Genomic DNA, 144179 nt, shown 5'->3' with positions numbered 1-144179 from the left:
ATTATTGAAAACTAACAAACTATGTTCTCAGTCAACTTTACAACTACAATTCATCATATTTCCAGGAAGGGTCTCGTATCGGAGCCTTTCGGTAAGTCCACATACTCAACCATCATTTAATCTTCTATGATTGCTAACACTCACAACACATATATGAGCAAAGTTTTTCAACCAGACACATAGAACGATAGGGGCTTATAGTTTCACCTCCCAACTTATTCACCTCAAGGCTGATGTCAACAATAATAACTCATGATCACTCATATTCAATTGGATATATGTGCCTAGATCTTTCCCCAGCACATGATGCTTGCCAAAGAGAAAATAAAAAGGAATAGGGGAAAATACTTTGACTCCTACATAAAAGTAAAAGATTGGCCCTTCGCAGAGGGAAGCAGAGGTTGCCATGCACTTTTTGGTTTTGTATGCACAATCCCTTAATGCAAAAGAACGTCACATTATATTGCCCCTTATGATAGCAACCTTTATTAGGTGGTCTGCTGCTTTTATTACTTTTCCATCACAAGTCCGTACAATGCTTATTTTCCTTTACATTAAAAGATCAAACACATTTAAGAGCAATTTTTATTGCCTTTTTTGCACCGATGACAACTTACTTGAAGGATCTTACTCAATCCATAGGTAGGTATGGTGGACTCTCAAAACATGGATTTGGGTTTAAGGGTTTTGGATGTACAAGTAGTATCTCTACTTAGTGCGGATTTTTGGCTAGCAAAGATATTGAGAAAGCACCAAAGGTTGAAGGATCTATGCCAATATAACTTCTATGTGAATATGAACAAACATAAATCATTATGTTGTCTTCCTTGTCCAACGTCAACAATTTGGCATAAGATATTTAATGGGGGCTCACAATCATAAAAGATGTCCAAGATAGTGTATTTGCATGTGAATCTTCTCTTCCCTTATTAATTCTTTCATTAATTGCATCATTGACCAATGCTATGTTTGTCAACGTTCAATAAATTTTGCCACTTATACTTTTCCTTATGTGATGTCATTACTTACCATAAGATTAGCATATGGTCTTTTTCATTATTTTCCTTTATTTTGATTGCAACATAAAAGTTGATAAGCAAAAACTCAAAGCAAGCTTTATTATATAACTCTCACTCAATTACATAGATAGATAGATCATGAAACTAGCACTCGAAAATAGATCATACTAAACTTTTTTTCAACTAAATCATGAAATAGCTAAGGATCGAACAAAATAGGTAAAAGTAATAAAAGTCATGGTGATACGATACCAGGGAATCTCCCCCAAGCTTGGCACAAGCCAAGGGGAGTGCCCATATCCGCGTGTTTAAGTCTCCCTCTTTGGTGATGCTGATGATGGTGGTGGTGGTCAGGCAGTTTTTTTCCAGCTTGTGTCCGAGGCTAAAAAAATTCTCCCTTAGATCATCATTCTCTAGCTCAGGCCTTAATACCTTTTTGCATAATGCAGCCTTGATCTCTTGCAGAAAATGGGATGGAATAAATTGAACCTTAGAAGTGATTCCTTTGTTAGGAAGGCTTGACTTCTTGAATTCCACATGCATATCTCCAGGTTGAGGTAGTGGATCTTCATCTTCATCAGAGCTAACATCCCTTGTTTTCTTGCATGTCGACGTCTTCCTCCTCATCTGTGGTCCAACCGTAATGATCCACCTCCCCATAGACCTTAGGGTTTGTGATATAATTAGCGACATAGCTCTCTCCCGCTGAATCTTGAGATGAGATATTTTCAGACGTGCCAGCAAAACAACACAAAATGAGAATAGAGGATTTCTCCACGATACGAGGTCGAATAGTCCTAGGGTATATATAAAGATATTTTATCTTGGGAAACAAGTATATGGAAGGAAAACGGAGTCGAGAAGGTGCCTGAGGGGCCCACTACCCACCAGGCACGCTAGGTGGGGTAGGCGCGCCCTGGTGCCATGTGGGCACCTGGTTTGCCTTCCCGGTCGTTTCTTATTTTCCTATTTGTTCTAGTTTTCCAAAACTAACAAAAAATATTTTTGCAGAATTTTTGGAGTCTGTTTACTTACTGTATCACGTACCTCTTCCATTTTAGGCTTCTGGAGTGTTCTGGAAGGTCTCTTTTATCTATTCCTCTAGTGTCATGGTTTGGATAATGTTAGTTTCAACATTAATAGGCGTACCTAAAATATAGTGTTTAATTATTGTCCATTGACCACCTTCAGATTGGTAGCGTCGACATTATTAATCTTGATAGCCCCAGAGCGATAAACTTCTTTGGTAATGTATGGTCCTTCCCATTTGGAGAGAAGTTTTCCTACAAAAATTCTAAAACGAGATTTGTACAATAGAACATATACACCAACTTTGAATTCCCGTTTTTGGATTCTTTTTCATGCCATCTTTTAAGTTTTTCTTTAAATAGTTTGGCATTTCCATAAGCTTGGGTTCTCCATTCATCCAGTGAGCTAATATCAAATAACCTCTTTTCACCGACATGCTTGAAATCAAAGTTAAGTTCTTGAATTGCTCAATATTCTTTATGTTCTAACTCAAGAGGCAAATGACAAGCTTTTCCATAGACCATTTTATATGGAGACATACCCATAGGATTTTTATAAGCTGTTCTATAGGCCCAAAGTGCATCATCAAGTTTTTTAGACCAATTCTTTCGGGACCTATTGCCAATTTTTTGTAATATTAATTTTATTTCTCTATTGCTAAGTTCAACTTGGCCACTAGATTGAGGATGATAGGGTGATGCAATTCTATGGTTGACATCATATTTAGCAAGCAGTTTACATAAAGCACCATGAATAAAATGTGAACCACCATCAATCATTAAATATCTAGGGACTCCAAACCTTGGGAAGATAACTTCTTTAAGAATTGTAATGTAGGTGTTATGATAAGCACTGCTAGTTGGAATAACTTCTACCCACTTAGTGGCACAATCAACATTAAACAAAATATGTGTGTACCCATTAGAGGAAGGAAAAGGTCCCATATAATCAAAGCCCCAAATGACAAATGCTTCAAGAACAAGTGAATAATTCATAGGCATTTCCTGACGCTTACCAATAGTACCAATTCTTTGACATTCATCACAAGATAATACAAACTTACAAGCATCTTAGAAAAGAGTAGGCCAATAAAAACCAGATTGTAATACCTTGTGTGTAGTTCTTTCTCCCGCATGATGTCTTCCATAAGCTTCGGAGTGACATTTCTGTAGGATTTGTTCCTGTTCATGTTCAGGTATACAAAATCTAATAATGCCATCTACTCCTTCTTTATACAGATGTGGGTCATTCGAAAAGTAATGTCTTAGGTCATCGAGGAATTTTTTTTCTTTTGTTGGTATGTGAAACTAGGTGGTATAAATTTAGCACTAATGTAATTAGCATAGTCAACATACCAAGGAATATTTTGAGAAGCATTTATGACAGCTAAATTGTCATCAGGAAAGATGTCATCGATAGGCAGTGGGTCATCAAGAATATTTTCTATCCTAGCAAGTTATCAGCTATGGGGTTCTCAACTCTTTTCCTATCAGTAATATGCAAATCAAATTCTTGTAGCATGAGAACCCACCTAATGAGTCTAGGTTTAATATCTTTCTTTTCTAGAAGATATTTAATAGTAGCATGATCAGTGTGAACAATTACTTTGGAATCAACAATGTAAGATCTGAATTTATCACAAGCAAACACAAGTGCTAAAAATTCTTTCTCGGTAGTAGCATAATTTCTTTGGGAACTGTCTAGAGTTTTACTAGCATAATGGATAACATAAAATTTCTTGTAAACTCTTTGTCCTAGAACAATAACAACAACATAATCACTAGCATCACACATAATTTCAAAAGGCAAGTTCCAATCAGGTGGTTGAACAATAGGTGTAGAAGTTAAGGCTTTTTTAAGTGTTCCAAAGGCTTCTACACAATCATCATCAAAAACAAATGGAACATCCTTTTGTAAAATATTAGTTAGAGGCCTAGAAATTTTAGAGAAGTCTTTCATAAACCTCCTATGGAAACCAACATGACCAAGAAAACTACGAATACCTTTAATGTCTTTAGGACATGGCATTTTCTCAATTGCATCAACTTTAGCTTTATCCACCTCGATACCTCGCTCAGAAATTTCATGCCCCAAGAAAATACCTTAATTCACCATAAAGGGGCACTTCTCCAAATTCAAGACAAGATTATTTTGTTCACATCTTTGCAAAACTCGATCAAGGTGGCTTAAGCAATCACTAAAAGAAGTTATGTAAACGGAGAAATTATCCATGAAAACCTCAACAATCTTTTCACAGAAGTCAGATAATATAGCAGTCATACATCTTTGAATGGTAGCAGGTGCATTACATAAACCAAAATACATACGTCTATAAGCATAAGTTCCAAAAGGGCAAGTAAAGGTGGTTTTATCTTAATCAGGTTGTGAAACAGGTATTTGAGAGAAACCAGAATATCATCAAGAAAACAAAGGTGTGCGTGCTTTAACAATCTTTCTAGCATTTGATCAATGAAAGGCAGAGGGTAATGATCTTTTCTAGTACCTTTATTTAATTTTCTGAAATCAATTACCATTCTATAGCCAGTCACTATTCTTTGTGGGATAAGTTCATTTTTAGCATTAGTAACAACAGTAATACCTCGTTTCTTAGGGACACAATGAACATGACTTACCCATCTACTATAAACTATGTGATAGATTATACCTGCTTCCAGAAGTTTTAGTATTTTAGTTCTTACCACTTCTTTCATCTTAGGATTCAAACGTCGTTGGTGATCGACAATGGTTTTAGCACCAGGTTCCATATTAATCCTGTGTTGATAGAGAGTGGGACTAATGCCCTAACGATCATCAAGAGTACATCCAATAGCAGCACAGTGCTTCCTCAATTTTTTTAATAATCTTTGTTCTTCGTGTTCTGAAAGGTTAGCACTAATAATAACATGATATATCTTTTTCTCATCAAGATAAGCATACTTCAGAGTGTCAGACAATTGCTTTAATTCAAACACAGGATCACCTTTAGGTCGAGGAGGACCTCCTAGAGTTTCAATAGGCAAATTTTGTTTAAGGATTGGTTATTGTTCAAAGAATATTTTACCTATTTCATTTCTTTCACGAAAGTGCATATCATTTTCATGGTCCAGCAAATATTGTTCTAGTGTATCAGTAGGAGGTATGACAATAGAAGAAAGATGAATTATTTCATCCTTACTAGGTAATTCTTTATCATGAGGTTGCCTATGATACTTAGAGAAATTAAACTCATGAGACACAACACCAAAAGTGACACTGACTATTTCTTTATTGCAATCTCTCTTAGCATTGACAGTGTTCAAGAAAGGTCTACCAGAATATATGGGACAAAACTCATCTTGTGGGGAACCAATAACTAGAAAATCAGTAGGGTATTTTATTTTCCCATAGAAGACTTCAACATCTCTAACAATCCCAAGTGGTGTGATGGTATATCTATTAGCAAGTTTAATAGTGACATCCATGTCTTCTATTTCAGCGACTGCTATATCATCCATAATTTCTTGGTACAAGGTAAAAGGAATAGCACTCACACTAGCACCCAAATCACATAAACCATGATAGGAATGATATCCTATTTTAACTGAGACAACATGCATGCCAACAACATGCTTGTTCTTATCTTTAGTGTTGGGTTTGGCAATTCTAGCAGCTTCATCACAGAAGTAAATAACATGCCCATCAATATTTTTGACCAAGAGATTTTTAACCATAGCAACACTAGGTTCTACTTTAATTTGTTTAGAGGGTTTAGGTGATTTAATATTACTTTTGCGAACCACTGTTGACACCTTAGCATGTTCCTTTATCTTAATAGGGAAAGGTGTTTTTTCAATATAAGCAGTAGGAACAACTAGATCAACATTGTAAATGATAGTTTCATCTTTAACTATAACCGGTTCTTTAATTTCTTATTTAATAGGGGGATGATATTTAAACCACTTCTCCTTAGGGAGATCAACATGGGTAGCAAATGATTCACAAAAAGAGGCTAGTATCTCAAAGTCAACTCCATATTTAGTGCTAAACTTGTGAAAAGCATTAGTATTCATAAAAGATTTAGCACAATCAAACTCAAGCTTAATACCTAACTCTTTAACTTCATCAAGTTCCCCATATTCACAGTTGCACTTAATTCTTTCTAATAGAACCCACCTGAATTCAAAAGTCTTCTTCATAAAAGAACCAGCACAGGAAGTATCGTGCATGGATTGATCATTACGAGAAAGCCAAGCATAAAAATTCTGAATAATAATTTCTGATTAGAGCTCATGATTGGGGCATGAATATAAGACTTCATCCTCCCCCAAGCTACAGCGATGATTTCTCCTTCACGAAGCCAAAAATTATATATATATAATTCTGATCACGATGAACTAGGTGCATAGGATAAAACTTTTGGTGAAATTCCAATTCCTCAATCCAATATCATCGCATAGCCTATACCATGTGAATGCTTCTCTCCCCAAAGATAAAGGGAAAGCCTTCTTATTAATTTCATCTCTGGGTAAACCTGCGAGCTTAAATAATCCAAAAATTTCATCCACATGTATCAAATGCATATCGGGATGCTTTGTTCCGTCGCGTGCATAAGGATTAGCTAGCAGTTGCTCTATCATACCCGAAGGAATTTCATAAATAAGATTTTCAGTAGGTGCAGTATGTTGAGGGGAAACTCTTTGTGTTTTCGGTCGAGGATAAGATACCCTGAACAAAGCCCTCAAAGGATTGTTTTCCATAGTAACAAGTGATAGTAAAGTTCAGCACATAGTATAAGTTTTTCCTTACCAATTTCTACTTACCAATAGCGCTTCACTCCATGGCAACGACACCAGAAAAGAGTCTTGATGACTCAAAAGTATAGGGTATCAATCGTAGTCCCATTCAATAAGAGTGTCGAACACAACGAGGAGTAGAAGGAAATGACAAGTGGTTTTCAACAAGGTAATTTCTGCAAGCACTGAAATTGTCGGTAACAGGTTGTTTGATAGCAAGACAATTTGTAACAAGTAACAAGTAACAATAGTAGCAATAAGTACAGAAAGGTAGCCCAATCCTTTTTGTATCAAGGGACATGCCGGAACGGTCTTAGATAATAAGTAAAACGTTCTTGAGAACACACGGAAATTTTATCTAATCACTTTCACCATGTTGGTTTGATTCATGTTCGCTACTTTGATATTTTGATATGTGGGTGGAACAGTGCTTGGGTGATGTACTTAATTGAACAAGCCTCAAACTTATGATTAGCCCCCTTGCAAGCATCCGCGACTACGAAAGAAGTATTAAGATAAAATCTAACCATAACATTAAACATATGGATCCAAACCAGCCCCTTATGGAATAGCGCATAAACTAGGGTTTAAGCTTTTGTCACTCTAGCAACCCATCATCTAATAACTACTCCACAATGAATTCCCGTAGGCTCAAATATGGCGAAGAGACATGTAGTTGATGTTCACATAAAACCACTAAGGGAGTCACAACATACATATCATCAAAATATCGAAGGAATACCAAATTCACATGATTACTTGCAACATGACTTCTCCTGTGGCCTCAAGAACAAGGGAAACTACTCACAAATAATATTCATGCTCAAGATCATAGGAGTAATAAATATCATAATGGATCCGAACATATAATCTTCCACCAAATAAACCATCTAGCGTCAACTACAAGATGTAATCAACACTACCAGGTACCAATCTGAGGTTTTGATACAACGATTGCTCACAACAGATGAACTAGGGTTTGCAATGAGATGGTTCTATTGAAGATGTTGAGGAAGATTGGCCTGCCAAAGATGAGAGGGTTGTTGGTGATGATGATGGCTTTGTTTTTCCCATCTGGGAGGAAAGTTCCCCTGGCAGAATCGCTCCGCTAGAGGGCGAAAGTGCTCCTACCCTAGTTCCGCCTCGAGACGGCGGTGCTCCGTCCTGAAAGTCCTCTCTTTATTTTTTTAGGTCAAAAGACCTTATGTACCAAAAGATGGTCGCTAGAAGTGGGCCAGGTGGCCCACTACCCACCAAGGCGCGCTTGGAGGGGCTGGCACGCCCTGGTGCCTTGTGGTCACCTGGGTGCCCCCTCTAGTAGTTATTTTCTCCAATATTTACTATGCATTCCAAAATAATTATAATTCTCCATCAAATTTCAGCTCATTTGGAGATGTGCAGAATTGTTATCTCTAACATAGCTTTTTCAGGTCCAGAATTCTAGCTGCAGGTATTCTCCCCTTTTGTGTAAACCTTGCATATTATGAGAGAAAAGGCATTATAATTAGTCCACAAAGTTATATAGTGCATAAAAACATTATAAATAACAGTAGAAAAACATGATGCAAAATGGACGTATCAAGCTTCCATAGGAAGTATCCCCAAGTTTTTTCTCATTTGAAGGAATTGGTGGTGGAATTAAGTTAATCCCATTCCCATAACTCAAAACGAGTTCTTTACATCTTTTATGGCTTATTTTTACAATAGGATCTCAAAAGCTGGAATAGAACAGACCCTTAACCTGCAATTCAATTATGCGTGCAATGATGAATCACTCTCGCCTGCTATAGTGTAGATTTAGGCATCATACATGGCATAACCTAATACAATGTACATTTCATTATAGAATATGAAATATGCAATGTTGATGTTAGTTCATACGTTCCACATGATGCTTAAATGCCTCGTAAATCTGTTCAGTCAAGTGATGGTCTTTAGGCCTCCTTCTATGCTTGTTTTCTTGATATGTAATTTGGTGTTGTGCGAGATTTGCTCACACATGTTTTCAATTGCTTGTTTGTATCATCCAGTCATAGTAGAACTGATTGCTCTGATGAATTGCTATTCTTGACTTAACAGAGCTTGTCAACGATTTAAACACTAACGCTACAGGAGTGGGGGCTTGTATAACTCATAGGTGACATAAAGGTTTGCCCGTACACTAAACTAGGCTCTCCAAGCATACCTGGAGGTCCAGTTCGAAGGTACTCCTAGTTTTTACAAAGCGCACACATAGTAAATGCTTATTTGAGCATGTGCAAGAGATGTGGCATGTTTCATTATGTGGTGTCGTTTTGTTATAAACTCATGCTTTGGTGTTGTTCATAGACTTGAAAGTATGCATATTTATCTTCCATGTTAGTAGACCAATAAATAGTTTGTGTCACCATGTAGAAGGGGTCAATGAAGCAAAGATTCAGGATTTACAACTGCAAGTGGTTAAGAAGGAGCCTTGCAAGAGAAGGAGGAGTAGCGCTGAGCCTGTACAACCAGTTATGGTAAGTCTCTGTATTATAGTTACAAGGACATCCTATTTGTCTGACATTGTGCTTGCGTAGGGGTCTTCACCTGTAACGAGTCATTGGGCCACAGATTAGTACTATCTCTAGTCACTACTATAAAATCTTCTAACTTTTTGTAAATCACATGTATATAGACACATTATAATGTGTCTATTCACTCGTTTCAGTACAAATGTAGTCTACATTTAAATATGTAAAACATCTTATATTAGTGAACAGTGAGAAACTCCTTACTATTATGGTAGAGTTTTGGATGTCATAAATGTCGTAACCAAATGCATGTTCACATCATTAGCCTCCCTATCATTACTAGGATCTTGACTACATACTAGTCGAGATACTTCATAGGGGGCAAACAATGTTACATTACTTGTTCCATTATATAGATGATACATCAGTTGATTCAAATGTAGCTAGGCCAAGTATATGAATGATGTTGCCAACTCAACAGTTCAATTGCTTTTTTGTTTCAGGCATAGTTAATTTTGTCTTTTCAATTGCTTTATTTGTCCTCAGTTAATGAAATGCCCAAAAAATGATGCCTCGTGTAGGCTTATAACTATTAGTTGACATAATTAAATGCCATATCATTTCATTACTTTGGCAAAGTCTGCCTAAAGCTATTGAAGTCTATTAACCAACTATTACTGCATGAGACTTACAATATAGTTTATATGAGGCTAATGATTGCATAGTTTTGCTTGCTGTAGTAGGTTTGTGTGAATCACTCTGTAGTTCATTCTGCTCCCTAATACTCTTTTTGTAACATCCCAATTTTCCTAAATTAGGATGTTAATACATCATTCATATGAATCTCATATTTTTTCCCATTATTTGTTTTTTGAAATATTCTTTTCATTATGCAACTAAAGGCAATTTATTGGAGTGGAGATAACAAGACTTCTCCCTTGTTTTAGAAATGTTCATAATGCGAGGAATATTATTTGGGGTTCATCTGATATATTTTGTCAACTTTATAAACTCCAAATTATTTGTTTTAGTCTTTTATTGTTGTTTGTGTATCCTATTGCATCACATAAATTTCGAAAATTGCATTAGCTTTGGAACTAGTGTTCCTGTAGTCTATATTGGTAATATATATTTTTACTATGATTTATTTTGTTTTTAGAAATTATTCTGCTATTTATTTCTAGCAAGATATAGTTCTATAACAGTTGCTTTGTTTTTTGTTTTTTTAAAGAAAGAAGCTAGCATGCAGCGCTGCGGCCCAGCACCCCAGCGCCCCACGCTCGTGGCCCAGCAACCCCCGTCGTCGCAGCCCACTTCGCCCGAAGTGGCATGCACCGCTGCTCCCAACGCCCCCGCCTCCATCCGCTGACAGGTGTACCCTGCGCCCCTATTCCTCTCCTTCCACAAGCCGAACGGACACCACCGCACGCACGCACCCACGCCGAGGATGAGCCCGACTGGACCCAGTGCCCTACATGACCCACAACCTCCAGGAACCCCGCACGCGAGCCAAACCCCTAGGGAACCCTACTGAAACCTTTTTTTCCCAATCGCCCTCATCTATACGGCCTCTGCTAGGCATTTCGATCTTGCCACGGAGCTTTAGCTGCTGCCGTCTTTGCCGGTCATTGCTGTCGCCGCAAGGACGCCCCGTGCCGCGCTGCTTGTTTCCTTTGATCACCCTCTCGAAGCCGCACTTCCCTGATTTCTTTGCGTGGCCGAAAATGCAGCTGCACATGAGGAACAAGCACGCCTGATGCCGACAAAGGACGCCACATTCACATCGCCACTATCGCGTACAGAGGACACCCGCGACGCCGTTATCACCACCATCTTGACTAGTCGTCCGCCGCCTCGACCCATCACCTCACCTTCGTCGGAGAGCCGCTGCCGCCCGACCCACCGCCGCTGTTTTCCTCTATTTTGGTGAGCACGCATGTGCAGGAGCCTTCGACCGATCTGGCACTCCACATGGTGATCTCTACAGTGCCGCACAGGAACCAGCCCAGGAGTTTTCTATTGGTTTTGTTTTTATTTCAGTTTTTCAACTAAAAGTTTAATTAGCTATATCTTTTAGTCTACAAATCCAAATTAGGTCATTCTTTTTCCTATGAACTCACAAAAACCTGTACTTTATCACAGTACCCAAATTTCACATGTTTACACTTTTGAAATTTTAATTCGTTCATGTTCAAAATTAACCTTCTGGAGGACATAACTTTCAAACTGTTGGTCGGAGTTGAGTGTTTCTTTTCGTGTTGTGAGCGTAGTGCATTGTAGATTATCTGTACAAGATATTATGCTACTGTTGTTTGAGTTTTAAAATGATTTCTTGATGTTGGTTTTATTGGAGTTTCGGTGGTTCATTTGTTGATTGTATGCTTGTGTAGATTGTCTGGAGTGCGACGCAAACTATTGTCAGGAGTGTGACTTTTTGAACCATAACCAAGGCAAGTTACATGTTGATCATCCTTTACCTATTGTTTTCTATGCATGTAGTATATACCACACTATAAATTTATGCATGTATAGGAATACTATATTATTGTGCTTTGTGGTTGAGCTATCTCCCATCAATGCAGGTCATGGTAGTTGTAGCTTTGCTATGCTAGTAGATGGGGTTGGTTCATGTATACATTGAGCTTATGTGAGGATTATATTTATAAAAAAATTGAGTAGTAATTAAGGATTTAATTCACCTCTAGGCGGAATTGGTATTGTTGGGTTGTTTCAAGAACATCATGGTTTATACTCTCCAGATGTAAGTGGACTGCCGCCCAGGTTCAAAAAGATCAGACAGACTTAGTGACTAGTATCTTCCATGCACAACCACTAGCTAAATGGGCTCCACCTTAGTTGACTAGGTTGTGAGATCCTCGGCTAGGCAAGCTAGCAGATGTAGATATGAGTATGTGTACCGGCTGCCTGTGGGTGGAGGTGACTCCTTTTGACAGACTTCGCCTCAACCTTCGGGTTGAGTCTAGTGGGTAAAGTGTGCAAAACTCTATAGAGTATTAAAAACTAGTCACGATTAGCCATATCCCTGGTTATCAACAAATTCGAGCGACTATGAGAACGTATCTATAATTTTTTATTGTTCCATGCTGTTATACTATCAATCTTGGATATTTTATGATCATTTTATATCATTTATTGGTACTAACCTATTGACATAGTGCCAAGTTGTAACACCCAGATAATTAAGCGACAGTAAAACTCTGCTAATGATGCCACGTCACCTCCGTCACTGTTTGATCTCACGTCGGTTCGAAACTTTTCAAATTCAAAATTTCAATATTTTCAAACATCAAAAGTTTTCAAACGTCTAAACAAAAATGTTCGGTTGGTGCCACATATTTCACTAGTAATAATAGTGGAGGAAACTCATTTTAGAAAATACTAAAATGCTCTAAAATAAATAAAATAGAAAAGAATAAAAAAGAAAAGAAAAGAAATAAAAATAGAAAACAAACAAATAAAAAAGGGAAGAACCCCCACTCCCCTGGGCTCCGACCCAGCAGGCCATCAGCCCCACTGGGCCAACCCACCAGGCCCAGCCGGCCACTCCCCCACTCCCCCTTATCCACTCACCCCAAACCCTAGCACCCGTCACCTCCCACACTCGCCCCTCCCACTCCCCCACGTCTCTCCTCCACCCCCCCATCGATCCCGATCTGGTTCGGGAAAAGTGGGGTCTCGATCACCGCCGCCGCCGCAGGGACCACGCCGCCACCGCCTAGGACCTCCTCGTCGGCCCGCTGAGGGAGTCCTTGACAAAGGGGTCCTCGCATGTCCGGCCTGTTATCTATTGGGCCGGACTGATGGGCTGTGAAGACACGAAGGCCGAAGATTGTACCTGTGTCTGGATTGGACACTCCTTGGCGTGGAAGGCAATCTTGGCGACCGAGTATGAAGATTCCTTCTTATGTAACCGACTCTATGTAAACCCTAGATCCCCTCGGTGTCTATATAAACCGGAGGGGATAGTCCAGAAAGGATATATTCATTACCATAGTCATACATGCTAGGCTTCTAGGGTTTAGCTATTATGTTCTCATGGTAGATCAACTCTTGTAACACCCATATTCATCAATATCAATCAAGCAGGACATAGGGTATTACCTCCATAGAGAGGGCCCGAACCTGGGTAAACATTGTGTCCCCTGTCTCCTATTACCATCGATCCTAGACGCATAGTTCGGGACCCCTACCCAAGATCCGCCAGTTTTGACACTGACATTGGTGCTTTCATTGAGAGTTCCATTGTGTCGTCGACGAAAGGTTCGATGGCCCCTTCAATCGTCTATAGTGACGATGTCCAAGGAGAAACCTTCCTCCCCGGACAGATTTTCATGTTCGGTGACTTCGTACTACAGGCCAACTCACTCGGCCATCTGGAGCAGATCGATAGCTACGCCCGTGGCCACCAGGTCAGATTTGGAAGCTTGAACTACATCGCGGATATCCGTGGAGACTTGATCTTCAATGGATTTGAGACTGCAGCGATCGCTCGCCCTCGCTCCGATGAACATGACTTAAATCTTTCATCAGATCACATCCAGCGGATGGTCCCTATTGCTGCAATGGCCTTACAGCCGGAGCAAATCATGCCACCCAATGCCACAGAGTCCTCAGTGTTGGAGCCGCACACAGACTTGACACGTCGCGACATTTTCGCCAATAGAACTCTGGATTCATCTCCGGCTATGAGTCCCGGACCGGGCACGCCTGCGGACACCGAGCTGGATCGGTTATCGATTTTCAAATTTAGCGCCGCAGACATCTTCCTGCACTCACCCTTGAGTGATGTGCTAAACTCTTTACAGAACTTGTCCTTGGAGAAGGACTCACAGCCGAACTATGTTCGGTTCGAGCTAGAGGCTGATGATGGGAAATTTTGTTTCCCACCCGCCGCCCACTTCATAGCCACTGTCGATGACTTAACCGACGTGCTCGATTACGGCTCCAAAAACATCGACGGTATGAACGACGATGTCGACCAGGAACAAGGCCAAAACCCGCCATTTACTGGACCTTGGACAGCCACCTCTTCATACAATGTGTACATGATCAACACACCTACAGAAGCTAGCGACGATGACAAAAGGGATCCAGTCACAGATAAACCTTCTGAGACACAGTCCAAGCATCGGCACCCAATATGCCACTCTAAGCCTCGTCGCTCAAAGGATGACAACACTGGCACCAGAGAAAATGGTACTCTGGGCGACGCCGAAAAAAATAAAGACCCTGTTGGAGCTACGTCCGAACAGGAGGAACAAGACAACCGGCAAGATGACCCTGATAAACAGGCCACGCCCAATAACTCCGATGATGATAGTTATCGTCCAGTCTCCGGAGATGAGGAGAGCCTCGGTAGCGAGGATTTCATCATACCTGAGACACCCCTAGAGCAGGAATGCTTCAAGCGCCAGCTAATAGCTACTGCCAGAAGCCTAAAAAGGAAGCAGCAGCAGCTCTAGGCCGATCAAGACCTGCTCATCTATAGGTGGACTGATGTCCTGGCAGCCGAAGAATACGGCCTCGAGAGCCCAGTCAAGAGTTACCCGAAGCGCAAACTGCGACCTCAGTTCGATGAGGAAGCACCGGATCCCATACCGCCCTCATGCAATGCGGACCGACCACCATGTGGTCGGGATAGTACGGTGGACCGACCACCCCATGGTCGGGATAAAGCGGCAACTTAGGCCGAACAACAGCCCGCCCCACCGCTTCACAAAAATAGGGATGGATCAGCTCGGGACCATACACACGACCTTCGGCGGGATCTAGACAGCAGAGGAGGACATACCAGATCAATCTACGGATCACGAGGACGCTTCCCGACTCGGGACGATAGCTACCTATTCGGACATGACAAACCTAGTCACATCCGGGCCAATAACCATAGAAGAACTTCATTGGAGGTGCGCTGTGACACGGCCCAATATAGAGGCGCCGCACACCCTCTCTGCTTCACAGATGAGGTGCTGGATCACGAATTCCCCGAGGGGTTCAAACCCATCAATATTGAATCATACGACGGAATAACCGATCCCGCAGTGTGTGTCGAAGATTTTATTCTCCACATCCACATGGACCGAGGAGATGACCTCCACGCTATCAAATACCTCTCATTAAAGCTCAAAGGACCAGCTCGCCACTGGCTGAAAAACCTGCCTGAAAATTCCATTGGCAGCTGGGAGGTCTTGGAAGAAGCCTTCCTCGACAACTTTCAAGGTACATATGTCCGGTCACCCGATGCTGATGACCTAAGCCACATAGTTCAACAACCTAGAGAATCAGCCAGAAAATTCTGGACTAGCTTCCTAACCAAAAAGAACCAGATCGTTGACTGTCCGGATGCCGAAGCCCTAGCGTCCTTTAAACACAGCATCCGTGACGAATGGCTAGCCCGCCACCTCGACCAGGAAAAGCCAAGGTCTATGGCAGCCGTCACAACACTTATGACCCGCTTTTGTGCAGGAGAAGATAGTTGGCTGGCTCGCAGTACAAACACAACCAACAAAGCAGGCCCCTCCAAGGCCAAAAATAGCACCAGCAAGCTCCGGTGCAACAGACACAAACGCTGAAGCAATGGCAATAACACCGATGACACCACAGTTCACACCGGATTCAGCGGCTCCCATTCCGACCAGCGAAAGAAGCCCTATAAAAGGAACGGTGGAGGACCATCCAGCTTGGACTGCATACTCAATCGTCCTTGCCAGATACATGGCACCCCAAACAAACTGGCCAGCCATACTAACAGAGATTGCTAGGTCTTTAAGCAAGCCAGCAAGGTAAATAGCGGAAACAAGGAAGGGGAATCATAGAGCAAGGACGAAGACGAGGAGCCCCGGCAGCCGAACACTGGGGGGCAGAAGAAATTCCCGCCACAAGTCAAAACGGTGAACATGATATATGCTACGCACATCCCCAAAAGGGAGCGCAAGCACGCACTTGGGGACGTTTACACGGTAGAGCCAGTCGCCCCAAAGTTCAACCCACGGTCGTCATTCTCGATCACCTTCGATCGTAGTGATCATCCAACTAGCATCCGTCATGGCGGTTCGGCCGCATTGGTACTCGATCCAATCATCGATGGATTTCACATGACACGAGTCCTAATGGACGGTGTTAGCAGCCTCAACCAGCTCTATCAGGATACAGTATATGCATTAATCCCTCACGAATCAAGCCCACGACAACTACCTTTAAAGGAGTTGTACCAGGCGTAGAAGCCCGTTGTACGGGCTCGATCACGCTGGAGGTGGTCTTCGGTTCCCCGGATAACTTCCAAAGCGAAGAGCTAATCTTCGATATCGCCCCCTTCCGCAGCGGCTACCACGCAATGCTCGGACGAACCACGTTCACTAAATTCAACGCGGTGCCGCATTATGCTTATCTCAAGCTCAAGATGCCCGGTCCACGCGGCGTCATTACAGTAAATGGAAACACAGAACATTCCCTCCGCACAGAGGAGCATAACGCAGCCCTAGCAGCAGAAGTATAGAGAGGCCTTCTCAAGCGGCACCATAATATGGCCGCCGAAACCCTGGACATCGTCAAGAAGGTCTGGACTACACTGCAAAAGGGAAGCTCGGTTCATCAAGAGCTGAATTAGTAAATTCGGCCTCTGTCCGAGCCCCGATGAGGAAAGGGGCATCCGTGCCGCGCGTACATAATTACGCACTCAAAACCTCATGGGTACTGACGGAGGCATAACTCACTCGCGATCCATAGTGCGGCTTGACCGACCCTAGGATTCGCATGCCTTTATTTTATCTTTTTATTATCATGGGTCTTTTCTCTTTTCGAGGTCTATATGGACGACCCGCTTATAGAACACACGAAGGAGACAAGAAGCTCTGGCATACAAGGGAATCCCCAAGTGGTGTCTATTAAATGATTGCCATACTTTTTTTACATACCCGCACGTAGCTCGCCCTTGGTTGCGACATGTTAAATAGCTTTACTTGCTTATCGCATTACTCGCACAAAGTACGCCTCGACGTACTAATTACATCACAATGGTGAATAAATGGTGACGTCAGCTTATTACTTAATTTTTCCTGTTTCCTCGCCTTTGTGTATATTATATATTACACGTGTACACTATGGTACATATTACTGCGCCAGGGGCTTCATTGCACCCCATTGTATGGCAATAAAAGTACGAACACTTTTTCAGTATAGTTCGGCACCCCAAACTTATAGCATTATATGCATGGGCTCCGAATCATGTCTTTGGTCAATAGTTGGGTTGCCCGGCTCCTGTGCTTACTACCTTACGTTCCGCTATATCGGCTAGGGTAGTAAAGGGAGAACTACTGCGATTGTGTCTCGGTTCTTCCGGACGAGCACCTCAGTACAGAAAGCCGAAGACTGACTGTCATGATGCGGCGAGAGCCGGTTAGCTGTTCGAGAGGTTCCAAATCGTTAGAGATTTTTTTCCGCTTCGTGTGAAGAATCGGTCCCTCCGATTAGGCGTGTATAACGCCCCTAGTTCAGCCTTCCGAATACCAGGGGCTTTGCCAACTTTTTTAATTGTCAAACTCCTATGGCTAAGTGAGGGCGGTAAAGGCCGCATAGTCTGATTGCCTTGTTCGTTGCGCTAAACACCTCCTTTAAGGACCAGAATGTGGAGTAAGGAGTGTTTAGATTTATCCCGAACACCCCCATACTATTTACATGGGCAGAAGCCGACAGCTGGTCAACCCTCAGATTTCATAAACGGCCGCACAGGAGGTAAAATGTAAATCACAAGCATTATAATACATAACATCATTGTTCCATATTAGAGGACGGGATAATAAAAATGTTCTCATGGGAAAATGATATCCTTCGAACATTGTTCCGCCACAAGGCGGGACCCCTCTAGGACGCCATAAAAATAGAGCTCGGGTCGACGATGCTCCTTGCCCTCTGGCGGCCCCTCGGTCATCAGCTTCTTGGCATCCAGCTTTGCCCAATGAGTCTTGACGCGGGCAAAGGCCATACGCGCACCTTCAATGCAGACCGACCGCTTCACGGTTTTGAGCCGCGGACAGGCATTTACAAGCCGCTTAACAAGTCTGAAATAGCTGCTAGGTACAGGATCGGCAGGCCATAGCCGGACTATCAAGTCCTTGATGGCTAGCTCCGCCGACTTGTACAGCTCGACCAACTGCTTCAGCTGGTCGATGAAGGGCAACGGATGTTCCGGTCCAAGATACTGGGACCAGAATAGCTTCTCTGTAGACATCCCTTCTTCGGCTCTATAATGCTCGGCATCATCCTATATACTGCGTGGCAGATCCGTAAACGCCCTTGGAAAACCCGAATTCGGATAAGTATAAGGAACGTTTCTTTAACATACTTGCTTTGCACGGTGAAAGAATTACCCACCGCAATCTCCTTGGGTGCCTGAATTTCCTGGAGGGCATTCTGGGCTTTGGCTCATGCATCCTGTGTGCTCCGGCGGGCCTTCGCCAGTTCGGACTCTTGCGCCTTACAATCACGTTCCACGGACACAAATCTCTTGATCGCGTCCTGGAGCTGTTGTTGCGCCTCGCCGACCTGGGCCTCGTGCTTCTCGCACGCGGCATGTTCCTTGGCCGCTTTGTCCTCAGCCTCGGCCAACGCCTTCTTGAGGGCTCCCACCTCGGTCGTGGCCCCTAATAAAGTTCATGACAACTCAGTCTGGACGGACTTTTTATTTTTTTCTTAAAAGGTACTAGCAGGACAACACATACCTTGGCTATCCTCTAGCTGCTTCTTTACGAGGCTGAGCTCTTCCTCGACCCGCTCCAATTTCCGATTCAGTCTGGAGACCTCTGCAGCATGAGCGGTGGCAGCCTGCAGCGACACCTGTTTATTCACCAAGACAACTTATGTTTGACTCCTGCGATATTTATTTTCAATCCTCTGTTTGGCCTTTTCTTTCCGAACACCAAACAGAGCATCAGGGGCTACAGTCTATACTATGATATTCTCCCTACAAACGCATTACTTACCTGAAAGCCTGATAGAAGGCTAGTGCAGGCTTCGGTTAGTCCGCTTTTCACGAACTGTACATTCTCTATTACCGTGCCCATAAGGGCGCGGTTTGCATCCACAATAGAGGCGCCTCGTAGCGCCTCCAGCAGGTTATCCGGTGCCTCTAGTTGGATAGAGGTCACCGGTGGAACAGGCACATTCCCTCCTTTCGGAGCATGCCGTTCGCTGGACTCCGGAGCCGCATAGGTCTCCGGAATGGTATCTGGCTCAGGCCCGAAGGGAACCCGGCCCCCGTCACCAGCCCTCGCAGGGGATTTTTCCCCCATGCATCCGGCAGTTGAGGAATTGTCCTGGGGCACCACCCCGACGATCTCCGGAAGCCCCTGGTCGCGAAAGGTCTTTTGCAACACCCCCTCGTCGTCACCCTTGGGAGAGTCGGAATGAGCAGGTGGCGGAGACATGCTAGTCATCTCCTTTGAGTCTAGCGATCCCTCTGACGAGGATCGCGGGGAGCCATCATGTGCTGGACTGCAATAACATGGTTTAAGGTATATCCTGGTACTTACGAGGCGACATGAGGCTTGGTCTGGCGAGGTCGCTCCGGACTGCTGTCAACATCCCACGCAGAGTTATCTGTGTGGGAGCCTCTAACCCTTTTAGGCGCTTTCGCCTCCGGATTTGTGGAGGCCGCTCTCTTCTTCCTTCCCACTTCAGGTGGGGACTCGCTTTCTTCTTCCTCTTCGTCATCATCGTCAGCAGACGAAGAGGAAGTTTCGTCTTTGGACATCATGTCCGGAGCGCCTTTTCGGCGAGGGCCCTTCTTGGCCCCTTTGGCCGCTTTCTTGGCCATCTTCCCTGGCACCTCATAAGGTGCTGGAAAAAGCATTTTCTTCAACAATGGGAATTCTTGGTCCTCGGGCAGCGGAGCCGGACTGTTAATCCCCTCTGCTATCTTGATCCAGGCCTGAAAACATGGGTAGGAAGGCTTAGGATTTTTCTCAAAATATGCTAGTAAAAGGTACGCCTAAAAACATTAGAAGAGCTTACCGGGTTAGCCTGGCGTTTTAAGCTAAGCCAGCGACCTCAGTTATGGGCTGTGGCGTCTCGCCGGCCTTGAAGAGCACTTTCCAGATTTCTTCGTGTGTTGTGCCGAAGAGCTCTTGTAGCGTCTGGTACTTGGCCGGATCATACTCCCACGGAAGGACCCGGCGAATGAGCATGACCTAGACCACATTGACGAGCTTGATCTTCTTATCCATCATGTTCTGGACACACGTATGGGGCCCAGTCAGCTCGTCTGAAGGACCCCAGGTTAGGCCCCTCTCTGGCCAGGAGGTGAGCCGCATCGGGAATCCAGATCTGAATTCGAGGGCCGCCACCCAGTTGGCGTCGCGCGGCTCAGTGATATAGAACCACCCGATTGCCACCCTTTCACCATCTCCACGAACGAGCCTTCGGGCCAGGTAACGTTGGGCATCTTGCCCACCATGGCGGCTCCGCATTCTGCTTGTTTGCTGCTCACCACCTTCGGCTTCACGTTGAAGGTCTTCAACCATAGGCTGAAATAAGGCGGGATGCAGAGGAAGGCCTCGCACACGACAATGAATGCCGTGATGTTGAGGATGAAGTTGGGGGCTAGGTCATGGAAGTCTAGCCCGTAGTAAAACATCAGTCCACGGATGAAGGGGTGGATAGGGAAAGCCAGCCGACGGAAGAAATGTGTGAGAAAAACAACTCTCTCGTGGGGCTCGTGAGTAGGGACGATCTGTCCCTTATCCGGGAGTCAGTGAGCGATCTCCTTGGCCAGATATCCAGCCTCCCGGAGCGCCTTGATATCCTTTTTCTTAACGGAGGAGGCCATCCACTTACCCCCAGCTTCGGATCCGGACATTTTTGGAGTGCTTTCTCGATTGAGGGAAAAGCTAGAAGCTTGGGCACTGGAGCTCAGGGACGGAAGGACTGAGGAGCTGAGGTGGGGATGAAGGTAGGTAATCCCTATCCCCTTATAAAGGCTGTGAATATCAAGAATCTCCCCACTCGCCTTGAACTCGCCTATTCCCAAGTGCCGTGCAATAAGGGGTCACCCACGCCCATATTGATGAGAATCCAGTAATAAGGGGGCACGATATCTGCTTCGACAAGATGTGCCAATGGCAACCGCGTCTCGAAACATGGAGCGGCCGACGAAAAACGGTTTGAGATTATGACCGGACAAACGTGATGTCATATTGTAAAAGCTGTCAGCGGACACTACAACAGATATGTCAACTTGCGACCATCACTATTGGTCACTGAAAGGTAATTGTTTTTATTTGTGACCTTTTTGTGACCAATAATAGAAGGTCAAAAGCTGGCAGTCGTAAACTGAAATTAACGACCTTCTCTGTGAGAAGGTCGTGGAATTCCATGACCAAAACAAAAGGTCGTTGATTCTATGACCTTCTGTTTTGGTCGCTAGCTCTCTAACCGGGCCACATAGGATCCGACGTGTCAATCTGACGTGCAAAAGTGCGACCAATTGAAAAGGTCGTTGATAAGATTCAGCCCGGTCCAGTTCGATGTTTTACATGGGTCAAGCCCAACAATTCAACCTTTTTATATATTTTTTTCTTATTAATTTTGGTCAGCTATAGGCCCAACTATTCGGCCTTTTTAATTTCTGGGCCATTACTATTAATTTTCTATTTTTAGCCACATTATTTTTACGCTGGTCCCACTGGTCATATTGGTCCCACTTGTCATGCTGATATCACAATTGGACCCACACATCAGAAATTTCAAAATTTGTCAACCAATTTTCATAAGTGGGTCCCCCTGGTCAGGTTTCCATTTCATAGGTATTGAAATTATATACACAGTCAATATTTCAAACAGATTATAGAGCAAATGAAATTCATCCAAAACAACACTAAATATTACAATACATAATTTGCTACTCTGACTAATATTACACTTTGCCTAATATTACAATACATAATATGCTACTCTTGCTGATAGGCTTCATAGCTTCACACTTCATACTTCACCTATGCAAAAAAAGAAGAAGAATAAGAACCTGTAGGCAGCATCAAACATAGCTTATAAGCAGAATTGACAATAAGCTCAATTTAACTGGTCAACAAATCTTCCATCTATATTTCTATCAGCAGCACACTAGATAGGCCACACATTTATTCCTACAGTACAGTTAGGAAAAACAGATTATGGTGCCTGCCAAGTGAGGTAAAAACAGATTATCAGCAGCACACTAGATAGGCCACACATCTATATTTCTATCAGCAGCACACTAGATAGGCCACACATTTATTACATTTACATGGTGGTGGCTGGCTGGCAATCATGGCTGCTAGCTCATGCTACCAGTGTGTGTGCACATCTCCCCGCTGGAACCAACCCAACCCAAACAAAGCAACAGTAGCAAACCACACATGTACCAGTAAACTTCAGTATGAAACAATTCCTCGCCGAAAGAAACTACCAAATCATTTCCAAGAATTTCGAAGAAACCGCCTCAAGTCGATTCAGCCAAGGATATTATTTTCTACAAGCAAAAAACTATGGTTCAGCTCCCACATGGGCATGGGGTTTTTGGGTTTCAAGACACAAATCACAGAACTGGATGGGCATAAAGAAGGTACACTATGAATCTACGGCGTCAACCTGCTGGAGTTACTTGTCCTCAGTGATGAGCAGCTGCTTCCTCCTTGTGCTTGGTCATCTGGACAACCAAAAAAACATGCAACTGTAAGAAGATGGATTGATGGTAAAAAGAGTGAAGAATTGTGATTCAGTGAACAGAAAAGCATATGTACATTATAATACTGCAGACAAGAAAATAATAATCCTAATATGAAGATAAGTGTTTTTCTTATTGATGGCTGTAAGATGGACTGATCGTAAAAAGAGAGAAGAATTTTGATTCAGTGAACAGAAAACAAGACATTATTATTCAGCTATGGTACTCGATATTTGACAAGTATCGATATTTGACAAGTATGGTTTCATGTATACTCCTACAAGTTAGGCAAAGCAATGTACAATATAAATCGTTTTATATAAAGCGTGTCCAATCAATATCCAAAATGGTATCGTGCGGAGCATAGAAACAGAGTCCCAAAAATCTAATTATCTCCTGCAGCGACAACCACGCAGCAAGCCAGCTGCGGGAGGCTGGGGCGAGGGTTGGGGAGGAAGCAAGTGTTCTCAGGTTATTAACAGGGAAACTGGGTGATTAACATCTCTCCAAAAAGAAAAAGAAAACAACTTAAAATATTGAGTGTGGCAGCAACATCTACTTGTTACTGGAGTCCTAGTTCAAGATGGCCAAAGCCCACTTGGCACCATGGAACCTGCACAATTTCCATCATATATATGAATGAGTTAGGAAGTAAAGTAGATTGAACTACCCAGCCTCATACATATATATAAAGTGTGTTGCACTGCTGCTACAGAAAGTTTCATAGGCTTCCAAGTGAAGGGATACACGTTGTTCAACTGCCGTGTTTATTTTTTGTTGTTGGGGAAAGCAATAGCTTAATCATTTCACTTCTCTAATAGTATGAACAGCCTATCACTCAAACAGTCCTTGAGCGCTAATATATTATTGTAGTGGTAAAAGAAACATGTCACCACGAAGAGCTTTAACAATTAGCACCATTTTTTATTAGAGAAGTTCAGAGAGAGATTTGAGAAATCTATATTAGAGAAAACTTGAAGACAACATACAGAATTACGAGCTTAACAGTTACTGCTATGACCATATCGCGCAAGCTACAACATATAAATTAATTAGCATTAGTATGATGTATATGGACAGAATTTCTACCTTGCCATCCGCAAGAAACATGACGAGAGGTCGAGGAGATTTCGAGCGGCTCCATGTCAGCTGCCATCACCATGACGAACTCAGATGTCTCGCTGTTAAGAGAACTTGGTTGCTGTGGAAAGCAAGAAACAAAGATTAAAATCACAGGAGGTGAAATTAACAAGAAGGGCCAATGGGCACTGCTAGGGATTGGTCACCTTCATGGGGAACTGAACATCCAACTAGTTTTAGTCAAAGTCTTAAGCATATACATACATACAAATTGAACCAAAAATCATATGCATGTCTGTACAATTAATTGCAAGGCTACCCAGCTTTCAGTTGGAAAGAGTACAAACTAGTTTACTGGTAGTACAGCACAGCAGCCTACACAACATTCATGTTCTCGCACGAATGCTAGTAGACAGACAAGAATTGACCACACACAAAGAATGAATCCATCGTATTATGCCAGTAGTGGGTACAACTTGGCTTCGGTCATAGAAAGGGAACATGAGTTTTCTTGCTTGAACCAAAAGGTTCACCATAGGAATTGGGCATCCAACGTGTTTTAGCCAAAGTCGTAAGCATGAACAAACAAACATACGTACAAAATGAACCAAAATCCATATGCCTGTGCAATTAACTACATGTGCTATCCAACTTGCTATTGGACAGAGTAGAGCCTGATTTACTAGAAGCCTGACACAAAATTATAACTCTGGGCTTGGTGCATGAATCCTAGTAGAGAGACAAGAAAGAGTTGACCACAACAAAGAATTCATTCATGCGATTATTCCAGTAACAAGTACTGCTTGGTTGCAGTTTTAGAAAGGGGACTTGAGTTTGGTCAAACAAAAAGAAAAAGTGACGCATACTTGTTCATAGATAGAAACTGAACATCCAACGGCAACGGCGGCGTCGAGGCGGGTGGACGGGCGGCAGCTTGGGTGATCTCATCTGCTGGACCATGTCGCTGATGAGCTGCATGTGGCTGCTCCGGTGCCTCTCCACGAACATCCTCGACGCGCCCGCCACCGTCTTGTTCCACGTCTGAGCGCGCACGCACGCACGTGCAACCAATCAACACATCATTAGCCGAGGTGATCAAAATTGAGGTACAGAAATGGAGTGACAGAGAGACGGCCAGCGTATTATCTTACCCGCTCCAGCGCGGTGAGGAAGTGCGCGACGCCGGCCTCGTCGAGCCACGCGCCCCGCTTCGCACGCGCGTGGCCGCCGTTGCCCTTCCGCACGGAGGAGGAGGAGGCTGTGGTGGTGGTCGGCAGCAGCAGCCCGACCCTCCAGTCCGTGGACCCGCCGATGCTGCGCCGCCGCTTGGGCGCTGCCAGCTCCAGATCCGCTCCGGACGCGCTGGAGTCTCTGGCGGAGAGCCCCGACACGACGCGGCGGGACAAGCGCTTGCGGCGCAGCGCGAGGCTGCGGCGGGGCGGGGTTGACCGCTGCTTGGAGCGCGGGTAGGTGGGATCCCACTTGGCCATGCTGGTGCGGTCATGGTCGGCACCTGTGTGCATGCAGAGCTGGCCGGCCTCGTGGGAGTGAGCGCTTTTCTCTCCGCCGGCTCGAGCTCGATCGATCGTGTGGTCGCTGTGCTGTGTGTGACCACCAGTTTTACTTGTCCCGTGACACTGGCGGGCGAAACAGAAGGGAATCTCTATCATCATACGAGTTGGGTGGCGGCTCCGAGGCGGGTGGGTGGGAGGGGAGGAAGGAATGAACCGGGGAGGCGGTCTGGTTTGGGAAATCGACAATGGCGCGCGGGAGGCTTCGAGGGAGGAGGAGCAGGCGGAGCAGGAGGGTGTGGCGGAGGCCATGGACGGCGGCGAGCTCCAGCTTCCTCGATCTGGAGGGAGCTGGAGGAAGGAAGGAGACAAGCTCTCTCTCCATCTAGGATGGATTGGGAAAAGGGGGGGGGCTAGGGGTTGGTGTGGAAGGGTTGATGACTGCCGTTGGATCCTTGAGCATCCGACAGTGTATAATCCATGATCCGCTTGATATGTCTATGGACCAATCAAAACGCAGCAAACAATTCGAAGCCCTTATGACCATCTAAATTGGTCGAAATCAAAGATAAGTTTTTCAGAAAAAACCACTTTTCACTTTTTAGTTCTCAAAATGAGTTTTTTTGTAAAAGACCTACCAAATATTTGTTTAGATCATCTCATATTGTGCACAAGGGTGCATCTTGTAATTCCAAACAATGTTGCCTAAGGGAGTTTTCATTTTCTTTGCACGGAAAATTCATTTTCCATTTTCCGAGTGCCCGAAATGAGTTTTTTTGTGTGTATGACCTACCATATATTTGTTGCAAAATTGGACAAAATCAATTTTCTAAAATACTAGTCCATATTTAATGCGCAATTGACAAAATGGTTGGGTGTCATTTTGATCCACCTCTGGTGAAAAAGACAAATTCCCACCGATTTAATAGGAACCGGGTCAAATTTGAACTGCAGCTGCCTCATAAGTTGCTCTTTATTTTTTTCCAAAAATCATTTCTAGGTACATAAGTATCTATTTAATCATAGAAACATGAAATTTTTTCCAAGATTCAACCACTAGCTAGGAACGGTCAAGCCCGCCGTTTTGATCGCATTTTGAAACGGGAATAAAAAAATAAAAAAATAAAAATTGGAAAACCTTCGCATTGTGTCATTATATGTGACCAAGTTTCCAGGAAAAATAGTAAAGTTGTAATACGACAATTTATTTAAAAAAGTGTTCTCAGAAATGAGCTATCATGCTTGAAGATTCATGGCTTTCAAGCCAAATGATCAATCTTATGGCCACATTCATAGCATAGTTTGTTCAAATGATCTTATATTGTGCACAAGCGTGCATCTTGGAATTCCAAACGATGTTGCCTAAGGGAGTTTTCATTTTTCTTTGCACGGAAAATTCATTTTCCATTTTCTGAGTGCCCAAAATGAGTTTTTTTTGTGAAGTACCTACCATATATTTGTTGGAAAATTTGACCAAATAAATTTTCTAAAATACTAGGCCATATTTAATGCACAATTGACAAAATGGTTGGATGTCAAAAGTTTTGATCCACCTCTGGTGAAAAAGACAAATTCCCGCCGATTTAATAGGAACCGGGTCAGATTTGAACTGCAGCTGCCTCATAGTTTGCTCTTTATTTTTTCCAAAAATCATTTCTAGGTACATAAGTATCTATTTAACCAGAGAAACATGAAAAGTTTTCCAACATTCAACCACTAGCTAGGAACGGTCAAGCCCGCCATTTTGATCGCATTTTGAAACGGGCATAAAAAATTGAAAAAGAATCAGAAAATTGGAAAACCTTCGCATTGTGTCATTATATGTGACCAAGTTTCCAGGAAAAATAATAAAGTTGTAATACGACAATTAATTTTAAAAAGTGTTCTCAGAAATGAGCTATTATGCGTGAAGATTCATGGCTTTCAAGCCAAATGATCAATCTTGTGGTCACATTCATGGCATAGTTTGTTCAAATGATCTCCTATTGTGCACAAGGGTGCATCTTGGAATTCCAAACAATGTTTCCTAAGGAAGTTTTCGTTTTCTTTGCACGAAAAAATCATTTTCCATTTTCCGAGTGCCCGAAATGAGTTTTTTTGTGAAGGACCTACCATATATTTGTTGCAAAATTGGATCAAAGCAATTTTCTAAAATACTAGGCCATATTTAATGCACAATTGACAAAATGGTTGGGTGTCAAAAGTTTTGATCCACCTCTGGTGAAAAAGACAAATTCCTACCGATTTAATAGGAACCGGGTCAAATTTGAACTGCAGCTGCCTCATAGTTTGCTCATTATTTTTTCCAAAAATCATTTCTAGGTACATAAGTATCTATTTAATCAGAGAAAAATCAAAAGTTTTCCAAGATTCAACCACTAGCTAGGAACGGTTAAGCCCGTCGTTTTGAATGCATTTCGAAATGGGCATAAAAAATTCAAAAAAAATGGAAAACCTTCGCATTGTGTCATTATATGTGACCAAGTTACGAGGAAAAATAATAAACTTGTAATACGGCAATTATTTTAAAAAAGTGTTTTAAAAGATGAGCTATCATGCGTGAAGATTCATGGATTTCAAGCCAAATGATCAATCTTATGGCCACATTCATGGCATAGTTTGTTCAAATGATCTCATATTATGCACAAGGGTGCATATTGGAATTCCAAGCAATATTTCCTAAGGAAGTTTTCATTTTATTTGCACGAAAAATTCATTTTCCATTTTCTGAGTGCTCGAATGAGTTTTTTGCGAAGGACCTACCATATATTTGTTGCAAAATTGGACCAAATCAATTTTCTGAAATAATAGGCCATATTTAATGCACAATTGACAAAATGGTTGGGTGTCAAAAGTTTTTATCCACCTCTCGTGAAAAAGACAATTTTTCGTCCATTCAGTAGGAAATGTGTCAAATTTGAACCGCAGCTGCCTTATAGTTTGCTATTTATTTTTTCCAAAAATCGTTTCTAGTTACATAAGTATCTATTTAATCATAAATACATGGTTTGGTGGTGATACGTCGTGGTTTGGACGGTGGCCCAGGGCCCCAACTCCAAAGCGTGTAGACTCGCATGCCCGCCGCGTGGTCACCACCTGACCGTGGCATTGCCATGCGTTCTGGGTAGCCTAGGCATGTCTAGTAGGTTGGGCACTCCTTAGGTAGATGTTAGGAAGAAATAACAACAGAAGAATCTCACGAGGAGACCGAACTATGCTCAAACATGAATTAGCAGCCAAGTGTTTGATAAGCGGTACGGGAAATTCACAAGGATAATGGGCCTGAGTTTTGGTTGAGGATGATCATCTACTAGGGAGACTGTCCTGGCAAATTTTCATCTCAAATGGAGGAGTTTGGATGGCACTTGCTTTGCAAAGTACCACATCGGGCAGAAATATGGATGTTGAATCTGGGCTCAAATGGATAAGTGGATTGAGCTAAAATTTTGTGGAGTATGGTAATTTGGGCATATTAAAGCACTATAAAAGTTTTATACCATTTGGATTATCCTAGTTTGTACTTCCTTCACAAAGCTTCTCTCTGGATAGAAACTTTATAAATTTACTGAGGAAGATTTAATAGGAAAATGGAGCTGAATAATGGAATGTGGCATTTATTTTTATATGTAATATGGCACAAAAAGTTTGAGGACAATAGGAGGTGTCTAGATAGCACTTCCTTTGCAATGTGCCAATTTGGACAGAAAATAGAAATTGAAGCTGGGCTTACATAGATGATTGGATTATGCTGAAATTCGGTGTAGGGGGTTTCTATAATCAGGGTAATGTCCTGGAAAATTTTCAGCAATTATAAAGCAATATAAAATGTAGTTGCTTCACAAACTAAAAATATTACCAGGAACAAAGATTCGATGGTGAGCTCACATGTATTGTTAGATAGAGCTAAACTTTTGTGTAGACTTATGACTTTGGCATATAGAATATGTGGCAAAAATTAAACTCATAACGATATTCCTATCTTGTACTTCCTTCACAATGCTTCTAGGTGGACAAAAACTTTGGAAATTTGCTGAGGAAGATTTACTTTGCAAATGGACCTGAATTTTATCATGCGGCAATGATTTCGATAGGAAAGTGTGCCCAAAAATTTTGAGGGCAATCAAGAATATATAAATAGCAGTTCCTTCACAAAGTGTTTTTCTGGACAGAATAGGAAAATGAATCTTGTTGAATTATTTTTGAACTAGGCAAGGAAGGTTTTGTACATATTTGACAAAGATATGACCCAAAGAATTTATGAGATTTTTTTGGGAATTTTTGGAATGACAGAAATATAGGTTGCTTCACAACCTAGGGCAAAAACTGACACATGGACATGACACATAGGCAAAACTAATGAGGTGGCACCTACTCATAGCAACCCACCACAATTTACAAGGTTATGACCATCTATATTGGTCATGATCAGCTAGAAATAAGGTAGCGGACCAGTGCTATATGCTTTATGACCATTTCGTGTTAGGAAATTATGACTTTTCTGACCAAAATGGTCGTTATAGTTTAGGGTTTGGAGCCCCCCGAACAGCTTTTGACCAATTGGTCTCAAATGGTCATAGATCTATGACCAATTCTTCCACGGTCACTGACAGAAGGTCACTAGTTGACATATTTCTTGTAGTGGGATTAGACTCGTGTAAAAATATATATTCTCTCTATGGTTATGTATGGTGACAGGTCCGGATACTATCATCGCATTCGGAGACTATCTTGAAGTTCGGATAAAAGGGAACCCGCCTTGCAATGCCGGAAACAATCTGCGCGCCGGACTCCTCGTCATTAAAGCCAGGGTCAGGGGCTACTGACGGAGTCCTGGACTAAGGGGTCCTCGGGCGTCCGGCCTGTTATCTATTGGGCCGGACTGATGGGTTGTGAAGACATGAAGGCCGAAGACTGTACCCGTCTCTGGATTGGACTCTCCTTGGCGACCGACTATGAAGATTCCTTCTTATGTAACTGACTCTATGTAAACCCTAGATCCCCTAGGTGTCTATATAAACCGAAGGGGATAGTCCTGAAAGGATATATTCATTACCATAGTCATACAGGCTAGGCTTCTAGGGTTTAGCTATTACGATCTCGTGGTAGATCAACTCTTGTAACACCCATATTCATCAATATCAATCAAGCAGGACGTAGGGTATTACCTCCATAGAGAGGGCCCAAACCTGGGTAAACATTGTGTCCCCTGTCCCCTGTTACCATCGATTCTAGACACACAGTTCGGGAACCCCTACCCGAGATCCACCGGTTTTGACACCGACACCTACCTCCTCCACTCCGCCGTCGTCCCCATCGACCACCCCGACCCCCGTTGCCTCGTTCCCTACCCCCGCAGTGAGAGCCCCTCCTCTCTCCTTCGCTCCCGCGCGCGCCCACGCGTACGAGCGCTCGTCCCTCCGTGCATGCTTCGCCCCGCACTCCAGCTCCCTCCGCCTCCCCGCAGCGCCGAGCTCCGCCATCCGACATGGCCGATGGGCTCGAGCATCGGGTGCTCCTCTGCCAAAACGCGCGCACACGCTCCCGCTCCCGTATGCCTCTTCCCACCCCAGGCCGGGTCCTCGAACGCGTGCCTGCACGGGGGCGCGCCCTTCCTCTCTCCGGGGCCGCGCTAGTCGCGCCTGCGACCTCCTATGGCCGCGCCCGGAGTTCTGCTCCCCTGCGCCTGTTCCACTCCCTCCGCGCCCTGGTCGCACCCACCTGCGCCCAGCCGCGCGTGCCCGCTCCCACCGCCGCAACCGGTGCTGCATCGCTCTGCCGCCCTACTCCAGTCCGGCCGGCCGTGCCTCGCCCAGTGCCCAGTCGGGCCAACGCTCACGCCCGCGCCCGCACTACGCTGTGCCCGCTAAGCCCTCTGGGCCTTTGACATGTGGGGCCGCCCCAGAACGTTTATAAAAAAATGAATTAAAAGAAATTATTAATAATAAATAAATAAATGCTAATCAATTAATTAATTTAATTAATTAATTGTATTTAATTAACATAATAACTAATTACCTTAATTAACTACTGTTAATTAATTAGACATTCAATGACATGCGGGACCCGCACATCAGTTTGACCCAGTCAACGCCGTGTTGACTGCTGATGTCATGATGACATCAGCAAGCACTATTCTGGATAATGTTGATTTAAAATAATTAAATAAATCCTAAAATTGATTTAAATCTTTTAAAATTAATATAAAATAAACCGTAGCTCGGATCAAAAAATTGTGTACATGAAAGTTGCTCAGAACGACGAGACGAATCTAGATACGCAACCCGTTCGCCTGCCACACATCCCTTGCATAGCAAACACGCAACTTTCTCCCCTTCGGTTCATCTATCCGAAAACACGAAACACTGGGGATATTTTCCCGGTTGTTTTCCCCTTCACCGGTATCACCACCTACTGCGTTAGGGCACACCTAGCACCGTTACCTGTCATGTCATGCACATGTATGCATCTGTTTGCATTGTATTCATTGTTTCTTCCCACTCTTCTCTCTGGTAGACTACGAGACTGACGCCGCTGTTAGTGCCCCGATCGACTACGTTGTTGACGACCCCTCCTTCTTGCCAGAGCAACTAGGCAAGCCCCCCCCCCTTGATCACCAGATATCGCCCATTCTTATCTCTACTGCTTGCATTAGAGTAGTGTAGCATGTTACTGCTTTCCGTTAAACCTATCCTGATGCATAGCCTGTCATTGTTCCTACAGTTATTGATACCTTACCTGAAATCCTAATTGCTTAGTATAGGATGCTAGTTTATCATCAGTGGCCCTACATTCTAGTCTATCTACCATGCTATACTATCGGGCTGTGATCACTCGGGAAGTGATCATGGGTATATACTTATACATAATATATGATACTTGTGGTGACTAAAGACGAGTCGGCTCGAAGATTACCCGCGAGTGATTCACGATTGGGTCCGAAAGGACGTTTGTCCCGATGGCCCTCTGAGTGGATCTTTGTGGCGGAGCGACAGGGTAGGTTGAAACCACCTAGGAGACAGGTGGGCCTGGCCCTAGTCGGCGTTCGCGGTTATTTCAAAATAACACGCTTAACGAAACCTGGGTATTTGATCTGAGTCTGGCCATTGGCCTATACACACCAACCAACTACGCGGGAACAGTTATGGGCACTCGATGTCGTGGTATCAGCCGAAGCCTTCCTGACGTCAGCGACTGGGTGGCACGCGCCGGGTTGGACTGGAACACCTGCTTTTGTATAAGGGAGGCTAGGTCTACTCGCCGACCGCGTTCACAACATGCAGATGTGCAATGGGCGATGGGCCCAGACCCCTGCGCCATAGGATTTAGACCGGCGTGCTGACCTCTCTGTTGTGCCTAGGTGGGGATGCGACATGTTGATCTTTCGAGGCCGGACATGACCCAGGAAAGTGTTTCCGGCCAAAAGGGATCAAGCGTGTTGGGAAATGTGGTGCACCCCTGTAGGGAAGTTGATCTATTTGAATAGCTGTGTCCCTCGGTAAAAGGATGACCCGGAGTTGTACCTTGACCTTATGACAACTAGAACCGGATAATTAATAAAATACACTCTTCCAAGTGCAAGATACAACCCGGTGATCTCTCTCTCACAGGGCGACGAGGGGAGGATCACCGGGTAGGATTATGCTATGCGATGATACTTGGTGAACTTACCATCTAGTCTCTTCTACATGCTGCAAGATGGAGGTTGCCAGAAGCGTAGTCTTCGATAGGACTAGCTATCCCCCTCTTTTTCCGGCATTCTGCAGTTTAGTCGACATATGCTACCCCTTTTCCATTTGATACCAATGCATTCATATGTAGTGTAGCTCCTTGCTTGCGAGTACTTTGGATGAGTACTCACGGTTGCTTTGCTCCCCCTTTTCTCCTTTCTATACCCGGTTGTTGCAACCAGACGTTGGAGCCCAGGAGCCAGACGCCACCATCGACGACGACTCCTACTACACTGGAGGTGCCTACTACTACGTGCAGGCCGCTGATGACGACCAGGAGTAGTTTAGGAGGATCCCAGGCAGGAGGCATGCGCCACTTTTGATGTGTATCCCAGTTTGTGCTAGCCATCTTATGGAAACTTATGTCTATACTCAGATATTGTTGCTTCCGCTGACTCGTCTATGATCGAGCTCTTGTATTCGAGCCCTCGAGGCCCCTGGCTTGTAATATGATGCTTGCATAACTTATTTTATTTATAGAGTTGTGTTGTGATATCTTCCCGTGAGTCCCTGATCTTGATCGTACACGTTTGCGTGTATGATTAGTGTACGATTGAATCGGGGGCGTCACAAGTTGGTATCAGAGCTGACTGCCTGTAAGAATCCCCCTTCCACACTCCTTGGCCCAAGTCGAGTCTAGACATTAGAAAACTTTTACTAACATGGTTGTGTGTCTTACGATCCCACGTCGCCATTTGGATGGTATTAGGATCTTTTACTCCTCGATCCTTACTCTGGGACTCTGAACTCTCTTCTACTCGGGTTAAACCATTTTACTAACTCTAACATTAGGATCCCGTGACCACATTCACCCCAAAGTTGGATAAGCCCTAGTTAGTCGTTAGAGTAGTATTTTGAACTATACCCACACTGTCAATTGACTCCTTTGAAACATCTTTGTTTTCATATGGAACCCATGAGACAGGTCGTGCGCCACACGACGGCCATTGGTGCCTCAGGATCACCTGCTGTGTTGGTTGAGATGATGACCTATCTGGGTTATCACTGGCACCCTGAGTACACCATCTACTAGGAGTACCAGGACTTTAACCAGGAGCAGTACCGTGCCATCGTCCACCTCTACTCTCGGGAGTATGACTCCACTACCGTGCTGCACACTGCTCATGGTGTTGGAGTGACTATCGACATGGCAGTCCATGATGCTGCTTATGCTACTCTGACACGTCTTCGTGGAGAGTATCGGGAGTTGGACACCTCCCCTTTCAGGCACATTGCGGCCTACTCCACAATCACCCGAGAGCCCTTCTACCATCAGAACCTGGTTCTGCATGCTGATGGGCTGGATATAGCTAGCCGAGCTCTTCGCCACGAGTTGTACACCACCCGTCAACACCTTTACCGTGCTCTCACGCTGTTGCACCCCTTTGTCTGATCTGGTGATCTATCACGTTCTGTGATCTATCCTGCCAGGGCTGTGATGCCCCAGGGTGTCGGCTGGCCAGATGTGGGAGGCTACTCTCCCACACTTGGTCCTCTTCTGCCACCTGCGCGTCGGGTTCTGCACCACAGTATCCGCGGACCCCAGTCTACTGACGTGGAGGACTTCCCGTCGCGTCACTACCAGCTGTCAGGCTAAACCTACCTCCACGGTTCCTCCTGGGACTGATGTAGGATTGCTTATTAGTATTAGATGCATTCGCCGCGAGCCTGCGTGCCGCCTATGATGTCTTTCACCTAGGTACTGAACTCTGTGTACCGAACTCTATGCATGATCCCTTTTGTAAGATATGCCGACTACTATGTAGTATCTATCGTGCTCCTTGTCATTATGCATGCTTCATCATGAATGATGTTTGTCTTTGCAACTTTCTAAATGCTGAACTACCCCTGTTATATTTTAGCAGGATTGTTAGACTAGGTGGCCGTGGTCATGGTGGCTATGCCCCACCTCCGCCTGACTACATGGCTGGTATGATACAACAGCTCGAGATGAATCGCCAGTTCATGGAGAGTATGATGGCTCAGTTTCCTCATCCCAATATAAACCAGCAGCCAGCCCAAGTGTGATGCGGAGCATCCCAAGGCCATCCCAATGGACCCAACTACATATCCTATGACACCTCTAGGACCCATGACACGAGCACATGCAAGAGCTCTTGAAACCGAGGTGACATCTCTCCTCTCACAATTCCACTTCGATGCACACGAGACATGGCTACTACCTCATATGGACACATTGTGCATGCTCTGGTATCATGGAGAAGCTAAGGAGCAAGCACAAGAAGAAGAATAAGATGGACGTGAAGACGGAGACGAAGAAGAGGAGCTATAGGAAAAGTCCCAGCCACCGGACGACCGGCCGGGAACGGACGTCCGGAGCTTGAAGCATCAGCGGACGTCCGGTCCAGATCGGACGACCGGCGCACCTGTATCCGAGCCAAACAAGGGGACGTCCGGTCCATACCGGACGACCGGTGCCCCTGCACCCGAGGCAAAAGAGCGGATGTCCGGCCCCGATCGGACGACCAGCGCGATAGCATCTGATCCCACATTAGCGGAAGTATGACATTTCCGGATGTCCGGCACCCCCATCACAGAGCAGAACCATCGAACGTCCGGAGGACACCGGACTACCGGCTGCTCAAGAGACACCAGACGACCGGCCACTAGCGGACGTCTGGTACCTGGCTGCGTCCAGATTCGGGCCCGAGGCCCATGTACCCCTACTTCCGCCCCCATTTGCACTTAGACTATAAATAGACCTCACCCACCTCCTTTCTAGGGTTAGCAAAGGATTAGCTCATATTTGGTGTGAGAGCTTTGCTCATCCACTTGCTTACCTTCTCCTCGGAGATTTGAGACTCCACCGGAGAAGATCCCCCAAGCCGATTGAAGACACCTTTTAGGGAGGAACTCAAGACCTCCTCACGGAGAAGACCGGTTACCGTGTATCGTCTGTTGTTGACTTTGGGTCGCGTATCTTCTCTTATGTATTCGAGGATCTAGCACTAGTGTGACTTGTTCTTGTTAGCTTGAGTGTTCCTCTTGTGTTTCCCCTTGTGATTTCCCTTGTTTCCCTCCTCGTGTTCTTCGTGTTCATCACGGGATCCGCTCCTTTCGTGAAAGATCGGCCAATTAGGATTCTACCCTACATCTTCTTGGTATCTAGAGCATCGTTGATCAAGATTTCGGAGTCTCCGCGTTGTGTTTCTAGCCTTCTTTTGTCATTTTCCGCCCTAATTCAAAAATTCCCCACAAAAATAACCCCCAATTTTTTTGTGATTTGTTAGTGTGTTGAGATTTTGTTGGTTTGGATCCATGGATTTGCTTTGTTTTGAGTGGATCTAGCTTTTCCCCCCTTTCCCCACCCTTTCCATCCACAAAATCCTCCGAATTTGACCATTTTCGTCATCCCCAACACGAACACGTGAAGTTCATCCCGTGCCCGAATTTCGCCCAGGCACTGGACGTCCGACCAAGCCCGGACGTCCGACGACCGGATGACCGGCCCAGCCCGGACGTTCGACCGACCCTGACAAAACTGAATTATTTTTCAGTGTAGTCACCACCACCGCCCCACATTTCCGCGTACGCACTCCTACCACCTATACACCATCACCATTTCCGCATACCACCACCATTGCTTACTCGTTTCGCTCTGCGACATGTGTTGCCACTTTGAGCTTGGAGAATTTGAGGTGCGGTTCTGTATCCTTTTTGTTTCGGCTATCTAGGTACGGTTCGACATCAACATCACCGACGCTCATCTTCGCCATGGACGCATCAACAACAACGAACACCTCGACTACATCTTGGTATTCGGTACACCATTTTGACACCATACCGTATGCAAGAACGGTAACCTCGTCTTAGTATTGGATACATCATTCTTGCCATTACATTGATAGCCATCATAGCCTTACTCCTTTGCATTGCTTACCCATCGAGACTAGCCATTGAGTATTGCCGGCAACGAGACTTGTGCACATTAGTGATCATACTTCCCATAGCATACATACATCATTGTTGCATATATTGGTATCATCTCTTGTGTCACAAAGTTGTCATCGCATACACAATTTCTATCTTGGTTCGTCAAGCATTGCATGAGAAAAGAGCTCAAACCACAAAGAGCCAAACAAGCTTTTAAGCAAAAAGGAAAGATAAGCAAAGAGCTTTTAAGCAAGAACCATAGCATCATACAACATTAAGATTGTCATACTAGATCATCTTGGATCATATCATAGAAACACCTTGCATAGAGCATACTTGGGATAGAAGTCGTTGCATTTTTGCTAAGTAGGTTGTGCACAAGTTCTTGTATCTGCCTATTGTGCAATCGTGCTAGCGTCTCTCTAGTGTTGTGCAACAAGAGCATTTTTGTGGATTCCACATTTTTGCTCACCCTTGGTTGCACGACCCCACTTATCTTTTTGCGTATGTGTTTCCGTGTACCTTATATGCTTGGTATACTTGTTACATTGCATCTTGCGAATCTTTTCCAACATTATTGAAGCTCACTTACAATTGCATCAAATTTTGTGCCACCATCCTAACCAAGCCCCACCATAAGCTTTTACTTGTGTAGGTGTGAGAAACCGATAAGAGCTAGTACCAATTGTGCTATTTCCTTGTCCTACATTGGAGTGATCATCGATCCACTGTCAACTTCCGTCAAGGTAAATTTGGTATTTGTTCTTCTCTTTCTACCACTCACATTTGTCTTGGAATGTGGATAGGCCAAGTACTTCTACCAACCCACTCTTCCTTGAGCACAATGACAACATGAAATCCTACGTCACCAAGAGCCACCTCTTTGGTGCACAACGTGCTTTGCATCAAGAGCAACAAGCTATGAGTGAACACATCGACAACCTCGCCGCCGACTTGCGACTCTGTGAGCAACGTACAAGGGACTACTACGACCACAAGCTCGATGATCACAAGCAAGAGAATGACACAAGGATGGATGAGATTCACGCTTTGTTTCTCAACCGCTCTTCTTCCACTTCATCCTCAACAAGAAGGACTCGCTCAAGTCGACACTCGGACTTCACCCTCTCTGGCTCAAATACACCAACATCGAACACTCTACGCCGTGCTGCGCGCAACGCTCGTCAAGCCAGCCTCAATCCTCTATGCGACACCGACTCTCAAGAGCATCGATGACGTCAAACCCAAGAGGCTTTTGCTCTAGCACGAGAACGGCAATGAAAACACCAACATGAAGAGGAAGAGCAAGCGCGTCTACACCAAGTTGCACAATATGCCGAAGCACAACGCCAAGAACAACAACTCCGTGAAGCTCAAGCACTTGCGGCGCAACAAGCCCTCCGATATTCAAGTCGAGCCGTAGCCGACCGAGGCCGACAAGCTCGTGAACAAGAAGAAACACTTCGCGAAGAAATTCAAGAACAAAGATTTCAAGCTCGCGTGCATCGTCAAGTTCCTCCAGATCCTCCTCGAGCTCGACAAGCTCCTCCACAAGCTCGCCAAGAACATCACGTTCATCAAGAGCATGAACACAATGGAGATCCTCCACGACAAGAGCAACATGAGGTTGACAACCCTCCTCACCAAGAGCACCACGAGCTTGACAATCATCAACAACATGGGCGTCATCATCCTCGACCCCAACACAATGAAGAGCAACACTATGGAAAGCTCAAGTTCACCATGCCCAAGTTCAACGGAAGCAACGATCCCGAAGAGTACATTTCATTGGCATTGAAAGTTGACAATATCTTCCGTTTGCACAACTACGATGAAGAAAAGAAGATCGTGATGGCATTTGGTGGGAACAAGTTATCAAGCGCCGAGAGGCAAGAGGTGAACCACCCATCACTAATTGGGCGCAAATGTAGGATGTCATGAGAGCATGCTTCGTGCCTACCTACTACAACAACGACCTCTTCTAGAAACTCCAACTACTCAAGCAAGGAACCAAGAGCGTTGAAGAGTACTACAAGGAAATGGAGATTGCCATTATAAGAGCCAATGTCACGGAAGATGATGCGCAAACTATGGCACATTTCTTGAATGGACTCAACCATCCTATCAAGAAGATTGCCGACTTCCAACCATACTCGAACCTCATCGAGCTAGTGCATCAAGCTACCAAAGCGGAACGCCAAGTGCAAGATGATTTCAAGTATGCCAAGTTCTCATCCAAGTCATATGGCTTCTCCAACACCCAAGCTTCGACGACTCCAACACCGTCTACCAAGCCTTCTACTAGCAACATCAACAATTCAAGTTCCAAGAAAGCTTCGTCAACTCCAAGTTATCCTACTACGAGCAACTTCAAGCCGAGAGCTTCTAAGTCATCAACCCCAACTGATGAGACCGTCAAGACGAGTTCCTTCAAGTGTTTCACATGCGGAGGCCGAGGCCACAAGTCCTATGAGTGCACCAACAAGCGGACAATGATCCTCAACGACGACGGCACATACGACTCGATGAGTGAAGGAGAAATGGATGCTCTTGAGCAAGTCGCCATGCACCGGCAAGTGAAGGATGAAGAGGAACACATCTTTTGCGATGAAGATTCAAGTCCCGCTCTTATCGTCTCCAAAGTCTTGTCTCTCCAACATCACCAAGAAGAAGACCAAAGATGCCACATATTCCACACCAAGGTCGGCATCAATGGAAGATCCGTTAAGGTCATCATTGATAGAGGGAGTTGTCATAATCTCGCAAGTGAAGAACTTTGCTCAAAGCTCCAATTGCCCAAGACAAAGCACCCTCATCCATACAAAGTGCAATGGCTTAGTGACTCTGGCACTATCCAAGTCGACCATTGAGTACAAGTCTCCTTCAAAATTGGCGCCTAAGAAGACACCTTGGATTGCGACGTCATTCCAATGACCATTTGACATCTCCTCCTTGGATGCCGATGGCAATTTGATAGAGGAGTCATCCACAACGGCCGAACGAACCACTACATCTTCAAGATGAAGGGCAAGGAGTACGTCCTCCGTCCAATGTCACCAAGCCAAGTGATGCTGACAAGCAAGCCACCCATCGTGGAGATCCTAGTGAGAGAGTGATCCACCAAAAAGAGATTGAGCGCCACAAGCCCAAATCGAACACCTCCTCGATGAGAAAAAAGAACTTAGTCCTATTTGCCACCAAAAGTGAGATAAGAGGAGTGTGTGAGAACCCATCTAGTGTCCTACAGTACGTCATTGTGTGCAAGGACAATGCACCACAAACTAACACTTCTCACACTCTTCCTCTAGTGGTGTCTTCTATTTTGCAGGAATTCACGATGTTTTCCCCGACGAGCTACCTCCGGGACTACCTCCACTATGAGGCATTGAGCATCGCATCGACCTCATCCCCGGAGCACCGCTTCCGAACAAAGCTCCCTACCGCGTCAACCCCGAAGAAACCAAAGAAGTACAAAGGCAAGTAAAGCATCTCATAGACCATGGACATGTGCGTGAAAGTTTGAGCCCTTGTGCCGTCCCGGTCATTCTTGTGCCAAAGCGAGACGGTAGCTTTCGCATGTGCTCCGATTTTAGATCTATCAATGCTATCACCATTCGCTATAGGTATCTAATTCCATGCCTTGATGATATGCTTGATGAGCTTAGCGGTGCCACTATATTTTCCAAAATTGATCTTAAGAGTGGTTACTATCAAATCCACATACATGAGGGTGATGAATGGAAAATCGCTTTCAAAACCAAGTTTGGGTTATATGAGTGGTTAGTCATGCCTATGGGTCTTTCAGAAGCACCGAGAACTTTTATGCGTCTTATGAATCATGTTTTTCGGCCTTACATCAGTATATTTGTTGTGGTCTACTTCGATGATATCCTTGTTTTTAGCAAGTCTCTCAAAGAGCATGTCACCCATTTCTGAACCGTTTTTCAAACTCTTCGAAGAGAGCATCTCTATGCTAATATGGAGAAATGCCTTTTTGGCGTTGACAAGCTCATTTTCTTGGGTTTTGTTGTTTCCTCTACGGGTGTTCATGTTGATGAGTCCAAGATCAATGTTATCAAGACTATGCCACAACCAACCAATTTGCGTCAAGTGCGTAGTTTTCTTGGCCTTGCGGGTTTCTATTGTCGCTTTGTGAAGGATTTTAGAACCATTGCTTCGCCATTGCATGCTTTGAGTAAGAAGAATACGCCTTTTGTTTGGGGACCATCCCAAGATACTGCATTCAATGAACTTAAGAATTTGCTTACTCATGCTCCCGTGCTTGCTTTACGGAACTTTGACAAGCCTTTTGAGATTCATTGTGATGCTAGCGGTAATGTCATAGGAGGTGTGTTAACGCAAGAGAAGCGCCCCATAGCTTACTTTACTGAGAAACTTTCTGGAGCGCAACTCAATTACCTCATCTATGACAAAGAGCTATATGCTTTAGTGCGAGTCTTGCATGAATGGGAACATTACCTTCGTCCCCATGAGTTTATCATTCATACCGATCATGAGACTCTCAAGTATCTTAAGGGCCAAACTAAGTTGAACAAGCATCATGCTAAATGGAGTGAATTTATTGAGTATTTTCCTTATGTCGTCAAGTACATCAAAGGTAAGGAAAATGTTGTAGCGGATGCTCTTTCCCGCATATGCATGCTTGTCACTCAACTTGAATTTGATGTCATTGGTTTTGAGCATATCAAAGACTTGTATGAGCATGATCCTACTTTTGCTACTCCTTATGCCAAGTGTTTGTCGCACACCTCTTGGGAATGCTATTACATAAAAGATGGATATCTTATGAGATCTAATAAACTTTGCATCCCTGAGTCTTCTCTTAGTTTGTTGCTTTTGCATGAATCTCATGGAGGAGGCTTAATGAGACACTTTGGACGAGACAAGACGTTCGCCACGCTCTCGAAGAACTACTTTTGGCCCAAGATGTTTTGCGACGTCAACCGCTTCACCAACCGATGCTCTACATGTCGCGAAGCTAAGTCCAAAGCTCAAGCCCATGGCCCTTATATGCCTCTACCAATTCCATACCAACCATGGGAAGATATTAGCATGGACTTTGTACCTGGTTTGCCTAGGACTAGAAATGGGAAGGATTCGGTATTTGTCGTTGTGGATCGTTTCTCTAAAATGGCACATTTCATTCCTTGCAACAAGATAGACGATGCTTCACATATTGCTAATCTCTTTTGTAGGGAAATATTGCGTCTACATGGTGTGCCAAAGACTATCGTCTCGGACCGCGACATCAAGTTCCTTAGCTACTTTTGCAGGACCCTATGTGCCAAGCTCAGAATCAAGCTACTTTTCTCCACGGCATATCATCCACAAACCAATGGCCAAACGGAAGTTACTAATCACACACTCTCCACTCTACTTCAAGTAATCATCAAGAAGAACATCAAGGAGTGGGAGGAGTGCCTACCTATCGCCGAGTTCGCCTACAACCGAGCAAGACACTCAACAACCGGCAAGTCCCCATTCGAGGTCGTCTACAGCTTCAACCCTTTATCACCATTGGACATTCTCCCTCTACCACTCCAAGAGCGCATCAATTTGGACGCTAGCGCAAGAGCGACACATCTCAAGAAGGTGCATGAAGACACACGGAACACCATCGAGCGCCAAGTTCAACGCCTTGCGTCCAAGCTCAACTACAACAAGCGCCCTATGGTCTTCAACATTGGTGATCTTGTGTGGCTACACCTTCGCAAGGACCGTTTTACACAAGAACGCAAGTCCAAACTTCGACCACGAGCGGATGGACCCTTCAAGGTGCTCGCATGCTACAATGACAGCGCTTACAAGATCGACCTCCTGCGCGACAAGTACAATGTGGGCGACATCTTCAACGTCAAAGATCTCTCTCCCTTCCATGGTGATGAAGAATTTGATCCGAGGACGGATCTTCCACAAGGGAGGGGAGATCATGCAGAGCATCCCAAGGCCATCCCCATGGACCCAACTACATCTCCTACAACACCTCTTGGACCCATGACACGAGCACGTGCAAGAGCTCTTGAAACTGAGGTGACATCTCTCCTCTCACAATTCCACTTCGATGCACCTGCGACATGGCTACTACCTCATATGGACACATTGTGCATGCTCAAGTACCATGGAGAAGCTAAGGAGCAAGGACAAGAATAAGAGGAAGATGGACGTGAAGACAGAGATGAAGAAGATGAGCTGTAGGGGTCCCAGCCACCGAACGACCGGCTGGGAACGGACGTCCGGAGCCTGAAGCATCAGTGGACGTCTAGTCCAGACCGGACAACTGGCGCACCTGCATACGAGCCAAACGAGCAGACGTCCGGTCCATACCGGACGACCGGTGCCCCTGCCCCGAGGCAAAAGAGCGGACGTCCGGCCCCGACCGGATGACCGGCGCGACAGCATCCGAGCCCACATCAGCGGAAGTCCGACATTTCCGGACATCTGGCACCCCCATCACAGAGCAGAACCAGCGGACACCCAGAGGACACCGGACGACCGACCGCTCCTGAGACACCGGACGACCGGCCACCAGCGGACGTCCGGTACCTGGCTGTGTCCAGATTCGGGCCCGAGGCCCATGTACCCTTACTTTCTCCCCCATTTGCACTTAGACTATAAATAGACCTCTCCCACCTCCTTTCTAGGCTTAGCAAAGGATTAGCTCATATTTCTTGTGAGAGCTTTGCTCATCCACTTGGTTACCTTCTCCTCGGAGATTCGAGCCTCCACCGGAGAAGATACCCCAAGCGGATTCAAGACCCATTTTAGGGAAGAACTCAAGACCTCGTCACGGAGGAGATCGGTTACCATGTATCGTCCATTGTTGACTTTGGATCGTGTATCTTCTCTTATGTATTCGAGGATCTTGCACTAGTGTGACTTGTTCTTGTTAGCTTGAGTGTTCCTCTTGTGTTTCCCCTTGTGATTTCCCTCATTTCCATCCTCGTGTTCTTCGTGTTCATCGCGGGATCCGCTCCTTTCGTGAAAGATCGGCCGATTAGGCTTCTACCCTACATCAAAGTGACCCTGCAGGATTTCATGCGCCTCAACCCAACTATGTACCGCAGCTCAACTCAGCCTCTGAATGCTGATGACTGGCTCCATGACATCACCTATGAGATGGAGTCTGCTGATGTAGCCCCTACCAGCTATGTCACCTTTGCTTCCTTCTTCCTGAAAGGACCCGCTGCTCAATGGTGGGACAACCACAGGCGTACTCTGCCGGTTGGAACAATCATCACCTGGCCAGACTTCATAGCCGCTTTTCCTGCCTGCTTTATTCCTCAGGGAGTCATGGACCGGAAGAAGCGCGAGTTCTGCAACCTCACCCAAGGCAACAAAACTGTGGAAGCTTACCAGCGTGAGTTTCTGGATTTATCTCGCTATGCTGAGGAAGACATTGCAACTAATGCACGTAGACAGGAGAAGTTTCGTGATGGCCTTCAAGCTGACATCAAGCTCGCACTTCTAGTGCATGACTTTGCTGATTTCGCCACCTTGGTGAACAAGGCCATCAATGTCGAAACTGGTCTGCAGGAACACCAGAGCTCTCACAGGCGCAACTGTGACACGGGCTCATCTGTGGGCCCGTCCTCGCAGAAGCGTAGGATATGGATTCCCAACAACATGTACCAGTCAACTGCACCTGCTCCAAGGCAGTCCTATGCTGCACCGCGTCTGCCTCCCCTACCAACTAGGTAGCCAAGACTTCCAGCTCCACCACCCCGAGCTCCTGTCCCCACTCCCAATAATGGTCTGTGCTTCAAGTGTGGTCAACCAGGGCACCATGCTAGGATTGCAACCAGAACCATAATCAACTGGCCCTCCCTGCAGCTGGCCGTGGGAGCAACCAGCCCCACCATAACAATGCCAAGCCTTATGGTCGTGTTCATGCTAACCACGTTGATGTCACTGAAGTTCTTGACTAGCCTGCTACTGTGATGGGTACACTCCTCGTAAATTCTGTACCAACATCCATTTTATTTGATAAAGGAGCATCGCATTCATTCATATTAGCTGAGTTTGCATTCATGCATGGCATTAAATATGAAATATGAACACTGCGATAGTGGTACACACTCCTGCGGGCCAATATCAAACCTCTATGGTTAGTCACAACGTTCCCGTTGAAATTGAGGACTGGAATTCCTTGTCTCTCCCATCGTACTGAAGTCCTGTAGCATTGACCTCATTCTGGGAATGGATTGGTTGAAAGCGCATACTGCTTCTATAGTTTGCGCCACTAAGACCGTCCGTCTGCTATACCCTTCTGATGAAATAATTACTTACCAAGATCATCTAGTTCAGAATGCCGAGGCACGGCTTTATGCCTTGAATGCATTGAACGCTGCACCACTCGAGGGCATTGAAAACATTCCCGTCGTTCGCGAATTCAAAGATGTATTTCCGGAAGAACTTCTAGAGATTCCCCCTGCTAGAGCTGTCGGATTCATCATCGACTTGAAACCAGGCACCACTACTATAGCCAAACGACCCTACAAGATGCCCCCGCATGAACTCATTGAGCTTAAGGAGGAAATCGACAAATCTCTTCTCAAAGGTTTCATTCGCCCTAGTTTCTCTCCTCGGGGAGCACCTTCTCTCTTTGTTAAGAAGAAGGATGGGACGAACCGATTAGTCCAAGACTACCATCTTATTAATGAAGCCACCATTCAGAACAAATATCCCCTCCCTCGGATCAATGATCTATATGATCAACTGGCTGGTTCATCAGTGTTCTCTAAACTCGACTTGAGGTTGGGTTACCACCAGATTTGTGTTCGTGAAGAGGATATCCCAAAGACCGCCTTCGTGACTCGATATGGATCTTACGAGTACACCGTCATGTCATTCGGCTTAACGAATGCTCCAGCCACCTTCTCTCGTCTAATGAACTACATATTCATGGATTACCTCAACAAGTTCATCATGGTTTATCTGGATGATATCCTTGTATTTTTCAAGAACAAAGAAGAACATGCTGAACATCTTCGTCTTGTGCTGGAAAAGCTTCAAGAGCATCAACTCTATGCTAAGTATTCCAAGTGTGAATTCTGGCTCCCAGAAGTAACCTATCTTGGGCATGTCATCTCAAGGATGGTATTGCCGTCAACCCTCAACGAGTCCAGGCTATTCTCGATTGGACTCCTCCGAAGAATGTCAAGCAAGTACGAAGTTTTCTCTGTCTCGCCAGCTATTGCCGTCGATTCATCGAGAACTTCTCCAAGATCGCCAGGCCTCTGACTAACCTGTTGCATAAGGGCGTCAAGTTCCAATGGAAATACAAGTGTCTGCAAAGTTTCTCGGCACTCAAAGACAGGTTGACTTCTGCCCCAGTGCTTGCTCCATCTGATACTAAGAAGGACCTCGACATTTACTGCGACGCTTCCCGTCAAGGATTAGGCTGTGTCCTAATGCAAGAGCGCATAATGATTGCTTATGTCTCTCATCAACCGTGCCCTCATGAACAAAACTACCCAGTTCATGACGTCGATCTTGCTGCTGTCATTCATGCTCTGAAGTAGTGGCGACATTACCTTCTTGGTAGTCATTGCGAGATCTTCACCGACCACCAAAGTATGAGATATCTATTTATTCAGCCAGACCTGAAACTCCGTCAGCAGAGATGGATGGAGACTATTGCATACTTTGACATGGGTATATCCTATACCCTAGGCAAGGCTAATGTAATGGTTGATGCCTTGAGCCGCAAGTCTTACTGCAACTACCTCCAGGTTCACCAAGTTCAGCCCTCGCTTGTCGAAGAATTTAGAAAGATGAAACTTCATATTGTCCCCCTGGTGCACTTTCTCCCCTCCCCCAGAGTTCCAAAAGATGAATCTTCATGTTGTCACTAAGGGTTCTCTAAATACCCTAGCCATCGTACCAGATCTCGTAGACGGTATAAAGACTATTCAAGGTTATGACTCTGAAGTCCAGAAGATTAAACGCCATCTCGCAGAAGGAAATCCCTCATTCTTCACTATCGCCGATGATGGCGCCTTGTACTTCAAAGCCGCCTAGTGGTACCATATTCAAGGAAAAACCTTGATCAGACTAAAAAGGTTATGAAAGAAGCTCATGATACGCCTCTGTCCATCCATCCTGGTAGTACAAAGATGTACCAAGACATCCGTCAGAGATTCTGGTGGTCTAATATGAAGCAAGACATTGCTCCTTATGTTGCTGAGTGTGATGTTTGCCGTCATATCAACGATGAACATCAAAGGCCTGATGGAACTCTACAACCTATCATTATTCCTAAATGGAAATGGGACCATGTTAAAATGGACTTCGTCACTGGATTTCCCAAATCGCGGAAAGGTAATGATGCTATTCTTGTCATCATTTACCGACTTTCTAAAGTTGCACGTTTTCTGGCGGTCAAAGAAACAATTACTGCTAGTCAGCTTGCAACTCTCTACATGTCCAGAATTGTTTCACTTCATGGTATTCCATTGGTTATCAGTTCAGACCGTGGCAGCTTGTTCACTTCAAGATTCTGGACTAGTTTCCAAGAAGCTATGGGAACTCATCGGTCGTTCAGTACTGTGTTTCATCCTCAGTCGCAAGGGCAAGTTGAACATGTCAACCAAATCCTCGAAGACATGCTTCGAGGGTGTGTAATTTATTCGGCCAAAAATGGGAGGAATCTCTTCCATATGCCGAGTTCTCTTATAATAATAGTTATCCAGCTAGTCTCAAGATGGCCCCCTTCGAAGTGTTATATGGACGAAAGTGCCGAACCCCTCTGAACTAGTCAGAAACTGGGAAACGTCCACTCTTCGGTCCGGATATCATCCAACAGGCCGAAGAACAAGTCCACATTATTCGCGAGAATCTCAAGAGCGCTCAATCACGTCAGAAAAGTCAGTATGACCGTCATCACAAAGACATGGTCTATCAACCTGGCAAAAAGGCTTATCTTGGAGTTACACCAATGAAGGGTGCCCACTGCTTCGGGATCAAGGGAAAGCTAGCTCCTCGCTATATTGGCCCATTCACTATTCTTGAAAGGCATGGAAAAGTGGCATATCAACTGGAGTTTCCGCCGAACCTTTCTCAGGTTCACGACGTGTTCCACGTGTCACAGCTCCGCTGTTGCTTCAAGGACCCAATCCGAGCAGTGGATCATAAAATGCTCGAATTGCAATAGGATCTCTCCTATAAAAGAGCATCTGAACCGCATTCTCGATCAAGTTGAATGCCACACACGTCAGAAGGCGGTCAAGTTCCTCAAGGTCCAGTGGTCGCATCACTCTGAAGATGAAGCCACTTGGGAGCATGAGGACCTCCTGTGTGATGAATACCCCGCACTGTAGTGAAGGAGTTTTGCAACACCCGGATAATTAAGCAACAGTAAAACTGTGCTAATGATGCCACGTCACCTCCGTCGGTTCGAAACTTTTCGAATTCAAAATTTAAATATTTTCTAACATCAAAAGTTTTCAAATGTCTACACAAAAATGTTCGGTTGGTGCCACATATTTCACTAGTAATAATAGTGGAGGAAACTCATTTTAGAAATTACTAAAATGCTATAAAATAAATAAAATAGAAAGAATAAAAAATAAAAGAAAAGAAATAAAAATAGAAAACAAACAAATACAAAAAAGGGAAGAACCCCCCGGGCTCAGGCCCAACAGGCCATCAGCCCCACTGGGCCAACCCACCAGGCCCAGCTGGCCACTCCCCCACTCCCCCTTATCCACTCACACCCCAAACCCTAGCACCCCTCACCGCCCCCACTCGCCCCCTCCCACTCCCCCACGTCTCTCCTCCACCTCCCATCGATCCCAATATGAATCAGGAAAAGGGGGAGCTAGATCACCGCCGCCACAGCGACCATGCCACCGCCGCCTAGGACCTCCTCGCCGGCCTGCCTCATCCATGCCACCGTCGTCCCATCGACCACCCCGACCCACATTGCCCCGTACCCTACGCCCGCAGTGAGCGCCCCTCCTGTAACACCCCGGATGTAACTTTCCCAATTTGTACTCCAACTCTTGCCGTTTCCGGCGTTAAGTTATATTTATTTCTCGGGTTCGGGTCTTTGTCTCTGTGTGTTGTTTTCGTTTTCATGCATCTCATATCATGTCATCATGTGCATTGCATTTGCATACGTGTTCATCTCATGCATTCGAGCATTTTCCCCGTTGTCCGTTTTGCATTCCGGCGCTTCGTTCTCCTCCGGTGGCCATTTCTAGCTTTCTTTCGTGTGTGGGGATTAAACATTTCCGGATTGGACCGAGACTTGCCAAGCGGTCTTGGTTTACTACCGGTAGACCGCCTGTCAAGTTTCGTATCATTTGGACTTCGTTTGATACTCCAACGGTTAACCGAGGGACCGAAAAGGCCTCGTGTGTGTTGCAGCCCAACACCCCTCCAATTTGGCCCAAAACCCACCAAACTCTGCTCCATGTCCTAGAGCGTTCGATCATGATCGCGTGGCCGAAAACCGCACCTCATTTGGACTCTCCTAGCTCCACTTATGCCTATAAATAGCACCCCTCCAAATTTGGATCTTCTTCCCCATCCAAACCCTAGTCTAAAAAAAAAGCAGATCCGCGCCGACGGACATGTCCGGGGCCTAGCCAGACACGTCCGCCGCCGCCTCTCGTCCACTCCGCGCCCGCCACGTGGCGCAGCCGACCGCCGCCGCCGCCGGCCCGCGGAGGCCCGCGCCCGGCCCCTGACGCCGCGCTCCCGGGCCAGAGGAGCGGCACCGCCGCCTCCCTTCTTCCCCGACTCCGGAGCACGGCGCCGCCGCCCGCCCGAGCTCCTTCGTCGGCCGCCGCCGCCGCCTGCCGCGGCCTCGCCCCGCCGCCCGGCCTCGCCACCGCCGCCCGGCCTCATCGCGCCTCGGATCCGCCCGGGCCCCGCCGTCCTCTTCCTCCTCCTCCCACGCCGGCCTTCTTCCCCGTCAAGTCCGGCGAGCTGCTACAGTAACTCCGGCGTGCATCGGGAAGCGTGCGGATCTGGATCCAGATCTGAGAAATTCATCTCGGTTGACTTTTCGTCCCTAACCCTAAAATTTTTGTGCATACTTTGACCGCCCGTAACTTTGCATCCGTAGCTCCGATTTGGGCATATTATATATCAAAATGTTTGTCTCGACGAGTACATCATTTCATTCCATTGCGTCATTTTTATTTGAGTTCATCTTGATGCCCAAAATGCTGCTAGAAGGAGGCTTCGTGAGTTAATTGTCAGATCTGCTAGTTCATCTTATACTTGTTGACACCTGATTTTGGCACAGTGCAGAATGCAATGGAGATGGCCTCAAATGACAAAATATTCTAAATGAGAAATTTCACATTGACGAGTGGAACAACTTTGATGTTTGGACCATAATTATTCGGCATCATATCAAAGACCAAAACTACACTCAGATTGTCATGTTTAGGTGTTCTGAGTGCTTTTTGGTCAAGTACGCCTCTAGGACAGTCTCGGATGAAGGAATGCTCTACATGAATTATCTTCGTCTCGTCGAATCGGTCGATTTTGATATAAAAATCATCTCAATCCGAGTTCATATGCAAAAGTTAGAGCTATCTGGATGCATCCCTGTCAAGAGGCGAAATATGACGCGGAAGACCAGACATGTCTTGGCAAGTGTCTGATGTAATGCGTGAGTGTTTTGGCCCAGAAGATGGCCTCGAATCGGAAAACGTTCAACACGAAAGTTTTTCGTTTCGTCAAAACGGTCAACTTTGCTTTTGGACACATTTTCATCCGAGGTCGTTTACTGCCTCAACAACCTTGCCGGGGGAAAGCTTGCCGCTGTGAACAGTAACCTGCCGGGGAAAGCTTGCCGCCGTGAACAATAACCTTGCCGGGGAAAGCTTGCCGCCATGAACAGTAACCTTGCCGGGGAAAGCTTGCCGCCGTGAACAGTAACCTTGCCGGGGGAGAGCTTGCCGCCGTGAACAGTAACCTACCGGGGAAAGCTTGCTGCCGTGAACAGTAACCTTGCCGAGAAAGCTTGCTGCCGTGAACAGTTGAAATTGTCGAGGCCAATCCGACCAGATGCTGAAGATGGGCTCAAATACTTATCTAGATGGCTTCGGATGAAGAAGCGTTCAACATAGGAGTTGTTCGTAACGTCGAAACGGTCAACTTTGCTTTTGGAGTCATCATCATCCGACGTAGTATACGACCTGCAGAGACGCTGCGAGAGTCGGACGGTCCAGTCAGCTACATGAACGAGTCTGACTCAAAATTAGAGATGACCCCGTGGAGTATTCAAGATGGCCTTATTTGGAAAAGTGATCAACATACGGATTGTTGGCCTCGTCGAAGCACACATAATTGATATTTGAACTGTCTCCATCGGAATCATATGTAGATTCCACAGCCCACGCAAGGAGCAAGACAGAAGATTGGACCAGATTCGGGCTGAATCCGAGTGGGACCAGAACTAGGATTCTAGGACGTGAATTGATGTAATTTTCTTGTAAGGAAAGCCTAGATAAATCCTTTGCTTGTACGGGAAGTCCAGCCGCCTCTTATATATGTTGGGGGTGACGGCCGATTGAACAACACACAATCGAACAAATCAATATACTACTTTTTCATCTATGTTTTATCTCTCCACCGTTTTTCTCTCTCGTTCTTCGCTGTTCTTCGTTTGAGAGCTACGAATCTCGAGGCTCTAGGGGCGAGCGAATCGACCTAGGGCAGCCCATAGCCGCCGCAATCCCTGACGGGGTCCCTCCCGGGTGCGCGGGGTTTCGGGTCTGCAAAAGCGCCCGCCGACTGTCTTGCGTATCGCGCTGTCGGTCGGGCCTCCTTCGACGTGAGCTGCGGTGTATCACCCCCGGCATCGAGGGTACACGTGACATGTTCGTGTGTCAACACACTTTTTGGCGACTCCGCTGGGGACTGAAGATCAATTGTCATCATCCACCATGTCTGATCTTCCCAAGCCATCTGAGGTAGACGCCGATAACATCATTAAGCCTAGTCTTGATGAGATATCGGCCGATCATCGCCAAGTCTATGAGGAGTACAAGAAGGCGCGCAAAGAGAAGGATTTGCAAGAGTTCCTTGCAAAATTCAAGAAGGATCGCCAAGGCAACATCACTCCGATTGAAGAAATCAAGTTCCCTCCTCTTCAAGCCGAGCAGGTTAAACCCTCTGTAAGTACTGCCTTTTCTCCTGAGCAGTGGGCTGAGATTGAAAGTCGTATTGCTGATGGTAACAATCTAGTCTATCAAACTTTCATAGAAAATACTAATGCTCAGAAGAATATATCTCAATCGCCTAGTGGTAATGATGGTGTAGCTGCTAGTGTGCAAAACCCTAATCTGTCTTTGCCCATCTCATCGGCGCCTCCCATGCCGATGACTTATTATCCTACCCAAACAAATCAGATTGAGGCTGCACCCATTAATCCTATTATGAGCATGCCATGTTCGGTGGTAACGCCGAACCAAACCCTACCTATAGCTACATCCACTCGACCATTATCAAATTACGGGTCGACATACATGCCACAATTTTTACCTGCAGCTAGTAACCCTACTCTTCCTATGCCACTGCCACAAGCTTCATCCTCCACTATGGATGATGGTCTAGCTAATCTTAGGGAGGAGATGGCTAAGATGCTTCGAGAGAATTTTGGAGTTGAGTTACCTCGGAATCGGATTTACCAAAAGCCGTACCCCGAGTACTTTGATGCCATCCAGTGCCCTCCAGGATATAAAATTCCTGATTTTGTTAAATTTAATGGAGAAGGCACAAAAACCACATGGGAGCATGTTAGTCAATATTTAGCACAATTGGGTGAGGCAGGCTCATTGAATGAATTGAAAGTGCGTTTATTTCCTTTATCATTAACTGGTACTGCATTTTCATGGTTTTCTTCTTTACCCCATGGTTCCATTCGGGTTTGGTCGCAGTTAGAGCAGAAGTTTCATGATCACTTTTATAGCGGCGACAATGAACTCAAGTTGTCACATCTAACATCGGTTAAACAGAAACATGATGAATCGGTCTCCGATTACGTCAAGAGATTCAGAGAAACAAAAAACCGGTGTTTTAGTTTGGTGATAACCGAGAGGGACTTGGCAGACCTAGTGCTGAGTGGTTTGAGAACTCCCATTAGAGAAAAGCTAGAGGGCTACGAGTTCTTAAATATCAACCAAGTCTTACAAAGGGCTTTGGCTCAGGAAAGCCGAAGCAAAGACCTCAAAGAAGTGCATAGATACAAAGCCGATCGTCCAAAGATGAATATGGTGGAATATGACGGTGATCACTCGGACGATGAGGGTGATGTTTTTGCTACTGAATTTGTTTGGCCATCTAAGGCCAAACCCTTTACTTGCAATGATCTGAAACCGATTCATAAGAATCGTGATGAAGAGATGAAGTTTACTTTTAACATTGCTAAGTGTGATAGAATATTTGATGCTTTGCTGCAAGCTAAAATTATTAGAATAACTCATACTTTGCCGCCGTTTGAAGAGCTAAAACAGCGCGCTTATTGCAAGTATCATAATTCTTTTTCTCATGCTACTAACGATTGCAATGTTTTTCGACGACAGATACAATCGGCCATTAATGACGGACGATTGAACTTTTCTGAAATGCAAGTTGATAAACAACCTTTTCCAATGAATACCATGGATTTGGAGGGGAAGAAGCTACTCATTCGGCCGGAGGTAGCCGAATCTGCTAATAAAGCTAATGTCATTGTCGGTGATCCCAGGAAAGACAAGGAGGACAACAAGGTCTTGGGGAGACAGGTTGTGCTTGATAAGCAACCCGATGGCAAGGAAGTGATCAAAATCACCATCAAGAATCCTACACTCGGGGGGCAACCGCAAGTGCAAGAAAATACTCGTGTTAAATTTGTCAAGCCCAAGAGTCCAGAAGTTGGCAAGTGGAAGAAGAATGAAGATAAAGTGCAGCGCAAGCGGATCAAGCCAACTTTTGATATGTTGCTGTCCAAGTATGCTAACCAGTCGGCCGGTTCTAGTTTCAATCGACCGACTCATCTGAAATGACCAAGGTCACCATCAGCTGATATGTTCAGTCAGTATACAAAACCGAGTGGACCAAGGGCGCAGTTTTCAGAAGAGCAGAGGCAATTTGTGTGGGATCGACTTGATTACTCATATAATGGCCGGCTCAACATCGGTGACTATCAGTCGGCTGGTAAAAATATGCGACCGAGTGGAAATCATCCGTGTGTAAGGATGCACCCAGGTGGAAGCTATCCGAGTGAAAAAATGTGGCCAAGTAGATTCCATCCGACTGGATTCCATCCGAGTGAATTCCATCCAAGTGACATCCATCCGAGCCGATTCCATCAGAGTAAAAAGCTGCGCCCGAGTGGAAATTTCATGCATCTGGAAAGTCGAAAAGAATGGCGTGTTAATTCGCCAAGTGTTGCAGCAGTTGAGTCGGGAAAAAGCAAGGAGAAAACGGATGCCGACTCACTTATCTTGGGCACCAAAACATTTGCCATACAGCAGCCAATTGTGCATAGCAAACCGACTGAGCCGATACTTTCTATCGCGCCAAAGCACTCGGCTAATGACCATGAAGCAAGCACCAACCGAGTAAAAACGAGAGATCCTAAATACATTCAGCCAAAGTGGTGTCCTTCAGGGCTAACAAAGACACAGAAGAGGAAATTACAGAGGTTAAGGAGCCAAGAGATGGCAGAACAAGAGGCTGAGAAGCAAAGGGATAAGTTGTTCAATGACACTCGGCCTATGGTACCTACAAAACAAGTGTGGAGGCCCAAACAAATACGAGATACAGTGGCCTCTACGCCTATCACAGCAGCACCTACACTACCAAAACAATGACGACGCAATCATCGCATCGTCTACGTTACCTATTGGTTCTTCTTCACTCGGACAAATTTCTGAATCGGTGGATGCACTTGAGGAGGAGGCTGATATGTTGGACTATGAGTCTACACCGGTTCATGAAGGTATGGATATCAATATGGTGTATTACTTGCCTGTTGAGTTTCGTGCTGTAGATGAGGAAGGGGAGGTGGCTCAGCTGGATTTTGGCCCTAAATACGCGATATTCGAGAAGCCAAAAGAACCAGTAACGCATCTGAAACCATTATATCTCAGAGGTCATATCAATGGGTCGCCGCTCACTCGGATGCTTGTTGATGGTGGTGCTGTGGTAAATCTTATGCCCTATTCGGTCTTTAAGAAATTGGGCTTGCCTGATGAAGAATTGATCAAGACCAATATGGTGCTTAACGGGTTTGAAGGCAAAGAGAAAACTAAAGCCAAAGGTGTGATGTATGTGGAGCTTACAGTCGGAAGCAAAACTTTGTCTACTGCATTCTTTGTCGCTGAGGTGCAAGGTAACTACAACGTCATACTAGGCCATGATTGGGTTCATGCAAACCAGTGCGTGCCATCCACTATGCACCAGTTTTTGACTCAGTGGGTTGATGATGAAGTGGAAGTCATTCATGCGGATAACTCGGCCTGTGTTGCTTTGGCCGATGCATCGGTGGATTGGCAACATCCCAATGCTACTTGCTTGACGGGATGTGACTTATCAGAGTTTGATTTTCTCAGCGCAACCAAGAATGGTTTTGTGCCCGTCTCTTTAAAGCCGACTGAATGCAATCGGCTCCAAGGTATGATATGTTTAAATGGATTCTAGCTCTGAGTTGTTACAAAAACGTCTTGTGAAATATCGGTCCAGCGAGAACGATATGTATGAGTCTATAGAGGAGTTGGATGACATGGATAAACTTGGACAAGGTTTTACGTCGGCCGATCCATTAGAAGAGGTAGATATTGGAGATAGTTCAGTCACTCGACCGACATTTATAAACAAAAACTTGAAAGCCGATTGTAAAGCTAAGTTAATCGAGCTATTGAAAGAATATGTTTGTTGCTTTGCATGGGAATATCATGAGATGCCAGGGTTAAGCCGAGAGCTAGTGGAGCATCGGTTGCCTATAAAGGCCGGTTTTAGACCTTATAAACAGTCGCCTAGAAAATTTAATCCGAAAACATATGACCGGATCAAGGAAGAGATCGGTCGACTGCTTGAAGCTAATTTCATTCGACCTTGCAGGTACGCCGAGTGGATTTCTAACATTGTCCCAGTGGAGAAGAAAGGATCCGGCAAGTTGAGGGTGTGCATTGATTTCAGAGATTTGAATAGGGCTACACCCAAACATGAGTATCCTATGCCAATAGCCAATATGCTTATTAATGATGCTTCTGGGCATAAGGTTATTAGCTTTCTAGATGGTAATGCCGGATACAATCAAATTTTTATGGCCAAAGAGGACATGTACAAGACTGCTTTTTGATGCCATGGTTTCGTTGGTTTATTCGAGTGGACAGTGATGACATTCGGATTAAAAAATGCTGGAGCCACATATCAAATGGCTATGAATTTGATTTTCCATGATTTACTCGGTATCATACTTGAAGTTTATATTGATGATATTGTTGTCAAATCAGATGCTTTTGAATCTCACTTGGCCGATTTGCGTTTAGCTTTTGAAAGAATGAAAAAGTATGGACTGAAGATGAATCCTTTGAAGTGTGCTTTTGGCGTGTCAGCTGGCAAGTTTTTGGGTTTCATTATTCATGAAAATGGCATAGAGATTGATCCCAAAAAGATAGAGGCTATACAGAAAGTGGAGGCTCCAACATGCAAGAGAGATATGCAAAAGTTCCTTGGCAAGGTCAATTACTTGAGGAGGTTCATAGCTAATCTGTCAGGGAAGGTTGATGCGTTTACTCCTATCCTTCGGTTAAAGAATGATGCTGATTTCACTTGGGGGGAAAAACAGCAAGAAGCATTTGATATGATCAAAAATTATTTGTGCACTCCTCCGATGATGAAAGCACCCAAGCATAGGGAACCCTTCAGACTTTACATTGCAGCAGAAGAAGGAGTTATTGGTGCTATTCTAACTCAAGAGACCGGCGGAAAAGAGCATGCTATTACATATTTGAGCAGACGCTTATTGGAAGCCGAGACAAGGTATACATTTATTGAGAAATTATGTCTATGCTTATATTATGCTTGCACAAAATTGAGACATTATCTAGTGCCTAGTACTTGCATAATAGCTTGTCAAACCGATGTCATCAAATACATGTTGCATAGGCCAATTCTTAGTGGTAGAATTGGCAAGTGGGCTTATGCTTTAATTGAATATGATTTGGCTTATGAATCCCTAAAATCCATGAAAGGCCAAATTGTTGCTGATTTTATTGTTGAACATCGGATTGATGACAGGCATGATATTGATATAAACCTTATCTTGGTAATACCATGGAGATTATATTTTGATGGTTCAGTTTGTAGCAGTGGCCAAGGTGTTGGTATTGTTTATATATCTCCTCATGGTGCTGTTTTTGAAGCCTCATGCCGCTTAGAATATTTTTGCACAAACAATGAAGCCGAATATGAAGCATTGTTATTCGGCCTAGAGATGTTACTTGCTATAGGTGTTACACATATTGAGGCTTATGGTGATTCGTTACTAGTGGTACAACAAATATCCAAAGTCTTTCAGTGTTTGAACGAATCACTTAATGTTTATCTTGATAAATGTCTAGATATAATTTCTACTTTGGATTGTTTTAGCATTGCACATATATCTAGACATGACAACTGGAAAGCAAATGAGTTGGCACAACAAGCATCTGGATACCATGTTGATCATGGCATGTTTCATATTTCTCAAAATCCGATGGCTTATCTTACCAGTATAGAAGAGGCCAAACCAGAACCCACTGATTCGGTCATTAACAAAAAATCTAGTGCAGGTGACAATTCCGACTGGAGGAAGCCCATTGTTGCTTACTTGCGTAATCCGAGTGAAAGGGTGGACAGGGCTGTTCGGCGTATGGCTTTTAAATATACTATGAGGGATGATGATCTTTATCGCCGAACAGTTGATGATGTTCTTTTAAAGTGCTTGGATGAGGACCAATTGGATGAGGACCAAGCAAGAGTTGCTATGGGAGAGGTACATGAAGGCATTTGTGGTACTCACCAGTCGGCTCCCAAGATGAAATGGTTATTACGACGTGCTGGGTTTTATTGGCCGACCATGATTAATGATTGCTTCAGATATTATAAAGGGTGCAAAGCTTGTCAAAAATTTGGTGATATTCAATTGGCTCCCGCTGCTATGTTGAATCCTATTATCAAGCCGTGGCCTTTCATAGGATGGGGTTTAGACTTTATTGGGCAAATCCATCCGTCTTCTTCAAAGGGGCATCGGTTTGTATTGGTGGCAACTGATTATTTCACTAAGTGGTCTGAAGCAGTACCTCTCAAGAACATGACGCATACGGAGGTAATTAAATTCATAACCGAGCACATTATTCATAGATTCGGTATTCCTCAAATGTTAACTACAGATCAAGGTTCATCTTTTATGTCACACCAAGTAAGAGAGTTTGCCGAATCTTATAACATAAAGTTGCTCAATTCCTCCCCATATTATGCCCAAGCTAATTGGCAAGCTGAGTCTAGCAATAAAATTTTAATCAAGCTCATCAAGAAGAAGATTGAGGATAATCCAAGGAGATGGCATGACTTGTTGTCTGAGGCATTATGAGCACATAGAATCTCAAGGCATGGTGCTACGAAAGTGACTCCATATGAGCTAGTATATGGTCAAGAGGCTATTTTACCAGTGGAAGTAAATTTGAATGCTTTGAGAATAGCCAAACAAAATGATTTATCGGCAATAGACTTCTATAACTTGATGATGGACAACATTGATGAGGTTTCTGATAAACGTTTGGCTGCTTTGAATGCCATAGAGAGAGATAAGTTGAGGGTGGCAAGGGCTTACAATAAGAAAGTCAAGTTGAAGAATTTTCAAGTTGGTGATCTCATCTGGAAAGTGATTCTACCGATTGGTTCAAGAGATAGAAAATTTGGGAAGTGGTCTCCCAGTTGGGAAGGTCCTTTTAGGTTTACAAGAGTTGTTCCTGGAAATTCATATTTGGTGGAATCAATACAGGGGGCATTGTTACCTCGAGCTCTCAATGGCAAATATTTGAAGAAGTACCACCCGAGTGTGTGGCAGGAAGCCTAAGTAGGCAACGGCCGATATACGATTATCGCCCTTAGCACAAACATGGCCGATAAATAATTATCGTGCTGAGAAAAATAAATGGCCGATGGAGTGTTGGCATCGTCCTTAGAACGAACACCATGCATATTATTTTTCGGCATGCAAGCTTTGCCGAAAAACAGGGGGGCTGTGTTGACACCTGATTTTGGCACAGTGCAGAATGCAATGGAGATGGCCTCAAATGACAAAATATTCTAAATGAAAAATTTCACATTGCCGAGTGGAACAACTTTGATGTTTGGACCATAATCATTCGGCATCATATCAAAGACCAAAACTACACTCAGATTGTCATGTTTAGGTGTTCTGAGTGCTTTTTGGTCAAGTACGCCTCCAGGACAATCTCGGATGAAGGAATGCTCTACATGAATTGTCTTTGTCTCGTCGAATCGGTCGATTTTGATATAAAAATCATCTCAATCTGAGTTCGTATGCAAAAGTTAGAGCTATCTGGATGCAGCCCTGTCAAGAGGCGAAATATGACGCGGAAGACCAGACATGTCTTGGCAAGTGTCTGATGTAATGCGTGAGTGTTTTGGCCCAGAAGATGGCCTCGAATCGGAAAACGTTCAACACGAAAGTTTTTCGTCTCGTCAAACGGTCAACTTTGCTTTTGGACACATTTTCATCCGAGGTCGTTTACTGCCTCAAAAACCTTGCCGGGGGAAAGCTTGCCGCTGTGAACAGTAACCTGCCCGGGAAAGCTTGCCGCCGTGAACAGTAACCTTCCCGGGGAAAGCTTGCCGCCGTGAACAGTAACCTTACCGGGGAAAGCTTGCCGCCGTGAACAGTAACCTTGCCGGGGGAGAGCTTGCCGCCGTGAACAGTAACCTGTCGGGGAAAGCTTGCCGCCGTGAACAGTAACCTTGCCGGGAAAGCTTTGCTGCCGTGAACAGTAGAAACTGTCGAGGCCAATCCGACCAGATGCTGAAGATGGGCTCAAATACTTATCTAGATGGCTTCGGATGAAGAAGCGTTCAACATAGGAGTTGTTCGTAACGTCGAAACGGTCAACTTTGCTTTTGGAGTCATCATCATCCGACGTAGTATACGACCTGCAGAGACGCTGCGAGAGTCGGACGGTCCAGTCAGCTACATGAATGAGTCTGACTCGAAATTAGAGATGACCCCGTGGAGTATTCAAGATGGCCTTATTTGGAAAAGTGATCAACATACGGATTGTTGGCCTCTTCGAAGCACACATAATTGATATTTGAACCGTCTCCATTGGAAGTCATATGCAGATTCCACAGCCTACGCAAGGAGCAAGACAGAAGATTGGACCAGATTCGGGCTGAATCCGAGTGGGACTAGAACTAGGATTCTAGGACGTGAATTGATGTAATTTTCTTGTAAGGAAAGCCTAGATAAATCCTTTGCTTGTACGGGAAGTCCAGCCGCCTCTTATATATGTTGGGGGTGACGGCCGATTGAACAACACACAATCAAACAAATCAATATACTACTTTTTCATCTATGTTTTATCTCTCCACCGTTTTTCTCTCTCGTTCTTCGCTGTTCTTTGTTTGAGAGCTGCGAATCTCGAGGCTCTAGGGGCGAGCGAATCGACCTAGGGCAGCCCATAGCCGCCGCAATCCCTGACGAGGTCCCTCCTGGGTGCGCAGGGTTTCGGGTCTGCAAAAGCGCCCGCCGACTGTCTTGCGTATCGCGCTGTCGGTCGGGCCTCCTTCGACGTGAGCTGCGGTGTATCACCCCCGGCGTCGAGGGTACACGTGACGTATTCGTGTGTCAACAAGACTTTTTTCATTTTTGCCATGATTATTGTGTGCATGATATGCCTGTGAGTCCTTCATATGTTTTGTTATCGATTTTGTCTTCTTTCCAGAGGTGCAACCCATGCATTTTTAGGATGTGTGTGGTGACTTGTGCAAGCTTGCAAAGTGAGGCACCCGGTAAATCTGTTTTCAGGGACACAGTTGTTTTCACTAAGTCTGGGATTATTTAGTTCATGATGCCATATGTTCAGCTTGTTTCCTAGTGATCCGTGCCTCTTTTGAGGATGATCAGTAAAGGAGTTTTGTTAATCATGTTATGATCTATCCATCCATGTCTTTGTTTGCAATTATGAAGCACCCTAGCTTGAGTCAATCGAGCTCTGCTTTTGCTTCGTGGTGAATCTGGGCAGATCGTCAACTCGTTTGCGATTTTGCCGATGTTATTGTAGTTGATCCGTGCATGCTATGCCCTTGCTCTTGCCATGTCTAGCTTGTATTTTGTGCCTTCTTAATGGATGTATGCTTGCCTTGCCATGACTTGCACCGTAGTGAGTGCATCGAGCTCGTTTACATGCCTTCGTGAGTTATATTTCAGCATGTCTCAGTTTTCACTAAGTCTGAAAACTGATTGTGTTTTAGCTATGTTCGTGTGCCCGTTAGTATATTTTGTGAACCCTTTTGGCCCCAGTCACTTTGGGTCTTTTGTTAACCTTGTTGAGTAGCTCCATGCCATGTTCTTACTTGTAATGTTCAGGTCATGTATCATGTTGTTTTGCTGCTCCGAAGAGGGCTTCGTGATCTGAAATTTCAAACAAGTGTTAATTTCACTAAGTCTGGAATCTGTTTTGCATTTGCATTTTTGCCATGCTTGTTTGAACCTCATAATGGATGGATTGGCTGTCGCTCAATGCTAGTCTTTTGTTAAGAATCTTGTGTGCATCCCTGCCATGTATTTCGTTGTCATGTTTGGTGGCTGTAGCATGTTCATTTCGTTGCAACTAGATGCCTACTTGCTGTAAATCGCAGACCGGTGTCATATCTTAAAACGCTTGCCATTTCCAAACCGTAACTCCGATTCCGATGATCTTTATATCGTTTTCAAGCGATTTCATCCCCTCTTTCCAGTGGCACCCTTGGAATTCCATGTTGAGGCCAGGTTCATGCATTTCCTGTCATATCTTGCATTTTGCATCCCGCATCGCATCCCGCATAGCATACAATCTTTGCATCTTATTGTTTGAGCTTGCACGTGGTTGATTGTATCCTTGTTGCTTGTTTGTCTTGCTTGGGTAGAGCCGGGAGACGAGTTCGCTACCGAGGAGCCCGTTGAGTTTGCTTGTGAGGATCCAGCCAACTCTGACAACTGTGCAGGCAAGATGATCATACCCTCGAAATCACTACTATCTTTGCTATGCTAGTTTGCTCGCTCTTGCTATGCCATTGCTACGATGCCTACCTTTTGCTTGTCAGCCTCCCAATTGCCATGTCAAACCTCTAACCCACCATGTCCTAGCAAACCGTTGATTGGCTATGTTACCGCTTTGCTCAGCCCCTCTTATAGCGTTGCTAGTTGCAGGTAAAGTTTGGTGGCCGTTCCTTGTTGGGACATCTTTTATTTGCTTGTTGGGATATCATTATATTGCTATGTTATCTTAATGCATCTATATACTTGGTAAAGGGTGGAAGGCTCGGCCTCTCGCCTATTATTTTGTTCCACTCTTGCCGCCCTAGTTTCCGTCATATCGGTGTTATGTTCCCGGATTTTGTGTTCCTTACGCGGTTGGGTTATAATGGGAACCCCTTGATAGTTCGCCTTGATTAAAGCTTTTCCAGCAATGCCCAACATCGGTCTTACCATTTGCCACCTAGCCTTTTCTTTCCCTTGGGTTCTGCAGACTCAAGGGTCATCTTATTTTAACCCCCCCGGTCCAGTGCTCCTCTGAGTGTTGGTCCAAACTAGAGTCCTGTGCAGCGCCCCCTCGGGGAAACTCGAGGTTTGGTTTTAGTTGTATGGAGCGCTCATCTGAGTGTGCCCTGAGAAAGAGATATGTGCAGCTCCTATCGGGATTTGTCGGCACATTCAGGCGGTGTTGCTGGTCTTGTTTTAACCTGTCGAATTCTCTTGTTGTACCGGGTTACCGAGTCTGATCGGTGTGTCTCGGGTGGAGGTCTATTCCTTCGTTGACCGTGAGAGCTTGTCATGGGCTAAGTTGGGACTCCCCTGCAGGGATTGAACTTTCGAAAGTCGTGCCCGCGGTTATGGGCAGATGGGAATTTGTTAATGTCCGGTTGTAGAGAACTTGAACCTTAATTAATTAAAATGAATCAACTGAGTGTGTTACCGTGATGGCCTCTTCTCGGCGGAGCCCGGGAAGTGGACACGGTGTTGGAGTTATGCTTGCGCAGGTTGTTCTTCTAGATTCTCGCTCGCGCTTTGCCTCCTCTTCTCGCTCTCTTTTGCGTATAAGTTAGCCACCACATATGCTAGACGCTTGCTGCAGCTCCACATATACTTGCCTCATCCTTCCTATAAGCTTAAATAGTTTTGATCGCGAGGGTGCGAGATTGCTGAGTCCCTGTGGCTCACAGATACTATAACTCCAGATGCAGGTCCAGGTGATTCCGCTCCAGGTGACGAGTACGAGCTCAAGTGGGAGTTTGACGAGGACTCTCAGCGTTACTACGTGTCTTTTCCTGATGATCAGTAGTGGTGCCTAGTTGGGGTTCGATTCAGGGCCTTGTCGCATGTTGGGTTTTCTTCTATTTTGGCGCCGTAGTCGGGCCATGAGTGTTTGTATGATGGATGTTATTTATGTTGTCTGATGTGACGTGGCGAGTGTAAGCCAACTATGTATCTCCCCCTTTTATCATATATTACATGGGATGTTGTAATGATTACCTAACTTGCGACATTGCTTTCAATGCGGTTATATCTCTAAGTCGTGCCTCGACACGTGGGAGCTATAGCCGCATCGAGGGCGTTACAAGTTGGTATCAGAGCCTTCCCCGACCTTAGGAGCCCCATTGCTTGATCATTTTTAGAGGTCGTGTTGTGTCTAGAAAAATGTTTTGAGTCTTTAGGAATTATATATCGGAGAGCTTAGGAATTCTTTTTACTTCCCAGTCTCCTCATCGCTCTGGTAAGGCATCCTGACGTAGAGTTTTGGCTCTTCTCTTCTCAAATTTCACTAAATTTTTTTTAGGATCACGCGAGTATCTTGGAATCATTCCGATGGCTTATGATGAGAACATTGACTTGGTGCCTCCTGTCAGGGGTTTAGTGGAAGTGTCCCGGGGAGTTGAGCTCTGAGGTGTTGTCATCATAATTTTATCGTTGCAATTCTGGAATACTTGAGATATGTTCGCCGACATCGAAAATCTCTTTTATGAAGTTCGTGGGTGAGATAACCTCGACGCCACCCAGTACTGGGGCGGGAGTTCGGGAGTATCACCATAACTTGTATAACGGATGCTTTTCGAAGGTTGAGGTAGATGGTTTCCGAAGTTTTTCTCGGTTATGTGTTGAAGGATGGATACAGCTGGATGTAGGATTTGCTAGTTTGGGTGAGATATTATGCTTCCCCTGTATCCCCAACACCTGATTGCATAACCGGAAAGGTTCGGGAGTTTCATAGGTGGGAATTCTAGTAGCTCTAGTTCTTCTTCCACGAATATTGGTTTGAGATTGGGATTTCTTACCGATTATTCGTTCTTAATCTGTACCTTGTGGATTTGTTTCTCTAACTTAATTCTACATGGCTTCTCAATTTATGGATATGTGACCATTTGAAGAGGAGTGCATTCGTTCATTTTGTTCGGATGTGAAGACTATATGTTGCAATTTTCATTCCGTTGGATTCAGCTTCAATATTTTCTGTCAATGTGCTAATGGTGGTCAACCTCTTCAGGATGGCTCCTCCAACGCGCACGACTCCGAATCCTTATCCGCCACCGCCTCCACCTCCTCCAGAGGCATGGCAAGCTGTGATGGCCGCAACCAATGCAAACACACAGCTGATCATGCAAATTCTCCAAGAGCGCAATCAAGGCAGTCAAGGGAATCAAGGCAGCAATCAGAGTCACTTTGCCACACTCAACCAGTTCCTTGCTAACGGGCCAAAGACTTTCAACAATTGTGTTGAGGCAACCGATGCTGACGATTGGCTTGTGGATCTGTGTAAGCATTTCGAGTGCAGCAACGTCAGGCCTGAGGACTTTGTCAAGTTCGCTTCCTTCCAACTCAAAGATCAAGCTGCAGAATGGTTCCAGCAGTACAGGGATTCCAGAGGTGGACGTGTTATCACTTGGGATGATTTCCGTCGAGATTTCCGAGCTCATCATATTCCGCAGAGCATGGTTGAAAGCAAGCGTGAGGAATTCCGCAATCTGAAGCAAGGCTCTTTGTCTGTCTATGACTACAACAAGTTGTTCCAGAAGCTTGCCCGCTTTGCCAAGCAGGATGTTCCTGATGAGAAGAGCATGATATATCAGTTCAGGGGTGGTCTCAGAGAAGATATTCAGCTCGCTGTTGTTCTCTTTGAGCCCTTGAGATACGATGATTTCTACAACATGGCACTGAAGCAAGAGGCTGCTCAGTTGAGGTGTGATGCTTCCAGGAAGCGAGTCGGAGATGTTACTCCTTCTTCGTCTACTCAAGTGGCCAAGCAGCAGAAGTTTTGGCTTCCTCCTCCTCCGTCCCGTCAGCCATATCAGCAGAAGAGTAAAGGTGGCAGTGGTTCTTCCCACCCACCCAACCCAGGCTTTCAGAACAAGACTTCGTCTCTAGCTCCAAGATCAAGTGCTCCGTATCACCGTCCGCTTTCAGAGGTCACGTGCAACAAGTGCCAACAGAAGGGTCACTATGCCAACAAGTGTCTCAACCAGAGGCGTCTTCCTCCTCCTCCTCCTGTTAGATCGGCAAGTACAGCTGTGGTCAAGCATAACCCCAAGTACGCCAAGGTCAATATGGTGAATGCAGCCCAAGCAGAGGACTCGTCAGATGTGATTATGGGTAACCTTCCTGTTAACGATGTTCCTGCAAAAGTTCTTTTTGACACGGGTGCATCGCATTGCTTCATTTCCAAACCGTTTGCATCAAAGTATGAGTGTGATTATCAGTATCTGCAAAGTTCCTTGCAAATTGTGTCACCGGGCAAGCAGATGACAGCTAACACCTGCGTCCCTGAGGTTACTATCACATTGGGTGACTACAAGTTCCTTTCTTCCCCAATTGTTCTTGGTAACTTGGATATCGATCTTATTCTCGGGATGGATTGGCTTTCTAAGCACAAGGCTCAGCTTGATTGTGCTGCCAGGCAGATTCAATTGACTCATTCGTCTGAGGATGTAATTGTCTTTGCCGCTCGAGATAATACTATCCGTCTGTTTTCTCTCAATGAGAAGGGTGAATTGGATGCCATCTCTCAAATTCCTGTCGTTTGCGAATATCAAGACGTCTTTCCAGAAGAGCTCCCAGGAATGCCTCCGCACCGGCCAGTGGAATTCGTTATTGAACTTGAGCCTGGCACGGAACCTGTGTGCAAACGTCCTTACAAGCTCGGACCTAAAGAGTTGAAGGAGCTGAAGAAGCAACTCGATGAGCAAGAAAGAATGGGTCTTATACGGCCTAGTACTTCTCCGTGGGGTTGTGGTGTTCTTTTTGTGAAGAAGAAGGATGGAACGGACCGACTTTGTGTTGATTACCGTCCAGTGAACAAGAAGACCATCAAGAACAAATACCCACTTCCCAACATCAATGAGCTGTTCGAACAACTCAAAGGTGCCCAAGTATTCTCCAAGCTTGATCTCCGTATGGGTTATCACCAGATTCGCATTCGTGAAGAAGATATTCCTAAGACAGCATTCAGAACAAGTTTTGGTTCATATGAATACACCGTCATGTCTTTTGGCCTCGCCAACTCTCCTCCGACGTTCTCTCGCATGATGAACTTCATCTTCAACGCCTACACCAATGACTTCATTTTGGTCTATCTCGACGACATTCTGGTTTTCTCCAAGAACAAGCAAGATCATGCCAAGCACTTGCGTTTGGTTCTTGATAAGCTTAGGGAACATCAGTTCTACGCCAAGTTCTCCAAGTGTGAATTTTGGCTCGATGAGGTTCTTTATCTTGGTCATATCATCTCTGCCAAGGGCATTGCCGTGAATCCTGAGAAGGTGTCTGCAATTGTGAATTGGGAACCTCCTCAGAACGTGAAACAACTCCGCAGTTTTCTCGGTCTCGCAAGCTATTACCGAAGATTCGCTGAAAACTTTTCTAAGATCGCGAAGCCTCTCTCAAATCTTCTTCAGAAGCACGTCAAGTACGTTTGGTCTCCGGAGTGTGATATTGCTTTCAACACTTTGAAAGAGAAGTTGATCACCGCTCCAGTTCTGACTCCACCTGATGAATTCAAGCCGTACGAGGTCTTTTGTGATGCCTCTCTCCAAGGTCTTGGCGCAGTTTTGATGCAAGAGAAGAAAGTTGTTGCTTATACATCTCGCCAGTTGAAGCCTAATGAGAAGAACTACCCCACTCATGATCTCGAGTTGGCGGCAGTTGTGCATGCTCTGTTGACTTGGAGACATCTTCTATTGGGAAGAAAAGTGGACATTTTCACCGATCACAAGAGTCTCAAGTACATTTTCACTCAGCCTAATCTCAACCTAAGGCAAACTCGATGGGTCGAAATGATTCAAGAGTATAATCCGAGTATCGAGTATACTCCAGGCAAGGCCAATGTGATTGCTGACGCTTTGAGCAGAAAGGCCTACTGCAACAGTCTGATTCTCAAGCCTTATCAACCCGAGCTTTGTGAAGCTTTCCGTAAACTTAATCTGCAAGTTGTTCCTCAAGGTTTCCTCGCCAACCTTCAAGTCTCTCCTACCTTAGAAGACCAGATTCCCCAAGCCCAGCTTCTTGATGCTATGGTGAAAAAGGTGAAGATTGGGATTGCCAAGAGTCAGTCCAAGTACAAGTGCTACCGCCTTGATGACAAGGACACTCTCTTCTTCGAGGATCGTATTGTTGTGCCCAAAGGTGAACTTCGTAAAGTGATCATGAATGAGGCTCAAAATTCTCTCCTCTCCATCCACCCTGGGAGCAAGAAGATGTATCAAGACCTCAAGCAAGCTTATTGGTGGACTCGAATGAAGCGCGAGATCGCTCAATTCGTGAATGAATGTGATGTCTGCAGAAGAGTGAAGGCAGAACACCAAAAGCCAGCTGGTCTCCTCCAACCTCTTGCCATTCCAGAATGGAAGTTCGACCACATTGAAATGGACTTCGTGACTCGTTTTCCAAAGTCCAAGCGTGGCAATGATGCTATATTTGTTGTCATCGATAAACTCACCAAAGTGGCTCACTTTCTGCCTATCAAAGAGTCGATCACGGCATCTCAATTGGTGGAACTCTATACCTCTCGCATTGTCTCTCTGCACGGTATTCCTCAAGTGATATCTTCAGACCGTGGCAGCATCTTTACCTCGAAGTTTTGGGATTCTTTTCAGAAGGCCATGGGCACCAACATCCGCTTCAGCACAACTTTCCATCCTCAAACAAGCGGTCAAGTCGAGCGTGTCAACCAGATTCTTGAAGATATGCTCAGGGCTTGTGTGATCTCCTTCGGCATGAAGTGGGAGGATTGTCTTCCTTATGATGAATTCTCCTACAACAATAGTTTTCAAGCAAGTTCGGGAAAGGCCCCATTTGAAATTCTGTATGGCAGGAAGTGCCGTACCCCTCTTAACTGGTCTGAAACCGGTGAACGTCAGCTGCTGGGTAATGACTTAATCACAGAGGCAGAAGAAATGTGCAAAGTCATTTGTGATAACCTCAAAGCAGCCCAATCCCGCCAGAAGAGCTACTATGATAGTAAGCACCATGATTTGGCTTTCGAGATCGGAGATCATGTTTACCTCCGTGTCTCTCCTATGAAAGGTACTCGTCGCTTCGGTATCAAAGGGAAGCTTGCCCCTAGATACGTGGGACCTTTCAAGATTGTCAGCAAGAGAGGCGACCTCACCTATCAACTCGAGCTTCCTTCAAACTTTGCAAATGTTCATGACATGTTCCATGTCTCTCAGCTATGAAAGTGCTTCAAGACTCCTGACCGCACCGTCAACTTCGAGAACATTGAGCTCCAAGAAGATCTCTCCTATCGTGAGCACCCAGTTGCTATTCTTGAAGAGACTGAACGCAAGACTCGCAACAAGTCAATCAAATTTCTCAAATTCAAGTGGTCACACCATTCCGACCGTGAAGCTACCTGGGAACGCGAGGATCACCTCCGTTCTGAGTACCCGGAGTTCTTTTAGTCCTAGATCTCGGGACGAGATCTTTTCGTAGTGGTGGAGTGTAGTAACACCCCGGATGTAACTTTCCCAATTTGTACTCCAACTCTTGCCGTTTCCGGCGTTAAGTTATATTTATTTCTCGGGTTCGGGTCTTTGTCTTCGTGTGTTGTTTTCATTTTCATGCATCTCATATCATGTCATCGTGTGCATTGCATTTGCATACGTGTTCATCTCATGCATTCGAGCATTTTCCCCGTTGTCCGTTTGCATTCCGGCGCTTCGTTCTCCTCCGGTGGCCATTTCTAGCTTTCTTTCGTGTGTGGGGATTAAACATTTCCGGATTGGACCGAGACTTGCCAAGCGGCCTTGGTTTACTACCGGTAGACCGCCTGTCAAGTTTCGTATCATTTGGACTTCGTTTGATACTCCAACGGTTAACCGAGGGACCGAAAAGGCCTCGTGTGTGTTGCAGCCCAACACCCCTCCAATTTGGCCCAAAACCCACCAAACTCTGCTCCATGTCCTAGAGCGTTCGATCACGATCGCGTGGCCGAAAACCGCACCTCATTTGGACTCTACTAGCTCCACTTATGCCTATAAATAGCACCCCTCCAAATTCGGATCTTCTTCCCCGTCCAAACCCTAGTCTAAAAAAAGCAGATCCGCGCCGACGGACATGTCCGGGGCCTAGCCGGACACGTCCGCCGCCGCCTCTCATCCACTCCGCGCCCGCCACGTGGCGCAGCCGACCGCCGCCACCGCCGGCCAGAGGAGGCCCGCGCCCGGCCCCCGACGCCGCGCTCCCGGGCCAGAGGAGCGCCGCCGCCGCCTCCCTTCTTCCCCGATTCTGGAGCACCGCGCCGCCGCCCGCCCGAGCTCCTTCGCCGGACGCCGCCGCCCGCCGCTGCCTCTCCCCGCCGCCCGGCCTCACCGCGCCTCGGATCTGGCCGGGCCTCGCCGTCCTCTTCCTCCTCCTCCCACGCCGGCCTTCTTCCCCGTCAAGTCCGGCGAGCTGCTATAGTAACTCCGGCGTGCATCGGGAAGCGTGCGGATCTGGATCCAGATTTGAGAAATTCATCTCGGTTGACTTTTCGTCCCTAACCCTAAAATTTTTGTGCATAATTTGACCGCCCGTAACTTTGCATCCGTAGCTCCGATTTGGGCATATTACATATCAAAATGTTCGTCTCGACGAGTACATCATTTCATTCCATTGCACCATTTTCATTTGAGTTCATCTTGATGCCCAAAATGCTGCTATAAGGAGGCTTCGTGAGTTAATTGTTAGATCTGCTAGTTCATCTTAGACTTTTGTCATTTTTGCCATGATTATTGTGTGCATGATATGCCTGTGAGTCCTTCATATGTTTTGTTAAGGATTTTGTCTTCTTTCCAGAGGTGCAACCAATGAATTTTTAGGATGTGTGTGGTGACTTGTGCAAGCTTGCAAAGTGAGGCACCCGGTAAATCTGTTTTCAGGGACTTAGTTGTTTTCACTAAGTCTGGGATTATTTAGTTCATGATGCCATATGTTCAGCTTGTTTCCTAGTGATCCGTGCCTCTTTTGAGGATGATCAGTAAAGGAGTTTTATTAATCATGTTATGCTCTATCCATCCATGTCTTTGTTTGCAATTATGAAGCACCCTAGCTTGAGTCAATCGAGCTCTGCTTTTGCGTGAATCTGGGCAGATCGTCAACTCGTTTGCGATTTTGCCGATGTTATTGTAGTTGATCCGTGCATGCTATACCCTTGTTCTTGCCATGTCTAGCTTGTATTTTGTGCCTTCTTAAAGGATGTATGCTTGCCTTGCCATGACTTGCACCGTAGTGAGTGCATCAAGCTCGTTTACATGCCTTCGTGAGTTATATTTCAGCATGTCTCAGTTTTCACTAAGTCTGAAAACTGATTGTGTTTTAGCTATGTTCGTGTGCCCGTTAGTATATTTTGTGAACCCTTTTGGCCCCAGGACACTTTGGGTCTTTTGTTAACCTTGTTGAGTAGCTCCATGCCATGTTCTTACTTGTCATTTTTAGGTCATGTATCATGTTGTTTTGCTACTCCGAAGAGGGCTTCGTGATCTGAAATTTCAGACAAGTGTTAATTTCACTAAGTCTGGAATCTGTTTTGCATTTGCGTTTTTGCCATGCTTGTTTGAACCTCATAATTGATGGATTGGCCGTCGCTCAGTGCTAGTCTTTTGTTAAGCATCTTGTGTGCATGCCTGCCATGTATTTCGTTGTCATGTTTGGTGGCTGTAGCATGTTCATTTCGTTGCAACTAGATGCCTACTTGCTGTAAATCGCAGACCGGTGTCATATCTTAAAACGCTTGCCATTTCCAAACCGTAACTCCGATTCCGATGATCTTTATATCGTTTTCAAGCGATTTCATCCCCTCTTTACAGTGGCACCCTTGGAATTACAAGTTGAGGCCAGGTTCATGCATTTCCTGTCATATCTTGCATTTTGCATCCTGCATCGCATCCCGCATAGCATACCATCTTTGCATCTTATTGTTTGAGCATGCACGTGGTTGACTGTATCCTTGTTGCTTGTTTGTCTTGCTTGGGTAGAGCCGGGAGACGAGTTCGCTATCGAGGAGCCCGTTGAGTTTGCTTGTGAGGATCCAGCCAACTCTGACAACTGTGCAAGCAAGATGATCATACCCTCGAAATCACTACTATCTTTGCTATGCTAGTTTGCTCGCTCTTGCTATGCCATTGCTACGATGCCTACCTTTTGCTTGTCAGCCTCCCAATTTCCATGTCAAACCTCTAACCCACCATGTCCTAGCAAACCGTTGATTGGCTATGTTACCGCTTTGCTCAGCTCCTCTTATAGCGTTGCTAGTTGTAGGTAAAGTTTGGAGGCCGTTCCTTGTTGGGACATCTTTTATTTGCTTGTTGGGATATCATTATATTGCTATGTTATCTTAATGCATCTATATACTTGGTAAAGGGTGGAAGGCTCGGCCTCTCGCCTATTGTTTTGTTCCACTCTTGCTGCCCTAGTTTCCGTCATATCGGTGTTATGTTCCCGGATTTTGCGTTCCTTACGCGGTTGGGTTATAATGGGAACCCCTTGATAGTTCGCCTTGATTAAAGCATTTCCAGCAATGCCCAACATTGGTCTTACCATTTGCCACCTAGCCTTTTATTTCCCTTGGGTTCTGCAGACTCAAGGGTCATCTTATTTTAACCCCCCCGGGCCAGTGCTCCTCTGAGTGTTGGTCCAAACTAGAGTCCTGTGCAGCGCCCCCTCGGGGAAACTCGAGGTTTGGTTTTAGTTGTATGGAGCGCTCATCTGAGTGTGCCCTGAGAAAGAGATATGTGCAGCTCCTATCGGGATTTATCGGCACATTCAGGCGGTGTTGCTGGTCTTGTTTTAAGTTGTCGAATTCTCTTGTTGTACCGGGTTACCGAGTCTGATCGGTGTGTCTCGGGTGGAGGTCTATTCCTTCGTTGACCGTGAGAGCTTGTCATGGGCTAAGTTGGGACTCCCCTGCAGGGATTGAACTTTCGAAAGCCGTGCCCGCGGTTATGGGCAGATGGGAATTTGTTAATGTCCGGTTGTAGAGAACTTGAACCTTAATTAATTAAAATGAATCAACTGAGTGTGTTACCGTGATGGCCTCTTCTCGGCGGAGCCCGGGAAGTGGACACGGTGTTGGAGTTATGCTTGCGCAGGTTGTTCTTCTAGATTCTCGCTCGCGCTTTGCCTCCTCTTCTCGCTCTCTTTTGCGTATAAGTTAGCCACCACATATGCTAGACGCTTGCTGCAGCTCCACATATACTTGCCTCATCCTACCTATAAGCTTAAATAGTTTTGATCGCGAGTGTGCGAGATTGCTGAGTCCCTGTGGCTCACAGATACTATAACTCCAGATGCAGGTCCAGGTGATTCCGCTCCAGGTGACGAGTACGAGCTCAAGTGGGAGATCGACGAGGACTCTCAGCGTTACTACGTGTCTTTTCCTGATGATCAGTAGTGGTGCCTAGTTGGGGTTCGATTCAGGGCCTTGTCGCATGTTGGGTTTTCTTCTATTTTGGCGCCGTAGTCGGGCCATGAGTGTTTGTATGATGGATGTTATTTATGTTGTCTGATGTGACGTGGCGAGTGTAAGCCAACTATGTATCTCCCCCTTTTATCATATATTACATGGGATGTTGTAATGATTACCTAACTTGCGACATTGCTTTCAGTGCGGTTATGTCTCTAAGTCGTGCCTCGACACGTGGGAGCTATAGCCGCATCGAGGGCGCTACACCTCCTCTCTCCTTCACTCCCGAGTGCGCCCACGCATACGAGCGCTTGTGCGCTCCGTGCGCGCTTCGTCCCGCACTCCGGCTCCCTCCGCCTCCCCGCAGCGCCGAGCTCCGCCATCCGCCATGGCCAATGGGCTCGAGCATTGGGTGCTCCTCTGCCCAAACACACGCACGTGCTCCCGTTCCCATATGCCTCTGCCCACCCCAGGCAGGGTCCTCGCATGTGCGCCTGCCCGGGGGCGCGCCCTGCCTCGCTCAAGGGCCGCGCTCGTCGCGCCCGCGATCTCCCATGGCTGCGCCCGGAGTTTTGCTCCCCTGCGCCTGCTCCACTCCCTCGCGCCCTGGCCGCACCCACCTGCGCCCAGCCACGTGTGCCCGCTCCCGCCGCCGCAACTGCTGTTGCCGCTCCGCCGCCCTGTGCCACTCCGGCCGGCCGTGCCTCGCCAGTGCCGAACGCCGAGCCCCACCCCACGGCTGGCCTCTCCCAGTGCCCAGTTGGGCCAACGCTCACGCCCGTGCCCGCACTGCCCTGTGCCCGCTAAGCCCTTTGGGCCTTTGACATGTGGGGCCGCCCCCAGAACATTTATAAAAAAGAATTAAAAGAAATTATTTATAATAAATAAATAAATGTTAATCAATTAATTAGCTAAATTAATTAATTGTATTTAATTAACCTAATAACCAATTAACTTAATTAACTACTATTAATTATCTATACAGTCAATGACATGCGGGACCCGCACGTCAGTTTGACCCAGTCAACGGCCTGTTGACTGCTGACATCATGATGACATCAGCAAGCACTATTCTCGATAATGTTGATTTAAAATTATTAAATAAATCCTAAAATTGATTTAAATCTTTTAACATTAATATAAAATAAACCGTAGCTCGGATCAAAAAACTTCGTACATGAAAGTTGCTCAGAACGACGAGACAAATCCGGATACGCAGCCCGTTCATCTGCCACACATCCCTAGCATAGCAAACACGCAACTTTCCCCCCTCGGGTTCATCTGTCCGAAAACGCGAAACACCGGGGATATTTTCCCGGTTGTTTTCCCCCTTCAACGGTATCACCACCTACTGCGTTAGGGCACACCTAGCACCGTTACCTGTAATGTCATGTATCGGTATGCATCTGTTTGCATTGTATTCATTATTTATTCCCCCTCTTCTCTCTAGTAGACTACGAGACTGACGCTGCTGCTGGTGCCCCGATCGACTACGTTGTTGATGACCCCTCCTTCTTGCCAGAGCGACTAGGCAAGCACCCCCTTGATCACCATATATCGCCTATTCTTATCTCTACTGCTTGCATTAGATTAGTATTGCATGTTATTGCTTTCCGTTAATCCAATCCTGATGCATAGCCTGTCATTGTTGCTACAGTTATTGATACCTTACCTGCAATCCTAAATGCTTAGTATAGGATGCTAGTTTATCATCATTGGCCCTACATTCTTGTCTGTCTGCCATGCTATACTATCGGGCCGTGATCACTCGGGAGGTGATCACGGGTATATACTTATACATAATATATGATACTTGTGGTGACTAAAGACGGGTCAGCTCGAAGAGTACCCGTGAGTGATTCACGGATTTGGTCCGAAAGGACGTTTGTGGCGGAGCGACAGGGTAGGTTGAGACCACCTAGGAGAGAGGTGGGCCTGGCCCTAATCGGCGTCCGCTGTTATTTCAAAATAACACACTTAACGAGATCTGGGTATTTGATCTGAGTCTGGTCATTGGCCTATACGCACTAACCAACTACGCGAGAACATTTATGGGCACTCGACGTCGTGGTGTCAGCAACTGGGCGGCGTGCGCCGGGTTGGACAGGGACGCCTACTCTTGTATAAGGGAGGCTACATCTGCTCGCCGGCCGCGTTCGCAATGTGCAGGTGTGTAATGGGCGATGGGCCCAGACCCCTGCGCCATAGGATTTAGACCGGTCTGCTGACCTCTCTGTTGTGCCTAGGTGGGGCTGTGACGGTTTGATCTTCCGAGGCTGGGCATGACCCAGGAAAGTGTGTCCGGCCAAAAGGGATCGAGCGTGTTGGGAAATGTGGTGCACCCCTCCAGGGAAGTTGATCTATTCGAATAGCCGTGTCCCTCGGTAAAAGGACGACCCGGAGTTATACCTTGACCTTATGACAACTAGAACCAGATACTTAATAAAATACACTCTTCCAAGTGCCAGATACAACCCGGTGATCACTCTCTCACAGGGCGACGAGGGGAGGATCGCCGGGTAGGATTATGCTATGCGATGATACTTGGTGAACTTACCATCTACTCTCTTCTACATGCTGCAAGGTGGAGGTTGCCAGAAGTGTAGTCTTCGATAGGACTAGCTATCCCCCTCTTTTTCCGGCATTCTGCAGTTCAGTCCACATATGCTACCCCTTTTCCATTTGATACCAATGCATACATATGTAGTGTAGCTCCTAGCTTGCAAGTACTTTGGATGAGTACTCAAGGTTGCTTTGCTCCCCCTTTTCCCCCTTTATATACCCGATTGGTGCGACCAGAGGATGGAGTCCAGGAGCTAGATGCCATCGTCGATGACGACTCCTACTACACTGGAGGTGCCTACTACTATGTGCAGGCCACTGACGACGACCAGGAGTAGTTTAGGAGGATCCCAGGCAGGAGGCGTGCACCTCTTTCGATCTGTATCCCAGTTTTTGCTAGCCATCTTATGGAAACTTGTTTAACTTATGTCTGTACTCAGATATTGTTGCTTTCGCTGACTCGACTATGATCAAGCTCTTGTATTCGAGACCTCACGGCCCCTGGCTTGTAATATGATTCTTGTATGACTTATTTTATTTATAGAGTTGTGTTGTGATATCTTCCCGTGAGTCCCTGATCTTGATCATACACGTTTGCGTGTATGATTAGTGTACGATTGAATCGGGGGCGTCACACAAGTGCCAGTTGCTATTTTTGCATGTTTTTACATCTCAGGAAATCAATACCAAACGGAGTCCAAATGCAACAAAACTTTATGGAGATTTTTTATGAACCAGAAGACACCTAATGGGCCAAGGCAGCGCCTATGGGGTGCTCCGAGGGGAGCACAACCCACCAGGGCATGCTAGGAGGCCTAGGCGCGCCTGGTGGGTTGTGCCCACCTTGGGTGCCCCCAGACCGCCTCTTTGCTCTATAAATACCCCAATATTCCAGAAAACCTAGGGGAGTCAAAGAAAATCAATTCCAGCCGCCGTAGAGTCCAGAACCACCAGATCCAATCTAGACACCATCATGGAGGGGTTCACTACTTTCATTGGCACCTCTCCGATGATGCGTGAATAGTTCTTTGTAGACCTTTGGGTCCATAGTTTGTAGCTAGATGGCTTCCTCTCTCTAGTTTGATTCTCAATACAATGGTCTCTTGGAGATCCATATGATGTAACTCTTTTTGTGGTGTGTTTGTTGGCATCAGATGAACTTCGAGTTTATGACCAGATCTATCTTTTTATATCAGTGAAAGTTATTTGAGTTTCTTTTATCTCTTATATGCATCATTGCTTATAGTCTCATATTTCTTCTTTGATGTTTGGGTTTTGTTCGGCCAACATGATCTATTTATCTTGCAATGGGAAGAGGTGCTTTGTAGTGGGTTCGATCTTACGGTGCTTGATCCCAGTGACAGAAGGGGAACCGACACGTATGTATTGTTGCTACTAAGGATAAAACGATGGGGTCTATCTCTACATAGATAGATCTTGTCTACATCATGTAATCATTCTTATTGCATTACTCTGTTCCTCCATGAACTTAATACACTAGATGCATGCTGGATAGCAGTCGATAGGTGGAGTAATAGTAGTAGATGCAGGCAGGAGTCGGTCTACTAATCTTCGACTTGATGCCTATATAATGATCATTGCTTGGATATCATCATCATTATTTGAAGTTCAATCAATTGCCCAACAGTAATTGTTTACCCACCGTTTGCTATTTTTCTCGAGACAAGCCACTAGTGATACCTACGGCCCCTAGGTCTCTTTCTCATATTATTTGCCTTCACGATCTATTTTATTTGCCTTTTATTTTCAGATCTTTTAAACCAAAAATACAAAAATACCTTGCTGCAATTTATTCTTATTTATTTTATTTGGCGTTCGATCTATCATTCTACTACAATTTTATTCAGGTCCTTTTGCCCATATTAGGGCGCCGCTACCCGAAGGGGATTGCCAACCCCTTTTACAAATCGGGTTGCGAGTAGTTGTTATTTGTGTGCAGGTGTTGTTTGCGTTGTGTTGCTTGGTTCTCCTAATGGTTCGATAACCTTGGTTTCACATCTGAGGGAAATACCTACCGCCGATGTGCTGTATCATCCCTTCCTCTTGGGGGAAATACCGACGTAGCTTCAAGCGACATCCAAAGGAATTTCTGGCGCCGTTGCCACGAAGGATCAATTCAAGATAGTTTCCCGTCAATGCTCCAATTTCTGGCGCCGTTGCAGGGGAGGATCTTCAACTTATACCAGGTTCCTAATCACAAATCTCATGTCCTTGCAATTTACATTATTTGCCATTTTCCTCTTGATAACCCACAAGTATAAGGGATTGCAACAGTTTTCGATGGTAGAGTATTCAACCCAAATTTATTGATTCGACATAAGGGGAGCCAATGAATATTATCAAGTATTAACAGTTGAGTTGTCAATTCAACCGCACCTGAAAGACTTAATATCTGTGGCAAAGTATTTAGTAGCAAAGTAATATGGAAGTAGCGGCAATGGTGGCAAAAGTAATAGTAGTGGTTTTGTAGTGATTGTAACAGTGGCAACAGAAAAGTAACTAAGCTAAGATCAATATGTGAAAAGCTCATGGGCAATGGATCAGTGATGGATAATTATGTCGGGTGCGATTCCTCATGCAACAGTTATAACATAGGGTGACACAGAACTAGCTCCAGTTCATCACTGTAATGTAGGCATGTATTCCGAATATAGTCATACATGCTTATGGAAGAGAACTTGCATGACATCTTTTGCCCTACCCTCCCGTGGTAGCGGGGTCCTATTGGAAACTAAGGGATATTAAGGCCGCCTTTTAATAGAGTACCAGAACAAAGTATTAACACTTAGTGAATAAATGAACTCCTCAAACAATAGTCATCACCAGGAGTGGTCCCGATTATTGTCACTTCGGGGTTACCAGATCACAACACATAGCAGGTGACTATTGACTTGCAAGATAGGATCAAGAACTCACATATATTCATGAAAACATAATAGGTTCTGATCTGAAATCATGGCACTCGGGCCCTAGTGACAAGCATTAAGCATAGCTAAGTCATAGCAACATCAATCTCAGAACACAATGGACACTAGGGATCAAACCCTAACGAAACTAACTCGATTACATGATAAATCTCATCCAACCCATCACCGTCTAGCAAGCCTATGATGGAATTACTCACGCACAACAGTGAGCATCATGAAATTGGTGATGGAGGAACGTTAATCGTGACGATGGCGACGGATTCCCCTCTCCGGAGCCCTGAACGGATTCCAGATCAGCCCTCCCGGGAGAGATTAGGGCTTGGCGGCGGCTCCATATCGTAAAACGCGATGAATCCTTCTCTCCCATTTTTTCTCCCCAAATGTGAATATATAGAGTTGGAGTTGAGGTCGGTGGAGCTCCAGGGGGCCCACGAGGTAGGGGGCGTGCCCAGGGGGGCTAGGCGCGCCCCTCACCCTCGTGGACAGGGTGTGGGCCCCCTGGTCTTGATTCTTTCGCCAGTATTTTTTATATATTCCAAAAATATTCTTCATTGATTTTCAGGTCCTTCCGAGAACTTTTATTTCTGCACAAAAATAACACCATGGCAATTCTGCTGAAAACAGCATTAGTACGGGTTAGTTCCATTCAAATCATGCAAGTTAGAGTCCAAAACAAGGTCAAAAGTGTTTGGAAAAGTAGATATGATGGAGAAGTATCAACTCCCCCAAGCTTAAACCTTTGCTTCTCCTCAAGCAATTCAGTTGACAAACTGAAAGTGATAACAAAAAACTTTTACAAACTCTATTTGTTCTTGTTGTTGTAAATATGTAAACCCAGCATTCAAGTTTTCAGAAATATTATGAACTAACCATATTCGCAATAACACTTAGGTCTCATGTTTACTCATATCAATGACATAATCAACTAGCGAGCAATAATAATAAATCTTGGATGACAACAATTTCTCAAAACAATCATAATATGATATAACAAGATGGTATCTCGCTAGCCCTTTGTAAGACCGCAAAACATAAATGCAGAGCACCTTTGAAGTTCAAGGACTGACTAAATATTGTAATTCATGGTAAAAGAGATCCAGTCACAGTCATACTCAATGTAAACTAATAATAATACATGCAAATGACAGCGGTGCTCTCCAACTGGTGCTTTTTAATAAGAGGATGATGACTCAACATAAAAGTAAATAGATAAGCCCTTCGCAGAGGGAAGCGGCGATTTGTAGAGGTGCCCGAGCTCGATTTTAAAATAGAGATAAATAATATTTTGGATGGTATACTTTCATTGTCAACATAACAACCTAGAGATCTCGATATCTTCCATGCTACACACATTATAGGCGGTTCCCAAACAGAATGGTAAAGTTTATACTCCCCCTACCACCAACAAACATCAACCCATGGCTTGTCCGAAACAACGAGTGCCTCCAACTAACACCAATCATGGGGGAGTTTTGTTTGCAATTAATTTAATTTAAGCATGGGACTGGGCATGCCGGTTACTAGCCATTTTTCTCATGAATGAGGAGCGAAAGATATAGACAGGCCTAGTTGATACATGAGCTATTCGATCATACAAAGCAGAATTTCATTTGAATGTTTAGAGTTTGGCACATATAAATTTACTTGGAACGGCAGGTAGATATTGCATATAGGAAGGTATGGTGGACTCATATGGAATAACTTTTTTGGGGTTTATGGAAGTGGATGCACAAGCAGTATTCCCACTTAGTACAAGTGAAGGCTAGAAAGAGACTGGGAAGCGACCAGCTAGAGAGCGACAACAGTCATGAACATGCATTAAAATTAATCAACACTGAGTGCAAGCATGAGTAGGATATAATTCACCATGAACATAAATATCGTGGAGGCTATGTTGATTTGTTTCAACTACATGCGTGAACATGTGCCAAGTCAAGCCACTTGAATCGTTCAAAGGAGGATACCACCCTATCATACCACATCACAACCATTTTAGTAGCATGTTGGCACACAAGGTACACCATTATAAACTCCTAGCTAATTAAGCATGGGATGAATAACTATAATATCTAATTGTCATTGCAAACATGTTTAATTCATAATAGGCTGAATCGGGAACTATGAACTAATCATATTTACAAAAACAAGATAGGTCGAGTTCATACCAGCTTTTCTCATCTCAATTAGTCCATCATATATCGTCATTATTGCCTTTCACTTGCACAACCGAATAGTCTGGATAATAATAATAGTGCACGTGCATTAGACTAAGCTGGAATCTGCAAGCATTCAATACAAGGGAGAAGACAAGGTAATATGGGCTCTTGGTTAAATCAACAATAATGCATATGAGAGCCACTTCAACATTTTCATCATGGTCTTCTCCTCTCGACCCCCAAAGAAAAGAAAAAGAAACAAAACTATTTACACGGGAAAGCTCCCAAGAAGCAAAAGAAGAACAAGAAGTCTTTTTGGGCTTTCTTTTAATTATTACTACTACAAGCATGGAAAGTAAACTAGCTAAAAGCTACAACTATTTTTTTGTTTTTTATTAGGGTTTTTCAAACACGCAAGAAGAAAGCTTAAAAATAAAATAAACTATCATGGATAGTACAACGAAAATGTATGAGCATCGACAATTGGCATGAGTGTGTGAACATGAATGTAATGTCGGTGAGAAATACGTACTCCCCCAAGCTTAGGCTTTTGGCCTAAGTTGGTCTAGGGCCACGGCTGGCCTGGTGGAAATCCAAAGTTGTAACTGGGGTCGTACGGAGATGCAACGGTTATTGCCTCACGAGCTGCAGCTTGGAGGCGAGTTGCCTCCGTCCTCCTCTCATACTCGTTCGCCTCCTCCCTGGTTATAACATATCTCCTTTTCGCACGAAAGTCAAAGAAAGCAGGAGCAGGGAGAGCAACATGGACGGTGCGCCGTCTGTCAAAGATTAGTTGGTACTGGAGGAATTGTTCATTCCTCTCAACAAATTGATGGCGAACCATAGCATTATAATCTATATAAGCAGGAGGCAATTCAATATCATTCTCATGTATGTGTATCTCAAGAAAATTAACTACACGAGTTGCATAAATTCCACCAAACAAGACTCCACTTAAACTATTAAGGTGCAACCTACATGGAACAATAGCCCCCAAGTTATATTGTTTAACACCTAATACCGCACTCTTGAGGACACTAAGATCTGGAACGCACATGTGACAAGCCTCATCTTTACCGTCAATGCACCTACCCACGAAAGAGAAAAATAATGTATAGAAGGAAAATGAATGCTCCATATGGTCGCTTGTTTGATTTCCCTAGATTCCCCCACAGTAATACTAGCAAGAAAGTCTTTATATTCAGGTTTGCGAGGTTCACTAATAGTGCCCCAGTGCGGGAGTTTACAAGTAGTACTAAAATCTTCTAGGTCAATGGTATATGATTTATCATAAAGATCGAATAAAATGGTGTGAGAATTGTGCAAGGATGTAAATTTAAACCTTCTCACTAATGAATCAGTAAGATAGAGGTATTGCTGGTACTTATCTGACATGAAGCTCTCAAGATCAGCGTTACGCACATATGCGTCAAATTCATCCTTGATGCCTGCTTGGACCATGAAATCCTCTGATGGCCATCAAATTCATCCTTGTCCGGCTCACGTATCGCGGGCCTTGGGCCTTGCTTCCTTGAGGAACCACCTTGGTACATTTTCCTAAACATATTTCTTCCTCTGAAATTTTTAGTGACTCGAAATAAAAGTGAACCCAACTCAACAAGATTGATAGCAACTACTCCCACAAGTGCCTAGAGGCCATATCATGCATTAAAACTACCTTTGACCACATAAATTTGACATGCAAGCTCAAGAACAGGGTCACCTAAGAAGCAAAAATTTGCATTAAATAAAGTAATAGAACAAAAACTAATTGGACCATTGGAGGAGTCACATATCAAAGAAAAATCCCCCAAAGCAGTGTTGTGAATGAAGCTTTGAGCAAGGAGATCGAAAATGGTACCAAGATGAGCTAGAACTCGGGTTTGAGCTAGTGGAGGATTTTTTCTGAAGGAAGACGAAGTGTGTGGGTGCAGGAATAAGTGGAGGGGGGCCACGAGGCAGGGGGGAGTGCCCCAGGGGGGTGGGCGTGCCCTCCACCCTCATGGGCACATGGTCGGTCCCCCTTGTGTGTTCTCAGTGCCAAATATTCTTAAATATTCTAGAAAAAACATATTAAATTTTCAGGACATTTGGAGAACTTTTATTTTCGGGGTATTTTTTATTACAAGGGTAATTCAGAAAACAGACAAAAAATACTACTTTTGCTTTATTTAATCTAAATAACAGAAAGTAAAAGGATGGTACAAAGAGTTGTGCTTTCTAACTTCATTCATCTCATGCTCATCAAAAGGAATCCACTAACAAGGTTGATCAAGTCTTGTTAACAAACTCATTCCGAATCGCATGAAACCGGAGAATTTTCGAATAACACTAAGTTACCTCAACGAGGATATGCACATCCCCAACAATAAGAATATCATATTTCTTCTTGATAGTAGTAAGAGGAAATTCAAAACCTCCAATAGTAATTGTTGGAATTTTTCCAATAGAATTGATACTATGGACTTGAGGTTGTTTCCTCGGAAAGTGTACCGTATGCTCATTACCATTAACATGAAAAGTGACATTGCCTTTGTTGCAATCAATAACAACCCCTGCAATATTCAAAATGGGTCCACCAAGAATAATAGACATACTATCGTCCTCGGGAATATCAAGAATAACGAAGTCTGTTAAAATAGTAACGTTTGCAACCACAACAGGCACATCCTCGCAAATACCGACTAGTATAGCAGTTTATTTATTAGCCATTTGCTAGGATATTCCAGTAGGTGTCAACTTATTCAAATCAAGTCTACAATATAAAGAGAGAGGCATAACACTAACACCGGCTCCAAGATCACATAAATCAGTTTTAACATAGTTTCTTTTCATGGAGCATGGTATAGTTGGTACTCCTGGATCTCCAAGTTTCTTTGGTATTCCACCCTTAAAAGTATAATTAGCAAGCATGGTGGAAATTTCAACTTCCGGTATCTTTATTTTATTTGTAACAATATCTTTCATATACTTAGCATAAGGATTCATTTTAAGCATATAAGTCAAACGCATACGCAAAAAGATAGGTCTAATCATTTCAGCAAAGCGCTCAAAATCCTCATCATCCTTTTTCTTGGATGGTTTAGGAGGAAAAGGAATGGGTATCTGAACCCATGGTTCTCTTTCTTTACCATGCTTCCTAGCAACAAAGTCTCTCTTATCATAACATTGATTCTTTCATTGTGCGTTATCAAGATCAACAGCAGGTTCAATCTCTACATCATTGTTATTGCTAGGTTGAGCATCAACATGAACAACATCATTAACATTATCACTAGGTTCATGTGCATTACCAGATTGTGTTTCAGCATCAGAAATATAAATATCATTGTGATTCTCAGGTATGTCAACCACAGGTTCACTAGAAGCATGCAAAGTCCTATCATTTTTCTTTTTCTTCTTAGAAGAAGAACTAGGTGCAGGAACATTAGTTCTCTGAGAATCTTGCTCAATTCTCTTAGGGTGGCCCTCAGGATACAAAGGTTCCTGAGTCATCTTACCCCCTCTAGTCATAACTCTAACATCATTATCATTTTTATTATTATTTAATTCATTGGGCAAATCATTCTGAGCCTTAAGTACTTGTTCTACTTGAGTGGTAACCATAGAAGCATGTTTACTAATAAGTTCCAGTTCACCTTTAACTCTAGACATATAATCACTCAAGTGTTCAAGCATATAAGCATTACATTTGAATTGTCTACCAACATAAGCATTGAAGTTTTCTTGTTTAACAATAAAATTATCAAACTCATCCAAGCATTGGCTAGCAGACTTATAACGAGTAATATCACCTTCATCAAATCTATAGAGAGAATTTACCTTTACAACCTGTGTCGGTTTATCAAGACCATGTATTTCTTCAATAGGTGGTAAATTCTTAACATCTTCAGCTTTCATACCTTTTTCTATCATAGATTTCTTTTCCTCTTGCATATCTTCAGGACTGAGAAATAGAATACCCCTTTTCTTCGGAGTTGGCTTAGGAGTTGGTTCAGGAAGTGTCCAGACATTTTCATTACTCAACATATTATTCAATAGCAATTCAGCTTGATCAACAGTTCTTTCCCTGAAAACACAACCAGCACAACTATCCAGGTGGTCTGCGGAAGCATTAGTTAGTCCATTATAAAAGATATCAAGTATTTCATTTTTCTAGAGAGGATGATCAGGCAAAGCATTAAGTAAACGGAGAAGCCTCCCCCAAGCTTGTGGGAGACTCTCTTCTTCAATGTCCATAAAATTATATATTTCCCTTAAGGCAACTTGTTTCTTATCAGAAGGGAAATATTTAGCAGAGAAGTAATAAATCATATCCTGGGGACTACGCACACAACCAGGATAAAGAGAATTAAACCATGTTTTAGCATCACCCTTTAATGAGAATGAAAATAACTTAAGGATAAAGTAATAGTGAGTTTTCTCATCATTAGTGAACAGGATGGCTATATCATTTAATTTAGTAAGACGTGCTTCAACAGTTTTGTATTCATAGACACAAAAAGATTAGATTCAACCAAAGTAATTAACTCAGGATCGACAAAGAAATCATAATCCTTATCAGAAATAGAGATAGGTGAAGTAGCAAAAGCAGGGTCATATTTCATTCTAGCATTCAAATTCTTTTCTTTCAGCTTAGCTAATAATTTCTTAAGATCATATCTATCTTTGCAAGCTAAAAAGTCTCTAGCAGTTTCTTCATCCATAACATAACCCTCAGGCACAACAGGCAATTCATACCTTGGGGGAGAATCTTCATCATCACTTTCATCAATATTATTAGTTTCAATAATTTTATTCTCTCTAACCCTAGCAAGTTGTTCATCAAGAAATTCACCTAATGGCACAATATTAGCAAGCATAGAAGTAGTTTCATCATAAGTATCATGCAAAGGAAAAGTGGCATCTTCAATAACATGCAACATATCAGAATGAATAGCAGGAGTAGGTGCCACAAGTTTACTCAAAACAGAAGGTGAATCAAGTGCTGAGCTAGATGGCTGTTCCTTACCTCCCCTCGTAGTTGAGGGAAAATCCTAGTTCTTTTATCTTTCAAGTTCTTCATAGTGATCAGCAGATATAAATCCCATGTGACTCAAAGAATAGACCTATGCTCTCCGGCTACGGCGCCAGAAAATAGTCTTGATAACCAACAAGTATAGGGGATCGCAATCGTTTTCGAGGGTAGAGTATTCAACCCAAATTTATTGATTCGACACAAGGGGAGCCAATGAATATTATCAAGTATTAACAGTTGAGTTGTCAATTCAACCGCACCTGAAAGACTTAATATCTGCAGCAAAGTATTTAGTAGCAAAGTATTATGGAAGTAGCGGTAATGGTGGCAAAAGTAAGAGTATTGGTTTTGTAGTGATTGTAACAGTGGCAACGGAAATGTAACTAAGCTAAGATCAATATGTGAAAAGCTCGTGGGCAATGGATCAGTGATGGATAATTATGTCGGATGCGATTTCTCATGCAATAGTTATAACATAGGGTGACACAGAACTAGCTCCAGTTCATCAATGTAATGTAGGCATCTATTCCGAATATAGTCATACATGCTTATGGAAAAGAACTTGCATGGCATCTTTTGTCCTACCCTCCGGTGGCAGCGGGGTCCTATTGGAAACTAAGGGATATTAAGGCCTCCTTTTAATAGAGTACCAGAACAAAGCATTAATACTTAGTGAATACATGAACTCCTCAAACTATAGTCATCACCGGGAGTGGTCCCGAGTATAGTCACTTCGGGGTTACCGGATCACAACACATAGCAGTGACTATTGACTTGCAAGATAGGATCAAGAACTCACATATATTCATGAAAACATAATAGGTTCAGATCTGAAATCATGGCACTCGAGCCTAGTGACAAGCATTAAGCATAGCAAAGTCATAGCAACATCAATCTCAAAACATAATGGATACTAGGGATCAAACCCTAACGAAACTAACTCGATTACATGATAAATCTCGTCCAACCCATCACCGTCCAACAAACCTACGATGGAATTACTCACGCACGACGGTGAGAATTATGAAATTGGTGATGGAGAAAGGTTAATGGTGATGATGGCGACGTATTCCCCTCTCCAGAGCCCCGAACGGACTCCAGATAAGCCCTCCCGAGAGGGAGTAGGGCTTGGCGGCGGCTCTGTATCGTAAAATGCAATGAATCCTTCTCTCCCTTTTTTTTCTCCCTGAACATGAATATATAGAGTTGGAGTTGAGGTTGGTGGAGCTCTAGGGGGCCCACGAGGCAGAGGGCGCGCCTAGGAGTGTAGGCACGCCCCCACCCTCGTGTACAGGGTGTGGGCCCCCTTGTCTTGATTCTTTCACCAGTATTTTTTACATATTCCAAAAATATTCTTCATTGATTTTCAGGTCATTCCGAGAACTTTTATCTCTGCACAAAAATAAGAACATGGCAATTCTGCTGAAAACAACGTCAGTCTGGGTTAGTTCCATTCAAATCATGCAAGTTAGAGTCCAAAACAAGGTCAAAAGTGTTTGGAATAGTAGATACAATGGAGATGTATCACCTCTTCTTTTCCTCTCCCCACTTCACAAAAATTTGCCATTTTATTCGCCCCACTTTTTTCATTCGCCATTTTCTTGTCGGATTTATCCTTTGCTTGCAATCATGAGTGATTTTAGTATGGCACCAATAGATGATGGCCTAACTACTAAGATGGGACGTACGGGCAATCTGGATGCTAAAACTTTTATCTTGGGGCAAGGGAATGTTATGGGAAAAGAACGTATCCAAGAATTTTTCAATTGTGTTGGAAATTTAAGTCTTGATGATGCGCCTATACTTAGGACTACTAGATCTTATGCGGATGCTATTTCAACACTAGTTCTGAAACTTGAAAGTAAATTTATCTATATTGATCCTACTTTGCAAAGAGTGTTTTTTGAGCTCCCCGTTATAAAAATCCTAAGGCTAGAAGTTGGCCACTCTCGTTCTTATGAATGAGTTTGACTATATCATACAGGAAGCTTGGGAAATCTGTGATTTTTATGGTATGAATCGTGAAAAACCCGTGATAGATGAAATTCTTTACAATAGTGATTAGGTGCTAAGGCATTTGCTTGGGGATAATAAAATATTTGATGAGAATCTAAAAAAATAAGTCCCCATTTTAGATATAATCCAACAAGTGTTAAACAATGTTAATCAACATCACTCTTGGATTGTTGCTTGAAATCAACGGGGTTATGATGAAAACCAACTTAGGAATGCTAAGGTTTCTATGGGTAATATGTTTTATGTTGTGTTTACAAAACATCATGATAAAAACACCTCTAAGGGAACTAAGAAGAAATATGACAAAACATATATCCTTGCTTTATGCCTAGCTAAGGGCGTAAAACTATAGCGCTTGTTGGGAGGCAACCCAATGAATAAAATTTATTTTTGCTTTTTGCTTTCTGTTTTTGAGTGTTAGAACAATTATGCTACTGTTATGATTGTGTTTTTTGTGTTTTAATTAGTGTTTGTGCCGAGTAAAGCCTTTCGGATCTTCTTGGGTGATAGTTGTTTGATCTTGCTGAAAAAACAGAAACTTTTGCGCTCGCGAAAGTAATTTTCATTTTTAACCAGAGGGCGATAAAATACCAATTCTTTTTTCAGTAGATTATTGCACAAATTTCCCAGGTCTTCCTAATTTTTCAGAGATTTTGGAGTTACAAAAGTATTCAAATTACCCAAATTTCTACAGAGTGTTCTGTTTTTGACAGTTTCTGTTTTTTTTTTGCGTTGTGTGCTTGTTTTGATGGCTCTATGGTTTTTTGATGATTTTTTGCCATAGAAAAGTTGGAATATAGTAGATATAATGCAGGAACAAAACATGAATTGGTTTACTACAACACTTATACTAGTAATTTGTTTTCTTATACTAAGGGATCACACGAAGGCTTCTGTTGAGTTTTGTGTGATTCAAGTTTTCAATTTATGGGTTACCTTACGATGGATGAAGGAATAAAGAGTAAGAAGAGCCTAATATTGGGGATACCCCCGAGTGGCATCCCCATCTTTCTTCTAATGACCGTCGGTATTTTACTTGAAACTATATTTTTATTCCTCACATATTATGAGTTTTGCTTGGAGCTTCTCGTATGATATGAGTCTTTGCTTGTTTTATTCTGTGTTTTAATTCTTGATTCCTTGCTCGACACACCTATTTGAGAAAGCCAAAATTATGCCATGACTTTCTAGAATTGCTCTCTTTGCTTCACTTAAATTTTTTTGAGTTGTGGACTTGCTCCAGTGCTTCACTTATATCTTTTTAGCACGGTGTGGTTTAGTATTTTTGAAGAAATGCTCTCTTGCTTCACTTAGATTTATTTGAGAGTTAGTAAAAAATTTCAAGAAATTCTCTCTTGCTTCACTTAAATTAATTTTAGAGAAAGAAAAATTATGCTCATGATCTTCACTTATATTTGTTTGAGCTTGTCAAAAGCAACACATGAAAATTAGTCCCAAAGTGATAGATATCCAAGAAGGATATAATAAAAACTTTCATGAAGATCATTGGAGAAAATAAATTTGATTCTTAGTAATAGTTTTCAGATATGATGATGTGATATGTGAGTCATCTTGATGAGTAATTATGCTTTAGTAAGAATATTGGTGTTAAGGTTTGTGATTCCCTATGCAAGCACGAAAGTCAATAATTATGCAATGAAACTATATCCTACTTGTGGTGCATTATTCAGTGTTAATTATGCTTAAAGCTCCCTTATGAGATTGTTTGTTTCTTGGTTGGTCGCTTCTCAATCTTTTGTTAGCCTTCTTTTTGCACTAAGTATGATCACTACTTGTGCATCCAAAAACCTTTAAACCAGTTTTGCCACATGAGTCCACTATATCTACCTATATGCGGTATTCTTTTACTGTTCTAAGCAAATTTCTATGTGCCATCCCTAATTTTCAAAATAAAATTCTCTTTTGTGTGTTCGTACCGCTTGTAGGGCGGTGAGGGGTGGTTAATATTTTCCATGCTAGATGTGTTATTCTCACGATAAGTGTTTATTCACTTGTCATTGCACAAGAGTAAGGCAAAGGTATTAGGGATGCCCAGTCTTGAAATGAAAAATGAATTTACTTTATGTTGTCAAATAATAAATTCCTTGGAAAGTGTTGGTATGGAAGGCACCCGTGGATACGGTTGGCCATGGAAAGAGAAAGTTTGGTGGAAAAAGGAATCAACTTTATTTTCTGTTTGGGAACACCTATGATATATCTAGCATGGAAAGTGTTGGGAACTCTAAGTCATTTTCTTTTGTGGGAAGTACATACCTCCCAAAATGTTTTTATCTCTAAGTTTTTCGCTTTGAGCTCTGGCACCTCTACAAATCCCTACTTCCCTCTGCAAAGGGACTTTATTTTACTTTATGCAATTTTTATTTTTAAATTTGAGTCTCGATCTTCTCTTATAAAAGCACCAACTAGGAGGCACTATGATCGTACTTGAGCATTGGGTGTAGTTAATATGTGAGTGTGTTTCATGAATGGATCAATGAATGAGCATGATGGCCTAGGGATAGCTTATTTTAGCGTTGATATTTTGAAAGACATGGTTGCTTGTTGATATGCTTGAGTATTTAAGTTATCATGTCAAAACTAGACTATTGCTTTGAACAATATAAAAGTCCAAATATCCTTGCTATAAAGAAAAGAATATGATATGACATGTTAGGCAGCATTCCACATCAAAAATTCTGTTTTTATCACTTACCTATTCGAGGACGAGAGGAGTTAAGCTTGGGGATGTTGATACGTCTCCAATGTATCTATAATTTTTGATTGTTCCATGTTGTTATATTATCAATATTGGATGTTTTATAATCATTTTATAGACATTTTATATCATTTTTTGGTACTAACCTATTGACATAGTGCCAAGTGCCAGTTGTTGTTTTTTGCATCTTTATACATCACAGGAAATCAATACCAAACAGAGTCCAAATGCAACGAAACTTTAAGGAGATTTTTTATGGACCTGAAGACACCTAATGGGCCAAGGTAGTGCCTGGGGGTTCTCCGACGGGAGCACAACCCACCAAGGCGCGCCGGGAGGCCCAGGCGCGCCCTGGTGGGTTGTGCCACCTCGGGTGCCCCCCAGACCACCTCTTTGCTCTATAAATACACAAATATTCTAGAAACCCTCGGGGAGTCGACTAAAATCAATTCTAGCCGCCGCAGAGTCCAGAACCACCAGATCCAATCTAGACACCATCACGGAGGGGTTCGCCACTTCCATTGGTGCCTCTTCGATGATGCATGAGTAGTTCTTTGTAGACCTTCGGGTCTGTAGTTAGTAGATAGATGGCTTCCTCTCTCGTGTTTGATTCTCAATACAATGGTCTCTTGGAGATCCGTATGATTTAACTCTTTTTGCGGTGTGTTTATTGGGATCGGATGAACATTGAGTTTATGGTCAGATCTATCTTTTTGTATCCATGAAAGTTATTTGAGTTTCTTTGATCTATTATATGCATGATTGCTTATAGCCTCATATTTCTTCTCCGATATTTGGGTTTTTGTCATGGACTTAACACGACAGATGCCATCGCGACGTAGTTAACTTGAAGGGGTTAATTGGACAAAGAACACGGAGAGTTTATACTGGTTCAGCCCCTCGCAATGGGGTAAAGGCCTACTCCAGTTTGAGGTTGTATTGCTTGGGTTTTGATTACCAGCGAGCGAATACGCTTGACCTAGTTCTCGATCTCTTCTTTCTCGCCTTAACCCGCTGCTGAGTCACCCGTTTATATACACAGGTTGATACCCGGCGGCTTACAGAGTCCCGACCGGCTCATACACAACCTGTCAGGCTCGGTGACTAACTAAGCTTGCCTTACAATACAAGTTACACAGTATGGAGGCTCATACTCATGGGCCTCAAGTCACCTCCGGGTCATGGGCTTTCAATAAGCTTGCTCTATGGACCGCCATCCTCATCGTCCTCCTGGGCAGGTCATACCCAATAGTTATATCCCCAACATTAGGTCCCAGGTTGATTTGAACTTGGTCACATCAATATTCAATACTTGACTTAGCTGAATCTTACCTCGTCAATTTTTACGAATTTGCTATAACCTGCCATGATGTCAGCTCACAAAATCATGCTAGCCCGCCATGACATCATCATGTATTAACTTCACACGAAGATCTGAATATGAATTTTCGAAATTCCGCCCGCGTAGCCACATAATCACTTTTCTCCTCCTCGATTCCCATGCATGCCTGTTATCCATCTCCTTATAAATAGGGACAGGGTCCGTTTCATTTCCCCTTGCCTCCTCGTCTTCGTCTTCCTCTCGCGACTCCTATACAGACCCGAGCTCTGCTGCTGCCGACCTCCGTCCGCAGCATCAATACAGGCCGTTGCATCAATTGAGGCTGCTGTATCAACCTGAGTGGACCAGAGAATGCTGGCGTGCCACGGCGGTCCATCAGCATCCGTAAGTGCTCATCTTCCCAAGCCTCAGATCTGCACTAGGGTTTTCTTAGTTCATCGATGTTCTTGCCATTCTTCACCATTCCTCCATAGCACGCTCATTTTAATCTGAAAATAGTGTTGAAAGCGCGCGGAAGTTGTTTGACACCCCCTCTCAATCATAGGAATCGTCCTTTTTATACAGAGAATCTTCAAGCAAACAAGTTCCTCCACTGTCACAACCTTTAGGTTTAGAATTTATTTTCCTTTTCCAAACTGTGGCAGATCCAAAATTATAGAATCAATCTACAGAATATTGTTTGCCCAGGACTTAGCCAAATATTTACTTATAGTTCAGAAATATCATAATTTTCATGGCGGCTTAAACCATAAACCTTGACTCTCCATATAACATTAGGCCCCATTGAGCTGCCAGCATGTGCTTCATAACCTATATAACCTGGCAATATTTTCTCTTGTAGTTCACAATGTCAAAAGCGAAATCTGTCACCTCCGGTTTAGAATTGACTTCATTTTTTGAACTGTTATAAATCCATAGCCATTAGCCCTTTACGGCAGTTTAAATAATAATTTGTAACCCGCCAAGTGCCTTCCGATTTAACTCCGCACCGCTTTTTAAATCACCAACTGAATGTTGATATAACCCACCTATACTTTACTGGTTTAATCACATCTTAAATCGTCTTGTTTAGGCTGTGCACCCCAATCATGACTAAGACAGTTACGTCATGCGACTGGGTCCCTTCTATCATCACAGAAGAAATGCTTCAAGAATATGTCAAAATCGGCTTCTTGCCAGCGAAAAACGACATTCACTGACATGCTCCAAATCTAGATGAAGTCAGATCTCAGCCACAAGACAACGAGATTATTGTTTTTACTGATCAGATGAACCGCGGTTTCTCACCACTGGGTCAAAATTTTTCTGTCATGTTCTGCATTTCTTTCAACTTCATCCTCAAGACATCGGACCCAATCCCATCTCAATATCTGCAATTTCCAAGTCTTCTTCAAAGTATATCTTCAAGAGGAGCCCAACGTTGAACTCTTCAGTGAATATTTTTATCTGAACCGCTAGAATGAGTTCACTGGTCGACCCAGCTTAGAGCTTGGTGGAGTTTCAATTCAATGACGGAGAGACACCATTTTTCCATATGCCCAGCTTCCAAGTCATCCCAAGGATTGGAATCAGACCTGGTTCTATTGCCAAAACACTTCTCCTGGTGACGAGAACCCCTTCCTAGGTTTTCGTGAACACTAGCTCAGCCTGAGGCATCCTCTCACCGAACGGATTACCACCATTGAACGACCCAAACTTATGCCGACTTTTTCAAAGGTTATAGCTCTGCTAGGAAACGGGTTAACTGGTGTTGACTTGGTCCGCTGATGGGTAGCCTGGAGGATTATACCTTTGACCCAACGACCCAGCTTAATGTGTACTTATACGGGCGACGTCAAGGATCCACTGCGCCACTGCCTGATGCGTTTAACTGAAAATGCGATCAATGAGATGACCAAAACTCTTCTCAACGAAGGCTTGGAGAGCTGCAGCAAAGTGGGGTTGAATCCCTTCTGCACACTCAACCTGCCACTGGATGTAAGTGTCTCCTCTTCATTTATTTCTCTTTATTGTTCAGATGTTGTGAAAATGTCCAACCTTCTTGTAATTTGTGCAGACTGGATCTGCCTTTTGGAAAAAGAAGTATGACGAGAGAGCAGCCAATAAAGCCAGGGCTAAGACTAAAGCCCTGAAGAAGAATAAGAAGAAATCAACTGCCTCTGATATGCTGAAATTGGATGAGGATGATGAGTCGGAGGTAGACCTTGATTCCCTTGGCTCTTTTTTCAATTATATTATTGACACTGATTGCTATCAGGATGACTGGAAACCAGCCAGGCGGGTGATGAAGAGGTAACTATTATTTCCTCAGACTCAGAGCCTTTGCCAAGACAGAAAATTTGACAAGTAACTCAGAAAGTAAGGTTTTCTCACCCTCTACCCTACTTGGATCCCAACTTCATTTTGAAGCAACAACAACATGAGAACCAGTGCAGAACTCGGACCAGCGGAGGCAGAGATCTTTCCTTCGGGTTACCCAACACACCAGCCCCACGCAAACGCCGGAATGAGGTGCTTCAGAATTCCAACTCTTCTTCTGGCGATTCATCTCAGACCTGCTTCCGGCTTTCAAGACTGCCCCTAAGTAAAGACTTTATCTTTATTTATTTTCACATCTCTGCACATATACTGACTTTGTTTCTTTTCTGCAGTGGGATGAGAAAGCCTAGCAAGAAGGCAAAAATTAATAAACCGGTCGTAGACCCAAAAATTCATGAGCCGGAGAAGCAAGCGCTCGTTTCTGAGGTTTCCGTGCAACACCTAGAGGAGCTTGCTGATGACCCGCCATTAGAGAATCCTGGCGCCTCCACTGATCATACAATTATCGACCCTTTGGGTGCTAAACCGCCAAGCCCAATCAAGCCTTCAGAGCCAAATACTGAAGAAGTTCTAATCACTGGCACTGGTTTCCAAGAACCGAGGAATCCCACTATCCTGGCGAAACACTCTGCCAAAGAAGAACTAACTAAGAAACACAAAGTCAAGTTTGACATGGCCAGTTATTCTCATCTGAGCATCAGTGAAGTACTCTCTGGCTACCTCAGCCAAGTCCACACCAGCCGTGATCTTGAGATTGATATGGTCAAGCAAATGCATCAGAAATATGAGGTACAAACTTTTGATTATATATAGTCCTTCAGCCCCCAAGTCTACTGAATATGATAGAATTGAATATGTTGTAGACTTTTAGATAGCCTTATATATATCAAAGTCGAAACCAGTAGCCCCCAAGGGCTAGCTTAAACTATCAAGTTAAGACGGAGCTTTAGATAGTAATGATCAACTTTGCACCTGTTGCCCCCAAGGGCCAGTTTAATCATCATGAATAAGCGGGGACATATCACCATTACTGTGAATAAAATCTCACCTTATAACCATCATAGGCCGGGTTATCTTTGGAAAAAGATGAACCGGATCTGTCTGCCACTGCTTCATAAAAGAAACTTTCTCCACCCATTATCCCCAAGTGCCAAGTGCTATTGCTTGCAAAGGGGTTGGGACTTTTTCTGAATATATACTATGACATAACTGTTGACAATTATTTAACCTTTTACTTACAGAAGCCTCAACTCAATATCAATCCCAATTGGCGGATTTAAAAAACCGTCTTCAACTGTAAGAAGCTGAGACCCGGAAAGCCTACTCCAAGATCAAAATCAGCTTGGATGAAGTAGAAAAGCTTAAAACCGAGTTTAACACTGAGAAAGCCGCGTGGGTTGAAGAAAAGACTACCCTAGTATAGAGATACGAAAATGTTGAAGCTCTCTGCAAGGGGTCACCACAGAACTTACCGGCTTAAAGTGTCATATCACACAAATGACCTCTGGCATTTTTGGTAAGTAAGACTTAAATATTGTAATTAATTTCCACACTCCACTTTGTAAACCTCCTGGTGACTTAACCATATTACGTTATACAGGCCCTAGGAGTAGCATTCTTGGTCAAGAGATGCTGATAAAACTCAAAGCGGTTTACACGCTGGTGGAGCAGCTATATACCGGTGCTCAGCGCACAATAGCCACCATCTCCCCAGCCAATCAAGCACCATCCCTTCTCAGTGATGTTTTATGCAGACTTTTTGTCCTTCCTGCGAGAATCAAAGAAATCAAGCGGTCAACCACAAGAGCCAGTGCCATTACAGCTCTAAGGCGGGGGAAGTCATACTAGGCACAATTAGACCCGGCCCAGCTAGCTACTGGCTTCCCCAATTTCAAAGAGGACGGGTCTCCCTTTGATAAGAAGGATGTTTCTTCTTGTGTGAAGGAGATGCGTATGTTGGCGAGCCTTATCACCGAAGAAACATACCTGTCAAGATATTAGGTGGCTTATACAGCAGATAATCAAAAAATGCCAACTCCGGCTTACAAAATTGTGGATCTTATTCCTCCAATCTGTAAGTAAACTTTCGCTCCTGAAATTGCTCCGTCTGAACTTATCAATGATGAAGCTGAATTTCAAGCCTTGACTAGCATCAATTGGTCGTCAACTAACTTCCAAACGACAGACGAAGAAGAAGAGCCGGCACAGGATGATCTAGAAGCCTGAACACGCCAAGACCAAGACAATTAATCCAAGGACCGGTTTATCATCCACAACTTGGGTGACTTTGTGCATGAAAACACTTATTCCGTTGGGTCGTCCGATGCCTTGTAATAGGCTAGTTTGAAAACAATGATCTGCCATGCCATCGTGCATGTTGACTTTGCATAACACTTGTGAACTGCCGGTGTGTTATTTGAAGATCTGCCACTTATGCTTATAATGTCATCAATGATGCAGACCATGATTATCATTTTTCCTGCACATAAGCAGATAACAGGTGCCCTGGCGGTTTATCCCAGGGAGGGTCATAATGCCCCATATAAAACCCACTGGTGACTGAATAATCCAAAACCAGGGTGTGTTTATCAAACCCTTGTATAATCACAACAAAATAAATATCATACATGTGGTATTTGTTCATACTGCCGGCTTACCATGCGTCATGCAGTAAGGGTAACAACCCAAAGACTTAGAGCACATCACCCTATACAATTTATTCATGATGTCGCCTTACAACTCCATGTGAATCAAGGGTAACATCCCAAAGCTTAGAGCACATAACTCCAAGCACATAATCGTTACAGACTGGTGCCTTAAAGTCCAAAGCCAGGCCGGGTTAACAAAACTCCGGATAGATTCATATATGAGTCATAAGGCAACATGGCCTTTATCAATTTTCAACCATATATCAACATGGCACAAAAGATGAACCTCAAAAAAATGTTCAAAGCAAGTATAAATCAGAAAAACCAAGGCATTCATAAGCTGCCAAGTCTCAATTGTCAAGTTCTATTCAAGGGACGCACAGCCACTGAGTTAAACCTTAATTCAAACCTGTAGGCCGGACCTCACATGACCAATCATCGTTTTAACTTTGACAAATTCAAGGTCTTTATAAGATTGATTGTCAATAGTACGGCGAGTCATTCTAGGATTACCTGGTCAGAGTGGCAGGCAAACAAAGGCAGGATAACCTGGATTTTTGGTGAATACACCTGGCGTCCAAGCCTACTACAAGGGACAACAAATCTTTATTCATTAACAAAGAGCCCCCAAGTAATATTTCATTCCAGGTGTTTAAGCCGGATCAGTAGGGTAGTCATAGCTATGCTCAATGAGCAGGAAGCCCCCAGGCATTTTGCAATTACAGCATACAAGCCGGATCAAGAGGGCAGTCATAGCTATGCTCAATGAGTAGGAACCCCCAAGTGATCTTATGAACAGACAATAAAGACTCAGATTCTCAGAAATGAAATGACAGAGGCCCTGAAATATCAGGGATGCCGGCTTTATTATACCAGTCATAAATATATACATTGGTAGAAATATGTACATCACAAGAGCCGGTGGCTCAGGTGTAATAAGGCCGAAGATGAGCAATATTCCATGGTCAGCGGGTCTCCTCCTCCGACGTGCGTGAGTCCTTGTGGTCTCGAACATCGATTAGGTAATATGACCCGTTGTTCAGATTTTTGCTGACCACAAAGGGCCCTTCCCAAGGTGGGGATAACTTGTGCATGTAAGTTTGATCCTGGATGAGCCGGAGCACCAAATCTCCTTCTTGAAAAGTCCTGGTTTTAACTCGGCGGCTATGATAACAACACAGATCTTACTGGTAAATCTCCAAACGAGCCATCGCAAGGTCACGCTCCTCATCCAACAGGTTAAGAGCATCCTGACGTGCTTTTTCATTATCAGCTTCAACATAAGCCGCCACATGGGGCGAGTCATGACGGATGCCACTAGGGAGAACTGCCTCTACTCCGTAAACCATGAAGAAAGGCATGTAACCCGTAGATTTGCTGGGGGTAGTATTGATACTCCATAGCACTGAAGGCATCTCTTCCACCCAACAACCCGGCGTTCTCTACAAAGGGACCATAAGCCAGGGCTTTATGCCTCTCAAAATTTCTTGATTGGCTCTTTTAGCTCGACCATTGGACTGGGGGTGAGCAACTAATGACACATCAAGACGAATATGCTCTCGTTGACAAAGTTCTTTCATAGCACGTTTAGACAAATTAGTGCCATTATCAGTTATAATGCTATGAGGGTAGCCAAAACAGAAAATCACCTTTTTGATGAATTGAACAGCCGTCGCCGTGTCACACTTAATGGCTGGCTATGCCTCAACCCACTTTGTAAATTTGTCATCCGCCACCAAGAGGTAGGACATTTTATCCTTGGATCTTTTAAAAGGTACAACCATATCCAGCCCCAGACTACAAGTAGCCAAGTAATTTGAATCAACCTCAATTCTTGAGCCAGCACATGACCTCGTATTGAAAATTTCTGACAACCATCACATTTACTGATCAAGCCCTCTGCATCAGCATAAGCCATTAGCCAATAAAACCCATGACAAAAAGCCTTGGCCACGAGAGACTTAGAGCCGACATGATGACCAAAATCTCATTCATTAATCTCTCGTAGAATCTCATGACCTTCCTTGGGACAAACACATTGTTGAAACACCCCTGTGACACTGCATCAGTGCAACTCTCCATTGACAATAGTCATTGACTTAGACCGCCGAGTTATGTGCGGGGCCAAAGTTTCATCTTTAGGTAACTCGCCTCGGGTCATATAAGCCAAATATGGTACTGTCCAATCAGAGATAGCATGAAGAGCCACCAACCGCGCCTCCAAGTCAGGAATAGCAAGATCTTCCTCCGTAGGCAATTTGACTAAAGGGTTATGCAGAATATCAAGGAAAGTATTAGGTCGTACCGGCTTAAGCAGAGACCCTTGTAACACCCACGATGCGGCTATATCTCCCACGTGTCGGAGCACGACTTAGAGGCATAACTGCATTGTAGGCATGTCGCAAGAGGGGTAATCTTTACACATCCCATGTACTGAACAAGAAATAGGTACAGAGTTGGCTTACAATCGCCACTTCACACAATACATAAATATAGCATTACATCATCCAGACACAATCAAGGTCCGACTACGGATCCAAAATAAAGACAACCCCAAATGCATAAGATCCCCGATCGCCCCAACTGGGCTCCACTACTGATCGTCCGGAAAGGAAACGTAGTAACATCCTGAGTCCTCATCGAACTCCCACTTGAACTCTCCTAGAATGGTATCATCGGCACCTGCATCTAGTTTTGGAAGTAATCTGTGAGTCAGGGGGACTCAGCAATCTCACACCCTCGCGATAAGGACTATTTAAGCTTATGGGTAGGGAAAAGGTATGTGAGGTGGAGCTGCAGCAAGCACTAGCATATATGCTGGCTAACATACGCAAATGAGAGCGAGAAGAGCAAGGTAAAGCACGATCGAGAATCTATGATCAAGAAGTGATCCTAGAACTACTTACGTTCAAGCATAACACGAGGCCGTGTTCACTTCCCGGACTCCGCTGAAAAGAGACCATCACGGCTACACACGCTGTTGATTCATTTTAATTAAATTAAGTTTCAGGTTTTCTACAACCGGACATTAACAAATTCCCATCTGCCCATAACCGCGGGCACGGCTTTCGAAAGTTCAAATCCCTACAGGGGTGTCCGAACTTAGCCCATCACAAGCTCTCACGGTCAACGAAGGATATTCCTTCTCCCAGGACGGCCCAATCAAACTCAGAATCCCGGTTACAAGACATCTCGACAATGGTAAAACAAGTCCAGCAAAACCACCCGATGTGCCAACAAATCCCGATAGGAGTCGCACATATCTCGTTCTCAGGGCAACACCGGATGAGACTAGCTACGAGTAAAACCAACCCTCAAGTTTCCGTGAGGTGGCCCCACAGGCAGCTCAATTCGGACCAACACTCAGAGGAGCACTGGCCCGGGGGGGTTAAAATAAAGATGACCCTTGAGTCCGCGAAACCCAAGGGTAAAAAGGCTAGGTGGCAAATGGTAAAACCAAGGTTGGGCCTTGCTGGAGGAGTTTTATTCAAGGCGAACTGTCAAGGGGTTACCATTATAACCCAACCGTGTAAGGAACGCAAAATCAAGGAACATAACACCGGTATGACGGAAACTATGGCTGCAAGAGTGGAACAAAACACCAGACATAAGGCCGGGCCTTCCACCTTTTACCAAGTATATAGATGCATTAAAGTAAACAAGATATGATAATGATATCCCAACAATAAACATGTTCCAACAAGGAACAAACTCCAATCTTCACCTGCAACTAGCAACACTATAAGAGGGGCTGAGCAAAGCGGTAACATAGCCAAACAACGGTTTGCTAGGACAAGGTGGGTTAGAGGTTTGACATGGCAATATGGGAGGCATGGTAAAGCATGTGGTAGGTATCGCAACATAGGCATAGCAATATAGCGAGCAACTAGCAAGCAAAGATAGAAGTGATTTCGAGGGTATGGTCATCTTGCCTGCAAAGTTCTCCGAGTTGACGTAAGCTTGATCCTCGTAAGCGTACTCAACGGGTTCCTCGATCACGTACTCATCTCCCGGCTCTACCCAAAGAAAGAACACAAGCAAAGGGAACCAGAATCAACCACGGTGCAATGCGCAAGCAACATGATGCAAAACATGGCATGATATGCGAGAAGTAATATGCAATGCATATGCGTGCTTCGGAAAGGAAAGATTGAACCATGCCTCAACTTGGAAAACCAAGAGTGCCGCTGGAAAGATGAGTTGATTTCTGTCGAAATCGATATAAAGATCACCGGAATCGGATGCACGGTTTGCAAATGGCGAGCAAAACAAAAATGGCACAATCCTGTGATTAACAACACGATGCCATCTAGAATGCAACAAGAAACTAAGCTACTACACTCTAACATAACAACAAAGCACATGGCAATGATCCACTCAAGATTCTTGATAAAATATGAACACTGAGCTACAGCTAAGTCACACAATAGCAGGTTCAAACAAGCATGGCAATAGTGCAAAAGATATCAGGTTCTCAGACTTGGTGAAAAAAACAACATGCCAGGATTTAACATCAGGAAGCAATGTTTAGAGAAAGATAACAACATGCTACAGGAACATATCATGGCAAAACAAGGCATGGCATGAAACTACTAAAAGCATATAACAAAAGTGCCTTACTGACCATAAGCCAAAAGGGATCAGAAGATATGATGGCACCCATGTAAACATAGCAAGTTTCGTTAACAGATTCAAACTTAGCAGAAAACTGGACATGGCAAAAACAGAGTTATGTAGGCATGTTTGCGAGCTCGATGCACTCACCACAAGACATTGCATGACAAACTAAGCATACACCCAGCAAGAATACATGATCAAGAAGCTAACCATGGGAAGAACCATCTCATAGCATGCAAGGATCAACTACAACAACCTTGGCAAAATTGAATAACATGTAAACAATCTGCCAGGAATATTTTATAGCAAAAGTAGAGCAAGATTGAGTCATGATAGGGTACTCCATAATTTAAAAAAAAAGACACGGATGGATAGAACATAACAATATCTCAAAATCATCCTTACTGAACATGCTCAAAAGAGGCATGGATCACTCTGTAGCAACATGAATACATGGCATAAAAATAATATCAGGGAAATGACTTAGAAGAATTCTAGGTCCCTGAAATCAAAAACATCACGAGAGCTACTTTGCATGCTTGTGCTAGTCACCACATTGAACAAAAAAATACGTGGCATACACCCCTGTAAAGATGGCATGAAATAGCCCAAAATACATGTAGGGCTCAAGTTCATAGGAGGCACACATTAAACATGGCAAAAATGACAAATGTCCATAATCTGTTGAGAAACATAAACTAACATTTTATAGCACTCTTGCAACAGCATTTAGGGCATCAATATGGACTCAACCAAGCATGGTGTAATGGAACAAACTGAACAACACAATGAGACGAACACTTTGATATATGGCACGCCCAAAACGGAGCTATGGATGCAGAGTTATGGCATGATGAAGAATACATAAAAAATGAACATGGACAAGGACTTAGTGAAAATAGACCTAGGGTTTCTCAGATCTGGCGCACGAACCGAGGTGGCGGCGGATCTCGCCAGAGATGAAGCAGAAGGCGGACGGAGGATCGCCGGAGTAGCTGGGACGCCGGATCCGGCGAGGGGGCGCAGCGGCGGAGCTGCGGTTGGTGGCGGGCGGCGGCCGGCGAGGAGCTGCGGGCGTCGGCGCGGCGGGCAGAGGCGAACGGCGATGAGGTGGAGCTCGCCGGCGAGGAGCGACGACCGGCGAGGACGCGGGGCGGCGGAGCGGTGGCGGAGCCGGGCGGCGCGCGGCACTGGACGGCGGGGACAAACGGGCGGCTCGGGCGGAGGAGCGCGGCGGTTCGGGCCGGGTGGGCCCGCTGCGGGCTTGCCGGGACGGCGGCTGGCGGCGCCACGTGTCAGCGAGCGATTGGACGCGGGCGGCGGCGTGGGCGTGTCCGGCGGCGGACGGACACGTCCGGCGCGGAGAGGGGAAGTTTTAGGGTTTGGACCCGAAAAAGAAGGAGGTGGAGGCCTATTTATACATAGAAGGAGCTAGGAGACTCCAAATGGAGTGCGGTTTTCGGCCACGCGATCGTGATCGAACGGCCAAGAGGATGGAGGGTGTTTAGCTGGGTTTTGAGCCACTTTGGAGAGGTGTTGTGCTGCAACACACACGAGGCCTTTATGGCTCCTCGGTTAATCGTTGGAGTATCAAACGAAGTCAAAATGGCACGAAACTTGACAGGCGGTCTACCGGTGGTATACCAAGGCCGCTTGGCAAGTCTCGGTCCAATCCGAGAACGTTTAACACCCGCACACGAAAAGAGGCAAAAGGGGATGCCGGAATACAAAACGAACAACGGGGAAAATGCTCGGATGCATGAGACGAACACGAATGCAAATGCGATGCACATGATTACATGATATGAGATGCATGACATGGACAAAAAGAAAGATGAAGACAAAACCCAACCACGAGGGAATATCATAACTTAGTGCCGAAAATGGCAAGAGTTGGAATACAAATATGGCAAGTTACATATGGGGCGTTACAACCCTAGCCGGCTTAAAGCATCAGCCGCCTCATTTTCCTGTGATCAACATGCTCCACTTGATAGCCATTGAAATGACCAGCAATAGCATCAACTTCTCGCCGGTAAGCCGCCATGAGTGGATCTTTAGAATCCCAAGTGCCTGAGACTTGCTGAGCCACCAAACCCGAGTCACCAAAACACCTCACTCGGCTTAGATTCATCTCTTTAGCCATCTGAAGACCATGGAGCATGGCCTCATACTCAGCTGCATTGTTATTACAAAGGAACATCAACCTCAAAACATAACAAAATTTATCACCTCATGGGGAAGTCAAGATAATTCCAACCCCCGAGCCTTCCAACTACCTAGATCTATCGAAGTGAATAGTACAATATGTGCTATCTGACTTCTCCTCAGCCATCTGCAGCCCAGTCCGGTCATTAATAAAATCCACAAGTGCTTGAGACTTGATAGCTGTCCGAGGCATATACTTCAAACCATGGGGTCCAAGCTCAATGGCCCATTTGGTTGCCCGACTTGTGGCTTCTCTGTTTTGAATAATATCCCCAGAGGAGGAGGACTGACCACAGTGATGGGATGACCAAAGAAATACTACTTCAATTTACGACTAGCCATGAACACCCCATAAACCAGCTTTTGCCAATGTGGGTATCTCTGCTTGGATTCAATGATTACCTCACTGACATAATAAATCGTCCGCTGAACCGGATATCCATTGCCTGATTCCTTTCTTTCCACAACAATTGCCACACTGACGGCTCGACTATTAGCAGCCACATATAACAACAAGGGCTCATTATCAATAGGAGCAACAAGGATCAATGGTTTAGCTAACTATTTTTTCAAGGCCCCAAACACCTAATCAGCAGCATCACTACAGACAAAGTGATATGTTTTCTTCATCATCTGATACAAAGGAATAGCTTTCTTGCCCAGCCGGCTTATGAATCGGCTTAAGGCCGCAATACGACTCACCAGGCGCTGGTCATCATTAATACATGCCGACTTAGCCAAAGAAGTGATAGCCTTGATTTTCTCCGGGTTAGCTTCAATGCCCCTTTCAGAAACAAAAAATACAAGAGCTTGCCTGCTGGCACACCAAAGACACACTTGGCCAGGTCAAGCATCATTTTGTAGACCCGGAGATTGTCAAAGGTCTATTTCAAATCATCTATCAAGGTTTCCTTCATCCTCGATTTCACAACAATATCATCTACAAAAGCATGAACATTACGTCCAATCTGGTCATGGAGGCAATTCTAGACACACTACTGATAAGTCGCCTAGGCACTCTTGAGCCCAAAAGGCATAGACACATAACAGAAGGCTCCAACGGGGGTTATGAAAGCCGTCTTCTCCTCGTCCTTAACCGCCATCTTGATATGATGATAACCAGAGTAAGCATCCAAAAAACACAAACGCTCACAACCCGTCATAGCATCAATGATCTAATCAATATGAGGGAGAGCTAAAGGATCAGCCGGACATGCTTTGTTAAGGTCTATGTAATCCACACACATCCGCCAAGTGATGTTCTTCTTAAGAACTAGCACCAGGTTAGTCAACCACACATGATGAAAAACTTCAATGATAAACCCCGACGCCAAGAGCCGGGCCACCTCTTCACCAATGGCCCTGCACCTCTCTTCATTAAAACGAAGAAGGAATTGCTTGACCGGTTTAAACTTTGGACCAACATTAAGAGTGTGCTCAGTGAGTTCCCTCGGTACAACTGGCATGTCAGAAGGTTTCTATGCAAAGATGTCCCGGTTCTCACGGATGAACTCGATGAGCGTGCTTTCCTATTTTGGATCCATATTAGCATTGATACTGAACTTCTTGGATGAATCGCTAGGAACAAAGTCAACCAGCTTAGTGTCATCTGCCGACTTAAATTTCAACAGAGGGTCATGCTTTGTGGTTGGCTTCTTCAAAGCTGTCATATCTGCCGGGTCAACATTATCTTTGTAAAATTTCAACTCCTTCATTGCACAGGTAGTCTCAGCATAAGAAACATCGCCCTCTTCACACTCCAAAGCTATCTTCATGTTGCCATGTACAGTGATGGTACCCTTATGACCTGGCATCTTAAGCTACAGATAAACATAACAAGGCAGGGCCATAAATTTAGCATAAGCCGGTCGTCCCAATAGCGCGTGGTAAGGGCTTCTGATCTTCACCACTTCAAAAGTCAGCGGCTCAGCTTTGAAATCATTATCATCTCCAAAGACCACTACCAAAGCTATCTTACCCACTGGATGTGCCGACTTACCGGGCACCACACCATGAAAAACAGTAGAGGACGGCTTAAGATCATTATCAGTTAAATTCATACGGCGATAAGTATCATAATAAAGGATATTGATGCTACTACCTCCATCCATGAGTACTTTAGTGAACTTGTAACCTCCAACCTGAGGCGCAACCACCAAAGCCATGTGACTCGGATTGTCAACCCGGGGCGGGTGATCCTCACGGCTCCACACAATAGCATGTTTGGACCATTGCAAGTATCGAGGGATCGCCGGTTTAACCGCTTTAACTCCCTCTTGTGAACCTTCTGGTCCCGTTTACATAAACCTGTGGTAAACACATGATACTGACCACTATTCAATTGCTTTGGATTACTCTGATAACCAGACTGCTGCTGCTGTTTCCCTTGACCAGATTGCTGATTGAAACCACCTTGATTGTGTTGGCCCTAGAAACTAGAGTTTGAGGCGCTACCACCAAATCCAGCCCCATGAGAGCCGGATCCTGAACCGCCATTCGGGCCATGATTATTCTGGAAAAAATTTGAATTCCTATACTCCCTTATGATGAAGCAATCTTTCCATAGATGATTGGCCGGTTTCTCTTGCATACCATGCTTTCGACAAGGATGATTCATCATCGTCTCAATGTTAAACTTTGGCCCTCCGAGCCGGGGAGGCTTTCCCTTACGACGTTGATTATTATTCTGGGTATTGGTGTTAGCCACAAAGTCTAAACTGCCATCAGCTTTGCGCTTACCGTTGCCAGTTTGACCCGCCGTATTATGCTGCTTCCCTTTTGCATTGCCACTCTTCTTCCCCTTAATAGCCTTCTCCTCATCATACTCAGGGTCTTTAGTACTATCAGAGCCGGCGTATTTGACGAGAGCCGCCATGAGCTCCCCCATGTCATTGCAGTGGCGCTTAAGCCGCCCTAGTTTCAGCTTAAGGGGAAGGAAACATCAATTCTTCTCCAATATCAGGACTGCTGAACCGGCGTTGATACTGTCCGATGAGTGCATAACGGCTAAGATCTAGTGCACCCAATTGGTAGTTGACTCGCCGTCACCTTGGATGCAAGAATGTAAATCCAAAATCGACATAGGTTGCTTGCCATGTGTCTTTAAATTTTTGGATAAAACACGTTTTTAATTCCGCCCATGACCTAATGCAGTTAGAAGGCAGCCCTTTCAACCAAGTATGAGTCGGCCCATCCAACATCATGGTGAAATACTTAGCACATGCAGCATCACTAACATCCAACATCTCCATAGCCATCTCATAGCTCTCAATCGAAGCCTCTGGGGGCTGATCCCTGTGTAATTAGGCACTTTACGAGGGCCCTTGAAATCTTTAGGCAAACACTCGTTGCGTAGAGCCGACACTAAGCACGCCACACCCAAAGTTCTAGAGGTCACTCCTGCCTTGACCGATGCTGACAGATAAACTAGAGATTGCTGTTGAGCCGCTAGTTGAGCCGCCAGCTCAGCCTCCCGACATGCCCTGCGCTGATCCACCAAAGTTTGAGCATCGACACCACTGCACGCCGGATCATGCCTACGAGGCTGGTTATGGTGTTGCTCACTCGTTGAAACTGCTGGCGAGTCAATATGCCTACTATAACTCCGGTTTGGACGAGGGGTTGAGTGAATTCTTTCACGGCTATACGAATAAGCCGCCTGTTGAGCCACTGCTGTCTGAAGAAGTTCTTTGGCCCTCCGCATCTCTATCGCAGCCAGAGACTCACCTTCAATTGGGAGAGCCGCCAATCGTGTCTCCGCAACAATCATATTATCGAGAGGGTTAGAATAATGACCCAGTGGTGTCAGAACATGCTGAGGCAGAGCCATATCCAAACAAGGCAGATCCACTGCACACGGCTCAACCGGCGCCCCAGTCACGGGCGTCTCAGCCGCCCGGTTCACTACGGGTGGGTCACTGGTCCCTGCCCCAGGTGTGTTGAAAAGGTTCCTCGCATCGTACTCCAGAGGTAAACAACTCTGGTGCCTCCTTCTCATGATGTCATTTGAAGCGTTTTGATCCAAGGTAAGCCAGAAAGATTCTGCATGAATCCGTTGTGCCTGAGTGTACAAAGCAGCTCGCCCCGTGGCCATCCCGGTGTTCTCAACCGCCAGCTCTTCCTTAGCTTGAGCTATCTTATCTAGTAGCTTCACAACATCCACTTTATGTTGTTCATGAGTGTCCGAGGTCACCTTCCACCCAATCAAACCTGCCAAAAGCATCTAGCAGTTTGGTCAGAACCTGAGTCGGCGGGTGCGCAGAGCCGCCAGCCGCGTCCGTCACCGCGGCCATTGAGCTGGAGGTCATAACTGCGGCAGTTGTCGAATCGAACACCGGCTGTGTACCGCCCTTGAAGATTGCAACCCTGTTCGACGGATCATAGGGGCCTGGAATACTATCGCCATTGGAACAGCCCCCAAGCCGGCCGTCCTGTAGTTGATACATTGAATTGCTCTCAGTGGTTGATGACTCGCCATCAAAATAGATGGCCGTCTCACCACCAGACATAAATCCTTCCTCAAATTTCAATCCATGGATGAAACCGACAAAGGCATGCTTCACAGCGGTTTCAACCTTGGTGGGTCATGCAAGCTGAGCCTCTTGATGATGTCAGTGTAGGTGTCCGGCTTAGGGCCTCGCTTGCCGATCTCGCTCATGAAGACATGGATTCCGCCGAAGGGGACCCGGTACCCATACTCAATTGAGCCGGCCTCAGGGCCCCAGCCAGCGTCATCGATGTAGAGCTTTCCGCGACCACTCTTGGTCATCCGACCCATGACATATCCCTTGATCCCTGCGAAGCTCCCCTTCAAGAATTTGAAACCACCATGTGCTGGCCCCACGGTGGGGGCCAACTGTTGTGTACTTAACACGACAGATGCCCTAGAAAAAGGACTTAGTTGTGGAGCCATCGCGATGTAGTTAGCTTGAAGGGGTTAATCGGGGCAGAGGACACAGAGAGTTTATACTTCTTCAGCCCCTCGCAATGAGGTAAAGGCCTACTCCAGTTTGGGGTTGTATTGCTTGGGTTTTGATTACCAGGGAGAGAATACGCTTGACCTAGTTCTCAATCTCTTCTTTCTCGTCTTAACCCGCCGCTGGGTCACCCCTTTATATACACAGGTTGATGCCCGACGGCTTACAGAGTCCCGGCCGGCTCATACACGATGTGTCCGGCTCGGTGACTAACTAAGCTTGTGTTACAATACAAGTTACACAATATGGCGGTTCATACTCATGGGCCACAAGTCACTTCCGGGTCTTTGGCTTTCAATAAGCTTGCTCTATGGACCGCCATCCTCATCATCCTCATCTATTGAAATTTGTGATATCTGAATCTGGCCAATCCTATTTTCTAAAGAGATTATAGTTCAAATGCTAAGTTTTGTTGATTCGCATTCATGATGTATGAGCTTTATTTGCCTAGTGTATGTAAATTGTTGTATGTGTACGCTTTATTGTCACTGGTGGCGAACTATGATGCTCAGCGGATGTAATATCCAGTAATTTCTTTATTGTATAGTGTAGGATTATTCTTCATTTCTATGCTTTAATCTCTTTATTGTATAGTGTAAGTTTTTGAGGGGGTATAATGTAGAGTAGGATAATTATTTGTATATGCTATCATTGAAACGGGGGCCAACACGCCCAAAAATTACCTAGACGCCATCCAAACGAACAAACATGGGTAGTCGAAGGGGGCCTTAATTGGGCTTGTCAATTAATTAGTTAATGCATCCTAATCTATGCGGGCTCATAATGGCCCAATCAACTAGGCTTGTTAGAAATAGTGGATTTCATCGTTGAATGTGGGCCCATCGTAAAAAGGGCTCTTACCAGTTCGTTAACAGGCCAAAAGCTCGATAGGGCCGCAGTAATTGAGATGGCCCACATGCCTCTAGGAGGCCCAAATAAGCGTTCATTTTGTCTTGGCCCATTTCCATGTCAGGCCATAAAGAGGCCTATGGTGTTTTGGGCCAAAAGGGGCCCAATGTACAACATAGGCTTTTAATAGGCAAAAAGTCAGGTCGGGCTGGAATTGTGCCTTGGAGAATGTGGGCCGCTAATGGACTGAAATCAGGTGGAACCGTCAAAGGCCCAATTGTTGTGTGGGCTGTTAACTGGCCGAAAGACAAAACAGGATAGAATGGGCTGACAAAAGGCCGAAAGGTGTACCTGTGGGGATATTGGCCAGTCTCTTTAACGGGTTGCTAACATGCCGAAAGAAACTCGGGTAACAATTGAGCCCAAAGAGATAGCGGGCCGCTATAATGGGCCTTTGACAGGCCGATTTTGCGTAACTTGTATGGGCTGTGGTTGTGAACGGGCCAAACGGAAGCAGGCCAGTAATGGGGCAGTCTACTTATTTTGACATGCTTGTCCTTTTAACCTAAATGGGCCACTGTTGAGCCTTGCCACATGTTGGCGTATCATACACTCCTCTTGTGCATTGTAGGACTGTCATCTATCATGGCGAAGAGCTGACACGTGGTTCCTTCGGCCAATGAAAATTTCAGACGTGGAAAATCGCCATTGGTCCGGGCTGTTATCAGGTTATCGGATCCAAAACTGGACCTGATAGCTTAACAGTAAGCCGTTATAGTGGATGCCACCTGTCGGTTACCCTTGATGAAACCACTTCCATGACATGCTGATTATCGTCATGGAAGTGGACAGTTCCATGATGATAATTTGAGTATTGTCATGGAACGCTTCTATGACAGCACATGTATGACTATCTGGATTCTTCCATAAAATCATCATGGATGTACATGCATGACAAAAAACATGACCTACTATGACAAACACGTATCATCATGAAATGTTTTTTTGGTATTGATCATTGGCATCGAGGGCGTCAAATTTGTCAAAGATCACCTTTCACTGGTACGCGTCGGTGCTATACAAATGGTTTTTAAGCCCTTTCCGCGACAGCATTTGGGACCGTTGCCGAGTGAGTGTGGGCGATAGGGTGTCCTTCCCACACGACCCAGAAATTGTCGGGGATACGGAGCAGTGATCCAGAGGCCTTCCAAAATGTAATCATGTGTGATGCAGCACATACTAAATTGTTTCGCACGTGTGGTATCAGTGATTAAACATTTCTAATGACGCAGTGAAACCATATGGTCTGTTGTGATGAACCATTTGGGAAATAGTATGTAAGGCACACGGGCCAACATATGAACTGTGTGCGATTTGTGCCCCATCGCACATGAGTTTTCTGTGTAACCCGTCTGCCATGCAAGACTCCATCGCACACGTTTCCCAACAATTACCGTCTGCGATAATGTTCTATCACAAACGGTTCAGGAGCCCCTTCGCACACATACAACTGATGCAGACCGTTTGCGATTTGTTGGGTATCACCGATGGTTACCACAAGAGTGACGTGTGCTTTTCGTTTGGGATCCCACACGTTTCCTGAAAAAATTACGACTAGGATTGTATTTTACATTGGGCATGGTTTACTCCGAGTTCTCGTGTGCGATAACGCGATCACAAACGGTTTCGGAGACCCTATGCACACGTAGTAGCGCTGCAAATTGTTTGCGATCTGCTGTGTATCACCGACAGTTCTGCTGCGATTAACGTATGCTTTCCGATGTGGATCGCACACTCATTTAGCTAAACCATGTACGGAGCAATTGCCAGGTTAAAACAAAAATATCCCATTTTGAATCGGCATGAAAAAAGCAAATTCGCCACAATATTCAATTGAGCAAATAAACAAAAATATCACATTTTGAATCGGCAAGCAAAAAGCAAATTCACCACATTATTCAATTGAACAGATAAACAAAAATATCCCATTTTGATTCGGCACACAAAAAGCAAATTCACCACAATATTCAATTGAACAAATAGTGTCCACAGGAAGAACATTCGTCAAATTTCGCAACAATTGCAATTGAACATATGGTAGCTAAATTCTAATGATTTGTCCACACATATATGCATGACATAATTAATCATAGTGTACAAAATACGAAGACCTCATCAGATGGAAATCAATGGATCCATGTGTATATGTTTAGCTGCCAACTCTTACTCAATGTTTCAGGAGAAGGCATGCTGAAATCTTCTTTATCACCAGTGGGATTGATGTAGTGATTGTTGGAAATATGCCCTAGAGGCAATAATAAAAGTATTATTATATTTCATTGTTGATGATAATTGTCTTTTATTCATGCTATAACTGTATTATCCAGAAATCATAATACACGTGTGAATACATAGACCTCAATATGTCCCTAGTGAGCCTCTAGTTGACTAGCTCGTTGTGATCAACAGATAGTCATGGTTTCCTGGCTATGGACATTGGATGTTGTTGATAACGGGATCACATCATTAGGAGAATGATGTGATGGACAAAGACCCAATCCTAAGCATAGCACAAAGGTCGGTTAGTTCGTTTGCTAGAGCTTTTCAATGTCAAGTATCTCTTCCTTCGACCATGAGATCGTGTAACTCCCGGATACCGTAGGAGTGCTTTGGGTGTATCAAACGTGACAACGTAACTGGGTGATTATAAAGGTGCACTACATGTATCTCCGAAAGTGTCTGTTGGGTTGACACGGATCGAGACTGGGATTTGTCACTCCGTATGACGGAGAGGTATCTCTGGGCCCACTCGGTAATGCATCATCATAATGAGCTCAAAGTGACCAAGTGGTTGATCACGGGATCATGCATTACGGTACGAGTAAAGTGACTTGCCGGTAACGAGACCGAACAAGGTATTGGGATACCGACGATCGGGTCTCGGGCAAGTAACGTACCGATTGACAAAGGGAATTGTATACGGGGTTTGATTGAATCCTTGACATCGTGGTTCATCCGATGACATCATCGAGGAGCATGTGGGAGCCAACATGGGTATCCAGATCCCGCTGTTGGTTATTGACCGGAGAGTCTCGGTCATGTCTGCATGTCTCCCGAACCCGTAGGGTCTACACACTTAAGGTTCGATGACGCTAGGGTTATTAGGAAGACTTGTAAGTGATTACCGAAAGTTGTTCGGAGTCCTGGATGAGATCCCGGACGTCACGAGGAGTTCTGGAATGGTCCGGAGGTGAAGTTTTATATATGGGAAGTTGTTAAACGGACACCGGAAAGTTTTGGGGTCATACCGGTATTGTACCGGGACCACCGGAGAGGTTCCGGGGGTCCACCGGGAGGGGCCACCCCTCCCAGGGGGACACTTGGGCTGCGTAGGGATAGCAGCCAGCCCCTGGTGGGCTTGGCACGCCCCCCCCTTGGGCCCATGCGCCTAGGGTTGGGGGGGGAAACCCTAAAGGGGGTGCACCCCCCTTGCTTGGGGGGCAAGCCCCCCACCCTTTGGCCGCCGCCCCCCTCTAGGGTTTCCCCTAGAGGGCCGGCCCCCTTGCCCCTCCCCTCCCCAACACCTCTCCTTCTCAAGGCGCAGCCCCTCCCCTCCCCAACACCTCTCCTTCTCCGTACGTGCTTGGCGAAGCCCTGTCGGAGTACTGCTGCACCAACTACACCACGCCGTCGTGATGCCGTTGGAGCTGCCTTCCTCAACCTCTCCTTCCTCCTTGCTGGATCAAGACGGAGGAGACGTCGTCCGTCCTGTACGTGTGTTGAACGCGGAGGTGCTGTCCGTTCAACACTTGGTCATCGGTGATCCGAATCACGACGAGTACGACTCCATCATCACCATCCCCTTGAACGCTTGCGCACTCGATCTACAAGTGGTATGTAGATGCAAACTCACTCCCTTGACTCATTGCTTAGATGAACTCATAGATGGATCTTGGTGAAACCATAGGAAAAATTTTAATTTTCTGCAACGTTCCCCAACAGTGGCATCATGAGCTAGGTCTATGCGTAGTTCTCTTTGCACGAGTAGAACACAATTTTGTTGTGGGCGTGGATCTTGTCAACTTACTTGCCACTACTAGTCTTTTCTTGCTTCAACGGCATTGTGTGATGAAGCGGCCCGGACCAACCTTACACGTACGCTTACGTGAGACCGATTCCACCGATTGACATGCACTAGTTGCATAAGGTGGCTGGCGGGTGTCTGTCTCTCCCACTTTAGTTGGAGCAGATTCGATGAAAAGGGTCCTTATGAAGGGTAAATAGAAGTTGACAAAATCACGTTGTGGTTATTCGTAGGTAAGAAAACCTTCTTGCTAGAACCCAGTTGCAGCCACGTAAAAGATGCAACAACAATTAGAGGACGTCTAACTTGTTTTTGCAGCGATTGATCATGTGATGTGATATGGCCAGAAGTTGTGATGAACGATGAATTGTGATGTATGAGATCATGTTCTTTGTAATAGGATTCACGACTTGCATGTCGATGAGTATGACAATCGGCAGGAGCCATAGGAGTTGTCTTTATTTTTGTATGACCTGCGTGTCATTGAAGAACGCCATGTAACTTACTTTACTTTATTGCTAAACGCGTTAGTCATAGAAGTAGAAGTAGTCGTTGGCGTGAAAACTTCATGAAGACACGATGATGGAGATCATGATGATGGAGATCATGGTCTCATGCCGGTGACAAGATGATCATGGAGCCCCGAAGATGAAGATCAAAGGAGCTATATGATATTGGCCATATCATGTCACTACTTTATATAATTGCATGTGATGTTTATTATGTTTTATGCATCTTGTTTACTTAGGACGACGGTAGTAAATAAGATGATCCCTTACAACAATTTCAAGAAGTGTTCTCCCCTAACTGTGCACCGTTGCTAAAGTTCGTCACTTCTAAGCACCACGTGATGATCGGGTGTGATGGATTCTTACGTTCACATACAACGGGTGTAAGACAGTTTTACACAGCAAAACACTTAGGGTTAACTTGACGAGCCTAGCATGTACAGACATGGCCTCGGAACACGGAGACCGAAAGGTCGAACACGAGTCATATGGAAGATACGATCAACATGAGAATGTTCACCGATGATGACTAGTCCGTCTCACGTGATGATCGGACACGGGCTAGTCGACTCGGATCGTGTAACACTTAGATGACTAGAGGGATGTCTAATCTGAGTGGGAGTTCATAATTTGATTAGAACTTAATTATCATGAACTTAGTCTAAAACCTTTGTAAATATGTCTTGTAGATCAAATGGCCAACACTCATATCAACATGAACTTCAACGCGTTCCTAGAGAAAACCAAGTTGAAAGATGATGGCAGCAACTATACGGACTGGGTCCGGAACCTGAGGATCATCCTCATAGCTGCCAGGAAACAATATGTCCTAGAAGGACCGCTAGGTGACGCTCCCGTCCCAGAGAACCAAGACATTATGAATGCTTGGCAGTCCCGTTCAGTGCGGCATGCTTTACAGCTTAGAACCGGGGATCCAAAAGTGTTTTGAGCATCACGGAGCATATGAGATGTTCGAGGAGCTGAAACTAGTTTTCCAAGCTCACGCCCGGGTTGAGAGATATGACATCTCCGACAAGTTCTATAGTTGTAAGATGGAGGAAAATAGTTCTGTCAGTGAGCACATACTCAAGATGTCTGGGTTGCACAATCGTATGACCCAGCTGAATATTAACCTCCCTGATGAGGCAGTCATTGACAGAATCCTTCAGTCGCTCCCACCAAGCTACAAGAGCTTTGTGATGAACTACAATATGCAGGGGATGGTAAAGACCATTCCTGAAGTATTTTCTATGCTAAAGTCAGCAGAGGTTGAAATCAAGAAAGAACATCAAGTGTTGATGGTCAATAAGACCACTAAGTTCAAGAAGGGCAAGGGTAAGAAGAACTTCAAGAAGGACGGCAAAGAGGTTGCTGCGCCCGGTAAGCCAGTTGCCGGGAAGAATTCAAAGAATGGACCCAAGCCTGAGACTGAGTGCTTTTATTGCAAGGGGAAGGGTCACTGGAAGCGGAACTGCCCCAAATACTTAGCGGATAAGAAGGCCGGCAACACTAAAGGTATATTCGATATACATGTAATTGATGTGTACCTTACCAGTACTCGTAGTAACTCCTGGGTATTTGATACCGGTGCCGTTGCTCATATTTGTAACTCACAGCAGGGGCTGCGGAATAAGCGGAGACTGGCGAAGGACGAGGTGACGATGCATGTCGGGAATGGTTCCAGAGTCGATGTGATCGCCGTCGGCACGCTACCTCTACATTTACCCACGGGATTAGTTTTGAACCTTAATAATTGTTATTTAGTGCCAAGTTTGAGCATGAACATTGTATCTAGATCTCGTTTAATATGAGATGGCTACTCATTTAAGTCTGAGAATAATGGTTGTTCGATTTATATGAGAGATATGTTTTATGGTCATGCTCTGATGGTCAATGGTTTATTCTTAATGAATCTCGAGCGTAATACTACACATATTCATAGCGTGAGTACCAAAAGATGTAAAGTTGATAACGATAGTCCCACATACTTGTGGCACTGCCGCCTTGGTCACATTGGTGTCAAGCGCATGAAGAAGCTCCATGCTGATGGACTTTTAGAGTCTCTTGATTATGAATCATTTGACACATGCGAACCATGCCTCATGGGCAAGATGACCAAGACTCCGTTCTCCGGAACAATGGAGCGAGCAACCAACTTGTTGGAAATCATACATACCGATGTGTGCGGTCCAATGAGTGTTAAGGCTCGCGGAGGATATCGTTATGTTCTCACTCTCACAGATGACTTGAGTAGATATGGGTATGTCTACTTGATGAAACACAAGTCTGAGACCTTTGAAAAGTTCAAGGAATTTCAGAATGAAGTAGAGAATCAACGTGACCGAAAGATAAAATTCTTACGATCAGATCGTGGAGGAGAATACTTAAGTCACGAATTTGGTACACACTTAAGGAAATGTGGAATCGTTTCACAACTCACGCCACCTGGAACACCTCAGCGTAACGGTGTGTCCGAACGTTGTAATCGCACTCTATTGGATATGGTGCGGTCTATGATGTCTCTTATCGATTTACCGCTATCATTTTGGGGTACGCTCTAGAGACAGCTACATTCACTTTAAATAGGGCACCGTCTAAATCCGTTGAGACGACATCGTATGAATTATGGTTTGGGAAGAAACCTAAGCTGTCGTTTCTGAAAGTTTGGGGATGCGATGCTTCAACCTGAAAAGCTCGAACCCAAGTCGGAAAAATGCGTCTTCATAGGATACCCTAAGAAAACCATTGGGTATACCTTCTCCTTAAGATCCAAGGGCAAGATCTTTGTCGCCAAGAACGGATCCTTTCTGGAAAAAGAGTTTCTCTCGAAAGAAGTAAGTGGGAGGAAAGTAGAACTCGATGAAGTACTACCTCTTGAGCGGGACAGTAGTGCAGCTCAGGAAGATGTTCCTGTGATGCCTACACCAACTGAAGAGGAAAATAATGATGATGATCAAGGTACTTCGGATCAAGTTGCTACTGAACTTCGTAGGTCCACAAGGACACGTTCCGCACCAGAGTGGTACGGCAACCCTGTCCTGGAAATCATGTTGTTAGACAACGGTGAACCTTCGAACTATGAAGAAGCGATGGCGGGCCCAGATTCCAACAAATGGCTAGAAGCCATGAAATCTGAGATAGAATCCATGTATGAAAACAAAGTATGGACTTTGACTTACTTGCCCGATGATCGGCGAGCGATAGAAAACAAATGGATCTTTAAGAAGAAGACGGACGCGGATGGTAATGTCACCATCTATAAAGCTCGACTTGTCGCTAAGGGTTATCGGCAAGTTCAAGGGATTGACTACGATGAGACTTTCTCTCCCGTAGCGAAGCTTAAGTCCATTCGAATCATGTTAGCAATTGCCGCATACTATGATTATGAGATATGGCAGATGGATGTCAAAACGGCATTCCATAACGGGCATCTTAAGGAAGAACTGTATATGATGCAGCCAGAGGGTTTTGTTGATCCTAAGAATGCTAACAAAGTATGCAAGCTCCAGTGATCCATTTATGGGCTGGTGCAAGCATCTCGAAGTTGGAACATTCGCTTTGATGAGATGATCAAAGCGTTTGGGTTTATGCAGACTTATGGAGAAGCCTGCGTTTACAAGAAAGTGAGTGGGAGCTCTGTAGCATTTCTCATATTATGTGTAGATGACATACTCCTGATGGGAAATGATATAGAATTCTTGGACATCATTAAGGCCTACTTGAATAAGTGTTTTTCAATGAAGGACCTTGGAGAAGCTGCTTATATATTAGGCATCAAGATCTATAGAAATAGATCGAGACGCCTCATAGGTCTTTCACAAAGCACATACCTTGATAAGATTTTGAAGAAGTTCAAAATGGATCAGTCTAAGAAGGGGTTCTTGCCTGTATTGCAAGGTGTGAGATTGAGCTCGGCTCAATGCCCGACCACGGCAAAAGATAAAGAAGAGATGAGCGTCATCCCCTATGCTTCCGCCATAGGATCTATTATGTATGCCATGCTGTGTACCAGACCTGATGTAAACCTTGCCGTAAGTTTGGTAGGTAGATACCAAAGTAATCCCGGCAAGGAACACTGGGCAGCTGTCAAGAATATCCTGAAGTACCTGAAAAGTACAAAGGACACGTTTCTCGTTTATGGAAGTGACGAAGAGCTCATCGTAAAGGGTTACGTCGACGCTAGCTTCGACACGGATCTGGATGACTCACCGGATACGTGTATACGTTGAATGGTGGAGCAGTAAGCTGGTGCAGCTGCAAGCAGAGCGTCGTGGCGGGATCTACATGTGAAGCGGAGTACATGGCAGCCTCGGAGGCAGCGCATGAAGCTATTTGGGTGAAGGAGTTCATCACCGACCTAGGAGTCATACCCAATGCGTCGGGGCCAATCAAACTTTTCTGTGACAACACTAGAGCTATTGCCCTTGCGAAGGAGCCCAGATTTCACAAGAAGACCAGGCACATCAAGCGTCGTTTCAACTCCATCCATGAAAATGTTCAAGATGGAGACATAGAAATTTGCAAAGTACATACGGATCTGAATGTCGCAGATCCGTTGACTAAACCTCTCTCGCGAGCGAAACATGATCAACACCAGAACTCTATGGGTGTTCGATTCATCACAATGTAACTAGATTATTGACTCTAGTGCAAGTGGGAGACTGTTGGAAATATGCCCTAGAGGCAATAATAAAAGTATTATTATATTTCATTGTTCATGATAATTTTCTTTTATTCATGCTATAACTGTATTATCCGGAAATCATAATACATGTGTGAATACATAGACCTCAATATGTCCCTAGTGAGCCTCTAGTTGACTAGCTCATTGTGATCAACAGATAGTCATGGTTTCCTGGCTATGGACATTAGATGTCGTTGATAACGGGATCACATCATTAGGAGAATGATGTGATGGACAAAGACCCAATCCTAAGCATAGCACAAAGGTCGGTTAGTTCGTTTGCTAGAGCTTTTCAATGTCAAGTATCTCTTCCTTCGACCATGAGATCGTGTAACTCCCGGATACCGTAGGAGTGCTTTGGGTGTATCAAACGTCACAACGTAACTGGGTGATTATAAAGGTGCACTACAGGTATCTCCGAAAGTGTCTGTTGGGTTGACACGGATCGAGACTGGGATTTGTCGCTCCGTATGACGGAGAGGTATCTCTGGGCCCACTCGGTGATGCATCATCATAATGAGCTCAAAGTGACCAAGTGGTTGATCACGGGATCATGCATTACGGTACGAGTAAAGTGACTTGCCGGTAACGAGACTGAACAAGGTATTGGGATACCGACGATCGGGTCTCGGGCAAGTAACGTACCGATTGACAAAGGGAATTGTATACGGGGTTTGATTGAATCCTCGACATCGTGGTTCATCCGATAACATCATCGAGGAGCATGTGGGAGCCAACATGGGTATCCAAATCCCGCTGTTGGTTATTGACCGGAGAGTCTCGGTCATGTCTGCATGTCTCCCGAACCCGTAGGGTCTACACACTTAAGGTTCGATGACGCTAGGGCTATTAGGAAGACTTGTAAGTGATTACCGAAAGTTTTTCAGAGTCCCGGATGAGATCCCGGACGTCACGAGGAGTTCCGGAATGGTCCGGAGGTGAAGTTTTATATATGGGAAGTTGTTAAACGGACACCGAAAAGTTTCGGGGCCATACCGGTATTGTACCGGGACCACCGGAGAGGTTCCGGGGGTCCACCGGGAGGGGCCACCCCTCCCGGGGGGGAACTTGGGCTGCGTAGGGATAGAAGCCAGCCCCTGGTGGGCTTGGCGCCCCCCCCTTGGGCCCATGCGCCTAGGGTTGGGGGGAAACCCTAAAGGGGGCGCACCCCCCTTGCTTGGGGGGCAAGCCCCCCACCCTTTGGCCGCCGCCCCCCTCTAGGGTTTCCCCTAGAGGGCCGGCCCCCTTGCCCCTTTCCTCCTATATATAGAGGGGTGAGTGGAGGGCTGCAAGTAGACACAACTCAAGGCGCAGCCCCTCCCCTCCCCAACACCTCTCCTTCTCCGTACGTGCTTGGCGAAGCCCTGTCGGAGTACTGCTGCACCAACTACACCACGCCGTCGTGCTGCCGTTGGAGCTGCCTTCCTCAACCTCCCCTTCCTCCTTGCTAGATCAAGACGGAGGAGACGTCGTCCGTCCCGTACGTGTGTTGAACGCGGAGGTGCTGTCCGTTCAGCACTTGGTCATCGGTGATCCGAATCACGACGAGTACGACTCCATCATCACCATCCCCTTGAACGCTTCCGCACTCGATCTACAAGTGGTATGTAGATGCAAACTCACTCCCTTGACTCGTTGCTTAGATGAACTCATAGATGGATCTTGGTGAAACCATAGGAAAAATTTTAATTTTCTGCAACGTTCCCCAACAGTGATCCAGGAAGAAGTCGCTTATAAATCTCCGAACCATCAACAATTCACCAGCCAGGAGTGGTTCAGGGGTCCTCGGTTTTAAGATGAGCTACACTATTTTTAAGATTAGAATGTGCTATATGAGTGGAGTAGAAGATATTAATTACGATAGACTTACTGGTACTAATTCGCCAGGATCGTCACAACTATCAGCAGATTTACAGATGGGGATCATGTGTCTGCAAACATAGTATCCTCAAAGGTTGGTCCCTGCTTCTCGCTGAGGACACTGAATTGTTTTGTACAGAATTAGTCATGTATTTGTCCTGTTAGGAACAACCTAACCGGTGTTAGTTGTATTATTTTTTCTTTGGAAAAAATAGAACATGTTTATTTAGAAGCTTGAACATTTGACTAGCGTAAGGAAAGGTATTTGCAGACTGTTGGAGAAATTTTCCGAAAATAACAGATTTCAGTGTGTTACCGGAGAAACGATCTCGTGCTGCAGAAGTAGTCCCCTCTTGAACAGGTTCCCTGGTTTAGTTTTCCACAATCCGAGCACACTTCAAATGATGATGAATTTTGACAACATCAATTATTGAACCAGATATGAATGCAAATTAATTTGAACATCATAGAATTCAATACCTATCCATGAATTGCTGAAGATGCGTCAGATCCTGAGGGTTTGTTGACTCTCTGAGAGAATCGATGGAACCAGAAGTTGATCAGAGTTTGTTAAGTACTTACAAAATCAGGCATCTAACAAGAGTGGCATCGAGCACGTTGAAGTAGAAGAAGAGATGTAAGTCCTCGAAACACACATCGATAGAATTAACATCGTGTCAGAAATGATCTCTATTGCAGTGGACTAGCAAACCATGCTGACATGCTGACATTAGATCCATGCAATATTCATGTAACTCACGGCAACTAGAGCTGCACTCGTCAAAGTATTCGCCATCAAGAAATGCTGGCCATGGATGTAATTGCGTGCTTCAAGTATGTCTGCTTTACTTTTAGCAAGCAACAAATGTACTTCTTCATCATCCATGGTATCAGAAATAATATTACTCCCCGATTCAAACAAGCTACTGTTAATTTGGTTCTGGGCAATGAGTGCTTTAAGTAAGAGGCAATCGTTCTCTTCCCTCTTCAGTTTCCCACCATGCTTCCTCGGGGGTGTAGCCTTTTTGGCCACTTCCTTCTTGGTACTTGAAGCATTTCTAGCAGAACGTCTGGTTGCCTGTAAGCTAGACTGCCAGGCAGACGGTGAAGCTTGGACGGACTGCTTAGCAGATGGTTTATCTATGCCGGACCACTGAGCTGGCAGTGCTACTGTCACGGAGTTCTGGGTTGTAGGAGCAGAGGCATCGGACCTTTAACAATGCGTTGAAGCTATGTCAGGTTACTGCGCAGGTGGTGCCAACTTGTTGGTGTGCCGAGGAGGTCGTGCCATGATGTTGGTTTGCTGAGAAGGAAGTGCTGACGCATTGGTATGCTGATCACGCGACTGCGGACCGACAGACTGATGAGCAGTCGGTTCTAGACCTACAGACTACTTAGCAGGCGGTTCCGAAGCTTCAGAATGCTTAGCAGTCTGTTCCACCAGGTTGGTCTGCTGAGCATGTGTTGCAGCTGGTTCTCCCCCCATTGCTTCAGCGGTCGGCATCTAAACCGGTGGTGCGTCTTCAGGAGTTGTAGGCCTTGCCATTGGCTGCTTTGGGGTGGAGGATGACATGGCCTGTACGCCACAAAGTCGGGCCGGCTAATCATAGGTTGATGCATCAGCATGCGAAAGCTTTTGTGGCAAGGAGAGTTTCACCGGTTGATGGGCGATAGTGGTTGCTCTTGGCGGGGCTTCAGGGATCTCATCAATGAACTCTATTTCCTTTCGTGGCCACTGAATGTGATGTAACAGTGTTTCTCCCAAGGTCCTTTGCTCATTGAAGTCTCCTAGGACATTCTTCAGGGAAAATTCATTGAATCCAGGCTTTACTTCAGTCACGTAGCACTTCACACATCACGGATTCAATGGCACATTGTCCAACAAGGGGCCATCTTCCAATAAGGGTGGGCAAACCTAGGCTGTTGCACATTTTAATGTACCTTCATAATGTGTAAGCATGCCCTTCAGTCTGTCTTTCATTTTAATGTACCTTCATAATACGAGCAGCCGCAGTCTCAGTGTCGCCGGGGTCAGCTGAAGCAGAGCTACTCTTGTGCAGTGTTGTCGTGCAATAAGCAGCATCCTCCATGCCCGCCTCCCCTCCCATCTGCTAGCTATCTTTCAGTGTTAGAGTCTTATGCATTATCATTGACTCCTCAACACCCTTTCGAATAGCCCGATAAATCTCCTTCCTCAACCTTGCATACAATGCATTCTGCTTCATTTTACTCCTCACTTTTTTCATGCTGAGCCTCTCTTCTTCGCTGAGTGTGAAAGCCCTCTTGTGTGCGACATTAACACCTATAACCCTTGCACGACCAGGGGGCTCTTTTGTTTCTAGAGCAACGGACATAATGTAACATGGCCCTGAGTTCGTGTAGAACCTTCCAGGGATCTTGGAAGCCTCTAGCATTACTTGATACAGTTCGGCGTCACGTGAGCTTTCAAAGTAATAAGTTCCGTCGTCACGCCTCTTTGCACGTGCCCACAAGTAGTCTCTAGCGCGTTCACCCCTGATTTCACTAAAGGCAGGATTCCCACCTGCCGCTATTGCTTCTTTGTCCTCCTGGTTCCATATCAGTTTCATGCCGTAGTATCTTGCCACACCCATACAACGGGGGTGTATGCTCTTCTTCTGAAGTTCCGATTGCTTGAAACTCTTCCCAGCAAACTCTTTAGTTGCCTAACCCTTTTGAATTCTGCCTGGTCTGCCTCTATAATTTGGGGGTATGCGGGGATTGGGTCCTTGCCTTCACTCAAGTACTTCTTGTACAACACGTCCTTCCAGTTTCTCCAAGCATCCCTAGCCTTCTTCACTGCAGCGTGTTCCACCTACATTGTACACTACTCTGGAATGTTGAAGTGATCCATGATCTCTTGGACTATCATTCGCTATGTTTTTGTGTCAACCTTCCGAAACCCTGGTAGATTAATGTTGAGCCTTGCCCTGCCAACAAATCCACACACACTCTTGAACCTCGTGCGTGCTGTATCTGGTTTAGTTGGAGCCCAAGACTTGAAATCAATCTTGGTTATTTCGTATACACCTTTAGGCTGGTGTGTGGGTTCCTTGGAGCGTTCCTCCGTGTCCTGACCGGAAGGGTAATTTTTGCAGCTCTATCCCGTTCAAGATTACTTCATCCCACACAATCTGCTGAAGACCTAGGGTTGTTCGAATCAGATGAAGATACATCGCCTGGAAGATGAGTGTTGTCGCTGCTACTCGGCATCTATAGAGAACACATGCAAAACTCGGGAAAGGAGGATAAGCATAAAACTAACAACTTGGTATCAAGCTTTGTAAACATGACATGCAACAATTTGGAAAATGTACATCTAATTTGTTAAGTTTGTGTGACTCGGGCGCCCGCGATCTGTAAATAGGCAGTAACTTATTGGAACAAATACATCTTATATGTAGTAAGGATGGTAGATAATGAACATATATGCTCTCCATTATTTTATAGCCAATTTGGGAACATACGGAACGAAATTGGAAGAGGGATAGTGAGGAAATATGCCTCACCGTGATGGAGAGAAATAACTAGTAGAAGCCTTAATGCAAACCTGGCCAGACCACAGGAGAGGCAAGGGTTACTGCATCGATATGCTCGAGGGTGGCTGGCAAGCAAACGAATACGTGCGAGGCGCAGGCCGACGCATGTTGGGAATGGCAGTGGAGGTAGGCTTGACACTGAAGAGTGGGCACACGGCCGGGGTGAGCACAGCGGTGCAGGAGAGGGTACTGCTGTGGATTTGGGGGAGGGGAGCTGGCGATGGAGATTGGGTGGACTAGTTGAGTGAAACGCGGGTGGATGGTTGGGGGTGTTGGCGGCCTAGGTGAAAAGGATGAAAAATATCCCCGGTCATCGCGCGTGCGGAAAGGCATATGTAAACGGTTTCCTCTGAGAGCTCGTGTGCACAAATAGAATAATTTCGTTTGAAATGAAGACGTACTAATTTTGAAATGAAGACATGACTTCATCATTTCGCCTCTAAATTTTTCCCTCGTAAAGCAATCACAATTATACCACGGGTTTGATTTGTTGGCGCATTTCTGGTCTCATGTGCTTTATGTAAGACATTTTTTGGCATTTACCGTGCATTTTGGCATATAAATCAATTCCTAGCTAGACTACATTTCATATCGAAAGGGATGAGGATTGCCATTCGATATAGGAGCATCCAACGGTGCAGACGTACAATCTGTGGGGTTTGGGTTCTGGCCAATCAGAATACACAACTCAGATCGCGCGCGCAGCAAGGGGGGGGGGACATCGGCCACGGTTTGGTAGGCACATGGCTTTCGTGAGTGAATCGTGTGCTATTTGAAAACATTTTTTGCGAGGGGCTATTGGAAAACATTTACATGTGCTGTCGAAAAGGATGAGGATCGTCGTTCGATCAAGGACAATCCAACAGTGCAGACATATGATCCGTGGGGTTTGGGTTCTGGCCAATCAGGACGCACGACCAAGATCGCGCGCGCGTGGCAGAGGGGGGCATCGGCCATGGTTTAGTGGACACACTACTTTCGTGAGTGAACCGTGTGCTATTTGAAAACATTTACATTACCTAACATCATATTTTTGTTTGAATGAAAACATGAGTTCATCGTTTCGCCTCCAATTTTTTTTCCACGGTAGTAAATCACGATTGTACCCTATGCTTTGATTTTTTGATACATTTTACCAGGCGGCAGGCCTCACTAGCAATCTCAAACTTTGACTATGCAAAAAAAGAGATCTCATTTGTATGTATATATAATAGTCGCAACTACACGTGCGTGTTAGCAAGATCATTTGTGTGTCACTTTGGGACTTTTCATTCATTGTGCGAGAAATGGGAAAAAACTTCAAACTGTTCGGCCGCAGGGTGCGGCCAGAGGAGTAGGCCTTGTTGGTATTTTAATTTCAAGAAATGCATATAGAGTCTGGAAAATAATGAAAATCAATGTATCACTGTCGCGTGCTCTTACAATCGCATGGAAAAAAATGGTAAAGTTTGGCACAAGTTTTGGTGCTCGCACCTTCCATACCGGAGCATCTCACAAGAAGGATCATAGTTTCCAAAAGGAGATGCGGCACTTCAGACTACAAATTGTCAGTTACTAGCTAGCTACATCGTTTCGACCCATTTCAGGACGCCCGCTATGTTTAAGTCATTCTTTGCACTTACCTTGCATTGCATTTTAGTGCATATAATTAATTAAAGTCAAAAACCCTACTACAACTACATGTGGGTGTTTTAGTTAGGCTATATATACTTAGGCTACTCATAGTGGAGAGTATAATATACTAGTATCATGCATATATATATTACTAGTGTATGATACTACCTTTAAATTAATTATAGCGCATAGTATAATACATAGAGTATAGTATCATAGATCATATTTATTGCCATGCATGACACAAATTAGCATCGCATTTAACATGATATGGTATCTACCTATATGTTACTCTAACCCTTTCTATATATATTTAATTCTTTGCCACATCAGCATACTTGATATTTCCGAGTGCATGCCATCGTCGGCTATGATATATACCACCACTATGGCCAGCCTTATATAGTGAGGAGTATCATATACTATATACAGTATTATGCATATGATACTAGCTAGTGTATGATACTACGTACGTACCTTCATAGTGCATATATAGCATCATAGAGTAGTATATATCATAGATGACCATATTTATGGCCATGCATGACACAAAATGGTATAGCATTTATTATCTATATGTTATGGTATCTACATATGTTATTGCTTCTTTGCCACATCATCGTATTTGCTATTCTTGAGTGCATGATACTGGCTATGATACCCCCACTATGGCCACCCTATGGCTGGTCATAATATGGGAGTATCAAGCGATATCATGCATGCCAACTAGACTTTTTGGATGATGTGGCACATAGTTAAATGAGGAAAGAGATGGTGTGGTATCATATCATGATACCGTATCATATTAAATGTTGTACTACTTTGTGTCATGCATGGAAAGTAATAAGGCAACCTAAGATACTAACTTATGATACTATGCATGCACGCATTGCGGAGGTATTACCGATCATATAGTAGTATCATGCATATATACTCCCTCCTTTCCGGGTTATAGGCGTATCTCAAAATTTTAGTTTTTCCATTTTATAAGGCTCAATTTGGTTGTTCCCCATCACATGTTCAGATTCCAAGGTGAATCAAATCATTGCATGCAAGTATATATTAAGAGAAAATTGACCAATGCATGTACTTTATGCATGCATGTATTGCAATTAATACATTGGTAAACGTAATTTTTTGAGAAAAACAAAAGCATTAATTGCGTGTTTTGCAAACTACAAAAAGTATTCCACCACTCACCATCTACCTTGGTTGGTGAGCTTTGTGATTTGAGTCTATAAACCGGAAAGGAGGGAGTACAACACTAGCTAGTCTATGATATACTAGCTAGCTACCTCACTAGGAGCATGGTTAATAATACAGCCAACGGTCGTCTATAAGAAGTTGCCATGTCATATACAGCCAACCTCTTAGCCGACATGTACAATAATAATTTTTAAATACGTACTAGTTTATCAATAGTTGGCCCACCTTACATCCTCACAAAGTGTATTGGGTCTCGTGTTGCAGCTGGCTCTACTAACGAAGAGCCCGCTTCTCTTCTCTCTCCTCTTCTCTTTCCTCCAACTAATAAGCACATATATATTATTATAATCCTTATAGCCTTCTTATGTCACTCTATTGTACTTGCTCTAAGACTAGCCATAATGGAGAGTAACATACACTAGTAACATACACATATCCCTAGACTATGTTACTACCTTTCATAATGGGTAGTAACATAAGTATGGTAACATGCAAAGCCTCATTTATTAGGTCAAAGAATCATATTGCATTGGGACATGTGATGTTATAGTAACTAGCTAAGTTACTCAAACTACCACCTATCTCCTCATTAACTCATTGCCAGATAGGCAAATTTGTTTAGTTGGACTCGATGTTACTGCTGAAGTTACTCCCACTGTGGCTAGTCTAATGCATAGTATCATAGAGTAGTATCTGTAGTACTTTATTTATTGTTATGCATGACACATAGTAGCATAGCATTTATTATGATACGGTTTCATTATATGATACTTAAACCTCTCTTTTTTCATTTAATTCTATGATAGCTCATCAAAATTGCCTAGTCGGCATGCGTGATACTAGCTATGATACCCCCTTACTATCAGCCTAGCAAAGAATGTGTACAGATCATTTATGCATCGCTTTGTGAGTTCTCATCCGTTTGTTTGAGAAGAGGGGAGAAGTTTCAAACATTTCGGCCGCGAGGTGCGTCCACTGGTGTAGGCCCAGTTGGTATTTTAATTACAGGAAATTCAGATGGAGTTCAGACATCATCAAAATCGATGTGTGCCCGTGGCATGCTCTCACGACCCCGTGGAAAAAAATTTGTTAAAGTTTTGATGACCGCTCCTTCCAAACCGGAGCATCTCAAATGAAGGATTACGGTTTCCAAAAGGAGACGTGTCAATTCAAACTCTTGTGGCCGGTGACTTCATCGTTTGGCCTCATAAATATTTCCATGGTACGCAATCACCATTATACCACGGGTTTGATTTTCTGGCGCATTTTAGGTATCGTTAGCTATATTTAAAACATTTTTGAGATTAACGTGCATTTTGTGCATGTAAATAAAATTACAAACGGAACTGGATGTGCTGTCGAAAGGGATGAGGATCGTCGTTCGATCTGGGAGCATCCAACGGTGCAGACGTATGATCCGTGGAGTTTGGGTTCTGGACAATCAGAAAGCACGACTCAGATCGTGGGCGGGATTTGGTCGGCACATGACTTTCATCAACTAACCTTCTGCTATTCACAAACCAGATTGCATATTTTTGTTCACACATACTGTAGTGAGATCAATTGAGTGTGCTACCTCTATGATATAATAATAATAATAATAATAATAATAACAAAAAACAGTTCATATTCATTGCATGAGCTGACAGCATATCAAGGTCAACATATTAACAGTTCTTACATCAACAGAAAACCGGGCATAACTCACAAGTTCAGTACACGCGACAGTTCTAAATTAAACGAATTAAGTTATAGGGTAGGTATAAAGACTAGTCTTATGGCTTACTTCCCATGTACATGGGGGAACTGGGATCGTTACGTTGACCCCAAATGAACTTGGGTTTTTTGATGATTTTACGCTGCTCTGTTACACGGGTGCGTGATCCCTTTGCTGGCACCTCATCAAATTCATCGTACTCATCCTCATCGGTAACATCGTCGACACCTAGTACCCTTCTCTTCTCATGCATCGCTAAATGCCAGTTCTTATGTAAGGGGTCTTTGTCGGTGTTAAAACCGGCGGATCTCGGGTAGGGGATCCCGAACTGTGCGTCTAAGGAGGATGGTAACAGGAGGCAGGGGACACGATGTTTACCCAGGTTCGGGCCCTCTTGATGGAGGTAATACCGTATGTCCTGCTTGATTGTTCTTGATGATATGAGTATTACAATAGGTGATCTACCATGAGATCGTAGAGGCTAAACCCTAGAAGCTAGCCTATGGTATGATTGTATGTTGTCCTACGGACTAAACCCTCCAGTTTATATAGACACCACAGGGGGCTAGGGTTACACAGAGTCAGTTACAAGGGAGGAGATCTACATATCCGTATTGCCAAGCTTGCCTTCTACGCCAAGGAAAGTCCCATCCGGACACGGGACGAAGTCTTCAATCTTGTATCTTCATAGTCCAACAGTCCGGCCAAAGGATATAGTCCGGCTGTCCGGAGACCCCCTAATCCAGGACTCCATCAGTAGCCCCTGAACCAGGCTTCAATGACGATGAGTCCGACGCGCAGTATTGTCTTCGGCATTGCAAGGCGGGTTCCTCCTCCGAATATTCCATAGAAGATTCTGAACACAAGGATAGTGTCCGGCCCTGCAAAACGAGTTCCACATACCACTGTAGAGAGAATAATATTTCCACAAATCCAATCTGCTGACATGTTTGACAGCATGACATCATGTCATGGCCCGGTCATTATCCGAACCATTTTTCCCAACCAGCATTGCACATATTGCAAGGCGGTTTTCTTGACATGTCTTGTCGAAGCAGAGATCGTGTCCCCCTTACGGGATTCTCATCCATACGGACGTGGGTAACCCACTCATGCCTGTTGGTATGACTCCTCGATTTTAGGCAAGTCCAAAATGGCCGCGAGGAGGATGCTTCATATTCACCCTCTTTATAAAGAGGACAAGGCCTGTACTTTTTTCCTCTCGTGCTCAATCGAATCCTTCCCCCACCTCGAGTTCCAACACCCAAGGCTCAGGTCAGGCGCTTCGGACCTTCAACCATGTCCGGATCCAACCTCCAAGGTCGGTGGATGCCTTCCTCTGTCATAGAGGAGGACATCAAGAAGCTGAGAGAGGCCAGGTATCTGACCGCCGAAATCTCGCATAGGCTGCCCGCCCGAGGGCAGGTCATCCCCACTCCCGAACCCAATGAGAGTGTTGTGTTCATCTCTCACTTCCTTCGAGGGCTAGGCCTCGCTGTGGATCCCTTTGTTTTTTAGACTATAAATAGTAGGGTAAACACCCCACTGCAACTTTTATTAAATAAAAAGGGAGAAAACAATAGTCTGGTGGGCTTGAGCTAAGCCCAACTAAAAAAACAAGAAGAAAAGAGAGAAACTACCAAAAAAGAGAAGCTATACAACAACTAAGCACAAAAACTAAAAAACACTAACAAGAAAGCAAGGAGAACTATACAAATTACAACATAGAATCCAACCAAGCAGAGAATTGCACTTCATATTTCTTCTTGATCCTGAATTTCAGAAGCTTGAGTTCCTCAGTAAAAATGTGTTTCCAGCCCTGAAATGAAGGAGTTATATTGTCAAAGATCCTGTTGTTTCTAGATATCCAGATGGCCCATGATCCCAATATGATAATCTCCATAAAGAAAGGGTATATGAGTTTGTCTTTGAGGTCTTGAAATGCCTCCAGAACTGACAAGTTGGGTGTTCTTGAAGGACAAATAAAATCCCAGCAGATTATGGGCTAGATTTCCACGATCTGGCCCCGAATTCCCTCCTTCACATCTCGTCGTTCATCATCGTATGTGAGGCCTTCCTCCGCATTACCCCACACTTCGGACTGTGGCTCAAGACCTTCAATGTGAAGCCGAAGATGATCGAGGGGCGGCAAGCGGAGTGCGGAGGTGCCGTAATAAGCAATAGTGTTGACGCTCCATGGCCAGAGGGTTCCTTCCCAGATGTGTCCAGTTTGTGGCAGCGGGAGTGGTTTTATATCACAGCTCCCCGAAGTGCCAAGTGGGTAGCCGCCCCTACCTTTCGCTCGGTCCCCCCACCACAACTGACGTCATGGATTAGCAAGGGGTTGAACGGGGGTCCAGTAAATGATGTGCCGATATTGTAGAGTCGCATCCAAGATCTCCTTGAGAGAGATGTCAGCCTGGTCATGGTAATGCAAGTCATGCTAGTTCGTCGAGTCCAACCTTGCAAATGTCGACCCCTCCGTATGTGGGAATTCAACCCGGAAGGCCCGCGAACTATTCAACACTTCCTCGGCATGACGCTCAAAGAGATGTACAAATTGTTCTTCGGACCCCAAATAGAGTGTCCGGACACCACCGAGGATGCGGGTCTGAGCTATAACCGCCCTGATACCCAAGTAAGTAATCCCATGGCCGAACACGCTGTCCTTTTATTTATCATGACATCATTCTGAAAAGTCACTCTTTGACCAGGACTGGATAGCAAAGGCAAAGATGATCAGGTGTTCGGCCCCCCTTCCCGAAGGCTTGGCCAATCCAGTACTAGACAGAATGCTCAAGCCGGCACCTTATCAGGTGCCCTCAAAGGAAGATAAAGGGGGAATAAAGAGGCCGAAAGCGGGAGGAATTAGCACCTCCGCGAAGGACGATAACCAGGGAGAAGAATATGACATTCCCTCTCCCCGAGGAAGGAAGGGGACCACCTCTAAAGATCCAAAAATAAGGGCTTCCAAACGGGGGAAGGAATCTTCGCCAGAGGGTCCTGCCTCGGAGAGTATTCTTGCCGCACAACGTCTGCAAGGGGATCATCCCTCTACCAAGCTATAAGTAATCAAAAAGTACTTAATAGTGAAAGTATTCTACCTTACTTCTGAAGACAATAACCGAAGCTTATATCTTGTAGTTCAGATTGTAGCCCTTGTCGACAGAGTTCGTCTTTGGGGGATCTTCTTCCGGAGATGATGGAGAGAGAAACGCCTCCCCCTGCCACCCCGCCTCATCAGGCGGGCGACCCTGAAGTGTCATCGCCGAGGGTCTCTCCCGACCCGCCAAGGCCAGAGGGTAATCCTTTGGCCACCCGGAGTCCTCAGTATTCGGCTCCTAAAGAGAGCAACAGAAAGAGTCTGAAACCGTACAGTGTGCGGTCGGACGTACTGAAGGATCTTCTGGAGCAAGCGGCCATCTCAGAAGTGCATCGTACGCTAATGGGTACGGTAATTGAAAGGATTTCATCCGCTGAAAGCGGATTGCATGAAGCTTTTATGAGTCTGCTGAAAGGCTTTAAGGTACGTGAAATAGTGTATGTTTTTGATAGTACCGCACACGTTAGGTGTGCCCTATGCAGATAGTAGCCCCTGAGACTCTGGTTGCCGTCGAAAACGGCGGCAAATAGAGGATCATAGTCCCAGGTAAAAACCAGACCGCCTCTATGTGCAGGTGGCTGAAGTTCCGGGGGCTAGTCGGACTGATGGGTTTGCCGAGCTAAAGCGGCAACTTGATGCGGCAGATGCCGACATCGTGCTTGTCAACAAGCGGCTTGACGAGGCACAGGGTAAGTGATTTCTCCGGTGATCAACACATAGTAAGAGGAGCATGATGCCAGTATATTTAGTATGTTGTGACTGCAGATGGAGCTGCCACTGTGGAGTCCCTTCGGGTGGAGCTTGCCCGAGCCAAGGAGCAAGCAAGGAATAGCGACGCGTCCGCTCTAAAGGCGGTTGAAGAGCTGAGGGCCGAACAGGCCGCGCATTGCCAGAGCAAGGAAAGAATAGGCAAGATGGTCGTTGAGTTGAAAGATGTCGCTGACCGTTACCAACTTCTTGAAAAAGAAAACCGAGCGAGGGCGACAGACCTGGAGAAGGCCATGGTGGCAGCCAAGTAAGCCCGCTCTAAAATCAGAGCGACGAAGGAGGAGCTGCGTCAAGCTGCGGATATCGTGGCTGGGAAGCCCTTCTTATTGCGGACTAAGTTCGAAGATCCAAAGTATGCTACTCTTGATCAACTATGGAGTTCTGCAGACGCCTACATGGATTTGGCAGCAAGTGCTGCTGATGCAGCCGAGTACTTCAAGGATCAAAAAGATCGTGAAGTGGAAAAGTTGTTCTGGTCACAGTTCCATGCTCCAGTGCGTCCGCTTTTGTTGAATGAGCGAATGGCCGAGTGGGCCAAGCTCCGTAGGTTGTCCGGACTTGCCATGATGTCTATTGTGGATCATCTGTGGCCGGGAGGGCCAAGGCTGAATAGTTACTTTAGTTTAGTGCAACAATTCCTTGGTGTTGTGCCGCACATCGATGCTATGAAGAGGTCGGCATGCATAGAGGGTGCGCGGATGGCCTTTGCCCGTGTCAAGACATACTGGGCAGAGATGGAGGCCACCACTATTGCAACACAGGGTTCGGCCGTGGGCCGAGTGGCTGCCGAGCACTACTTTGAAGAAGTCCTTGAAGGCGCTCGTTCGATAGAGGCTCAATGCTTGAAGAATATTATGTTCTAGTGACATGTACTACCATTGTAAAAACAATGTTTTATTTGAGTTATCAAGGCTGTGTTTATACTTTTGCCTGAAAGTATTATGATGCCTCCTGTGCGGCCGTTTATGTATATATGTATATAACCTAAAAGTTTGCAGTCGTCGGCTTCCGCCCCCACGCATAGAATGCGTTGGTGTTTGCAAAAAACGCGTATTCACACTTGATCCAACGTCTTGGTCCATGAAGGAGGTGGTAGCGCAGCAGACGAGGCAATCATACTATATTGCTTTAACACTTTCACTTAGCCATAGGAGTTTGACGGTGGGGCTACTATATAGCCCCTGGTACTTCTACGCTTTTCTGAATACGGGGTGCGTATGTACATGACCGGGAAACGGCCCTTCGTTAATGTGGAGGAATCCCGAAGATTCCGCTGAGTCATCGAGTGGTTGACCAGTCTCGCGTTTTATCATGACAGTCAGTTTTCGGCTTTCTCTACTGAGGTGCTCATCCAGATGAACCAGGGCACAATCGTAGTAGTTCTCCCAGTGCTACCTTAGCCGATATAGCGGAATGTAAGGTACCAAAACATGGGAGCCGGGCAAACCCAACATTTGACTAAAGATATGATTCGGAGCTGATGCATATAAGGCCAAACTCGCGACGCCGAACGCTCCCTAAGGTATTCAGTCTTCATAACATATGTCGGGCTGAACAATGCCATTAATAATAAACCCCGAGTGTCCAGGTACGTGCAATATCCTGACGTGGCCACATGCCAATAACGTCAACATCCTTCTCGGTTGTGTTGAGTATCCGGAGGATGTGAACAACAAGAAACAGTAAAAAAGGTTTACGCAGGGTCTTAATCTCAAAACAAACCTTTGAGCGGGTCCCTGCTGCACGTCTGCGCCTGTGTCTCCGTTGTGCCGTGTCCTAGATGGGTGTAGCACGATTGTCATCTGTAAAAGAGAGGAACTTAGGTGAAAGTTGATGTGCCAGAAAATTGGTTATTATCAATAAACCATTAAAATTCAAGATAAGTCAAGTTGAGCCGGACTAGCCCTGATTACACGCGGGAAGCCCCTGGTACTGTCTAGGAGGGTTTGACCATCAAACCAATCTCATGTATATTTAATGGTGCACCGGACTCGTCTAACCATGTCCGTGGTCTTGATGACCTGTCATTGTTTTCTGGTTGGTGAGGCCGTCTAGTGCTCGGCCGTTAAAGCCACTGCATGTTCTTCCGTGCATAGAGAACGCTCAGTATTTCTGCTAACTGTGATGGTGCCACGTGGACCGGGCATCTTAAGCTTGAGATAAACCTAATGCGGTATTGCATTAAAACGAGCAAAAGTCGTTCTTCCGAGTAGTGCTTGATAGCCACTTTGGAAGGAGCGATGTAGAAAGTTAACCTTTCGCTTCGGAAGTTGTCGGGAGAACCGGATACAACCTCTACTAATAGAGAGCCCGTACAGCGGGCCTCTAGGCCTGGTATTACTCCCTTTAAGGTACTATTACTGTGGCTTATTTTTGTCGGGTCTATCCCCATTTTGCGGACCGTGTCCTGATATATCAGATTTAGACCACTGCCGCCGTCCATGAGGACTCGTGTGAGATGGTATCCGTTTATTATTGGGTCTAACACCAAGGCAGCCAATCCTTCGTGCCGGATTCTTGTCGCGTGATCCCCGCGATCAAAAGTGATCGGGCAGGCCAACCAGTGGTTGAACCTACGGGTGACGGGCTCTATGGCGAGTGTGTCTCGGAGTGCATGTTTGGTTTTCCTCTTCGTCACATGGATCATGTTTACTGTTTTAACCTCTGGTGGGAATTTTTTCTGTCCTCCACTGCTTTGCTGGTGAGGTTCGTCCTCGTCTTCGCTTGGTGTCTCCCCCCCCCCCCTTGTGTTCGGCGTTTAGCTTACCGGCCTGCTTGAAGACCCAGCATTCCCTATGGGTGTGATTTGCAGGTTTATCGGGGGTGCCATGAATCTAACATAGTTTGTCAAGAATCCTGTTTAGGCCAGACGGTCCATCTCTGCTGCCTTTGAAAGGATTTTTCCGCTGACCTGGTCGAGAGCCCATGAATCCGACATTTACCGTCGTATTATCTGGGCTATCTTCTTTATTTCGACGCTTGTTTTTATTGCGTCATGGTTTTCCATTGCCATCCCTGACTTCGGATGTGCTTGGGTCGCTGGTGCTACTGCGGGCTAACCAGCTATCTTCGCCTGCGCAAAAGCAGGTCATGAGGCTTGTTATGGCTGCCATTGTTCTCGGTTTTTCTTGGCCGAGGTGTCTGGCGAGCCATTCATCTCGGACGTTGTGTTTGAAAGCTGCTAAGGCTTCGGCGTCCGAACAGTCGACGATTTGGTTCTTCTTAGTGAGAAACCTGTTCCAAAGCTTTTTCGGGCGGACTCTCCGAACTGTTGAATTATATGGCTTAAATCGTTTGCATCCGGAGGTCGGACATAGGTCCCTTGAAAATTAGCCCAAAAAGCGTCCTCGAGCTCCTCCCAACTTCCAATTGTGTTTTCGGGGAGGCTTTTCAGCCAGTGCCGAGCTGGTCCTTTAAGCTTGAGGGGCAAGTATTTGATGGCATGGAGATCGTATCTGCGAGCCATATGGACATGGAGGATAAAGTCCTCAATCCAGACCCCAGGGTGTGTGGTCTCGTCGTACGCCTCTATGTTCACTGGTTTGAATCCTTCTGGGAATTCGTGGTCCAGCACCTCATCGGTGAAACATAGGGGGTGTGCGGCAGCCCTATATTTGGGTGTACCATGCCGTTCGGAGGGTTGTAGTATTCAGTTTTGATTTTGTGCCGGAGCGCGCTTCCTAGATCCATAGATGGATCTGGTCGTACCGGATTTTTGGCGCAAGTCCTCACGTAGATCATGTGTTGACTTATGTGCGACCTTGTTAGCCGCTCTATCGCGGTCACAAGGTAGTTGATCCGGCCGGTTGGCCATTTCATTTTCCGGCTGTGTGGGCTCTAAGGCCTCATTGTCGAATTCAAGTAATAGCTTGCGCTTTGGAAAGCTCTTTGTGTGGTAACTTCCACCATACTTTTCTTCATTGTCGAGCACTTTGTTCCACCTGCTGTTGAGCGTATTTTGTGCGGCCTTAGGCTTTTGCTTCGACTTCTTCAGACTCCTCGCTATGGAAATAAGCCTTCTGCGGAGGTTCTCTTGCTCCAAGTGCGTTTCCGGGATGATGTCTGCATCTTCGTCCGGACTATTTTCCTCCCCAGAGGAGGTTTGATGAGGTTTGTCCTCGGCGTCGCCGTGTTCGAACGTTGGATCCGTACTATGTTCGCCGTTTGCAGCTTCATCGTGCTCTGCCGCCAGGGCAATGTGGTCGTCGTTTCCTCTAGAGTCGACTGGAGTGTTATTTTCTCTTGCGCTGTTATCGCTATTTTTGCTATGGCGGGACTTAGAGCGGCACCGCTGATGTCGGCGCTTGGGTTGCTTCTTGGAGGTGCCATCCTCCGCTGTCTCTTCGCCATTGCCTTCTTTGGGTGTATCCACCATGTATATGTCATGTGATGAAGTGGTCGTCCGGCGCCCTATGGGCACTGGTTCCTGTTCGTCTCCTGCATCTTCGTCCATGCCGTCAATGTCTTTGGAGTCAAAGTTGAGCATGTCGGTTAAGTCGTCGACAGTGGCTACTAAGTCGGTGGTGGGTGGGCAGCGAATTTCTTCGTCGTCCACATCCCATTCCAGTCGGACATAGTTCGGCCAAGGTTCTCCTGACAAGGTGAGAGACCTTAATGAATTTAGCACATCGCCGAAAGGCGAGTGCTGAAAGATATCCGCGGAGGAGAACTCCATGATCGGTGCCCGATCAGATTTGATAGGCACGGATGCAGGCGGCTCGGAGTCCTGGCCGCAGACGAATCCAGTGGTTCGGCGACACGGCTCTCTAAGGGGTGAAGTCAGTATCAGACTCCATTGCCACTGAGAGCGCGGCCTCCATGGCGGGGTCTATCTCGCTGTCCTTGTATGGTGCACTTTGCTTCGGATTGAAGGCCGGAGTGATTGCAGATGCGATCTCCGGAACACTATCCGACGACAAAGTTACGTCATGCTCGTCGTGATTGTGCGGCGCACCTAACATGGGCTTGAATCCGTCGAAGATCAAGTCTCCGCGGATGTCGGCAGTGTAGTTTAAGTTTCCGAACCTAACCTGATGGCCAGGGGCGTAGCTCTCGATTTCCTCCAGATGGCCAAGCGAATTGGCCCATAGTGCGAAGCCGCCGAATACAAAGATCTGTCCGGGGAGGAAAACCTCACCCAGGACCGCATCGTTACCGATGATCGAAGGAGCATTCAGGACTTACAGTGACGGCACAGTGGAACTCTCAATGAAAGCACCAATGTCGGTGTCAAAACCAGCGGATCTCGGGTAGGGGGTCCCGAACTGTGCGTCTAAGGAAGATGGTAACAGGAGGTAGGGGACATGATGTTTACCCATGTTTGGGCCCTCTCGATGGAGGTAATACCCTACGTCCTGCTTGATTGCTCTTGATGATATGAGTATTACAAGAGTTGATCTACCACGAGATCGTAGAGGCTAAACCCTAGAAGCTAGCCTATGGTATGATTGTATGTTGTCCTACGGACTAAACCCTCTGGTTTATATAGACACCTAAGGGGGCTAGGGTTACACAGAGTCGGTTACAAGGGAGGAGATCTACATGTCCGTATTGCCAAGGTTGCCTTCTATGCCAAGGAAAGTCCCATCAGGACACGGGACGAAGTCTTCAATCTTGTATCTTCGTAGTCCAACAGTCCGGCCAAAGGATATAGTCCGGCTGTCCTGAGACACCCTAATCCAGGACTCCCTCGGTCTTCCACAAACAAAATCTGGGTAGCATCGCTGGCAAGAATGAATGGGTCCGCGTGATATGCCATCATTGTCCTATTAACACAGGTCTTCCTGTACTCATTAATCCTAACCTGGCCAAGAGGGATCCATGCGCACCTGAAAAATGCCACCTTCACTTTCACATAGTCAAGCTCCCAAATCTCTTTGATGGTTCCATAGTATACCCTTTTATCATCTTCATTTAAAGGCATGCCTTCTATTCAAACATAGCTGTTCTGATATGCGGTCTTCTGATCACATTCCTCAGTGTAGAATGTGTATCCATTTATGTCATATGCTTGGTACGTCCACACCGTAGGTGATGGCTTTTGTGCCAACCACGTAGCAATGGCATCAATGGATCCTTCTGCCAAATGATTCTTCAGCCACTCAGCGTAATTCTTAGTGTGCTCCTTCATCTCCACATCTGATGAAGGCATCATTGATAAGAAGCTTTGGCGTATCTCCGCCAAGTGTTCTTCGGCATAAGCGCTGAGAACTGGGCTGTTAAGCAGTACCGTCAAATGGGCTCTCTCTGCCAATTATCCGGGTGCAGCCATTTGCGTGCCAGCAAGGACCGGCTTACCTTTCAGCCTTCCCTCATGGCGAGAGAGGGGCAAACCTATAGGTATTTGTTTCATGTATTGGGTGCAAAACTCAACCACCTCCTCCGCGGTATAACCTTGTAGGATGCTTGCCTCTGGATGGTTTCAGTTCTGACAAAAGCGCTTCAGTATTCCCATGAACCGCTCTAAGGGATACACGTTGCTCAGAAACATAGGACCACAATACTTTATCTCGTCGACAAGGTCCACAGTGAGATGGACCATGACATCAAAGAATGATGGTGGGAAAATATCTCTAGGTTGGACAATATTCTTGCAATATCATCTTGCATATGATCCAACTCTTTAGGATCTACAACTTTCTTCCATAGTTGGTTGAAGAAATCATAGAGGTCAATGAGTGTGTTTCTTATATCTTTGTCCATCATATTCCTGATGGCCACTGGGAGGATTTGTGTCAACATTACGTGGCAATCATGTGACTTCATGTGTCCCAACTTCATTTTACCTAAACTCACATCTATGAGACTTCTGATGTTTGTGTAGTAGGAAGAGGGTGTCTTAACTGACAACAAATAGGTGAAGAACTATGTTGCTTCTTTTGTACTAAAATTGTAACTCTGGTGAGCTTTGATGAATTTGTCATCATTTGCTTCACTCTTGCGTTTTGATTGATCGGCAAGCATATCGAGCCATGGACCGTCACCATCCTTTCGTTTACCTTTAATCTTGAGTAGAGTACCAAGGATGCTTTCACATATGTTCTTCTCTGTGTGCATGACATTGATGCAGTGACGTTTCTCCCGGTAAGGTAATTTCCAGAACACCGATTTCTTGTTAAACACTTGACCCTTGGGTGTTTGTTTCACCATCAAAGGGTGGTTCTTGCCAAGCACAACATTAATTTTTATCCATGTTGTGGACCACCTCCCGTTCATAGGGTCTTGGGCGCGCACCTCCCTCTGTCGTACCATCAAATTCAGCTATCATCTTTCGGTATGGGTTAGTTTTCCGCAAGACCCTACGATGACACAAATACACGGTTTTGTGCGAGTTGGGAAGTCTTCTGCTAGTTGTCCTATCTATGCATGTGACACACCCTACATCTACCTTTTTTTCTGCCCCGATGTGTTGCCTAATGCCGACATATTTTGAATGGTGTGCACCAGCATCGCATGTAGATCGAAAATCTCCTTTTTGTAAGCATCATAACATTTTACAGTAGGAGCATCTATCCACACTGTCAGCAGTTCTTCTACCAGTAGCTGAAAGTAAATGTCGATGTCATTTCCAGGTTGCTTCGGGCCTTGGATAATCATTGACATCATAATGTATTTTTTCTTCATACACAACCAAGGAGCTAGGTTATATATGCACAGAAGTACCGGCCATGTGCTGTGATTGGTGCTCATATCGCCAAAAGGATTCATCCCGTCAGTACACTCCCCGAGCCTTATACTTCTAGGATCCTTGGCAATTTTTTCAAACTTATTGTTGATTAATTCCCACTAAGCCCCATCTTTCGGGTGCCTCATAAACTTATCCGCAATTCGCTCATCATGATGCCACCACAACCTCGTTTCCTCTCTAGGGTTTGCCAACAAACGCCTCAACCTTGGAATTAAAGGCAAGTACCAAACAACCTTTAACGGGATTCATGTCTTGATCTTGTCGTCCAATTTGTACTTGTCCTCTGCTCTCCTACACTTTTATCGTGCATGCTTGCATGTGGGACATGCACGCAAATCTTTGTACTCACCACGGTACAATATACAATCATTCACACAAGCGTGTATCTTCTGTACTTCAAGTTCCAATGGGCAAACAATTTTCTTAGCTTCATTCATGCTTCTGGGGAGCACACTATCTTTCGGAAGAATTTCTTTGAAAAGACCTAACATCTCTGTGAAGCCCTTGTTTGATAGACTGTTTGCTGCTTTAAATCAGAGAAGCGGCAGGGTGGCACTCAATCTAGAATATTTCTTTTTGCAACTTGGATACATTTCTCTCTTAGAGTCCGCATCAATGGCTGGCAGATCCTTGTACCCAATCATCTACTTTTTTGTGCCCTCGAAATCTGCAATCATAGTAGCAAAATCTGGCATATCAAGATCGCCGTAATCTGCTTTGACATCTTGGTTTTCCAGTGGGAATTTTGGCTTTCCAGTGTTCCATTGGTAGCTTGACACCTCTGCCACAATGTTACATTCAACATCCATGTGACACTGATCGGGGTTTGGCATCTCGCTGCCCTGGGTATCTTCATCCATGACCACCTCTTCACCGTGTCTAGTCCAAAGTGTATATCCATCCATGAAATCCCCAGAGAATAAGTGCAAATGGACATCTGCAACTTCAAGTGACTCTGTATGGGCACAATCAGTACATGGACACATGATGTAATCCGTATCACCAATTATCCTCTTTGTACTTTCAGCCAAATTCATAAACTCTGTCACGCCACTGATAAAATCTGTGGTTTTTCGATTCTTCATCCATCGAGATCGTTCCATCTGCACCACACAAATGGTAATTAAAAACAAAACAACAAAATTAATACACAGATTAACTGCTGCCCAAAGATGCGTGCATAAATTACAAGGTTTTATTTTCATAATTAATGCGGGTGCTCCATGTTGTTATCTAGACGTGCAATGACAAAAATAGTGGCCAGTCAATTTACATGCAGAGTACTAGTACAACACTACCCTTAGGAATTGAATACCTTAATTAAGCCACTCACGAAAAGAGTACCTTAATTAATTACCCGCGCGACGGCCTCCACCCAGCTGACAGAGAAGCACGATACGGCGACACACCGAGACAACAGGGTCGAGGAGCAAAGCTTAGTGCGGTTGCCTCCTGAAGTTCGACCTCCACTATCCCACCATCGACCGTGATGGATGTGCTTGAATCACATCGCTGCCGATCTTGATGGTTGAGCTCCTCCTGTCTCCCACCACAGACCGAGGATTGACCTCCTATGACGCCGCCATAGCCCGCCGATCGAGGATTGACCTCTTCTCCGGTAGCCGCTGCCTAGGCCACCTGCCGCAATCTCTATAGGCAGAGCAGCTTTTTTTATGGTTATCTGCAGAGCGGCTGTTTACACAGTATCACTGTAACTCAATTATACGTATAGGGTGGTACATCACATACGGTTATGTAACGGGACCCGTGTCTAACCAACGTTATCTTCTCACACGGTTTGGTGCGGAAATTGTGTGTGACGTTGTAATACCTAACACAAATGACATGTATAAACTGTGTGCCGTATCCAACATATAGTGCCATAAGTAGTTCCCGACCGTTAGCTTATCCCCATAGTTTCCCCATTTCCCCCAAATACCTACATAGCCTCCAAATTCCCTCGCGTGGCGCTGACATTGGGGGAATGCGGATGAGTGGTGCTGATGGTTTCGATGCGGTTGCTCCTGTTCGTATCGCCGAGCACTTTCCTAAGGTCATCAGAAGGCAGGTGTACTACAGATTCGAATCGTCCTGTCAGGTTCCAATCTATCCCGATATTTTTTAGCATGTCCAAAGTATAGCGCCTTGCTAAATCCGTTCTAAATGACACCCCCTGCCCCCAGGAAAGCGATCTGCCGCCAGATCCGGAGCATGACTCCAGACTCCCACAACACGAGTTTGACTCCAAGTTTTGTGCCACCGAGAAGTACCAAAAGCTGAGTTCTATGCACGAGCACACTCCCACTCGACGTGTATGAACAGCGGGATTGAACATTGGCAGGCGATTTCTTAGTTGCCCCTTAGAGGTTAGTGCTAAGTTCATCATTTTACTTCAGTTAATGCCACCGCTCATCCTGAACACCATTTAACATTGTTAGGGATATGAGGCTTGTGCCTTTGTTAACTGGCTAGATGAAGAATGGAATGGCAGGGCTCGAAGTGTTATCACCTACCTCGCAGAAGATAACGTAAAGCTGAAGAAGAAACTATCTGATCTGGAATGTACAATCAGTACGATGAAGCAAGAAAGAATCAATCAAGGCAATAGATGAAAGCAAGAGACAAGAAGGAACTAGCATGTGTAGTTCTGGTTGTCGCATTAGCCATGTTCTATGCTTTGTTTCCAATGTGCTCTAAGGAGAGAGGCGGGCGGCGGTCCAACCGCTGGCTTGCCTCCCGGTGAGCCTGTGCACCGGACTACTGGCATGCCTACCGTCATTTGACACAGCTAGTCGCATACCTCTTGATTACACTGCGCAGCAAGAACACCTCCGTCAATTCACACCTGCACGCACGCCTCCCGGTCTGCCTATGTGGCGGACTGCTCGCATGTGTCCCATCAAATCACTCCTACTCGCATGGCACACGGGTCGCGTGGCGGCGCGTATATTGTTTTTCTATTTGGATGATTAATGCTGCCACTTTATTGCTTAACCAAAGCATAGCGCGTATCCATTGTTGGTCTAACACTCACGGTTCAAATAAATAATCCGTTTGGGATATTGGTTCCCAATTATTAATAATCTCCCATTTGTAATTAGATAAAGATTGCATCAAAACCAGTCTCAAATTTGACAAAAAAAGTACAATGCCACTTTGTATTGGTGTCCATATGAAAACATGATAAGTTTCATGAACTTCAAATAAGTTTTGGATGTACTAGAATTTAAAAATCAAGATTCTCAATGTTTGAAATTTCTTGCACGGGGAGTAAACATGCACCCAGTGAGATACATGTGTTTTTGCAATCCATTTAGGTGCACTGTCACGTGTGTATGTAGCTCAAATTTGATTTTTGCACATTATACCCGTAGAAAATCAATCAATTAATGTAATAAAACGTCTTAATGATCTCTGTTTTTTTCGAAATTAAAATGTCCCTCCTTTGGTAACATATGTTCACCACGGGATAATTTAACATGCACCGTAGTTGCGGTGGATTCGCGGTGTGTGTGTGTGGTTGTGTGCGTCTGGGGGTGGCGAGTGGCTTGCAGTACACTACGAGTTGTGAGCCACCATGTGGGTTGGCCATTTTGTTAGGCAGGTGCCACATCAGA

The sequence above is a fragment of the Triticum dicoccoides genome, chromosome 2A (genome assembly GCF_002162155.2).
Source record: "Triticum dicoccoides isolate Atlit2015 ecotype Zavitan chromosome 2A, WEW_v2.0, whole genome shotgun sequence".
Taxonomy (NCBI): Eukaryota; Viridiplantae; Streptophyta; class Magnoliopsida; order Poales; family Poaceae; genus Triticum; species Triticum dicoccoides.
The sequence above is the reverse complement of the archived record's forward strand: the minus strand, read 5'-3'. Positions refer to the sequence as shown.